At 41.1% G+C, this 144179-nt stretch overlaps 1 protein-coding gene across 3 annotated transcripts; it reads right to left on the bottom strand.

Moving 5' to 3' along the window:
* Positions 1-401: 401 nt before the first annotated feature.
* On the bottom strand, positions 402-75326 carry SNAP25 (synaptosome associated protein 25). 3 transcript variants are annotated; one of them, XM_036876199.2, is made up of 8 exons: positions 75183-75326; positions 29330-29465; positions 27553-27594; positions 19709-19757; positions 13242-13359; positions 9195-9320; positions 6675-6819; positions 402-1672 (listed from the first exon to the last, which is right to left on the bottom strand). In XM_036876199.2, the coding sequence occupies exons 2-8, from the start codon at positions 29399-29401 to the stop codon at positions 1604-1606; spliced, it is 621 nt and encodes a 206-aa protein (XP_036732094.1). In that variant the 5' UTR covers positions 29402-29465; positions 75183-75326; the 3' UTR covers positions 402-1603. The 3 variants fall into 3 exon arrangements, with proteins under 3 accessions (XP_036732094.1, XP_036732091.1, XP_036732092.1); XM_036876196.2 differs by lacking the exon at positions 13242-13359 and adding an exon at positions 12960-13077 and having other exon boundaries at positions 75183-75323; XM_036876197.2 differs by lacking the exons at positions 13242-13359; positions 75183-75326 and adding exons at positions 12960-13077; positions 74996-75017.
* Between the last annotated feature and the right edge of the window lie 68853 nt (positions 75327-144179).

Genomic DNA, 144179 nt, shown 5'->3' on the forward strand with positions numbered 1-144179 from the left:
TTAAAAAAGTGGGAGCCACAGTGGTGGCTGTCGAGGGCTTAGTTTTGGTGGAGGGACTTTGGGGAAAGGAAGGAAGATAAGAATTGATTGACACCTGATGTACCAAATATATGTAGGGCCAAGACAGTATCACAGATTCTTTTTCCTTAGGCTTTTTTTCTATATTCTGGAAAACCGTATTTCCTCCCATAGCCAATACTGAATCCACACACAGGTATTCCTGAAAGAGATTATAAAAATCAAGCCAAGTGTCAACTGCCATTGGAACCATTAAAAAAGGAACATCTTTGTTTTTTCCACACAGTGTCCTCAGCACACAGAACTGGCTTCTTAGGAGGCCCTCCTCTTCTCATATAAATGCAAAATCAGATGGAGTCCACAAAGAGATTAAAGCAGACATCTGGAGTCTATAATTTTTAATAATTTTAAACTAGCTACAAAATGTTAATCACTTCACAAACCGACAGAGAGGACAGGAGGAATTTAATATTACATGCTGTAATGATATTTATCTCACAGTTTATCTATATTTCATTCCTTTATATAATTTTTTAAAGGTTTATCAGCTACTAAATATCTCAGCAATTTGGTGTGCATAGCTCTAGATTAAGCAACAGAGAATTGTACTGATAACAAACCACAGAGGAAATGGTGATTAATAAGAGTCAGCCTTATAAAATTCACATCTTCACAATTTCACAGAGATTGCTTTTTCCAAAACATACCCTTCAAAAGCAGCAAAACAAATCCTATATTACATTCATTTGACATACGTCAGCCAAACGTGTATTTTGCTGGAAATGATAAAATGGTGAATGTGTCAAATCCATCTTTTTTTTTAATTCTTTTTTTTAAAAAGGATGATTATGGTTCCTAAGTCTTGATAATTGACAGAAAGAAAGTGACCCTACTGTAGTTTTGCTGGTATAACTTAATCTCAACAGCGTCTCAATACTGAGCATGCCTTGTTCTTGTTATTCTGTTGCTGTTGTGTGTGTTTTCTCATCAGTATGCTACTGTCGTGGAAAGATTTTGTTTAAGTAGGAGTCTAAAAATCTAGTTCTCATGCATAAATGCATAAATCACATCACTTTTAGTGCAATGCCTGTTATGTAATTCCACATTGTCTAGTCATGAAATCATAAAGACAGATGAGAGCCAGAAGGAACCAAGGACAGCAGATCTTGAGTTTCAGAGCCTGACACCCCAAGAAAAGACCGTGGCAGTAGCTCTGTGGAATGTCACAGTTTTACAAGAACAATACTGTGTATTGAAAGAATCAACAGCACACTGAGCATTCCTAAATTGTTGTCATTCAGCAAACGCCACTGAGGAGAGAAAAGGAAAAATGAAACCCAAGACATCTTATGTAGGGAGTTAGAGCCACCAAATGACCACTATATACCTTTGGAAAGAAAGAGATCCAGAGAGAACAAAGGACACATAATATTGTTAGGAAGCTGATGGACGACACAAGACAACATTCACAATGGGGGTGGCCTGAGGTGTGTATATGTGCAGACCTACTAGGTAATACCATGAGAAAAGCATGAAGGTGCTATCTTGCCCGACAGCATGTGGAAGAGAACACAGGTGGGCACATTTAACCGCTCCCCAGCATCTTCGTTGCACGTTGGTTGGCCTCATCGATTCTGGTTTTGTTGGAATCAGCCTAGAAAATGGGGAAAGAGAACAGATTACCCGTTAGTGTTCCATTCATCCTTCTGGATCCAGACCATCCTTCTGGATCCTCTCTGACCCCTCTTGGGTGAGAGCATCGTGAACTTCCCCAGTCAGAACTGACCCTTCATCTTTTGTGATCCCAGAGCCATTGCTTTGGGTCCCAGAGCCATTTGCCATTGGCTCTACTTGGACATGATCATTGAAGCTTAATCTTAGTTCTCATGACCTTTTTCCCTAAAATTTGAAGACAGAGTTTTATCCTTTATCTTTCTGTCCTAGATAACACCCAGTGACTTCTGTGGTAGGCATTCACATCTGTTGGACTGAGGTGAATTACCACCACTTGTACAGTTGGATTCATATCATGGCTAACGTATTAGCAATGTAACTTTGGGAAGATTACTTAATATCTGGGGGCCTCAGCTTTCTCATCTATAAGATGGGGACAAGAAAGAATATTGGTAACAAGCATGAGTATCCTTTACGTTGCATTCATTTAATTGCTGACATCAAGACTGACATCCGCTATTAATTCCGTTTACTAAGTGAGGAAACCAGGAAAAGAGGATTTAGGCAATTTGTCTAAAATCAAAGTACTAACAAAAGTAGACACCAGAGTTGGAAGGCAAGGAGCCTGAAGTCAGAGTCCATACTGGTAATGACTGTTAATCACTATACTACTTAGGTTTACTGTGAGTATGAAACAAGTATATATACATTATGTACTTAGAATAATGTTTTGCAAATATTAGGTGCTCAATATATCTTACCTTGTAGTTATTACTGAGTGAAAATTTGGCTTGTTTTTGGGATATCTAGTAATATTCAAGCACCATTTCTGAAGAATTCCCAAGAGTTTTGTAACTGGCTTCTTTTAGCAGGGGACCCTTCACTGTAACTGTATGCCTGTGTTGATCTCACTGTGGGAGTTATCTTTTGCCGTATATGCAGCATGAAACCCAGGGTTGCTACTAGGGTAGACTTTTAAACTCTATAAAATGAACTGTTCCCAGCGCCAACGAGAAAGATACGAGTCAGCAAGTAGCAGTGAACACTTGCTGTTGTGCCCTACATGATTGGTAATGTTGTCTGTTCCTTGCTAGCCAGGGAGAAGGAAGAGGAAACTGAGAGACATGCAGGGAAACAATTGTTTTTCTATCAACCAGTATTTATCCAATGATTACTGACTTTGCATCTACTACTGTACTTGGTGCTTTCCAATCTCTACTGAGTTGGGTCTTGCTTATTCAATTTAATTGTGAATGTCGAGGTCATTAGCATTATCCATATTCAACTAGAAATTTGCCAAGTTGAAATAGAAATATTTCTAGATTATTCATGACTCTAAATTATCTGGCAATGGTTCCCTACCATCTCTTTGGATAATCAAGGGTTGACTTTCAAAGCAAATAAAATAGAGTATTAATTTTCTTTGATTGTTTTTATTTAAAGACTCATATTTTTGACCCGTGGTTCCTATTCTTTCCAATTTTACTTGGCTCTTAAATCTTCCCTCTTCAACTACAAATCCTATGTGAAATGACACTTTGGTGCTCGGGAAAATTATAGGCTCAGACCAGTGTGAACTGTTCCAGCAGACTGAATTATGTTGAGTATTTTTCCAGACTTGTACACAGAAAAGAGCTCAAATGAGAAAAATTGCATCTTTAAAAATGGATGTCATTTCTGGAGACAAACATTCTAGAATCTCTTATATTAGAATGCACTGGTGAGCCTTTACATGGTGGCAGAAGGGGCTAATTTGAAGTAGAGAATGAGGTTACTTTTTAGATATCCTCAAAGGATCTGGGAGGGGCTGGAACTGACTGAAGTTTAATGAGCATCTGTAATTTCCACCTAAATTTTTTCCAAAGCATATCAAAATTCTGGCCCATAAATATCTGACACAAAAGGTGCCACATCTTTATTGTTTTACAAATAATAAATTTATTAAATTTATAAAAAATCTTGAGAAAAATCTCTTTTTAGATGTCTTCTTGGTATTTGGTGAATGCCTCTGTGTTCATTGTATTTATTTGTTTTAGGACTTTATTTATGGAGTATTTCCCATCCCAGTTTTCATATTTCTATTAAAGAATCTTAAACTCACTGGTCTACCCTAGATATACTATATGATTTGTCCTTGGGAGAAAGCAAAGATAACCATCAGAGAACCAGTAAGAAAGTTAGAAAGAGCTGTTTAGCCTATCCTTCTGAACATTCTGGAAATCTCCTCAACTTCAGACCATGGCAGGTAGCTTCCTGTTCTTAGCTCAGAATCCAGTAGAGGATGCTCACTGCCCCTCAGGGCAAGCTGTTCTTATCCCAGTTTTGAATGGCTCTCATTACCTTTCAGATGAGGAAACCAGTAATGAAACTGGGGAGCAGGAAAATCCAGTTGAAACCCAGGGTCTTAATTTTCAAACACTGTGTTTCCTCATTGATAGGAGAATTCGAGGAACACTAAAGCTTCAACTTCACTGTACCTCAATGTGTGCGTGGTACCTATCACTGAAGACTTAAACATCACTGAATGATTTCCTTAGCAACAATTCCCACAAGGCATCTGATATAAACCTGTCCCATTTTAGCAGTTTTCTGAAAGAAGTGTACTATTTTAACCTTAGAAGATTGCATACATAAAAATACACACAATCAGAAAACAAGGTTTTTAAGCAGATAAAGTAATTTCTTAACAGTTCATGGGAATGTATTGAAAACCATATTTTTGGACTCCCCAAACTTCACTATTAATCCAAGTGATGAGCAAGGATCATGTCTGATGGGCTTGGGTGAAGGTTATATTGGGGTCATGAGAAAATATGGGAGAAACATTAGAAGTTTCTCTTTGCTCCTACAGTGTGATTTCAATGTAATCTTAGATTGCAGGAGAACTTTGTACACCATTTCCTATTATCAAGACACGGTGGAAATCTATTAATAATTGTGCAACTCATATAATATGTGTCATTGGGGGGGCAATACTGGGTTGGAATGGGCTCTCTGTAAGTCATGTCTAGATTGTGATTTTAGGTGAAAAAAAAAAAGGCTAGTTGTTTGAAGGCAACTAGACCCCTCCCCCATTTCTTAAGCAATTCAGCATTCAAGGAATGCTACAAACTATAAAAACTATTTCCTACTTGCCTGACTTTGGGTTCAATCTTATAGCTGCATATGTCTTTGCCCTTATAGTAAATTTGGCCCAGAATGAAAGGTTTTCCCTGAAGAAGAGAGGTAGAAATGCAAAGTGGCAGAATTAAGATGCCATTTGCCTTTCCAGGAACACTTCTTCGTGCTTAAAGTCCAACTCTATCAATAAAGATTTGACCCCTCTTTCTTAGTAAAACCTCTCTGGAATTCTAATTGAGTTAGAGATCCATTATCTCCTTCCATCTATGAGTAAATGGGTCCATTGATAGAAAATGACTACTTGTTTTTTTCAAATCATTTTCCTGTTGGGAAGTAGTTCAGCAATTATTTCTTCCCTTGTTTTTCTGGGCCATAATGGGTTAGGTCAGTCTGTGTTGGCTCCAGTACTTTTTCAAACTCTTAATATTGTTTTAAAATCTATTGATTTGCACAGCTTTAAAAGCATTAGCATATCAAAGGCTCATAACAATGCTAAGTAGGTCATGGCTTGTAAAAGTAAGCAAAGCACAAGCATTTTGTCAACCAACACTGACATTTGTGTAGCTCGACATTGATCCAGCAAAATATCACACTATCAGGTATTGTTTTTTTAATATGGAGCGTATAGAACACAATAGGGCAAAGCATTCCCTTTATGTCTGTCTACTCATTGTTTTTTCAAGTCTGCAGAGAATGCTTGGATACCAAGAAACTAAGTATGTAGCCCTATGATTCAAGTGTTCTCAAAAGCATCCTTCCTTGCTCACCAAAGTAGAATGAATTGTTAAAAAGAAACTCAGGGTTTCAGGCTCAAAACAGCAATATCTCCCAGGAAATGAACTCACACAATGTAAGATTGGCCAACTTGAACTGATTTCTAGATGCACAATTACCTTTAACTGATAATGGTCTATTTCTCCCTGATGGCATTTGGACATCTTAAGAGATTATAAACCATATTCAGGACTCTACTGATTGGGGAGGATGCAGAAACTATGTCAGATTTGTGTAGTGTGGAATATCAGGTTTTGGTGCCCCCAAATTTTTAGAAATGCTTTCTACTGTTTCTTTCTGTTCCCTTCTAATCTCAAGCCTCTAATCCCACTCCATCCCATTCCACTATCTCCGCTCTTCTTTATGCATCTTGTTGACACCTGGGGGCTTAGTCTTAAGAGCGATAGCTGGATGTGGAATTCAACTTCATCAGATTATGTTCCCTACTTTGAGATCTGGACATGTACACTGTTGAACTGGAAATGGAATCTGGGCCTTTTAAAAATATCATTAAAGCTTTAGCATTTATAAAATCAAGGCTCATATTCATCTTCTGGCTAAACTAAAATTGCTCTTCTTTCCCCCACTCCCTGATTCTACTCCTCCATCATCTCCACTTGACCAGCTCCTAACCATCCTTCAAGATTCAATTCAAATTCAACTTTTTTTTAAAGATTTTTCCACCCTGACCTGTGAAATCTTTCCTCATTTAACCCTGTTTAGCATTTTATGTGTGGTTCTCTTTGCAAATTATGTTTTGTGTGGTAGTAAATCTATGTGGAGGCTCACTGCCTCCTGTAGGAGTTTCTTGGCTGGGGAGATGGTGTCTTTCTCATCATGCCCTTTGGTACCTAGCACGATGCCTGCAAGAGAGGCACCTCTGAGGACTATCTGTTAAATTCTACCATCTTATTTACTTATCTTGTTGCTGAATTTTTGTCTTAGAAAATCAAGGGGAGCATTTTCATCCATCAGTGTACTGGATCCCAGTGGCACAGTTCACGGGTCTCACGCCCTTCCTGCTTCCTCAGTGGTTATTTCTGAAGAAGTGATGAGTGATGGATACTTGCTGACTGCCACATGCTCACCTTCTCCATGATCCTGTCGATCTGGCGATTCTGTGTATCGATCTCATTGCCCATATCCAGGGCCATGTGACGGAGGTTTCCAATAATACCGCTCACCTGCTCCAGGTTTTCATCCATTTCATTTTCTCGGGCATCATTTGTTACCCTGGGAGTCAAAGAGCAATTTTTAAAAGAAAGTGAGGGGGGAAAAAGTCGAGTATCCAAGACCTAAAGCTTTGGGGAAAAATCTATAGATCTCTAGGTATTCACCCTATCCATCTTTAATCTCCAGTATGAGGTCACATGTTGTGTGTGTGACAATATGAGGTTTTGTACATTCGAAATTAATTTTTAAAATGTATTTCTGAACACCTGAAATTTTATTTTTTAAAAGGCACATTAAATAGATCAACTTATCTACTCTTATTTTCACCAATACATTTCTTTTATATGTTTACCCCAATTTTCATTTTTAAGGATAAAGCATTTCATAGGGAGGATTCAAGGTTAGAGAATGAAGATTGAACTACTTAGAAACTGTGTTTTTTTTTCTGGAATGTCAAACTCTCCAAGAGTCAAATGCAGAATAAAAGTAAAAGCTTACTTGTTAAGTCAGAGAATTTCTCTGCTCATCTCCTTTCCCATTTGAGACCAACATTAATGGGGAAGAGTAATGATAATTACAGTCTGTCCCTTAATCCTGCTTGCTCTCAAGAACTCCAAAGGGAGCTCTTGTTTAAGACAATTTTTATTTGCTCAGATTTCAATCCTATGGCTTTTTGGTGGCATTGTGAATGGGTAATTTCAGGGGAGAAAACTGTGATAAAAGATTATTGTTTCAGTTTGAGTAGGGAGGAAGGTGTCAGTTCTCAAAATGCCTTACCATTTGTTTCATAGTTAGATGTGAGAGTTAAGAAGGCACTGTTTATGCTAACAGTAGGTACACACTGCAGAATGTTCCGGTTCTTAACATTTTCTCACTATAGATGGTGATGGGCTAAAAAATATACAGAGGGGTTAAAACTCATCCCCCATGGTAACTCTCAATGCAGACAGGCCCACTAAGGTTTTTAAAGCAGCCCAGGACCTAGAAAACTGAAGGGGATCTTCCTAGCTTTCTTACATAGAAAAGCTTATTTAAATGATCACCAACTGTTAAGCCATACTTCTGGTTACAGTGTTCTCAGCTCTGAATGCCTATCAGAACCACCTGAGGGCTTTAAAAAACCACAGTTGCCTGGGCCTCACTAGAGATTCTGATTCAGTTGGTGTCAATTAGGCCGAGGAACTGATATTTAAAAAAAATCACCTCAGACCAATTCTAATGTAAAGCCAGGATTGAGAACCCCTGGGCCTAGTGTCTCTGGAAGCAGATAAAAACATGAATAGAATTGTCATCTGTGAGGCTTTAGGTAGACATCTAGACATTACACTTACAGGAATTGTCACTTGAGTTTGGATTTGGCTGGTAACATCAGCCACAAGGGCTTGGGTAGAGATGGCTCTACAAGCAGGCACCCTAGTCTCTGCTACTAGTGTCATAGTTTGTAAAAAGGGACAGTTCTTTTCAATAACAATATTTATTATTATTATTCTGTTTTCTGGTCTCCTGAGAGCTGAATTCTGAATTGACAAATCTGCATAATTTGAGATTTTTATTTAAGTTGGCTTTTACCACCAGGTCTCAAAGGGAATGATTAAGAAGTCAGGTATGCTCATTATTCTCTATTTGTACCCTCAGGTCCATCTGCTGACCTTTTCTGCTCTCTGCCCAGGAAAGCTGACCTCTCTACTGTATCAACCAGGTTCTCTTACCCTCTGGCTCCCAGTAGGCTTTGGCCAATGGCCAATGGGAGACTGGAGGGCAAGAGGAGTGAGGGGTGGGGCATTTATTTCTCTTTCTTATTTCCTATTGGTTTTGTAGCATCTCCTTTTCTCTACTGGTTGCTCCCTGCTCACAGCCATAACTACTTTCAGGTTCTGGTAATTGCTCTCTCCTGTCCCTTTGGGACTCTTCTGCTATTGCTAATCCATAAGTGCTTTACCATTGCTTGTTATTAACCCTGCCCATACCTGTGTACACAGTCTCTTATTAATAAGTTCTGCTCAATTAAACTCAGGCAATGAGGTGTCTGTTTACTGCCCGCATTGATTTTGGGTGTAGTCATGTGACTTGATTTGTCTAATGAAACCGGTTAAGCTTCCTAAGTGCTTGTGCACTGAAGCCTGCCCCTTGGATTGCTGTCACCACAGGTAAGAAACCTGAGCTATTCTGCTGCAGGGACCATGTGGAGGAGAGACTACCTGGAGAAGGGAGGCGCCCTGCCCACAAAGCCAGCCAGCCATCAGACAGGCCAGCGAGGCCATCATCCTGGATAGCCCAGTTATGGTTATCGAATGTGAGACCTGGGAAGAACTGCCCAGCTAACATAAAGACTCATAAGTAACCAGTAAAATGGTTGTTTTAAGAACCACTCGGTTTGGGGTGGTTTGTTACCCAAAAATAGGTAACTGCTCCAGTGCTGGCTGCAGAAGGCTCACCTACGGATGAAGCCACCACTGATGGCCATCTGCTCCCGTTCGTCCACCACACGAGCAGGCTGGCTGGCCACCACTCCGTCCTGATTATTGCCCCAGGCTTTTTTGTAAGCATCACTTGATTTAAGCCTACGCAAAAAAGAGGGTGAGTGACAAGGCAAGGGGGTGGAGCATCAAGCTCATAACAATGGTTACCTCTTCAAGCGAAGAACAGAACCAAGCGAATGAATTTTAACTGGAGGCATTAGGGAATACCGATATATCATAATCCAGATCCAAACAGTTGGCCACCACCATGCCTCAGCTACTTGGCATTCCATTTCCAATCAACTCAATTGGAATTGTCAAGACTGCAACCTTTGCCCACAGGTTGTTCTTGCTTCGGTTTGTAGTCAAAGTGTAGTTGGATTTAAGACAAGCATTAAGGTAGCTGGAGGACATTCAGTTCTATTTCAGTGACATGGTTATATTTTGAGACACAAAACACAGAAAACCATCCAGGCAGACAGACACAAAACAAGACTGCTAAGTAGAGTATGTACATCACATCACAGAAAACCACTGTCATCAAGAACAACATACTCAACCAAGATTTTACACATCATCATGCAAAGATTCTGTTTAATTTTTTTCCCCCATGCATGTGTGGAACTAACCATTCCAACTCTGCATGAAGGACATAAAGGGCTGGTGGTTGGCCAAGGGTGATGGTCTTTGAGTTGCCTCTAGAGCTATTCGTATTAGATAATATATCGGTACTTCCAAACAGTCACCATACATCCAGAGTCGATGTACAAACCTTTGTCCACAGAGACAAAAAGTAAAAGAGGCATAGTGAAATGAATGCAGGAAAATAGAAGAGAGAACAAGCCATCTAGCATCAAAAAGGGAAATCCCTCTACGTCTTCTTCATGCACCAGCTACAGGCATGAGTAGAAAGTGAAGCATTCTCATTTAAGCCAAACTACTCCAGAAGTTGACCATTCTCTAGAAAGGCACTAGCGGGACAGTAATAGCCTTCATGAGGATTTGAAACGCAGATTCAAAAGCTCCTTTGTCGGGCTGAAGGGCAGGGTGGGAGTGAGTACAGGCTCCTACTTCAAACTATTCTGGGAGGTGGTATGGGCAGAATGGTCTGGAACTGGTGTGGTCTCCGTGGGCCATATATTTCACTGAGCTGCCTTGGAGAAAAACTTAAAATCCAGGCATACCTGTTGTGCCCAATAGGAACATGTGCAGCATATTTTGGTGGGTGTGTTGTAATTTAAGGCAATCAAAGATGTTTTTAGGTTCTTTGCATAGTAGAAACCACATGCTTTTTTTAGTCCAAAAGAAAGGTCCCATTTTCACATTTTCTAGTGTGAGACACCAAAATTTAACCCTTCCCCTCCCCACCCCTTTCACTAGAAGACCACAGCCATCTATTAAAACTAGTTCTAATACTAATATTTGCAGAGTGGGGACCAAGCAACCCTGGGGACAAATTGGAAAATTGTACAAGTGGAATTTCAGCAACTCTCACAACCTAGTGTATAATGCCACGGCCTTAGAGCAGTTGGAATTTACTGCGCTGAAGAACCATGGGTCTTCTCAGCTGGACAGGATTCCCAACTAATTTAATGGAGCTGAGAGTCTGGCTTTGTTTTTGTCCAACTCCCTACCCCCTCCCTCCTCACATTAGAAGAAGTTATATGGACCTTGTGATGTTTTCTGCTATGTAAAAATTCTGATATACCATCTTTGGCAATGTCACGGGGGTAGGAAAGCTTGCGTTTCTGGAAGAAGGCGGATCACTGCACCCACAATGCTGCACAGACTCACATAACTGCAGTACATCTATCATAGTCCTTCGAAACATGCCGAGACAGGGAGAAGCCCTCAGAGAGTCCAGGGCACCACCAGCCACTGCGTTGTGACACATGGTTTTTAAAGCATTATTTACATACAATAGGAAACACTTCGGTCAAGCTTTGAAGCTCAGTTAGGGTCTCTTGTGCAATAAGGATTGAGTGCCAACTAATATGTGGAATTCGTAGGGGCCATCATTCCATCTGAACATTGAAGCCATCCCAGGTGGACCTGCCTCCACCCTTTCTCACACTCAGTTGATGAAGGGGGAAAATGTATTTGTTGGAATTCATCAAGAACAGGTGGAAATCTCACCTAAGGTCAAGTGGCCATTGAAATGGATGTACAGTTAAATCTTGAATAACTGGAATGCTTAGCAATGAGTCATTTGGGTGAATTATATGACTTTCATAATTAACAGTGGGCCATGGAGGAAAATTTTGTTTGAAGGGTGATTGTTCAGGATCTGTTTGAATCTTGAGCCACTTCCAGCCTTAGAGTCTTAGGGTAGTGAACATGATGGATTCTTCCCTTGGTAATGGTTTCTCTTGATGTGTCTGATGACCTTTCTTCTGCAGATCAACTCTTATTGTTTGGTCCTGCTATTTGTGATAGTTATAGGATGGAGACTGAGGGAGGGAATGCAAACTATCTAGGTTGCCCTCAAAGAAAAAACATTTTAAATCCCTAATGCAACTTTCCCCCCTTTGTTCACATGTCTTTTTGTATAAAGTGGAAGGGAGCAGAAGTATACATACACTAGAGGGTTCCAATTAGATAGATTCCAGTTAATCAGACTTTACTGTAGATCATTCTTTAAAAAAAAAAAAACGTTTTAAATTTATTTGTAAATTGAGCCCCTCCCCCTCCTAAACAGGAAGTGGGATATTTTAAATCAGCCTCAAAGTTTAAAAGATGTGAATGGTCATACAATCAGCTAGAAACGACATCAATTTCTATTCTAAAAGCTAGGATCAGGAGAGCTTTTAGGAAAAGGGCTTCTGTTCAAAGGGAAAAGGGAGGGGTGAGGGAGACTGGGTAACAGGTTTAATTTTCCAAATGCATGTTGGACAATCCACACATGCATTTTTTTTTTCCACTGCTGGTCCAATGAGACTATCTTCCAGAACACTCATTTTCAGGTTCCTTCTGTTGCAAACCTTTATAACCACATGTCACATTTCTGCTACATTCCAAAAAAGCATTGCAGAACCTTGAGAACAGTTGAATGTTTTGTGATGTCGTGCATGCAAAATCTACACATTTCAACATTTTGGCCAGTGTACGGGCAGATCTTCCAAGAGGAAGAATTTGAGAGGGATGGGTCCAATTTGGGTAAGGCTGAGCACTTTTTGCCGAAGGACTCATTGCCTCTGTGTTGGGCATCGATAGTCTAATCACTGAGCAGATTTGACAATTGGTGGACAGTTGAAAGGCTGAATCTCTATCGCACCCTTTAACTTGTGGCATGCTTGCTTGGGCCAAATTATCCATCTCTTTTGCTTCTGAAAAAATCAAGCCTTGATATATATGTTTCTCATCTTCCAAACTCATCCCCAGTCTTTTTAAAATTTAAAAATGCAGTTTTGGCTTTTGGGGTTGAGGGAAAATAAAATGCCCTGGGTGCCTCTTTCTAGAGGCCTCTGTCTCAAGGTACACTTTCTGGAAAATGTTGAAACGTTTTGTCAATAAAAGTTGCTGACAGTGATGCTTTCACTGTAGTATGCCTGATTTTTAATGCATCAACAGTAACTCCCACTAATATCATCTATGCTATGAGATGAATGCACTAGAGACGGTATTGATCTGTTCTGCATGCCACATGCTCATCCTGCCTTTGTGTCTGGCAGGAATGAGCTTGTCAAGGCTTGGAGGTGGGCCTTGGGAAACCAAAGCTTCAGGCAGGCAGGCAGCACCTACTTGTTACAGGGACACACACAAAGCCCGCAGAATTTTCCTAGGTCCGTCAAATTCTTTTCTGCTTCTTTCATGTCCTTATTGATTTGGTCCATCCCTTCCTCAATGCGTTCCAGTTGTTCTGATTAAATACAAGTATTTTATCCCCACAGAATGAAGCAGATGGAAAAGGACAAAGAAAAAAAAGACAAAACTTCAGACATTCACTTTGACATTAAAAAAGAAAAAAAAAAAAAAAGAAAGAAAACTGGACGCCACAGATCAGAGCTGGTACCCAGTACCTACTTGTTACAAGGACATATGAAAAGGCCACAGCATTTCCCTAAATCTTTTAAATTTTTCTCGGCCTCCTTCATGTCTTGGTTGATATGGTTCATGCCTTCTTCAACACGATCGAGTTGTTCTGGTTAGGACAAAGGGATGACAGTATGGAATGAATTTTTTGGGGGTTTCCAACAGAATATGAGAAATGACTATGTGAAACAGAATTTGAAAGAGAACGAGAGAGAGATTACAATGCATTGTCAAGAGTATGCATTGCCGCAGACCACTGTGCCCTATGCAGGCGTGGGTGGAAGGAAATGAACAACAACGATGTTCAAAATAGTTGGCAATTCAGACACGATGGGATGGGGTAGGGAGGCCTGTTGGATTCTGAGTGTCCAGGGAAACAGTATAGCATATCCACTTACTCAGACACCAGTGAAACCCGAGAAAAAGAACAAGGTGTTAGTTTATGTTATAAGCACTCAGATTTAATGCCACTATTAAAGGTATCTGCTTCAACTTTAAAGTATCTCTGTCTTTTGGTTTTTAAGCATCTTCAACCAGAGAAGGGTAGAAAATAGAATCCATCGTTTTCTTTAGGAAAAATAACAATAGCTACAGCTACAATTAGCAGTGGGTACCAGATCTTTTCCCCCTTAGCAGAGGCTGTCTAGCCAAAAGCAGTTCTTGCTTTTGAAAACTTAATTCACAGAAGCTGTAAAAAAGCAACATTAGCACAACAACTGTATAAGTACTGGAAAATTTAAATTCCTCTCTTATCCTTTGATTACTTGCTATGCAAACTTTGGAAGAAGGCTTTTCTCTTCTCAGCCCCTTGATTTCCCAGTCTCTGCAACAGAGGTCAGGCTAGATTCCAACTCCTGGCAGAGAGCAGGGAAAACGGATGCAGGGTCCCTGGAAGAGGGGCATGGGCTGGAACATAGAACAGTATAGGGTCATTGCTGCCAGGCAAGCTGACTTAGTATATCTATGACATAGATCAATAGCCATAAAAACGAATCATACTTCCAGGTTGCCAGAGTTACTACACTACCTTGATTAATTTTTCAAAAGTTATGTCACCACATTGAGTAAACTACAAGTTCAATGAAAGGATTTTTTAAAAACAGCCTTCAAACCCATTAAAGGAAGGCAGCAATGGGATGTGTCATCCATCTAATTAACAAAACCTAATTACACTTCCATTCCTCTTTTCATCTATATTTTCATGTGCACATGCCTATGCCTCCATGAATAAAGGCATTATTGGAATTAAACTGATAAAGACATTTCCAGTCTAAGGGCACCCATAATCACGTAAAAACACTTTCACATTGAATTGTCCAGTGGAAATAATCATTTAAAAAAAAAAAGATAGGTTCATTAGTGATTCTTGGAAAATAAGAACCTATTATGTTCTCTTTTGTGAGGCTGAATAATAGAATTCAGCTTACTAGGAATCTGCTATCTCTATGCTTTTCAAGTGACTGGTGAAAAAAATTTCATTGTTTATCCAGCTTTGGCTAGTTGGAGAAAATAACAATGTAGGGCTGGTGAATTTTTGCTGAATAAATATTGTATAGTAGTAATGCCATTAGGAAAATCCTTTCAAGGTCAAAAAAAAAGAAAAAGGATGGCAATTCTTTACATTCCAGCTTTTATGCTTTTCAGAAGACGTCATTCTAGTTCCCTTTAAAGAACGCAATGGTCTGTATGTAGATCAATGTAACGACTGAATGAGGGGACTGGTAGGGGGAAGAGGAGCTCAACATAGTCAAAAGAAGAAGCATGTTAATTACAGACAGAAACAGGGATGCCAAATTCCAATCGAATAATTGCTAATAGCTTCCTGGAGGCTGGGTGAGGTGAGAGAGGAGTACCTGAGCTCAGAGGGAAGGCCCCTGGACTCCACTCATGACAGCCGAAACTTCACGGATCATGGCATGGGGATACATATTCAGGTATTTGCCTTTTCTGAGTTTTTCTTGAGTTGACATTTTTGAGCAAAATATTAACTCCTGACATTTCAGGAACCCCTTGCAGGGATATGGAGGTAATGTAAGATGTGAATTGATCCACAAGTGTTGTATTTCTGAACCAGAGTACTCAAATTAAAAGATAAAAACAAATAGGCCAGCCCAAATGCATATTCTGAGAGCTGGGTTCTGCCATGGCTTGCCTAGCAAAAGTCATAGCAAAGAGAGGAATTCTGAAGCTGAAATTTTGTCACACATATTCTAACAATAATAACTTTTTAAATTAAGTGTGCTGAGTTACAGTGGTGGACACATTTGGCAATATGGGACTTCATGATATTTTAAAGATTTCTGCAAAGACATTTCTCTGGTAGTGCTGGAAAGTAACAAGTATCCTTTCTGGGATATTCTGGGGTAGAAAGCAGCATCTTGGAGGCTGAGGCAATGCACCATTCAGGCTTGACTGCTGTTACCTCCCTAAGCATGCTTACTGGTTGTTTTCCATGTATTCTTGAAGACTTAGAGGAGAATAATATTTAGTGTCAGAAAAGGTATTCCAACAGATAACACTATGTGTTGGAGCAAGAGATTGTACTTTCTTATGCCATGTTTGGATGACTGGTTATTCATGATGGATCCACCAATGGTGGGATGCTCAGGGATCCAAGATCCCAGTAATCTTAAGTAAGACAACATGGGGCCCTTAGAATTCTCAAGCTGGTAAAAAACAGTTTAAGAATACCAAGGCATCAATGCTATTGGCCCAGTGTGCATGAATATGTTGAGTTAAAGATGCAGCCCACCTGATTTTGATTTTCCTTAGCATCGATGAACTTACGGAAATTCATTTCAATACATTCAAATAGCTACATGTGTCTACTGGCCACCATCTGCACAATGCAGCTTTAGTCATTCATAAGAGATAATAGTGAGTAGACTTTAGCAAGAGAAATGTTTTCTCAAATGCTACCTTGTAGTGCTAGGAACCTTTTTGCAAGTCAGCAGGCTATCTGGCTAAAGCTTTACTTTGCCTTTACTGTGCCAGGCCAGGGTCAAAGATTTTACTGTTTAGTTTGGAGTGGATCCCATGGGATTTTCCCAAGAGCTGCATCTTCAGCATTAAAACAAACATACCACCCAGCAAAGACCAACAAAAGAAACAAGAGATATGGAAGTGAAAGGTTAAATCATCCCACTTAGTGCTAAGGTGGTTTTATGGGATTTTCACTAGGGGACTAGTTTTCTAGAAAAATAAGTCTCTGGATGCAGCACATTTCCAGGGCCACCCATCATGCTCGATGCTCCTTGGTGTCCCTTGAAACCTGGGTATAAAACAAGAATCCCATAAGGAATTTCTGAGTGCAACCATTTAGCTGGACAACGTGGACCAGTTCCTTAGAAGGATGGCTTTCTTGATATTCCTGGGCAGCTGCAAGGCAGAAGCAGTCAACAGTTCTGGTGTACAGGCATAAGAAAAATTAGTAGAGCATAAATGGAGAGAAATTTTAAAGCAATTACTGATCTAAATAACTAAACACAGCACACACAGAATTAGAAGGCATTTATGATGGCAGTGAAGAGAGTTGTTGACTTACATTCCTCTGTCATTTTACAAGGTCCTACTCTCCTCTTACAGTAAAAATGGAGTGTGTACCACTGAAGACCATGCAGCTTCTGGAGGCTTTACAGTTGCATGCTAATAGAACAGTATCAACCTATTCACCATGCATCTGGTAAAACCCAGACTACCCTAGGAAATGCCCTGAACAGAGGAATTCAGCATTTACCATTGTGTGGTCAGAACTGAAGTAGTTTAGCTGACATGAACTATCTTGCGGGAGAAATCTGCTATTCTGCTTCATTTCTCAGAGAATAATATATAGAGGTTCCTGGGAATCATTTAGGCTTAATAATGTATTTTTATATGTGTATGGAGATTTCGGCAGATTTTCTCTCTAGATTTTCTTCATCAAAGTACAATGAAATTTTGTAAATCAAGTAAGCACATTTTTAATTTTTTCTCTTCTTGATTCAAGATTTGTATACTATTTTTTTAAATCTTTAAGACAATGCTTTATAGCTAGGGGTAAAGAGGCATTATCCTGAAGCTTTCTCACACCTTTTCTCCTATTACAATGCTCCTTTTTCTACCCCCTTCACATGCAAATTATTAGCTAAATTAATTATTTAATTATAAGTTATTCAATTTAGCTCTGGAAATGAGGTACCACTCTTCTGTATGGACATCTGCTGTTTAATTTTTTTTTTTTTTAAAGCAGTAACTTGCTGTATCCTGAGTTTCAAAGTTTGGGACACTTGCACAGATCAAGCCAGTAAGTCTTACATTATAGCAAATTCATTTGGGGAGATCTGAAGACTGCCATTGCTATTGTAGTTCCTTCAAAACAACTCCACTAGACTCAGTTATTTGCCTATAAATCTGGACAATTTGTATTTTAAAAACTGGGGGGAAAGAGTTGAGGTCGATGTTCAATTTTTCTTAGAAAACTTTTCTCTTGATTTTCTTTTTATTGGTTGGTGCATATTTAATGACAAAGTTCAGTAAAAATAAATACTAAGGAAGCAAAAGTCTTTATATGACAGCCATGAAGGTGTGTCCCTTGGACCGCCCTTCAAGAGGGCCCCTGAATTAGCTGACTCCTCCAGCTGCTGCACCTGTGGGATCAGCATTTACAGAGGCCATGCTCTCCTGGGCTGCTTCCAGGCCACAACGGGGTTAGTAGAGCTGTGGCATTCCTGCCCAACCTGGGGCTGCTCCGTTGGGCTGTCTTTGCTTCTGGGATCCCCGTCAGCCTAGCAGACACTCCCAGAACAGCACTGTCGTCTGACACTTCTACCCAGTCCTTCCTCCCTGTCTCCTCTTGCAAGTGTCAGACCCCCGTCACAGTCTGAAGGCTTTCTTTGTAACTCCTGCATCCTCTCCCCTTGACTTATCACAGACACTTCCTGCATAAATCTCATATACTTCTAAGTAATTCTTGGCATTTGCTCCCCAGAGGATCCCAAATGATACACATCCCTCTAGCCCCTCCCTGCCTCTGCCCTAACACATCAGAAGCCAGTAAATAGAGATTGATCTCATTTAACTGTAATGGATGCAGAATATTTCTTTTATCGCCATACCATACTTCATTTAATTGGTATCCCCACCGACAGACATTTAGGTTGTCTCCAGTTATTACTGGGGAAGGCATGTATATTTTTCTTCATATAGTTGTTGATGTATATCTGCAGCATATAATTCTAAAAGTGTAATGTCTTGGTTAAATATGGGTGCACTTCAAAATTTGAAGACACTATCAAATTTCTCTTCAAATATTTGTAATGGGGTAAAGTACCCACCTGTAGATGAAGAGTTTCTGTTTTCCCAACATACTCATTGCATTGGTTATTACCAATTTAAAAAATTTTATGCCAGTCTGCTAAAGAATGACATCTCATTATTCTTATTGGTTGAAGCACGATCTCATGTCTACTTGTAAACTGATGACTTGTACCCTACCTCGATTTTTCTTGTAGGCTGTTGCTCTTTTCTTTGATGACATGCAAGGTCTCTCTGTATTTTATAGAAATGCCTTATGTCTGTTATCTGTATGCAATCTCCCCCCAAAGTGAGGTTTATTTTTGGAGTTTGTTATAGAGCCCCAAATTGTGAATAAATTTTATGATTTAATTTTTGACATTAAAATAATTTCTCATGAGTCCTAAGAGTTTCTAATGCTTTCATAAAATATATATAGAGAAAAAAATATAGAGAAAAAATGCTCAAAAGCTGTTTGCTATGACAAGAATTCAGGTAACTAACTTGTGGCTAGAATTAAATAAAGCATCACCATCTGACTAAATGTGTTGAGACAAAGAAAAACTTTGCTATAACCCTTCTAGATTCAACTTTAGTGTATAGAGATAATTGTCATCGATTCTGATTTTAATTGCTTCTAACAATTCCATAATAATTTTTAAAATAGTTCAGAAAGTTCAATTTTCCATTTTCTAATGATCTCCCTCAGCTTATATCCCATTAAAAATAGCTTCTAGTTATTTAAAGCATCTCCATGATGATTCAGAAATCTAAACTGCCAGATAATTGAATTAGGGGGGAGTCAAAAGAAATGGACAACATGATATACTATATTCTCTCACTCTCTCTAGGATTATTAGAAGAAAAACCAAATTTATGGGAAAGAGTAGGGAGAAGGGGAATAAGAAAATTCTCAAACTGTCCAAAATCCTATCATTAAAATGCAAACAAAAAGTGACTTTTGCCTTCAAAATTCCAACATATACAACAGGAGAGTTGTACCAGTCATTCAGTCATGAAGGTCTTAACATTTCCATACATTTACAAATCTTTTCAACAGAGAAAGGAAAAAAAGCAAGACAGTGAAAAACCTAGAACCCTCACACTCATCTATGTGTGTGATGCATGTCAAAATGACCACCTGTGTACACACAAGTAATGTTTTTACTGAAGAAATCTCAACTTACCTCCTTGTTCATCCAACATAACCAAAGTCCTGATACCAGCATCTTTACTCTATATTCCAGTAATGGTAGCAAAGTTGAAAAAAGAGTTAAGAGAGAGAAAAGAGAGAAAGAGAAATCAGTAAGGGGACAATTAGCCCTAGAAATGGAAAATGAAGGTGGACCAAAGGAAAAAAGGGAGAGGCTGTGGTGAGAGTATCGTGGGTGGGGAGGGCCTGGGAGGAGAGGGTCACCTTGGACTGTACAGGTGGTTCTCAGGGTAGAGAGGGGGACGTAGCTTAGTCTTCAGGGGGCAGGGCTGGGGATGGGGCTTGGCATGGAGTTGGAATCCACATACTACATAGTATATGTATGTTATATTTAGAAAATAAAAATGCCTATAGTTTTTGTAACACCAATCACAAAAAGCAAAAGTTTCAAATCTGCTAGACTAAAACTTCTCTGGCATGATATATTAGAATGTTCCCATCAGTGAAATGGATGGGGGATGCCCTGCCGAGAAGATGTATAAGAATCTTGGGGGGTGAAATTCCACTTTTGTAATTTACCTGAAGAAAACAAAATCACTGATTCGAAAAGATGTATGCACTGCCTGCCTCTTGCTGCATTATTTGCAAAAGCCAAGATATGGGAATAACCTAGTGGCCATGGATAGATGGATGGATAAAGAAGATATGGTCATATCTACAATGGATTATTACCATGAAAAAGAAAGAAATCCTACCATTTGCAATAAAGTGGTCCTATTCCTGACCTACTACTGGTTCCTGCTCTGTGATGGCTGTGCCGTGGTTCTTTCTAGAACAGCACTGCTTGTGAATAGACCACATTCACTCTCATATTTACTCTCAGTAAGAGAATCAGGTTTTTTTGATGGGAGACTCTAATGTACTAATTAGGTGGGTACAATCCTAATCTCTTTGGATACTGGTGAAATGGACATTCGGATATAACCTTTCTAGGACCAAGTTAAAATGTGGCCACTTATGTCAGGGACAAAATGGGGACACTCAACACAAGAGCATAAAGGAAACTTAACCTAACCTTACAGGATTTACTCAGCCCTAAAAAAGAAAGAAATCTTGCCACTTTCAATGACATGGATGGACCCAGAGGGTCTCAGGCTATGGGAAATAAGCCAGGAAGAGAAAGACAAATACCGTATGATTTCACTTTTGGGCGGAACCTACAAAACACCCAAATGAAACAGAAATGGACTCATAGATACAGAAAAGACACTGATGATTACCATGGAGGAGTGGGAAGTAGATGAAATAGGTGAAGGGGATAAAGAGCAGTGGAATTCCAATCACAACAAATTAGTCCCAGGGATGTAAGTACAGCATAGGGAATATAGTCAATAGTATTGTAGTATTTTGGTATGTTGACAGATGGTAACTATACTTATCAGGGTGAGCATTTAATAATGTAAATAGCTGTCAAATCATTATATTGTACACCTGAAACTAATATAATCTTGTATATTAACTATACTTCAATTAAAAAAAGAATCTTGGGGGATGAGATTTTTAGGTTTATCAAAAGAGATGATTGTTTCACAATGGTTGAGAAATAAAGCTCAAAAGGAAACACCCTCCCATTTTCTCTCTATGGAGAGAAGTTCTGTGAAATTTAGAAGGATTAACAGATGAAAAATCAGGTCCTTTATTCTGAAATCTAAAATTCCTCACAATAATATAGTGTGAGAAAAATTCATCCTCAAGCTTTGCTGCAGTTCTGTGCAGGAATCTGTAAAAGGCTCTCCTTATCTCACTCTGTATGATCTAAATAAATCAAACCCCACCTGAACTACTTGGTGGAGGGGAGTGGGAGTTGGTGGGTAGGGAGAAGGAGCAGAGATACTTGCATAGCTCATACTTAGGAATCATCATCGCTAGGAATTCTAATTAGTTAAGTAAAGACTTTCCATTTTACAGGGTGATTGTTAATAAGAATAAAATGGCACTGCTTACAGTCTGGATTAGTTTTTCAAGGAAAGCTCATGGTGGCCCCTAGAATAAACTCTAAAAGAAGGTATCTCCCATGGCCCCTGACTTATTTCTCACTGACTTACTTTAAAGTAAGAAGAAAGACTGCGATGTTAGTGGAAGTCAACAGAGGTCTTTTTTTTTAAAAATATTATTTTAACAATTCCAATAATGCTTGTACAATGATAGAACACTTTAAATGATTTAGGTGAGCTTCTGCAAACTCACCATTTCAGAGAATACATTCAGTTAATCCTCCTGGACACAAAAGCCTATCTGGCGTTTCAGTTTGGAGAATGATGGCTTGGGATGGCTTCAGGAGACATGACAACCCAGATTGGGAGCCAGACTCCATCCTGGAACCTGGGGGATTTCGTTTCCTAGCTGCAGGACTTCAGGCAAATGGCTGCATTGCTCTGTGGCTCAGTGCCCTCATGTGTAATATAGTGATAATAATAGTACCTCATGGAGTTGTTATTTGAATTAAATTAATTAATATGTGGCTCATGCTAGAATGGTGCCAGGCCTATAGCTGGCTTTACATGTTTAGAAAACAAATACCTTCCAAAAATGCGTGTATATGTAGCAGGATATCTAGGCAAAACTAAAATAATCATTACTGATTACCATCAGAAATTTCTAGACCATACTTCTCAAACTTGAATGTGCATACCAATCTCTTGCACAGGAAATAGCTTGTTAAAATGTAGATCCTCCTGATTCATAGGACTTGGGTAGAGCCTGAGATTTCGCATTTTGTGGAAGCTCTCCTATGCTGGGCATCCTTCTGGTGCTGGGACACATGGAGCAGCAAGACTCTCGACCTCAGAAGACATGTCTGAATCTTTTTCTTTGAGTATAACAAGTGGCATTCATCTCCACTAGCCTGTATTTTAATAACTTCTATGCCCTTTCCTGCAAATTTTAGCCATTGCTTATGAGAAGAAACTATGAAGAGCAGATGGCTTATTTGGGCATGTGGATGTGATACTGCAAGTTCTGGTGACGACAGTCACCTCACAGAGCATTTTCTCCTGCAAGGAGCCAGCTCAAGGCCATGCATGAGACCCTGTTCCAGTCTAGTGGGGAACAGGTTTTGGGGGGAAATGGGTTTGGGATTTCCATTTGGTCAGATCACCTCTCATCTGTTTACACTTTCTGTTACTCGGAATAATTTCTTTTACACGGAGCTCTGCAAGTTTCGTATAAAAGTATAATTCCTCACTTGCTCAGTTTGGTGCTAAATATTTCAGTGCTGGAATGACTCGCAGAACAAATTTGAAGGAGTGAGAGTCTGTCACAAGTTGGGAGAACAGAAGCAGCACTGAGCAGTGATCAGGGAGTCAGCAATGCTGGGCTGTGCTCTAGGCTCAGCCACAGCCACCCACTGTGGGACTGTGGGACAGTCAGGTGACCTTCAGGATACTTACCCACGTTGAAGATAAGGGTGGAGATGCCAAATAAGATTGGGTGGTTGCTAGGCTCATTTCTTCACTCATTCAGTCACTCACTACATGTTTATTGAGCCCCCACTCTGTTCCAGGCACTAAGGGCAAGGCCAGATAAACGCATGGCTTCTCAACTGTGCTTCACAGAGTGAGGGACAGTCTGGTCAGGGGAACAGAGCTGGGATCTGGGAGTCAGTAATTCTGGATACTAGACATATCTTTGCTGTTTTCTTGCTCTGGAATCACCAGTTCTGTATCTCAGCTTTCCCACCTGCCAGATGGGAACAGAAATAACTCCCTCACTTCCCAGAGTTCTTACAAAAATAAAATGAGCTACAGAATGCAAAGACCTCTGAAAGTTCCATTCTGTGAGAGGCTGGGGTTTGAAGAAGAATATATTAAGATAAAGGATTTAATTTGTGTGGAGTCTCAATCTGTTTAGAATGAGCTGCTGTGTTTGTTTTGTCAGATTCTTTTGCTTTTTGTGGAACTCTCAAAGGAAAAAGTAAATACCGTAGGAGTTGCAGGTGGAAGGGAAGGGAAGTGCTGTGCATAGGAATTCACACTCTGGAATCAGGTTGACCTGAGTTTTTATTTCATCTCTGCCATTTGTAGCTGTGTGCCTCAAGCAAGTCCCTTAACCACTGTGTGCTTCAATTTCCTCCTTGGTAAAATGGAGGTCAAAATAGTAGCAAAAGGTGGCTGCAAGGATTAAATTAAATTATGTGATATATGCCTGATGATGATAGCTCTGGGCACAGTGCCTAGCACAAAGTGGTTCTCAATAAATGTTAGAACTTACATTTGGCTCCACTGTTTTGCTGACAGCTTCTGTCAAATAACTGAATTGTTCTTTGGAGGAACTAGCAGCACAAGCGAGAGGGTAGGGATGGGGATAATATCTTAGGGAAGGCAGAATAGTACTTTCTCTTATGTCTTAGCGAGTATTATATTTGAATAGCTAGGAGTGAGAGGAGGTGGTTCTATTTTTGTCTTAGTTCAACTCTTGGTTTCTGTTTGAGATTGCTGGGACAACTCTGTACCTAAAAGCAGCAGAGTTGGAGATGTGAGGGATTTTTTTCCCATTTCTTTCTTTTTTATTTTCATTTCTTTCTCATTACTTTTCCTTTCCTGTAGATGAACTAACATCATGTTTACAAAACATTTTTAAGCCTTTCTTTGGTCATTCTGAGATGCTGTCCCCAAAGTTCCATAAATCTGAGCTAAAACTAGGATAGTGCAAGCACTCTTAAGTGCTACACTTCCAAAAGACCCCACATCTGCTTCTCTGAAAACACCTGCCCAGCCTGGATTTTTCATTTTTACCAGAAAGTCTGGCATATTTTACAATGCTTACTCTCTTCTTGTAGCTGAAGCATCTTGAAAGATAAGTTGGAATGAAAAGATGCTAAAACATCATGAAATGTTGGGAAGCCCTCTATACCCACCACTCCATGAAAGCGCTATGTGGTGCTTTTGAATGGACTTGCTCTAAAGCAGGGGGGCTGTTCCTGGGCTCAGTTTTCATAGCTCAAGGCATTAATGTGTGGACTTCATTTCCTGCATTTAATGCCAGCAGGATTAACTTTTTTGCTTAGAATCAAATATTCCCTCCTTGAGGATACATTTGTGACTCTCCCACCAGAATTAATGGTTCCCCTCTCTGTGCTCCAAAATCGGGTAAGCCTTTGAATTTGGAGAGCTATTTTCCTATCTATTCTCCAGCATGCTATCAGTTTTTATCTTCTCTCCCACACCTAGAGCCAGGCATTCCATAGCATCAGTCAGAAGAGCCAGTTCCCAACTCAGGCTGGGAATCAAATGAGTCTTTTTATCTGTGTCAGGTTTTCAGCTTTTCTGAACTTTCCCCACTGTTCTATATAACTTCTCATTGTCCTTGAAGTGCTGATAATGACTTCCATTAAAAAGCAAACCTCAACGTATCCCACTCTGTTACACCCTGAAGTCTATGAAACATGGCACAGTCACATATTCCACTGAAAGTGGGGTTGTTTGTCTTAAGGAGACTTCACAAGTTTAGTAACCTTTCCTGTCTTTGAGACTGAATTTCAATAAGAATTCAGCTCAATTCAAATTATATAGCATTGATGCACTCTGGGATCATGGGGCAAGATCCTGGTATTTCATTGCTCGGATTTTCTAAATGACTTCTGCCTTTGATGAATATTAATGCTGATTCTCTATAAAGAGAAATTCATTTTTTGATTGAAAAGCAGACTATCATCTGAATAGCCAATGCCCTAGACACTATGGGAGTTTGACCATCAATATAAAATAACCCAGGAGGAAGTAAGAGCAATCAATCTACTCTAACAATGCTTTCCTCATAAATTCCTAAGGATGGAAAGTCTAATATATTGCTTCCTCTCATTTATCAGTGGTTGGAGAAAGCTTCCATCTGTTTCACCCTTTGTTTTAAGATGCAACTTCATGCTTGATTGAGAAACACTTTAGAAGAAACAAAAATGTATGACTCAAGGAGCCTACTTCAATCAGTAGAGCTGTAGAAAATTTTTTTTTCCCCAGAATAAATTACAGCAGACACTTCTTTCTCAAGACTGGTGACACTGCCTGCAGTTTAAGAAGACACAAAAAAGAAGGGTCCATGACCCAAAGACTCTGATCAGGGGGAGGGGGCCAGTGCAAAGTGATAGGTTTCGATGCATCTGCTCTACCACTTCCCTTGTTCTAGGCAGTGTTTCAACACTGCACAAGTGGGCAAATTGGTGATGATTCAAATTGGTGATAATTTACATCACCTAAATAATTTACATACACACTAAACAAAAATAACAAGTGAGCTTGGAGGTCCATAAGGATGTATCAACATACATCTTGATTATCCAGATAATTTGGGTGGATTATCAAGATAATTCCATCAGCTGACTTCCAGGCTTCCTTCGGGTCAGTGTGAGAGCTCCCACGGGAATGACCCCACACTTGGCCCTGTCCTTTGTTCTCACAACAGACTGAGGGACAATGGCTCCGCTCTGAGAGCCTCACCAGCACTCTTGGATTTAGATTATCTGTCTCTGTCTTGGTTTTCAAGTATTTCTACATGAACGGTGTTCCCAGAATAGAGCAAAAACACCCATTTCTCTTCATTTAGAGAGCAAAGGTTGCTCTCCTGTGCTGCCAAGGGCTCTCTTGCTGGCCTGCCTCTCTGTGGGGGCCAATTTGTGCATATTCTGCAGGCTCAAATTGTCATTTTTTGTGATAAGAGGTTTTGTTACGTGCACATCCTTGGCGTCTGGAAAACTCATGGTTCACTACTTTCTCCCCAGCCCTCCTGTGGCAATTTGCATTTAGCCATATTTCATTCCTAGGTGAAAGCTGAAGCTGCAGATAGAAGGGAAAATGTTGGCTTCTGTAGTGTGAGAGGCAGCTGTGCTTCCTTTTCGCCTTATAAAACGTACCTTTTTTCCTTTCATGTTATTGCATAAGCAATTTACAGTGGCATGAGGTGAGTAGGCTCATTTAATGATTCTGCTAGAGAACACCCAAGCTCTCTAAAAATGATAGCCACACATGAGATTATACATTGATAAGCAGTTTCAGAGCATAGCTAAAATAGCATCTCACTGAATTAAAAACTATTAGGCTTGTTTTATTCAGTTAAGATAAATATAGCCCATTCCATTCTTTTTCCACTTCATCTCTCCCAGTGGACAAGTTCAATTAATCCATTTATTTCTCTTGGTTGACTGCTGTTCTCCTAAATTGGAATGAGCAAGGTTTATTGTAAATGCTCTTTTGATTCCATTATTGCCATCTGCCCCATTTTACCCATTTAAAAATAGTTGGGGATTCATTAACCATGCCTCACAAATGGATGTTCAATCTAGAGTCAGGAAATAAAAGAGCTTTTCTATATTTGTATTATTGGACTTGAAATTTCCTTTATTAAGGAATTTTCCTATTATTTCATGAAGTCTAGTGCCTGACTCTAAATATAACAATTTCTAAAAATGTTATATCTATATGGATGCCTATTTTTAAAAGTCATATATGTGGCTAAAGTCAGAAGAGAGAATGTCAAGATTAGCTTCAAAATGATTACAAATGAAGTTTTTACATACATAAAAATTGCTCTGATTTGCTTAAAGTGATTCAATCTTTTGTGATTTCTCAGGAGCATTTACTTAAAAACAGTTCCTTCTCTGCTTCCCAGCTATAAAGTAGCCTGTGCCGGGAGGGTGAGTCAGAAATATTTTAATGGCTACCTGGCAATTTAAATACAGCATCTCTCTCATTATATGGCTTCTTCATAGGTTATATTAGCATTGGAATCAATGGGACCATGGCCTAGGGAAAGGCAGTAGGGTCTAGGAAAATAATACATCAGCAAAAGGGATCTGTTGATTTTAGAATATGGTCACTCCTCACTTACCTCTTCAACCAGTTGCAGCATACGGCGGGTGCTTTCCAGCGACTAAGATAAAAAACATAAATATTATGAGTGCAGGATCCAGAAGACTTGGAAAATCCTAACTACTTTCTTCACCAGGGAAACACAAAGAATGGCTATCACACATCCTTTTAAGTTTGTAACCGAAACAAAGAGGTATTCCCCTTTTCAGTCTCTTTTTTATCAGGCTTTCTACATAATAAGATTCCCTGCAGCAATTACATTAAAGCTGATCTTCCTAAAGTCAAAACCATATGAAGCTGATCTTGATATCAAAGACAAAGTAATCTGGAAAAGATCACTTTGTGAGTGCAGGATGCATGAACAATGATCTCAAATGCTCAGAGGGCAAATGTGGCCTCCCTGGAGCAGGAATAGTGAATTTTTAAACACAAACATTATTTTTCATGAACTGAGGTGAATCTAACATCAAGTTTCTCATAAAGCTCCTAGAAACAAAATTGGAAGTTCTCATCAATACAAATTAAGCCGTTGCCTTAGGGTGAAAAAAATATCGAGCATGTTGGAAATAACTAGCATACAGGAGACAGCTATAATAATCTTCTTCTTCCTTAGATAAAAAAAATGAGAGGGAAGATCTGAAACTCAGTGCTGGTCCCTCGGGCACAGTGTTGACACTTCCTTCTCAGTTTCTTTGAAACTACTAGAATCCCTAGAACAGTGATCTCTCAAAGCTGCACTTTCATGTGACAAACTTATTTGGAACAGGATTCTGCAGGAAGGTGAAGAATGTTAACTTTAGTGGAAAAGCTGTCAGCAGGCTGCAGACAGCATGGCTGTAAGCTGTGGTATACTGGCAAATGTTTCACAAGCAGCTCTCTGGAAAAAATATATGAATATATACATGTACTTAAGTTTAGTATTTTCCTGATGTAAGGGAGGAATCACTCAAAATTTACAAGTAATAATAAAATACATAATACTCTTTATTGCAAATTCTCTAGAGCCAATTCATTCTCACAGAAAGCTTTTGTTAACTTTTGGTGAACTCTTGTGTCCATTACTAAACATGCAAAGAACAAGTGTGGTTCTGACACAAGTGCTGATATTTTCATTTACATGAATGACTATGAGGAAGGGGAAGCAATGAAAACATACGTTGCAACTTTACTAGTTTGTCAGTGATGCAAGTGACTTCTTTGTGGGAGCGAATAAAAGTTCTTAAGTACTGGAAGATTTTTCTCCATTTTTTGTGTTATTTATAGAGTAACGGCCATGGATGTGCACACTTCTAAATTAAATCTACATTTTTTACATATTCCCTATTGTTTTAAGTCTAGACAATCATTAAAGCAGCAAGTCAAACCCTGATTCATAATGTTTGCAGAATTCCTGCAATATACTCTTCCTCTGTCTGATTTTTAACTGCATCATGGCTTCACTGAAAGAGAAGTTGGGAGGATGCACAATAACACACCCTTATACAGTATTGCCGCACTACAGATACAAGTCACGGGCTTTAAGAGCATAAAGAGTAGTAAAATACAGTAAAATAATTAGGAAGTGATGCATTTGGAGTATTACCTTGGATTTTTAATATAACCTATTTAATTTTCAGTTTATGTAACTTAATTTTAATACCAGCTTACAAAATACTAGAAAATGGAACAACAGTCATACTCCTTGTTTGTTTGTTTGTTTTTATTGAGACATAGAAAGACCTTTCCCACCTGAACCCGAGTAAGACAACTACTCAGTTCCCCATCTTTTTCTCCCTTCCCGTGTCTTCATCCCTCACCTCATCAGCCAGCTGGTCAGCCCTCCGCTGCATCTCCTCCAGCTCATTGCGCATGTCCGCGTCTTCAGCCATGGTAGTGGTGGGGGATGGCTGGGCGCCTGGCCAGGGGGGTCAGCGGTGGGCTTGGCCACAGACACTGAGGAGAAGCAGATTTGAACATGTGGTGAGAACTTATATATATGCATGCAGATGTGTGCAAATAGGGGAAGATCTAAATGGATCTGCCTCCATGACTCGATCATCTTCTGATCTGGAAGGTCAACAGAATTTTGTTATTTCTACAAAAGACACTCTGAGCGTATCCTTGCCAGCTTTATAATAGAGATAGATACCTGTCTACCTATGAAGTATCTTTTAAGACACAATCACCCAAGAGTTTGGAATGATGGTATGGGGGTATGTGGTAAATAATCTCACATTTATTTATTTTTATTTTCATGACTTCATTGAAGAATCATTTATATACAATAAATCCCACATATTTGAAGTGTACAGTTTGTTCTGACATATGCAAATACCTAGGCAACCATGACCACAATGCAGAAAATGAACATATCCATCACCCCCAAAATTTCCTCGCTCTTTGTAATCCTATCCCCCCACCCATCCCATTTCACTTACCTTGTGCTGAGACAACTGCTTATCTGCTTTCTGCACTATAATTTAGTCTGCATTTCCTAGAATGTTATGTAGATGGAATGATGCAACATGTACTGCATTTTGCCTTGCTTTTTCACTTAGCACAATTATTCTGAAATTCATTCATGTTGTAGCATGTATTCATAGCTCATTCCTTTTTGCTGTTGAGTATTAGTCCATTGTATTTAGAAGGATTCAGAAGCAAAGGAAGAAACTGTTTAGTCCCTTTCAGTTGTTATCAGAGGTTGCCAAGGGGGCTTAGATGAGTGTGCACAGCAGTTTTTCCAAAGAGGGATGAATCCTGTCCCTGAGATGTGACCAATCCATTTCTCGGTTACACTTCTGAAATCCCATATAGTGCAAACTACAGGTGGCCAGACTGAACTCCCCACAGGGCCAGCCAGTCCTTCCTTCCCTCTCTTCCTTCTCCCCCTTTCTTTTTCCTTCCTTCTCCAATATTTATTGGGTATTGGTAATATGCCAGGATAATGTTAGGCACTGATGATATAGTGATGAATCAGACAGGCAAATTCATTGCTGTCAGAGAACTACAGTCTAATTGGGAAGATGGATGAAATAAGGAAATTGGATTACTCATTGTAAAACTAATTTTGAGGACATACCATTGTTGCCCATGGGTAACAGCAGGCCTTCTGAGGCAGTCATGTTCCCAGGAATGGTCATAAGAAGGAAGGGGGAAAAGGGTCTAAGGAAGGGTTCAAAGGGATAGGTATTTGATATGATTAAAACTTCTCTGTGAGCTGCACAACTGTAGAAGGGACGGGCTCTTGCCTTGAGGCTGAGATTTCCACCTGTGACCTGGAGTTGGCAGAGCACGATCAGCCGGGAATTCCATTTCCAGTTCCATTGCAAGGAGGTGGTGCCTCTGCGTAGAGATGGCTCATGAGCTGCAGAGGAAATGTGTGTCCCTGCCAAACTAAGGGAGCTCAGAAGCAGGCATTCCTTTTGTACCCTCTCTTTTCCCTGTCTGCCAGCAAAACAGGGCCCTAGAGGATAGCCAGGCCATGAGACGTGCGAACCTAGGCCGTCTGAAGTCTTGCAGGGAGGAAAACTGGTTAACCAGAAAGACCTGAACCCTCATATGAGACACCCATGAACTTCTGTGGTGCTGCACTGCTGAACATAGGAATGTTTTGTTTTGTTACAGCAGCTGGTATTACACCAACAAATGAAGGCCGGAAGAAACTTAAAATGGAACAGAAACATCGCATACTGGATGATTTCCCATCTGAAAATACATTTATGTTTGTCCTTCTATTGACAACTGAAGCTGGGAAAGGAAATTAAACTTGTGGGTTATACCATGTGTAACTATTATTATTACTACTGTTCTTATTATTTGTATGAAAAGCACATTCTGCAAAAATAAAATAAAATCTCTTCATCCAACAAAATCAGGAACATCCTTACTGGAAGGAAAGGGACCCAACGTTCACAGAGGTAGGCCCCTGATGTAAGGCCGCGGCTAGGGAGTCTACAGCCCCATCTCCCAGACCCACTGCCAAACAGCTTTCTCACAGCTCAGGCTGGGTTCCTCTGGGATTTTAGTTCATGTCAGTAGAATCTTTGACATGGATGGCTCTTGGGAATAACACAGTATTCAGAGTTCTTAGTTAGCAGGAGTCCTAAACTGAAACTACTTTGGAGATAACAGATCTCACAGTTCTTTTCTACCTGGTGATTCCTGGGCAAAGTGTCAAATGTGAAATCATAGTAAAAAAGAAGAAAAAAAGCTTCAGGTCTGCATTCTACCACCAGCATTTACAAAAAAAATGTCATAAGCTTGTGTTAGGTTAGTTTTGTGGGCAGTCATTGATTGGGCATTGTACCATGAACCTGCTAATTTGTGAACACACACTTCTGGCCACCAGAATATGTACTCATGATATGAAGTAGAGCTTTAAATGCTTTGTGTTTTACTTAAATACAGGTCTCCATTTGGAAATAAGGGATCTAAGAAACAGAAGCTAAATGGAATGTACAGCAGGTCACTCCTGGACCTTGAGATGAGCAGAAACAAAATTCCAATGCTCCGCTGAGTGACTGGAGTCTACCCTCCAGAATAAAATTGTGCGTCAATGGAAACATTGAGTAGATTGTAGGCTGTGGCTTAGTGTGGTACATAAGGGCTTTGACATCAGAAACACCTAATTGGACTGTTGGCTCCAGCATGCAGTTGCTGGGTGACTCTGAGCACTTATCGTTGTCTCTGAGCCTCAGTTTTCTCACCAGGGCAAATAATACCAGTCTCACAGGCTTGTGAAGGGGCATGTATTATAGGAAGTCCTTATCAATCTTGTTTGTAAGGATGTGGGGGCTTAATATTCAGTAAGCCTTGCTCATTTGGGATAAGCCTATATGTGCCCTTTGCTAAGGGAGGAAGAAATCCAATACTTTTTAATTAGCTTTCCTTGACTCACAGCTGGGCAGGAGGCAGGCTGCTGCAGAGCCGGGCACCAGTGGAAAACCAGCAGATGCCCAAACCACCAGGCTCTAAGCAACACCTCTTCCAGGATTGCCATGTGGAGACAAACACGACAGCCTTCTCTCCCTGTTCTCCAGCTTTGTATTTTGCTGCTGGGCTCCTCGGGGGAACTTTGTCCTTTGGTCTAAGTAAGCGACTGACCTTCCCTTTTTATGGGCTGGTTTATTAGAAGGCAGGGGGGTCTGTGTGCTTTCAGACCTGCAGGCCTATTGCTAATTCCCACTCTTCTGAGTCTGTTTGCTGATAGATTTGTTCTCTCTTTCTGTATCTTAGACACACACACACACACACACACACACACACATACGTCTCATGTTTTCCTGGCAATCTCTCTCAAAATTGCTTTTCTCAGAACCTGAAGAACAGCTGAAAGGCCCCCCTGGCTTCAGGCTGATGGCAACCTATGAAGATTGGGCTGGTGAGCAGCTGGCGTGAGGGCAGAGGAGCCCTGTGGTGGCCACCTTTGGTTTCATTGCTTCCAGTCCCCCAGGAGCTCCTACACAGTCCGTGTGCTGTAAAATGTAGGGGTATGTCTGCAGTTTGGAAGGAGTGCTGATGAACCTGACAGATCTCAAATGCACAGCACTTCAAATCTGAAAAAGCAATGTCCACTCTCCTGAGTAGAACGCACACGAGTGAGTATGTAGCACACCTGCCGGCCCTCTGTTGGGACATGTAGTGCTGGCGTTTGATAAACTGTCCCCACAAACCTAACACAAGCATCTTAACATTTTAGGAGATAGTACCTGAAGAGGCATAATGATATTGATTAATGGTAATTTCATTAGCTAAAAGGATGTTAATCGTGAAACAGTATTTATTATCTAGGCAGCATGTAATGCTTCACACATTAAACCCCCATACTGTGTGTTTCCTGAGCTGGTAGTACTGTCCCAGCCAGCAGGGCCTGTTTACTAAGTGAAGAAATTAGAAGAAGAATCACTCAAAACTACTCCCTGGGGTTCTGATGGACAACAACCTCCAAGTTCATTAAGGGCCTAACAGTATCCTATTAATTATCCCAACTCAACAGTGTTTGGTGAAGGGTCAGGCCCCTAGTAGGTGTTCAACTCATGTTAATTGAAGTAACTCATGTTACTTGTTGAATGAATGACTGAATCAACTGTTCTGACACCACTGCCCAGGTGGCATTTAATGTTTCCAAGTCAGCAATTTTCCAGGTGTGGTCAAGGGCTGTGCTTCTAAAACCTTAATGGGCGTCAGCATCTCCTTGTTAAAACAGATTGTGAGGTCCCACTCTGAGATTTTGAGTCAGCTGGTCTGAGACAGAGTCCCAGATTCTGCATTTTTAAAAAGCCCCTAGGCAATGCTAATGCTATTGGTCCACTGCACTTTGAGTATCTCTGATCCATAGACTCTATCCTGGAATGTTAGTAAGCATCCCAGGTGGGCTTCAGGGGAAGGTCCTGTAGTTACAGAGAGTGGGGAAGCAGTAGGACAACCGGGGGCTTCAGGGGCATTGCGGCCAAATCCAACTCACTGCCTGATTTTGTACTGGTCATGGGCAAAGGATGGGTTTAGGCCCCACCCCAGACTGACTGCATCAGTTCACCTACAAAACAAGACCACCAAGCATCACAAGTTTGAGAGGTGCTGCCCAAGTCATGTTATCTGCATATTAAGCATGAAAAGAATGAAGTACAAGTTTACTTGATAACCAACCAAGATCACAAAGCTCATCAGTGGAAAAGGCTGAATGTCCCAACTCTGTGCCTGAGCTTCCCCCACTGCATTGTGTGCCATTATTTCACTCTGCCTGTTCTGTACAGCCTGTAGATTTCCAGCAGCGTTTGCCTCCCAAGCAGACCGAGAGCTCCACGGGGCCATGGGTTCCAGATGTCTCACAATAGTGTCCTGCACTTGGAAGGTGGACATACTGGAAGATTTCCATGAGATTAAGTCTTTCATTCAGAAAGCAAGGGGAAGATGCTTATCAGGAAAAGCACACTGGAGACTTTCCATCTTCCGCAAGTAACAGAGCCTGTGAAGGCAAAGACTTGCTGTTGAAGGTCATTAGACCTATATGGCCCTAAGAAATCCTTCTTCTTCCTCTGAAAATGGTGATAATTAAAATGCAGGTCTTAATACTAAACTAAGGACCAGAGTGAAGAATAATTCTTAGCAGATAGCAGGTAGCGAGGTTCCATGAACCCATCTGTTGTTAAAAATGGCCAGTTCTTAAACTTGCTGTGTCCATGGTTATAGAAGTTCTTTAAAGTGTGGACTGGACTGGACTCCATGTCCTTCTCTTTTGAATATTCTTATGCATAAAATTCAATCTTCTCTCTTTGCAGTGAGCACTACTGGCTTTAATAAATTTCTTAGTTGAATCAAAAGAGTATCTTTCAAATATGAAGAATAAATGGCTCATGAATGAATTGATTTACCACCTTACACCCACTATTGGATTCACAGTGGTACGTGTTCACAATGGGCTTCTCGGTAGCCACTAGCATGGTCTGAGGACTCCCTGCATATAAATCTTTTTTGTTGCTTATTAAAATGTAGGTTCCCAGTCACCCCATCCCTGGAAAGAGATCAGTGAAGGTGGGACTGGAATTTTCATTTTCAGCAATAAACATGGGTCCATTTCCCACCCCTAGAATAGGAGGATTCATGGTGGCCCCAAGCAGGGCTGATGTACCTAATAAAAAACTCTGACCATCCTATGAAAAAACCATCTAGAAATGCAAACGCATGGTTCCCAGTATGTAGGAGGTCATCTTGCTCTGGGGTGGTGGCTTCCTTTCCTCCCCACCATGTTCTTCCTAATGTTTGATGGCATAGTATACATTAGAGCCAAACTAAGGACTGGAGCAAAGACTACACTAGGTTAAACACCATAAATGCATTTTTATAGGAGAATTTGGCTTGAGTATCATCTCAAGTGACAGGTATTTCAACCAGCTTACAGAAGTGTCACTGTTTCCCTCCGTGTCTCTGATAGGAGGCACTGACCACCATTCCTTTCAAGCTTGCCTTATTTTCCAAACCACTGCACCTCACCCCATTTCTAAGTGGGACCCTATGTCTGTACATCTGGTTGTGTAAACAAATACAGTCCTGATCTGGTTTCTTTTGAGAAGGGAAGTCTGACTTCCCCTATGAGTCCTTTCCCTGGGCTATTCTGAGATGAATAACAGCCCAGCTGATGGGTAGCTTTAGCTTGACTTTTGTTTTTTAGGGTCCTGGCCTGGGTGGACTGGCATTCCCATGCAGCTAGTCTGGCATCTTTTAATTGCAACAGGGCAGCTAGTCACAACCAACACTGATTAGGCTGAAATCTCCCCTTTTCAAAAATGCCAGTTTCCTCTATTTTGCAAATGCACTCAACTGGGTATCTAGCACTGAGGCTTATATTATGCAACAGTTCCTGATTGTTTTGAGAGCCAAAGCACAGCCAAAGCCAGGAGAGTGGAAGGGCAGAACTGAACCTCATCTTACCCTGATCTCAGTCAAAGCAAATCACAGAAATTGGTTCAGCCACTGAAACAAGATTCACTGAGTGCTACTGTTAGCACAGCCACATCGCATGCAGCTAGAGTGCAGTAACGGCCTCTGAGATGGTTCTAGGAGCTCCAGTTCCAAGCCTTTTGCTTTCAGCTCTCCTTGTCCATCTTGCCTAGGAGAGACCTGATGAACATGTTTGCATGCCAAGGTACCTGGCTTGGTTCCTGAAAGAAGGGTGATATCCATACAGGACTAACAATTGGCCACATGAAAAACAAGTCTTATTATGCCCTGCATAAAATGATCCATTTTATTTAGGGGGTGCATAAATAGACAACCCAAGATCAAGTGGAAAGACCCTCATTCTCTTCAAAACAAATTCTTCCTGTGTTCACCTGGCCAAATCAACAGTTAGAAGGAAGCTGCTGTACATTCTGGCTCACTGACAGTCTGGCCACAGCTGGTGGATGCTGTTGGTGCTCTGTTCGGCCCCCTGGGGTCTCCCTCACTGGTTCTGCATGTCGTCCCCTAGTTTCTGCAGGCTTCACTCCAGTGCCCTTGCCATAAGACGTAAGACCACCTAGTGTTGCTTCACCTGATCCTCTGAGAGCTGCAAGTTCCTGGTCTCCCCAGGGCAGGCCCACAGCTGGTAACCGACAGGCACAGATGTACAGAAGCCCAGCTTTTTTTGTTGTTTTAAGGTGAGACACACTGTGAAGTATAATGGACACTCCAAAAGTTCTCTGGGGTCCTGCCAAAGTTTGAACATTGCCTGCAATCACTCCACTACCTGGCTTCCTCTTCACTGTGCTGTCCTGCTTCTCCCTGTCTTTCTGGTTTCTCCCGGGAGGACTTCCCTCATAAATCACTTGCATACACATCTTTGTTTAGAGGTCTCTTCTGAGGAACCCAACCTAAGACAACTTGCTTTCACTGGTGAGTTATATTTTATCAGCTATGGTTGACTGTAAGCCAGGCACTGAAAGGAATGAAGAAATCATTGCGTCGGGGGTCAGAGGGAGGAACAGAAATTCTCTGTATTCCCAGACATACCAAAGAATATGTTAAGTCCTGGCCAGACTTGGATTTGAAGACTCAGTATCCAAAATACCACAAAATGGTTAGAACTGAGGGTCAGTGGAGCATCACCCTCACAGCAAGAGGGGAAGCTCAGGGAGATGGAATAGCTAGCTGAAGGCTACATCATCATCTGGAGCCCTAATCTTTGGGCTCATCTTGAGGTATCCTTGAAAGAGCAAACATCAGAAAACTTGGGAGGAAGGGACTTATCTATGCTCAGAATGTATAAAAATAACATGACTGATGTGGTTTGTGTTCTTTTCCTACTGTTCATTTCCTAGTATTAAGCAATCACTCTTTTTATGTGCCATGATGTCATCTCTCCGCTAACAAACCCAAACTCTAGTTTCTTCCGGCTGGGATCTTTTCTGGTGGGTACTGGTATTGGAACAGAATATTTTCTCTCCTGAATTAAAAGGAAGCATATGAGCTACTATACAGGCTTTATCAAAGAAACAGCAGGGTTTGTGCTGTTAAACTAATTGGGTTTAGGCATTTTTCTGTTATTTTCAACTTCCTTCTGGAGACATGGTGAAGAGCTTTACAGGTAAATGATGCTAATTACCTTGATCTATGTTTTTCTAGGAAAGGTGTTCACGGGGTAGACACCCAAAACCAGGTGCCCTGTATCCCAGACCCCTAATCCTTGTGAATAGTTTATTAAAAATTTTAGTCTTTTTATTTCTTCTTCACAATTTAAGCATAAATGCACATCACATTATTAACTTAATAAATCTTTAAGAAAAATGATTTTAAATGATCATGTGTCAAACTTAACCTTGTTCTAAGTAATACTAGCTATAAAATCATGTATGTGTTAATTATGTTTTCTTAGTATACATAAAAATAGACACACAACTATTAAAATTTTTTAAAAACAAACCTTTACCATCATCCTCTTAAACTTGGTGAGCCATCAAGGGTGTGTGTATGTGTGTGTTATACCTGGGAATTCATTGCTTACAGGTGTGGGGTAGGGTCACCCACCTATATTCTTGCCTACCTTTCCATATGTTTGATCCACACAGAGAGGACAAAGATAGGTAAGGGAAGCTTGACAAAGAGGGGCTGTAGTCTGAGCAAAATCTAGGGTGTGGTGGCCAGGGCATAGAAGTGGAACATGTGTGTGTGTGTGTAAGTACTTTATCCTGGAATCAGGTGGAGCCCACAGAATAAACCAGGGTTTTCCATTACATTTTCATTCTCATTAATTTGTAGTTAACTTGAAGCTGGGGAGAGAAAAGGGTGGTCAAGGGCTTTGAAATCACATTGTGCTAAGTATGAATAAAGGCATGAGGGTGGTTAGCTAGGAGAAAGGACGTAGAGCAAGACTCAGTACTTGCCACGAGGAAGAACTATTAGACTTGTTTTATATGAACCCTTAAATTATTTGTGATTTAATTTTAAATTATTTGGCATGGATATGTGTTAGCTGTAATCTGTATACTAGAAGTGGTTAGGAAACACAGTAGGCACCTGAATCAGGAAAATACACTTCTGGACTGGGCAGTTAGCATTTGAAAGATTTTTATCAGAAGTCCATATCCCCAAGACAGCCACTACAGAACTTCAGCTTCCTTTATCTACGACATATGGGCAGGTTTGCTAATTAACAAAACGGGTGAGAAATTAGATTTCATGGGTGCAATGAGTGTTCAAAATATGTGAACTGGCTAGAAACACTGTACAGACACTAATATAACATTAATTATATATTATATATAAATATGATATTTTAAATATACTCTTAATTACATATATTTATATTTTATATGTAAAAATATAAATATATATTAATAAATATATAAAATAATATGTAATAAATATAAAATAGTATAGTGCATCATATAGTCCTACATAATATAAATGGAGTATGTGTGTATTACTAATGCAGTAAGTGATGCTAGAGTGGGGTCTGATAATTTGCACCTCTAAGAAATTCTCAGGTGATACCATTGCTGATGGTTCAGGGAACTGCCCTAACCTGATCTGACTACAAGGTCATCTCAATCCTGCTCTAAAATATTGTTGCATGTTCTCTGAATAAGCTTACTGGAGTGCCCAAAAGAACAGAAAGCAGGGACACTGTGTTAATAGAACAGGTTGTCCAACTAGGATTGTGTCTTCTTTCTAATAAATATTTGCATGGAGGGAAGAATTCATCCTTATAACACAACACCTAGTTTCAAGGTCATGGGAGAGGAGGCCTATAAATATTACCTGTTCCAACTACTGGAGGCTAGTTACTACTGCTAACTAATTATTGAGAAATAATACATCCAGAGGAGGACAATTTGCAACAAGTTCCAAGAAACAAAAACCATAAGCGCTGGGAGGAAGTTAGAGGAAAACAGAGTTTGGTTCAGGAAAGTAAAGAATTTTGAAGAGATCTGTCCAAAGCCTGAGTTGGAAGACTTGAATGAAGAGAATTCCTGTTCATGGCAAGGATAGTAGCCAATGGACGTCAAGATTCACTTAAGAGAAAGGACACTGGATCAGGTAATATGTAAATTCCTTTCCAAACCTGAGCCCTCTGGTTCTGTGAAGGAAGTCGAGGTGTATTTATGGTGTAGATGCTGCAAGCAAGCCCCCACCCCCACATAAAAGTAGGTTCTTTGTAACCCTGGGAATTGGGATTTGCTGATTAGCTGGGGCAAATCTTTTAAAATGTCCTCAGTACCACTTCTTCCACACGCAGTCAGAGAGATGAGAACGCTGATGGACTTAATTCTACCTTCTTGTCCCTTTTGGGAAAGTTTTACCACATGGGAAGCAACACCATCTGCTTCTCAGTATTAAAGGATCCACTGCGGTTGGAAACGAGGAAGGCATTCTCTAGGTGGACAAGCTCCAGGGAAGGAGCTGCCTCACTTGCCAAGTTGGCTACGTAGAGGTGAGAGAACCCGAACTGCCGATCTCATGGTTATTTCTCAGATTTATCTGACAATCTCATATCAGACAACACAGGCATCCACCCTGGACTTCATCACTTGCTCCTTTGATAGAGTTACCTTTTTTCTGGCTTTAGATAACAGTTCTGCTATGTCTCTTCTTGAAGCAACCAGGATCTACAAACACAATCCCACTCCAAACTCCTCATGCACTCATCTACTAAGCCATTAAGCTAAGAGACACAGAGAAAATATTTGCTCTAAAAAGTGAATTCACAGCAGTGTTTCTTTAAATAGCAAAGCTCCCAACTTATATTCTAGCATGTTACAGATTACTAAGCACTTGACAGCGAGAGTGGGAACAAAAATAAGAAGTCTGGCGAAAGTGTCAGGAGTCCTAGCTGATGGCAGAAGAGCTCCAATTGATTGATGATCAAGTAAGTGTCTCTGAAGTGATTGTGTAAGTCAATGGGAACAGAATAGTAATTTATAAAAGTAGATTTACCCAAATCTCCAGTTGCTTAAGATAAGGAACTAATGTGACTGCAACTACCCCGTGTATAAATTTGGCTTCTTTGGTTACTCTATTTGGCATTCACTCTTATTAATATGGAGTGGATTAAAAAAGTTATTTGGACAGGACCTTTGGGCAGAGGGCCTAGGGATTCTTGTGCAAGTGCTGAGAACATCAGAAGCAAGGAAGCTGTCTGTGGTCAACCAGTAAAATGCTTGTGCTGGATAAATATCCGCTCAGTGTGAGTTTCCTATGTTCACTTCTATCAGTATGTGTTTGATCATGGAGAATTTCAAGGTACAATTTCAAAAAGTTATAAACATGACTTTAATGAAAATACAGAGTGACTATGTATCAAAGACTTATTTAATGCATTGGCAAGGGAACCAAAAAGATGATAAAGCTGGTTCAAAGATAATTCATAGATAATAAAGCTGGAATGAGATTGCTGAAGTAGCTCCAATCTGGTTAATATAGGGCAATAAAACTGTAACTTTTATAGTTATCTCTTCTACTAGACATGTCATTTAAATCTTTACCACACAAAAATCTTCAAGTTAATGAACATGTAACTTCACAGAGTCTGTAGCCTCATCAAAATTTACAAGTTAAATAAAGAGAACTGGATAACCTGTGGGTGGGTCCCTTAGACATGCATCTATCCTTCTGCCTAATTTCCAAGCCTCAGATATTTTTTCTTAATAACAGAAACAAGTTTGTTTTTTTTTTTCCCTTGTGTACAATGCCACTAAATGTGGTACCAGCCACCAGGTAAGCTTCATTTGCTTTGCAAGACTGAGTAGATATTCATGCTTTCTTCTAGTGCACTTAGTGAAGAGGATTTAAAAGAAAAATCTTATGTCCCTGGTTCTCAAATCAGATGGGGAGGGCACATTAAAATATCTTGGGGAGCTTGAAAAAAATCCAGATGCACAGGCAACACCCAAGACCAATTCAATGCGAATTTCTGCAAATGGGTTCCACCCAGGCAGCAGTATATTCTACTCTTCAGGGGAGTCTAATAAGCATAAAGACTGAGAATTATTGTACGACTTAGAACCAGTATGTGTATCTGTGTGTAATGTATGCATAAATCTATTTTCAAATTAGGATCATACTGATATATTTATGCTGCATTTCCTTCAACCATATTTTGAAATTTTTCATTCATCATTAAACATTGCTCAAGTGCCATTTTTAAAGACTGTATTGCATTTCATCGTGCAAATGTAGTATGATTTATTTGGTTCATCTCCTATTCCTGGATGTTCAATGCTATTCTGTTTCTTTGCTCTCTTCCCCTCTCTTTTCTTTTTTTGACATTATAAGTTAGATTGCTATGAACATAGTTATACAAAAACTTTATCTACATCTTGGATTATTTCCTTACAATGAATTCCTGGGAGTGGATTTGCAGGTCAAAGAAAAACGTGTTTTAAAGACATCTGAGATACATTACCAAAATGCTTTCTACAAAGGCTTATCAATGCAGACTTTTTAACTGATTTCCTCAATTTTTTATTTATAAAATATGTGCATATTCCAAGAACAGTTAATAAATTTTTTTAAGTCTTTCTCAATGGTCATTTTTAATTGAACTTTTTATTCCACCTAAATTAGTGTGTATATGGAAAGAGTTAAAACATTAATTTTCTATTTTTCCAAATAGCCCATAACATCATTTGTGGAATAATTCATTCTTTCTCCATTAGTTTATGTAAAATAAAATGTATGTCAGCTAACTGTACTTTGTAATAGTGAACAGACTCATAGATGCACATGAAAAAGGTTGAAATTATGAACAAAGTGTTTGAGTGTATTCTTCAATTTCAACCATTACTATTTCTTAGAGCTGTCCAGTTCTGGTTTTAATGCTCACTGACTTACACAACTCTGAGGAGAACTCTTAGGCATTGAAAAACAACTCAGAGCTCATCCTTTCTAAGATGGCTTTAATCTGTCTGCAAGCAGCTTGTAGCTTTGGCAATAACAGGCCTGCCTAAATCCACCTGTTCTACTTTAAACATTCTCTCTCTGTAATACTGGTTATACCCATGCATTCTCCTTGAAGAATAGATTTTCTACAAAGTGTCCCAGATTGGCTTATTACCAATTCTGAATTAAGTGGAACCCATTTTTAAAAAATATATTCTTGTTATATATATATATATATATATATATATAAAATTAGGTTATTTTAATGATCATTACAGTCTCATTTTCCATGCTAGATAGCCCTGTGTAAAATCATTAAGTGATGCCCAAAGTTATCAAGACTACATTGTACAAAGGAAAAGAGGAACAGAATTTTTAATTATGCTAAAAAAAAAACCAATTATTTTCAGTGAATGCAGTACAGAAACCTTATCTGTCCTAACCTCCAAGAGTCTCTGCTACATCTCAGGAAAGGTAGATTTGCCTACTAAACTTTTCAGTGAGCTGTATTCCATTAGCACTAGCATTCTTCATTAGCTTTGCTGAGTCTGAGAAACCTTTATTGTGTATCTCCTATTGTCAGGCCTTCTCCAAACCTCCAGGGATTGTGTTACAAAAAGGGACAGCTGACTTCAGTGACTTCCCACCCACAACATTAAGGAGGGAGAGGAAAATGAAGATGTGTGTGTTTGAGTGTGTGTGTCTGTGTGCTACTGCTGCAGAAACCAAGAGGGTCTTATCCTGACCCATTCCCTCCCTCCCATCCAGTCCATCTTGATCAGGAGTTATTTGCTCATTTGAAGGCTACACACAAGATGGTTGGCCAGAGGAGCGGGCACAGCCTGATGGCCATGTAAGTGATCAAACTTTGAAGTGCTTTCTAGTATCAAAGAGTGTGTGAGACCAGCCCAACTTTTGGAAACCTGCCAGGTTGGCGGTCACGGTCTTTACACTCACCCAATGGCCCACTTGGACTTTGTAATCTGGGAAACTCAAGCAGGCAGACTTTTACATCTTTCTCTTATCACAGGTAAAGCTACGGACAGCCCTGACAGCTTCTGTGGAAGGGATCCCTCCACGTCATTTCACGTAGCCTTAGCTAGCAGATGGCTGAGCTGAGGAGTGCCATTGTGTCTCAGCCACCTTTTTACTGCAAATGAAGAAAGAGTTGGAAGGCTCAGGCTGCCTAAGCCTAAGCTGAAGAAGGTAGCTGGGGAAAGTTCTGGAGGTCAGTGAGGACCAGAGCAGGCTGAATCTGGGTTAGGAGAAGTTCCTGAGGCTCTGAGACCACCCAGTTCATGGAAAATGCCTCCAGTGAGGCAGGCCTGACTAGACAGCACCTTGCCTTGGGGACATGATTTTGTTCCTTGGAGGATTCTGAATGGCCGCTTTCTGCACCCACCGCAAGCCCCAAGTCTTTCCAACCTGCTTCTCCTCCTGTCCCCGAAGTGTTTACAAAAGTAGCTCAGGATGGGGCCAGTTGCTCAAACCAAGCCCTGGCTTTGTGGGAACTTCAAAGCAGGACCCTCCTCCTTTGGTGTTCCACAAGTTTTCTGCAAGAGAGGCACTTCTCTACTGGCAGAGAGAGTGGGAAGGGAAGGAGGTGGTCCTAGGCCGGCTTCTCCCAGGAGCCAACCCTGAGCCAAGAACCTGTGTTCAAGGGGTTTATTGGAGGAACGCTCCTGGGAAACCAGGGAGGGAGTGGAGAAAGGCGGTCCAGAAAGGGGAAGGAGCCAAGCTAGACAAGCTTATCCTGCAGAGAGCTCTGGAGTGTAAAATGCGCCTTAGAGTTCATCCCACCGCAAGGCCAGGGAGCTGGGTTTTTGGATTCCTGCACCGGTCATTTATAAGGTGAAAGCCACTGATGGGGGCAGAGGCGAAAAAACTCCCAGGTATTTCTAGAGCTCTGTATTGATGGGGCTATTCTCTATGGGGTTACCCATAGACAACCCTTTGTATGAATAGGGTCACAGGTTGCCTTTAGCAGCAAAACAAGCAGCTGTAAAGTGGGCTGGTAAAAAAGATCCAAGGGGATCTCATGGGGGACCCCCAGTGCCTGCTGTAGGAACCCTCGGGGGAAGATCTTGCAGCTCTGGACTGAGCAGTACCCGAGAGCTAGAGAGAGCCACCTTGCCAAAAGCAGGTGGTAAGCCATCTGTGGGCTCTGTGGGAACATGAGAGCACATCCTGCTTTGGGAACCCTGCCAGTCAGCAGTGTGGATGGCCGGCCAGGTTACCCTGAGACCTGCCTGGCCAAGCCCTTTGTGGTGTCGACACTTTTTCTCTAGTCCCAGGGTGTGCGTGACATGTAGATCATAGAATGTTTTTGTCATTAAACTGTAAGTGCAGGTGTCAATACCCTAAATATACCTTTGGCTTTATTACTGAATGATACCCCAAAGGGGGATTGTCCTGCATATAAAAATTATATTTTTAAGCCTCATCACTCTGAGAAGTTCAACAACACTCTTTGTTCGGTCTTGTTAAATGTCCAGGACTCTTGGCTGTTCAGCCATTCTTTCAAAGGGAATGATCATTGAGTGTTTAGATTAGTCTGCCAAGCCTTCTTTAGATCCTTGGATGTGATAACTCGCCGTAATAGTCTCCCTGAGGTGGATGGCTCTACTATCTCTGCTTTATGGACAGGGAACTGAGGTGCAGAGGGATTAAGTGAATGGCGTGGGTTTACATAACTAGTGAGTGGCAACATTGGGATTTGAAAATGGAGAGCCTGAACCCAGCATCTTCACCACTGGTCACTGACTTACAGTAAGTAATGGACATGCAGCCTCAAGAGCTCATGAACAGATTCTGGATGGGAAGGAGCCAGAATTCCATCAGGATTCAGTTCAAGGCCTGATGAGTGAGTCTACTTTAAAAGTCAGATCCTGCTTTGGACCTCACCTACTGTTCTCACGGTTTGTAGGTGAGGAATGAGACATGAGGTGAGGGGTAGTAACTTGGTCAAGATCACACAGTTCTGAGTACTCTCAGAGCCTCATTCTTGGTCTTTCTGGCCACCACACTGGCTCTTTCAGGCTCCTCAGCTATCTTCTTCCTTAGAAACAACAATTAAGAACAGTTAACATTTACTAGGTCCTTAATATAAGATATACCAGGTGCTTTGCTAAGCACTCACATGCATTATTTTATTTGATCCTAGTTATATGCCTATGACATAGGAGTCTATTATTATCTTCATTTTTTTTCAAATGGGAAATCTGAGCCTCAGAGAGGTTTAAATATTTTGCCTAAGGTTATACAATTAGGAAGTGGCCAGACCTAAATCTCTTTTATTCTAGAATCAATTGTTTTAATTAGTGTCAAGAAAAAAAAAAATCTAAACCTTGGAAATAAAGCCAAAGGATGACAGCACCTTTTGATATCATACTGGGGCATTGTCTAATGGGCTCACCTAAGGATCATCTCATATTCCAGGGGACTGTGCTTTTGTTTTTCTCTCTTTTAACAGCTTTGAGTATAAATGATATACAGTAAATGCACATACTTAAAAAGTGTACAATCTGATACATTTTTTCATATATACATTGATATGGAACCATCACCACAATCCAAGTAATAAGCACATCTGTCACCTCCAAAAGTTTCTATTTACTTTCAATTAGAGACCAGACCATGAAGTTAGATGTTACTTTATAGAAGATTGAGCAAATGACTTTTGACTAGTAGAGATGCAAATGATTCCTGTTTGATAGAAAAGATAATCCTAAATCCTAAATTTCCATATAGGACTTTAGTCGGTTTCATATTGAACAAATTCATTCTAACATTCTTTTCCTGACTGTGTATATAAATCTTTGTTCCTCAAATGCTGTGAATGAGTTTTACCAGCCTCCTAGTTCTCTCATTAATGTCGTAAATGAACCTTTGACATATACTCACTCTAAGTTGGTAGGAGAGTCATGTTCTAACTCTAGAAATTATAGTTTGCCACTACTGAGTTTGTGTGTGTGTGTGTGTGTGTGTGTGTCTCAGAATGTGTCAATGTATCCTTGTGTCCCCAGGTCCTTCCAGAGAGTAAATGGACACATATTCTCTTATCCTCCCAAGGATGGGAGAGTTCTAGAGGTTTCTACAAGGTCACAGCAGCCATGTTAGAAAGCAAGTGTGTGGTTCTCACCCATTCTTATTTGGCACGTACTGGTGGAGTGACCTGGCAAACCCAAGTGTCAAGAGAATTTATGCCTTGAGTCTCTCCAGGTTCCTATTCTTTCCATTCCCCCAGATTTGAGATTTATCTTTTGGCAGCAATACAAATATCTAAAATTTCCATAAATTTGCTTTCTAGGAGGAAGGTATTATAGGTAAACAAGCTTTTCTGGGCCTGCAGTCCACTTTGCCAGGACCTCAAGGGGATGTGATGAAAATGAAAGACTTCATGAATAACAAAAGGGAAGACAAAAGCCAGCTAGGAAATGTTAGTCTGCTTTAATCACAAGTGCAAACATGGCTCCCTTCAAATAAATTTATGTGTTCCTTTTTGGAGGTAGCAGCAGGTTTGTGTAACATTTTCCAAGGAATCAGATCTCATGCTTATTAATCGTAACTCCCTCAGGAGCAAACAGATGAAAATGTTTATCTACTTACTTTTACTGTAATCCTCCAAATCCCTGTGATTTCTTTTGCCATAATATCACCCCTCAACCCTGCTCTGCCTTCTTTATCTGGCCAGCTTCCAGCCAGCCTTCAAAATTCAGCAGCAGAAATGGTATTTTTTGGAAGAGTCCAGTGGCCTGGACCAAGGTCCCCTCTGGACTCCCATGTGCTCTCAGGTGTCCTGTCCTAATATTTCTTAGCTCATGTTACATTGGTTTCTTTTTGTTATCTACATCTCCCATTACCCTGTGACAGGTCCTCAAAAGAAACCATTTTACTCCCCCTGGCTAGTACATAGAAATCACTGAATAAATATTTGTGAGGACAAGGATCATCATAGCTCACACTTCTTTATAACATTTTTTTGTTTGACACAATGCTGGGCTATCAAACACGAGTAGGCACTCACAAGTATGTGGCTTGTTTCCTGAGCATTTTTGGCACCAATCTTTCTTTGATCCTTTAGGTCAACATGATCTCAATTAATCTGAATTTGTTAGTATTAATTGGAGAGTCCAATAAGCAATTTAAGAAATCATATACACAGATACCCATGTTTAAATATTGGCCTCAGTATCACAGAAGGTGATATACTCCTGAGGGCTTAAGTGTTGGAGAAATATATTTTGTTTCTTTCTCTGGAAAATCTGGAGGCTGCTATTGGCCATCTGGGTGCCACTTTTGTAGGGCCTGATTAATGCACCCAGAAAAGTAACCTCATGCAATGTTTATCAGGGGTCTCTGGCTTTAAGCAGATGGAAGTTAATTCAAGTCTCCTGAACATGAAATAACAAAGCTATACCTAACATTCTTCCACTTATTTAGACTCAACTAGCTCTTTCAGAATTGCCCTGGACACCAAAATCAGCCTTATTTCTGAACAGATTGTGGATTTTGGCTGAAAAATGTTTTAAAAGTAGTCATTTTCTGAAGAAAATGAGTTCCCTAACTCAGAAACTATTTTTAAATTTAAGTATAGAATCAGAGATCTTAAAAAGGTCTTCAAAGTTAAAGTAAGTTTTTTTCTTTAAGAAGGATGTTGGCTAAAGGAGTGCTAGTTGAAGTGTGGTCCAGGACTGGCAGCATCAATTGGCATCCCCAGGAAACTTGTTGGACATACAACTTCATGAGACCCACCTGAGATCTACTGGATTTTGGAGTCCTGGAGGGAGCTGCCCAGGAATTTAAGTTTTAACAAGTGCTCAGTGTGATCCTGATGGTCACTAGTTTGAGACAGACAGACTTAAAAAACTTTCTAGCTGTCCTCCTTGGGAAGCAAAGTGCTTTGTTCTGCAGAGTTCTCCATAAACCAGGGTTTCTATAATTAAGCTGCACAAAAATCACCAAAAGAGCTTCTAAAACACAGATTCTTGGGCTCCAACTCTAGAGATTCTAATCAGTAGGTTTGTTGTTGGGCTTATGAATTTGCATTTACGTCAAGCTGCATAGTGATTCTTCTGGGAGGACACTTTGTGTAGCAAGGACAGGTACCCAGAAAGCTATGAACCAATCCTACATGGCTGCAAAAGCTACACTCCATCTAGTCAGAACATGAAGCCTTGGAAATGTCAAGGAGGTTTTCTTTTCTTTGTAAGAAACCTGGAAAAATATTACCAAATTCTTTGCTGTTTAAAAATAGCATCTGGAGCAGGTTCCACTGTGTTGCTTCATAAGACAACATCTTTGTGCATTTTTTCCCCCTTCAGATCTTTTTTGATGAGGACAGTCACTGAAATATCACCATGTGGAAGCCCCTGAGGTCAGGACTCATAATACAATTCATCACAAGGCTTCCCAGATAGAGCCCCTTACCAAGCAAAGGAATGAATGAATGAGTGAATGAGTGAATTACTGCATTATCTGCTTCTCACAGTAATGCCTGGCTCTCAGAAGGGCTGCATCCAAGTTCTGAACCATCTCCTTGAGCACTATAGCCTCCCCAGAGGAAAAGCTACTTGGTCTATAAAATGAGCTGAAAATTGCCCTGTTCACTGCTTTCTTTGAGAGTAAACTAGAAAAGGGATAAGATAGCGTTGACTAGCTATGTGTCAGTGGCCTACTTAGTGAACCTCTCTTAACTTCTGTCCTTCCACCTGTGAGATAAAATTAACAGAACATACCTAAATGCTGCTGTGAACAGAGGTACTCTGGTTCATGGCCCAGCAGCACCAGCATCGCAGGGAGTCTGTCAGAAATGCAAATCCTAGGCCCTCCCCAGACTAACTGAGTCATAATATCTGAGGGTGGGGTTCAGCAGTCTGTGTTTTAAATAGACCTCCAGAGGATTCTGATGTACACTAAAAGTTTGAGTAACACTGAATATGAGGACTGACAGGAGATTCTAATGGTCAAGAATAGTTTAAGGAGGGAGGCTGCAAAGTTCCAAGTGCTAGCTCTACCTCCTACTTGCTGTGTGATCTCAGGCAAGATGTTTAGCCTCTCTGAGCCTTATTTTCCTCATCACAAAACTGACTGTTATTGTAAGGATTAAATGTGTTAATACATGTAAAGCAGTTAGCAGAAGGCCTGAAAGGTAGGGCTCAACAAATGGTATTACTGAATATTTTAAGTAGATAAGGCCAATGTTATACCATATTTATAATGTAATAATTACTGCCTCTTGGTCATGGGATCACAGTTGATTATTTCTTCCTTCTTTATACTTTTCTTTACATACTTTTTGTGCCATTAACACGAATTGCTTTTATAACCAAAAGAAACACTATGGAAATGACTTGTGTTGAAGGAGGGAAAACATTGACAACTGAGTTAAATGAGGTGTTGGGGTTGGATATTGAATATTTTATGGTTCCTCATGAGTCTTCCTGTACCCATGCCCTTATCCCATAGGAATGGGCTCAAGATGACTGATTGTTCCCCATCCCTCCTTGTTTCCATGCAACTGCCAGGTAAACAACCGCAGGCTAACCTAGTAGATCATGAGATAAATCATGTGGAGCACAGATAAGTCATCTTAGCTAAGGCCATTCTAGACTATCCAGCTCCCAACTGACCCACCAACTGATCACAGCATAAGTGCAACCAAAACTGGGAAAACTGCCCAGCTAAACTAAGCCCAAATTGCTGACTTATATAATCATGAGCTAAATAGATGAATGTCGTTTGAAGCTATTACATGTGGGGGCTACCTGTTACCCAAAAGCTAGCTGACACACTGGGTATACCTCAAGAGTTTACTAGACTAACATCACCCTGTTCTGCTCTCCTGTACTGCTCTCCAAAAGCAGTCAAATTTCTTTTCACTCTTTTATGTTAAGAGTTTTACAGATGGTTGAACTATTAGTATGAGTAAGCAGCAGGCAGCAAGTAGAGCAGAAATAAAGCCTGCTTGGAAGGCACGTCAGTAATGGAAGGTGCTGTCTTCACATCTTTTAATAAAAGAAAATAGGCCAAGAGGAAACAAAGAAGCTTGACTTAATATAAATTTTTTCCTATGGCATCTCAGGAGCAACCAGTGATTCTATTCTTAGTCTTCTCTTCTATTGAAGTTGAAATTTATTTCCTGTTTAATGTCTATTTTGGTCTGAAAAGGAGTACTGAAGATGTGGGCCAGCCCAGGAAGAACGTGGTTGGTAAAATAAAGTATCATCATCCTACTTCATTTCAGAAGCCTGGAAAGAAATTAATGCAGGGCTGGACGCAGATGGCACCATCGATCTGCCCAAGTGGTTATTGGTGGCACCTCTTTACCATTCTGCTCATGGCCATCAATTAATATAAAGACCCCAGGTGCAGTGTTCTGGACAGAACAAAGCTGTTCCTTGCGGCTTTACAGAGTAAGAAAGATCCTTGCCTTAGCTGCTGAGAAATTGCCTATTCTTTTCTAACTTTTGGGTCAGATAGGTTTTAATTAGATGAATTAGTTCACATTGAGTGTATAGAAGCACCATAGTTGACACATAATTGACTCACTGCATGCCAGGCAGTGTCTAACATCTGTGTGTGCTAATCTTCACAACAACCCTGTAATCGTCACCCCTATTTTACACATGAAGAAACTGAGGAACAGGAAGGTTAAATAAGTAGCTTTTCCCTAGGTCTGTGGCCAGAGCACCTGCCATCAACCCTTACATTGCATCATAACCAGATGCCGGGACAGTGCCCAGGACCCAGGACATGGCAGATGTTCAATAAATACTGTGTCTCACTAACCAGAGGAGGCCTAACAGGGATGTTGCACCAAGAGCTGGAGAACATTCTTAGAGGGTAAATAGTAGTGATGGATATTGATTTTTTTCTCTTCTTCTATCCCTACATTTTCATGCACATCTATTCTTTCTGGATTTCAAGGGGACAACAAAATTCCTCATAGTTTAAAAGGTGGCACTTTGGTAGGAAGTTTAGGACACTTGTCTGGAAAGTGGGTTTTCTGAGCAAGCAGAATAAATAAAGCACAATAAAACAATTTTTATTGTGGTCATGTGTGCAGATGACGGCTGGGGTAATGATGGAGAATCTGGGCATGGTGGGTAGGAAAAGCACCCTTTCCACACATACCTACCATTGTTAAGGTGGCTTGCCTCTTTTCTTTATTCTGTACGTTTTAGTCGCAATTTCCTGGGCTCAGCTGGTCAGTCAGTCTCCATTCATAAGGAGAATCTTGCAAGTGCAATTTGGTCTCACACTCAATAACTAGGTCAGCCCCTTTGATCTCTTTTCCATTTTCTACTCCCCATCCCTATACATACACAGATGTGACCAGAACACACATGCTCACCATCTTTTATTTTCTCTAAACCAGGAAAATTCAGTGTGACAATCTGTTTGTGAAATACAATATCTCACAATCAGCTCAGAATCAATATGGCCCCAGTACAGCCACTGGAATTCTGGGTTTAAATCAGGTTTCAAACAGAAGACATATTCAAGACAATGTATTCAAGTATAAGATGAATTCCGCTGAGCTCCACTGAATAATGCCAATGCTCAAGGGCACTCTTCACCTGGGCTGAAGGGCATGCAGCTTTGAAGTCTCAGATGTTGGTAAAGGTATGTTTAAAATTTCAATCATGATGTGAATGAATATACTTTTATTCCTTGCCACTTTTGTGAGCAGGAAGATGACTTTATATGGAGACAAAATGGGACAAAGGAAAGGACACAGCTTATGATTTAAATGTGCTCTTGAAGTTTCAAATATAGATGCAGTTTGAAATACGGAACAAATAAGCAAGTCACAGCACCTTATTATGAGCCTATTTAATTATAAATTCATTGAAAAACACATATCGAACACTTACTGTGTGGGAATTTTCTATGTGTGTTTGTGTAAAAGATGGATAAGATAGCACTCTTGTCACCAAGAAGTATAGTCCAGTTCAGGTACAAGAATACAGATCTGGGGACACACCCAGGCAAGGACCTAAATGCAATAGTTTGAAATCCACACTGTCCTTTTTTAGACTCCCAGATCTCAAAGAACATTCATCTCCCAAGACATAATTCTAAGTTCTCAACAATCAGAAACTTTCTTTGCATTACCAAACTCCTGACATAAAAATGAAGGAGGATGGATTGATATCCTTAAGTGTAGAAGACAATGCATGAGGATGTGCTTTGAATAGTCTGGGTTCTTTTAGGCCGACCATCAATTCAGTTGTCAAAAGAGGTGTCCTAAGTTCTCTGATCTCCCTAATCAAAGAACTGATGAATTTTCCCAAGTGTACATTCAATAATTGAGAAAGCAAGAGAGAAAGCACGAGAGAGGAGGAGACTTCCCGTGGAAAATGATACTTAAGGTCAGCTGGCTTTTGGGGGGAACCAGGAGGTTCCTTAATCTTTCCAAACACCCTTGTTCTCCTTTCCTTACCACACCCTTACTTGCCTGCTATTTGACCCTGCTTGGGCTCCCCTCCCTTTATAGGCTAAACCACCCTCTTAAACAGTCTCCTAACACTCAACACTTCTTGTTTGTACCATTTGGCATAGTGTTCTGGTTACCAGCATGGACTCAAACGTCAGACTGCCTCAGTGCAAATCCTGTCTCTGCCACTCCCTGGCTGTGTGCCCTTAGGCAAGGTGCTTAACCTCCCTGTGCCTCAGTTTCCCTATCAGTAAAATGGGAATAATAGTAGTTCCCAGCTCATTGGCTTTTTATAAAGAATAAATGAGTTAAATATTTATGAAAATGATTAAGAGTGTCTGGTATATAGTAAGACTGAACATTAAGTGTTCATCCAAAAAATAAATACTGCAGAATGAGTTGTTTTATATGTCCCTTTCAAATGTAAATTCCAATGTACTGTTTTATGTCATTGAGGTGCATTATCGCAGCATTAGCCAGCTGATATACAAGGTTGGAGTAAGGAAGGTGTTACTACTACTAGTATTATTCATAATACTGGTAGTTAACATTTATTGAATGTTTTTTCTGTGTCTAGCACCACAGTAAAACTTCATAGGCATTATCTAATTTATCTAAATTAATTACCTAATTAATTTAATTTGCAATAATTCATAGAAATACTGTTATTGATATCAATTTCTTAGATGAGCAAACTGAGGTTCAGAAAGGACTAAATAAACAGCCCATTGTAACACAGACAGGAAATGCTGGTTCAATCACCAATCCTGATCATTTGGGTTTGCACAGTGGTGACTGTGAAGTAAGGCAAAAAGATGGGGAGAGTATTGTGGCCATGAAAAGATGCCCCTCAGGGTTTTCCTGTAGGTGGGGTTTGATTACCACCTCCTTCCACACACACACTGTAAGGGTGGGCTAGACTCAGTGACACATTTCCAAAAGTCAGAGTATGTAAAGGGGGAAAGAGTAACTACAATGGAGAGACCTAACAAACACTACCTTGGGCAAGCAGGAAGTGTACACCACCAGGACGTCAGGTGGATTTGCCACACCCTGGACCTGAGGTGTTGAGTAGGGTGTTTCACTTCTGCCACATGCTTCCCAAAAACGTACAGCCCCTGTCTAATGGTAAGAGCAACAGCAGACAAACCCAGACTGAGGGACATTCTACAGAGGACCTGGCCAATGCTCCTCAACACTTTCAAAGCCATGAAAAACAAAGAAAGATAAACGGTCACAGACCCAAAAAGACAAGGGAGACTTCACAATGAAATGCAGTGTGGTACCTGCACTGAATACTGGAACAGGAAGAACATTAACGGAAAAGCTGGTGGAACCCAAATAAAACCAGTACTTTGATTAATAGGAATGGTCTAAAGTCAATTTTCTAGTTGTCACCAAAGTACTACAATAATGTAAGGTGTTAACACTGGGGGAAATTGGATGAGAGGTAGACTCTCCCTGCAACTCTTCTGCATATCTAAAATTATTCCAAAATAAGAAGTTTACTAGAAAATGCCCCCGTAACTTGTGATTTTATTGGCTTAAGATACGGCCTGGGCTTTGGAATTTTTACAAGAGCCTAGGGGACTCTGATATGCAGACAAGTTTTGTAAACCACTGGTCTATATTTTCAAGAGCTATGCAGTTAAGTGGTAAAGCGTTTTTTTTTAGTAAAATCGGAAGGGGCCACCATGTTAAGGTGGGTTACTGGTTCCTGCTCTGTGATCACTGGCCAATGGTTCTTTCTGGAATAGCACTGCTTGCGAATAGGCCACATTTACTCACAGAAACAGAACCAGGTCTCGTTGGCGGGAGACTCTGATGACAGATTAGATGAACACAATCCTAACCTCCTTTCACGCTAAATGGATTTTCAGATACAACCTATGTAGAACCAAGTTAAAACATGGTTCTGATGTCAGGGACAAAATGGAGACAGTCAATACAATCACATAAAGGAAACTTCACCTAACCTTGCAGGAATTTACAGCCCTTCTCAGAACCCAGCAGGTGATACCCACCAATCCCCAAACTCCAGGTCTATTCATGCCATCTCTGGACTTCCTTGTTCCCCTGACTCAACTACTCTGATCCAAATAAAAAGGACCACTAGGCAACCAATTAGCTGAAAAAGCCAAATAACTTCCATATTTATCTCATAAAAATCCCTTATCCTCTGAGCAACTCAGAACTCATTGCCCCTATGCCTTGAGTTTTCTGCCTTACAGGTTGAAAGCCTTGCAATAAGTGCGTCTTTCTGCTTTGTTTTATCCAGTATGCAGTTGGGTTTTTGACACTTCGCAGCAGGCAACACATCTACTCCTGAGAAGCTGGGTGAATGAAATGCCCATAAATCAATCCCTGTTTTAAGTGCACAGTGGAAGCTGTGGGTCATGAGAGATTCCTCTTGTAACAGACACCCCCATGGTAGCCCATTTAATTTTTAAAATTTGGGCCCAATGCTTCCTTGAAGCAGGGCCCTTTGTGGTCTAGTCACCTCTCTTCACTCATCAGGAAAGTCAGGGCCACTTCCACGGGTGCTGGAGGTGCACAGTTCCCTGGAAGCTGAGCCTGCTATGGCTCACAGTTCACACCTGGGGCTTCTCTGGAGCCCTTGGCTGATAGGGGCCACCTCCTCTGAGATGCCTGAGCGTTTATATGCCCCGGCCCTCCAGGCTGGTCAGTGACTGCATGATACTGGGCCACCTCCTTGGCTCCAGGCATGATGAACTATGATGCGGTTCACACTCTGGAGCTGGGGAACAGTCTGAGGCTAGTCCCTAGGGGAGACTGCTTCCTTGCTGGCTCTCCCCCTGGTCCCATCCTGCTCCCACCATTTCTTATAGGCTGATCTGAGAACCCTTCCTCACCCAATCACTTGCCCCTTAATTCTGCGGTAGCCTCCACTGCCACTTACATCAGCCTGTGTCCCACTCTGGACGGTGACTGACGGGATCTCTGGCAGCCTCACCTGATGATGCTCACCTGTTGGCCATCCCCATCTAGTTGAGAGCCCCTGGTAAGTCCTGTCACCCCACTGGGTCTAAAGTTCTTCATCCATAGCCACACTTCAGAACTGTGATTACCTCCTATGGGGTTCTTGTTTCTGCTTGTGCTTCCCTACAATCCAGAATGATCTTGTAAAAAAAAATAAAGCAGATCATGTCAGTCAGTCCTCTTCCAAACACTCTGCAGGATCTGTCCACCACTCTCCAGCAGAAGTCAGACACCTCCCCAAGCTCTGAGGCCCTGGCCCATCGGTCCTCCCGAACACCAACAGCACTGGCCTCCTGCAGTGCTGCAAACACAGTGCCCTTGCGCCTGCCTCAGAGCTCTGCACCAACTTTCTGAAATGCCCTCCCTTGTCATGACAGGTCCCTTCTCATCTGGAGCTTACCTTTCATGCCCTCAGAGGCCTTCCCTGAGGCCCATCTTTGTTACCACCTCACCCTATTCTCATCTCCTGCTCAGCCCTCCACTTCACCTGACATCTTGTCTGTCTGATGTCTGTCTCTTCCCACTAAAATGTTATCTTCATGAGAGGAGGTCCTGCCTGACATGTCTACCTCTGTTTCCCAAGTGCCTAGAGCATCCTTAGGCATGTAACAGATGCTCAAGAAATTCATGGTGAGTGACAGAAGCAGGAAGGGAGGCTTGACGGTTGCTATGTGTTCCAACTCTGCAAGCCAAGGATCGGCAGTGCTGAGCCCACCTGATGCCTTCTGAGGCCCAAGAGCATTGCCAGGCTGCCTGTAAGTCACAGAACAAAGAGGCTTCCCTAGTCCCCCTAATTGTATCCCTCTGCCAACCTTCCCCCTCAGGGTCTGTCTCAATCCCTGTCTTTCTGGCCAAGGCTTCTGCTGCTCTTTTTAGTTGCAGGCAGCCCAGCTTTGACAGGACTCAGTATGTTGGGGGCCCTGCAGCCAGCACTAGCCTCCCTTGAATGTGGTGGGCACCCGAGTCCTTTTGCTTAGTTCCCTGGAAGCTCACTGAGGCTGTGGGGCATCCCCAGTTCCCTGGCAGATGTGTCACCAAGGCGTTTCAGTAAGTCATCAGGGACCCCAAAGCCAGCAGTGATCGCTTGCTCCACAGAGCTACTGAAGCCATCTGCATCGCTCCCCAGGAAGCTAACAGCACACACTGAAAGCTGAATCCTCTAGAGCAGCCTGCCTGGTCTTCCAGGGCTCTGCGGGCTTTGCCTCTTCTGGAAAGATGATTGTGGATTAAGGCAATCAAGCTCAGAAAAATGTATGTGAGCTCCAACTTGGACTGGCAGGCAGGTCTGCAAACATCAAAATTACCCAGAGGCCTGGCTGCTGAGAAACGGCCATTTGGGAGGCCTCTGACTGTGTGATGTGCATCCGGATGCCCTCTGGGGTAGGAGCAAGCAGACGGCTGGAGGAAGCAGAATTGGGCTTTCCCCAGTGTGGGAGGTCAAGTTCTAAAATGGCTCTCAAGATGTCCACCCCTGCTAACCAAGCTCTGGGTGTAGCCTCCTCTCACTGAGCGTGAGCAGCATCAGTGAAGGTGACAGGACATCACTCCAGGATTAGGTTGTTATATGGAAAAGGTGAAGGGATTCAGCACATGTAATTAAGGTCCCCAGTGTGTTGATTTTGTAAGAATCAAAAGGAAGATTAATCTGGGGATGGACCTGACCTGATGACGTGAAAGCCCTTAAAAGAGGTACCTGACCTTTCCCAAAGAAATCTCCTGCTGGCCTTGTAGAAGAAGTAAACCGCGGTGTGGTGAGGGGGCCGCGGAGGGGGTCAGGCCCTGGGAATGGTCCCTGGCTGACAGCCAGCCCAGAAACTAGGCCCTCAGTCCTACCATACAAGGAATTGAATTCTGCCAACGACCTGAATAAGCCTGGAAATGGGCCTCAGGCCCCACATGAGAACGTGGCCCCGGCTGATGCCTGCAGGGCAGCCTGTGAGATGCTGCGCAAGGAGCCCCACGCGCCATGCCCACGTGACTCACGGAAACAGAGATGATAAATGAGTGCCGCCTTAAGCCAGTGATACTGTTACACAGCAATAGGTAAGAGATACATGTGGATACCAGTGTCCTTACTTGTGAGCAAGGGGGTTGAGTTGGAAGCTTCCCAACACTTCTGGCAGCTGACATTTCACGATTCTACGAGGTATCCCCACACAAGGGGGCACAGAGTTGGCCGAGCAAGCTGAGCGGCTCCAAAGCACCTCGAGTTGTGGTCTGAGATGGGACTCAAAACTCGGTCTGCATGACTGAGGGCCCCTACTCTTCCTTCTTCCCTAAACCACTTTGGATTTCCGTCATTTAAATGGCCGATTTGGACCCACTGGATGAAACTTTCACTCACGGACAAGGAATTGAATTCTGCCAACGACCTGAATAAGCCTGGAAATGGGCCTCAGGTTGTTACAGAACAGCGTTTTCCATCAAACACCGCAGCCCCATTTTTTTTGTAGTTCGTTCAGTTCCAACTTTATCTTCTGTTCTGTCCAGGGAGGGGTGGACAGAACTGGCCACTCACCGGTACTGGCTTCAGAGCACCAGGAGAGGCATTGGCATTAATGGCCTATTAATTGTTTTTCAAATGATAGTATGGTTTTCATGATGTCAGAAATATTCTCTCTAAAAGGGAGCTGTGCAGCATTGCCGCGCACCCCACCCGCTCCCCTTTGTTTTTTTTTTGCCACCTGGAAGCTGGAGTTCTGTGTTTACTGCCGCAGTCCCCTCCCGGAGCCTGTGGGAGCTGCCGCCTCCCTCCCACTCCCCTGCTGGCAGGCAGGAATTAATTATTCCCTCTCCGGGTCCTCACTCCATGCCACCTTATTTTTGAAATATTAACAACAGTAAATTGGGACTTAGATTTTGGTCTGATGCTCAAAAACAAATCCCCTGGTTCCCTTTGCTCTGAGTCCATGGGTGAAGTCAACCCTACAGTCGCAAGATGCCACAGAGAGCTGGCCCTGCAACTCCTTCAGCAGGATACCGGCGGCAGGACCTGCCAGGGCGCCCGACAGATGCTGGCTGGAGGAGCATGGATCACGGGCGGGTGTGGGCTGAAGGGTGTTTAAGGACTTGGAGATTCAAAGATGTAATGAGCTTGGTCAAAGTGGTCACGGTGCCCGGGGTAAGGCGGCCTGGAGGATATGAGGGACAGCCCACTGCCCTGAGGGAAGGTTTGGAGCATGGAAGGGACAGGAGTTAATTCCCTGAGCCAACCTGAAAACGAGAGCTAAAGGAACAGGCGAGACAAAAGAGGGGGAGGGGAAAAGATTCTGGAGACATGGTGGCTCAGGGCCTGGGCACGGTTGGGCCTTTTTCACATCAGCAGAACAGACTCCTCACCTCATCGGGGAGAGGTTACAGCGAATGGAGCTTACCCTTGAAGGTGGCCCTGGATGGAGATGTCAGTTCTGCCATTTTCAAGCTGAGGGACAGAAGGTAATTTACTCAACCTCACTGCATCTCAGTTTTCTCAGCTAAAAAATGAAACTAATACCTTGCAGGGAATCAAATGAGATGATGTTTGCAAAATCCTCACCTTAGTGCCTAGCACACGGGTGCTGAATAAATGGTTCCCAGTAGGAGCCCAGCGAACATGTACTGAGTAAATGAGAAGCTAAAATATCAATGCGCTGAAGCTGGAGATAGCTGTTGTGATGCTCGGGCACCTTGCAATGACAGCTTGAAAAACTGTAGCAGCCATTCTTGATGCTCCCCCTGTATCTCCTTGACACCCACTTTTCCTCTGGCGACTTGCCTTCAGGATTTCTCCAGCCTCAGGAGTAGGTGTGGCCTCCCACAGGCCTGGGTGCAAATTTACACCCCTGGGAACAGCCCTTAGGCACTGAAGGGCAGGAGTTGGTGCATAAATACCCGATTTATGCCCTTTGGGTAGGCAGTTCAGGATTCAGTCCCAGCAGGTGGCAACCTGCTCACCTATGCCCACTGTTTCAGCCTCCTTCCCATCCTGAGCAGCTTCCCTGCTCACCTCCCACAGCTACCTGTCACATTTCAAATAAAACATGCACTCACATCCTTCACTCAGAGACTGCTTCTGGGAGGACTCAATCTAAGACAGTGTTCTAACTAAAGAGTTAGAAGCCTTTGTGTTTGCTTGGGGACCTACTAAACTGCAGCTAGTGCAGAATCTGAAAGAGCAGACAGTTCTGCTCACGGACTGCTCTTCAGGGGTCTGGCATCTGATATCTGAAGTGAGTTGAATAAATGTACAGCCAGGACTCAGAATTCTCTTTGGAAGTGCCTGACTTAGACAGCTGGGTGAGTCAGACATCCCCTGCTCATCCTTGGAACCACTAAGAGGACGGCTCTGGTGGGGCCTGCTGGGAGGCCCTGGGGCAGATGCCTGCCTTGTTTTCCATGACGCAGCAGCACAGTAGAAAAGCGTTCAAGGTTTTTTCCACTGCCTCCTCCCTCGGGTTCCCATTTCCAAAGCACTCACTGGGCAACGGGCTGGCTGAGAACCGTTTCTACCATTATGGGGAGCTTTGAAATGAGAGGAGAAAGCAGAGTTTGCTTGAACCAGGGGGACTTCTGGAAGGAAAGAGAAAAAACTTCAAATACAACTGCCCTTAGCAAGACAAGCCCAAGTGAAATGTCATGTGAAGAAACATCATTACAAAAGAATAATAAGCTGATAGAAGTTTTTCCATCTGGAATCCAGGAAGGCTAACTCACCCTCAGTGTTTGGAGGAGAAAATTTTCCCTTTGACTCCCCCATGAATTTACCAGACATCTGGGTCTCTGATTGCTTAGTTGCCTTAGAGAGATTCAAGGAGATGTTCCAGGTGCCTTTTTGAACCACAGATATCCAAAACTGAAACCTGAGGTCTCTAACTTTGGCTGGGGAAGGAACTGAAAGGCCTTCGGTGGCAGGTAATAATCACCCATGTCTAAATTCCTCAGTTTGTGGAATTTAGGGGAAGTTATGTAGCCCCAGAGCCTAGTGCCCACCCTGTGGCAGATGCAGGGGCTTTCTCTGACTTATGCTCCCAAGATTGGTGGGAGCTGTGATAGATATTTTTGGAAAAATGACTGTAATGATTCTCCTCTCAGTATCCATAATCTTGGGTGGTGCCACACTGATGCTGTGCTTGGCTATGGGACTTACTCTGGCCAATGGGACAATAGCAACTGTGGCCTAATCAGACTTATAAAGTCCTTAAAATCAGTGTTCACCTTCTCTTGCTATTTTTTTTTCAAGGGAGGAGAGCAAGGTACAGGCTTTTATTTAGAGATAAAGTGAAAGGACAGAGCTCCCAGCTCACACCAGGAGGGGACAAAAGAGTCCCTTCTCTTGCTATTTTTGAATGATGAGAGAGATAGGTGGTCTAATCACTCCTGTCACCCCAGCTGAGACGAGCACCAACCACCATTCCAGGAAGGGAGGACATCCTAGACCAACAAAACCCCAGGCAACCTACCAGCTGACTAAAGAACCTTCTAGATAACCCAAAGGCCCACCAGCAACAAGAAAGCGCTGTTTTAAGCCACTAAAGTTTTGGTTTTTGTTATGCAATACAAAATAATTGCTCAGGGTCTCCCAGCCATCACTGGTGTCTTGAGGATAGGAAGACCACTGGGGGTACTCAATCCCTGAACCATCACCAGTAAAATCTCAGCTGTCTTAATATCATTTTATACTTGTTACAGAAATCTCAAAATATCATATACATCTCATCACCATTCTGAAATTATGATAGTTTATATACTCACCACTGAATATTGTTATTTAATGTTTTCATTTTTAAAAGCTCATATATTACTATATCATAAGTTTTAAAAATATTTTGATAAGGACATTTTAACCAATTTCCTTTCTAGAGCTGTCATGAAGTTAAAAAGAACGAATCATGTAGTGGGAAACAATTTGGAAAAAAGAAACAAGTGTTATCAGTCACAGGATGAATAGATACAATTATTTGGTAGGTGACCTGATAAAATTTTAAAATTTCTTTTGTGTATATAGGACATATACAGTATGGCTTATTATGCCTACCTTGGAACTGGTTCTTCCTTCAATCGAACTCTGTGGTTTCAGCATGGAAGTCATACTCTTCCATGTCACTCCACACATGCAATTGATTGGTATAAGCTGGGCACCCGGCCCAGACTGGACCAATCACAGCCTTTCCCTGAGATTTTTGAACATGGGGTATATACAACAAATGGTATCCCCTTCTCCATAATCGATGAGCAGAAAGTACAAATTGGGTGCCTATGTTGCTGGTATGTGGAGGGAAGGACTGGCTTTTTAACAAGAGAAAGTGAAGTCAACATTCAGAAAGAAGCAGGGACAGGAGGTGTAAAGAGAGCTTTGATTGTGTTTGAACACTGGGTCCGAGTTGTTTCTGAGTTCCAGCTTCCTCTCCGCCCTTCCCAGGGTTTAACTGTTCAACATTTACCCAGATTCTTTGAGACAACCAAGCTCAAGTTTTTCCTAAACCACTTATGTTTTGGGTTCCTGTCATGTACAAAACCCACACAGACATAAGCAATATAGCCAACACTTTAAGGAAGACCTGCCTGACAGCTCAGAAACCTGGGAACATTCCCAGCCTGCTTTTATAGATGTTTGGTCACCACAGGAGGCCAAAGACTTCTGAAGGCAGCAGCAGGCTGAAAAGTTTCCTTACTGGAGTTTGGACCTGTGCTGGTCCCAATTTGGAAGGGATGGAAGCAGAAGTGGCAAGGCAGCGCAGGGCAGTAGGAAGAGCACAGAACTGAGCCAGGAGCCTTAGCTACAGTGCTCACCTATGACTTTGGTTAAGTGATTTATCTCTGGGCCCAGTCATGTGTCATTTTTTTAAAAATGCCATTTGTGAGGTTGTAAGGTCTGCCCCAACAACCCAAATCTATGATTCTACATGAGAGCAGGGCAGAAAACAAGAGTGATAGGAGCGATTCGGGATCCTTCTCCAAAGGGCAGTTGGTGTTCTTACCCAGAGCAGAAAACAAGAAATTGTAGGAATGTGTGGAAAAGAGCCAGTCCTCTCCTTGCACCTGTGCCAGTTTAATGAGTTGTTAAAGGAGGAAAAATGGGAACTGCTTTATCCTTTGCACAGTGGGTGCATTTTCTTCTCTAGCATCCTTCAGAGGCTGGAGGCTGGACAGGAAGAAGGAAGAAAGGGACAGTCCTGTCCTTTGGTGAGATTTTAAGTTTCAGTAACTTTTGGAGGGAAGATTCTGGGAGTCAGAGACTGAGCCAATGTTTCAGGAGGAAAAAAGCACTAAGAAGGAGCCCCCTGTCTGTCAGCCAAGACCCCTGTCCTCCTTTTGTGGACATTCACGTTCTTCATTCTTCAAAATCATTCTGATGAATCACAGCATTTCATTACTAAGTCAGAAGGGTGAGTAGAGAATTCCATCCAGGGGCCCAAGACAGCTCCTCTCTCCCCAAGTACCCAGTCACAGCTTTGGGAAGGAAGAGAACAGCGGAAACACCTCACCCTCATCAGACCCAGTTTAAGGTCAATGTGAACACCTGAAGGAGCTACTAAGATGCCTAGGACGTTGGTTCTCATTCCTAAGCGTGCTCGGAATCACCTGGAGGTGACGAAAACCCAAAAACCTCTGACCCTACCCCTAGAGTTTCAGATTCAGTAGGTGTGGGGTGGGGCCTTAGAACTGCATTTCTAGCAAACTCTTGCGTGAGGCTGATGCTGCTGGTCCACAGACCACAGTTTGAGAACCAAGGCCCTAGAGTAATTGCGCAGGGTCAGCAGCATGGTATTTAGGATCTCAAATTCAAACTCACCCTCTCCCTTATCAGCTGTGTGGAAAAAGGAGGAACCATGTTCTCCTTCTCAGAGACTCATCAATTACTACCTTGTCAGGCACCTCCACTCTTTGGGTAACTAGTACTGGGAAGATAGCTTCCACCATCCCCTCCACCCCTTCCTTTATTTGCCTCTCCCACCCCCAACTGAAATGCTCTGTGAGATGGGAAATAGGCAGTGAGCAAGAAGAGCTCCGCCCCCACTTGGCTTTTTCTCTGCCATCTGGCTGCTCACAGCAAGGCTGGGTATTTTGCTCTTTCAAAAGCTGCAAAACTCCTGAGGCAGGTTCTGTGCCTTAAGAGGGAGGCGCGGAGGAGGGAGGTGGGGCCTAAGGCACTCAAGCTGCCCTGTCTCAGACACGTATCTGTGCAGCACTTTCTCCTTCGGTGGGTCCCAACAGAGTAAGACTACGAGTAGGACTAGTCTAATTCTGGTTGCTGGTCCTAACCATTTTTTTCCAATCAAGCTTTAATAAAAAAGCCTGATATTTTCACCACTAAGCCCTGTCTAGGTATCAGAGTGGTTTGCAGCAGGGGAAGGGACAGCAATTAGTACCTTGGTAGGGCCCTGACCAGACAGTATCCTTTCTAAGTCAAGGATGGAAAGTCACACACACCACTTAAGAAGTTGCTGTAGAAATTAAATATAATGCACAGATGACAGTTTCCTTATAACAGCAGTCATAGAATATGTAGTACATAGCAGATGCTCAAAAGACAGTATGGGTTTCAAAAACTCTTCCCAGTAAGTTTTCTTGTCCTGTAGGCCTAGATTCAGAGGAATTCTCCCAAAAGTAGATTCTGTGGTTATTGCTTTTGGTGTGTTTTCTAACTGTCAAGTGGAATAGTTCTGTGAATGCGGCCTAAGAGCAGACATCTTGCAGTTCATGTAAGTTTTCCACACAAGTTTTATACTGATTGGTTTATGAATCAAGCTAAAGATTTTGACAATGAGATGATCCATGTTGGAGTCTTGTAACCAAGGCTGGCTGTAAGAAAAGAGTCTGTGTTTGCACCTTTCTGTCTGCATACTGTGTATGTATATAAAAACACACAGGGACACACACAGTATTTAATAAGGAACCCAACCCATCTTCAACAAAAAACCCAACACAAACCTGAATACAAAATGAAGCCAACAGATGTAGCTTCAATAATGATTCACTAAAAAGCTTATGGCCAAATTTTTTTCATTAAACTAAAGAATAGCAGGAAATTTTTGCATATCATCTCTCTTAACTCCTTAGGGGTTTTAAAACCCAAGGCATTAAGTAAGAGAGGACCCATGTTTACTTCATCCATAACTAAGCATCTTTGGTCTTCAAATGTCATCCTGAAAATCACAGTGCCATTCTCAAGGGAAAGATGCTATTCAAGGGCATTTTTAAAATCCTTTCTCAAATAAAGAAAATCAAAGACTGTCAACATATTTTCCCATTTTATCATGCATGCTGCTCAAGCTAAAAAAAAATGTGATACCAAGACCTGTTGTCTCTTTAAGCGAACTCAACATGATAAAGAGAAAATGAAACATATGGCCTTCACCTAACCTGCCGTAAAGAACACTGGAAATCTGGGGTGGCAAATAGCAGATAATGGGACATGATAACAACAGTCCCTCTCTCCCAGAGTGGTGAAGGTAACAGTACTTCACAAGTATTAGTTCCTTTAGGTCTCATGACATGTGCATGGCCACTGTTGCTTTCTTTTTACAGATGGGAAAACTGGCTTAGTTCAGGTTAGGTAGCTGATCATGGTCATAAAACTGAAGTGGTGGAGATGGGCTAAGTACCCAGACATGACTCTCAATCCAGTACTCAATGAGACTGTCTGGATACTTAAGTTTCTCCTGCACACTCATGTCACCCTATCTCATTTGGCTCTTTAGCCCAGAGGACTGAGTTCTTTGGATTTTGCTGACTCATGTTCTACACATTAGGAACATGCTTCCTATTAGAAGATCTCAGTGGATTGCATGCAACTCATGGGAAAACTCGTAAGATGGTTGGGTGGCGGGGGGAAATGGACTTTGCATTTAGAAAGACAAGAATTCCAAACTCTTTTGAGGCTGCCACCGGAATGAAATGAGATAATGTATGCCAAGGGTCTAATGTGGCATGCTGTAGGCATTCAATAAGTTAGCTTCTGTTTTTTCTTATAGTCATCAAGTGGCATCTTCATTCTCAGCTGGAGAAAGAAGGCTGCAGAGTAACTGACCAGTGGTTTTAGACTTGTTTCATGAGGATTGGGGAGAAAAGAAATGCAAAATTCAATGCTCAGTTGGTAATGGCTTTCTCTTAAAGATAAAAAATGGGACTGATTTACCACATGATGCCTTTATTTATTTTTCTGACCTAGACAAAAGGACACTGGATACTTCAAAAGGAAAGTTAGAAACTGATGTGTAGGAAGATTTTCTAGAAAGCCAAATCAACAAGCAGGGCTTGCATATACCATTCCACCAATTCTGGCAAAACAGCAGCAAATATGTGACTTGAAGACAAAAGCTGGCTGAAGTCACCAGTCTATCCCCCTGGTGACTATAATATATTTAACAGTAGATGTGTGTAGAATGGCATTAAAAACATCCTTTCCATCTTAGTGAAAAGTAAAGAATTTTAACTGTGATTTTATATATGTTAAATAGCTTGGCTTTATATGTGAAATTGACTTAAGTCACGCATAGGCAATTGTTTTTCATCTCTGAATGTAAACCTGCTTTTAGAAATGCTTTTCTTGAGACTCTTTTGATCCTCCATTAGCATTTTAATCCCCGACTCACACATAGGTGATAAAACAACAGGTCAGGAAAATAAATTATTTGCCAAAGTTTGTTAAGCTAGTTGGGGCGAACAAAGTGCTTCCTTGGGGCATAATTTTATTCTGCCATTTAGGGTGAATCTACACTCCTGAGTTGTCTTGATTATAACATTTGATCAATAAAAGGAGTTACTTACAGTGGTAGAATTCTTTTCTCTGCAAAGGGTAGTTGGTATCCTCACTCACTCATTTGTTTCCTATATACCTGGTTATATGCAATAGGCACTATTATAGGTACTGAGGATTCAAAGATGGTTAAGATTTTGCCCTTGCTCTCAAAGACTAGTCTGTTAAGGAAGAGAAATGCATAAGTACATAATTACAAAGCACTGTGATAGATCTTACAAGGGAGATGGGAACATTGCTCATTGATAAGAAGATGTAAATTTCTAAAAGCAAGAGTTGGAGGGATAACACTTCTACCTGATCCTGAATCTTAGGACCTTGTTTAATGATAGGAAGTTTTCAGAGTAGGGAAGAGGATTGGCTTGATAACTACTGCCATCCAAAAGATGTTGCTGTTTCTCTGTCACCCCCTATTCTGGCATTGTTCAATGAATTTTATAGTTGAGACTAGGTTTCTGGCCTAGGGGGTACCATGTTTCTTGAATTTTGCCCTGTTCTCCCTATGAGCAGTGGGAAATGGTCTCTATATATGGAAAGATCCTAATAGACTGGGACACTAGAATATAGACATGTACTTAAAGGAAATTTTAATGATATCCTACTTGATTACTATGGAAATAGAGACAAACTTATATATACAAGGATCTACTCTATCCTAGATATTTACTAAGTTCCTTGATAGCTGAAGCTGGTTCTTAATATGTATTCTGTTTATGATGTAGCAACCTCTCCATGGATACAAACCACTCAATACAAACCTTTAACCAATTGGCATATTGTAGATAGAGAGCCAAGCTCTTTTCTATGTTGGGTTAATGTCTTAGATTCTAAAAAGGATCCTCTGTGGAAACATGCCTTCTAAAATAGCAATACCTTAAAAGAAGATGCCCAGCAAAATGCACTGATGGCAGTAACATGCATGTTTTAACTACTGCTCTATCGTCAGTAACCAGTGTTTTCCTGGTACATGACAGATGCTCAATAAATATTTGTTGAATTAATTAATAAAGAGTGCCATAAAGAAACCTGATTTATGTTTGAGGAATACAGGGACAGTCATCTTGGAACTGGAAAAAAGTGGTTACATTCAGCAATTTCTCAGCCAAAAATCAGGAATACTATTTTGATTTCTAGTGTTATAGTGAAGTTATCATGGACTTTCCCATTAAAATAAAAAATTCACTGCACAGGACTACTGCATAATGCAATTGTTTGCCAGGTATCTTCCTAGCAGGCTTACTGGAATTTATTTTCTTCTACTTTCTGTTTATCAGTGAAGAAGCCACAGTGTGATTTACCTCTACCTAGCTGTCAGACCAAACTCAGACTAACTGAAGGGAAATTTAAGAAATATACCATTTTGCAATTTGCCAGTCATTCTTCAAAACTGTACAAAAGGTGAATTTGAATAAAGGAAATCAGCAATTTAATCTAAGTTTCTCCATTAAAGGGAATTCTGTCCAACTTGCAGGACTCTCAGAGCTCAACTGAGGGATTTCTCCTAGAATGGTAAAAATGCAAGAGGGCAGGGCAACTCTGGCCTCAGGGGTGTACCTATGAGGTTTTCATTTTCTTTCGTGCTGTCACCAGTAAATGACAGAAACCACTCACTCAAGCCTGCAGGCTTGAAAAGTCATTTCCCAAGTTGTGAGTAGTGTCATTTGAACATAGACAGCAATGGGTAGGTTGGGACCAGATGGTCATTTTGTAGAATCTACCACTTTAGGGGGAAAACAACCTTTCTCTTCAAGTATAAAATGGAGCACCCTGGAAGATGAGGTGAGTCAGCAGACAGTGCAGACATTCTCCATTTAAGACATGGAAATTAGCCATCTTTGGGTAACAGGAACCAAAGCAAATCAATGGCAACAAAACCCCAAAAGCAGAAGAAAAGATAACTGAGTTGTTTCAGTTTTTTCCCTTCACGTGGATCAGAATTTGGATTCTGTCACTAACTAAGCGAATCAAATATATTTTTCCATGACTCCAGAAAGCAATCCATAAATCTAGTGCAGCTGTCATTCAGCATCAATTCTGGCAGACACTATAATTCACTTTGAGTTTCTCTATAATGATTGTTGAGCAAAGAAGAGGAAACACTCACCCTTAAACGGCATCTCCCTCCCACCGTCTCTTTTTGGGGATTCAGATTGGTTCTTATTATCAGGTTATCACTACTGAGGCTGAAATCTGCATCAGCATCAAGAAAACCAGTCAGGCTCTCATCTTGTAATATTAGGTTTTACCAAGCAAGGTGGAAGGATGCTGAAATCTGAAGTAGGTATGGAGTTGTAGCAACAAAAAGAACGTGACTTTTCTGGAACATGTGAATTTAATTCATGCATGACTATGAATTTTACTGTTAAACATTGTCCTGTGGGATGCTAGCCTCTGATCTTTAAATCTCATTGGCTACCTTTGCTTCCTTCTCTCTTTCCCTTGTCCTTTATGAAATCTTATTTTACCACACTCCAAATTTGATTAGTTTTTGAGCTGGCTATTAATATCATGTGATTGAGGTCATAGGGAAATGTTAATTTTTAAGTACTTAAGAGCTCACAGATTCTATAAAAGCTTCTGTTTTCCCTTTTCTAAATGGCAGAGGAAGAGGGCCAGTGAGGAAATAGCAGCAAATAAATTGCTTTTAACTCAGACAGGAGATGATCAAAAGATGGTCTAGAAAGGAATTTTAAAAAACAGTTAATTAGGTCAAAAAAAGAATTACAAAAAGTTTAAGCAGGTTGTAGGAAACAGGCTGGGCCACAGAGCCGTAAATATGATTGAGAAGGACAGGAGAGCCTTAAAGCAGAGATGACTTATATCAGGACTTTGAGGGAAAAGGCAGGATTTCTTAAGTCTGATCAGAAAGACTTCAGAAAGATGATGTCAAAGAAATTGTTCAGAAAAAAAGAGAGAGATCAAGAAGGGAAGTTGCAGATGTAACTGATCTTATGAGCGGGTAGAGAGTTAGGTCAGTTACTGAAGCAGGATTAAGGCACTGCCAGCTGAGACCATCAGGTTGCTGGACCCAGAGCTATTATCCGGAGTTTTCAACACTGATTCATTGACTTCTGAGTGGCAGGGGTATCGGGAAACATTAGTTCTGTCATTCTACAGACGAAGAAACTGAATTCAATAGTGGTTAAGTGACTGACTTAAATATAGCGTGATTCCAAAACAAGAAATTATAGTTGTTCAGGGCTAAAACCAGGTCTCCTGGCTTTTGATCAGCAACCTTGCCCTCACACCCTGCAGCCCAACTGAGGGGGGGGAAATATTGCAAAAAACAAAAAATCATGTATGTTCTCTGTGCCTCATTTGGCCAGTATTGAATATGTGGATGATGCAAGAGGTAGCATGGTATACAGTTAAGAGTAAATTTTGTCTCTTCTCTGTGATGTTAGAAAAATTACTTAGCCTTTCTCTGCCTCACTTTCCTCATCTGTAAAATGGAAATAACAACAGGACCCTGATTACAGGGTTGTTACGAGGATTCAGTGATCTAGTGTAGGTAAAAACTTTTAGAATCAGTGGCTCACTCTTCTCCCTCACAGGCCTATTCTGATTAATCACAGCTTTGGGTGTCTCTGTCCTTCTAAGTCAGACTTACGGCTTACTAAATCTTATCTAATATTATACATGAACTCACTCAGCTATGGTTTGCATCATTCATTCAGAAATCAGTAACTGCTTGGATTTTTATATTGGGTGAAGTGCTTTGAGATCCTTGTGAAGAAAATCATGTAGAATGGAGTAGCTATTATCATTACAGCAATGGTAGCAGTTCCGAAGACTTCATAGTGCAGCTGGGGTTCTCTGGAAATTTCTCTGAAACCTCTTCCTCTTGTAAGACAAACTTTAAAAAAAAATTCTTTTCTCCACTTACCTTGTCCTACTTCATCAATGCTATGTTGTATCTCCTCCCTCCCTCTTACTTGACACTTGTAAGGCCCTCTGTTTTCAACTCAATAACCACAAGTCTGACCTCCTCCTAAAGCATAAAATGTCACTACAACCCAATTTCCCCCAGGGAGTCAACTTGAAAATCAACATGTTACCTAAGGATGTTTCTCCTGCCAGTGTTTTGATGAAGAACAAGTGAGGATAGTCCCCTGACACTTTAGAGTGAGAACTGAAATAGCAACAAGATTTATGTCTGCAACTGCCATTTATTCCTGCACATGAAGCCATTGCCTATTTTGGTTTGGCAGTTCCATCAGTATTTGGAATTTTCAAGCTCCACTGTGAGTAGCAACCACAAGATTAAAAATGAAAATATAGTTCAGACCTTGAGCTAGCCCTGGAATGGGGGTAATAAGCAAAAGCCAGCTAGGATGGTAGGGAAAGAAATATATTGTCCACCTCACCTCACTTTTTCAAAATTTTACCATAGCATCTCCTCTCCCCACCCCTTGCGCCCCACCCCACCCCACTACCTAGTTCTAGCCTCTCGGGGTTAGTTCTGCAAGTCACACTGTCTGAAGCATGCACAGAAACCTCATCTTTTTCAGCCAGCCAGCCAGTGTATCTGACAATGTAGAATACTCACAAGCTGGAAGAGAGTGCTCTGCATGGTTTTTATTCAAGTGAGCTTTCTGTGTACCTTTCATCCCCAGATTCCTCACCCACTTTTCAGTCTCTCTGGTAGGTGTTCATGTTGAATAATTTGTTCTGTTTGAAACTTACAACTAACTTCTGGGCAGGACTTCTAAGTCCATGGGTATGCTGAAGACTGACCTTAAAAGATGCCTAAATGAGGCCTGATTTTTTTTTTAAGTTAATCATCCTTTATGATACCAAATTGCTCCTTTCTGTTTCCGGAAGAATGCAAATTTGATCCCTTCTGTCAATAACAATTCCCAAATGTTAAAAAGGACCTGGTTGCTTTATTATATCAGCTTCTGCTCAGAAGGCAACTTTAGAGAATAAAGCACCAAGTGCTCAGTTTGTCATTCAAGGCCTTCCACAGAAGGCTCCAACTCTCCATTTCCTCTACACAAACTTCCCACTCCATCCAAATATTTTTAGGATTTAACTTCTCCATGGTAAAATCTCCCAATAATTCACAATTTTATTTTTACTTTGTTAAACATGAACAACCACACATGCACAAACATAATACAAAATGCCCTATAATTATTTTATAAGACATTCCTAAACTCTAGGTATTAATCCCAGATTGATAGTTATCAATCAGAAGATTAATGTTTCTGCTAGTGGCTTGTGCTTGCTGCAACTTTTACTTAGCAGATCTCCCTCACCTTTCCCCAACTTCCCAGCTAGCTGAAGCCCCACCTCCTCTCTCAGATTATTCTAGTCCACTGAAATGTTGTCTTCCTCAGAATTTACATTCCTTGTTTTTGGTCACATTCACTTGGCAAATAGAATTATTTCCTTGTGATTTCTCTTCTACTGTTTCATTGCATTTTCACCCTGATATTATTTATTAATTTTTATTGTTTATTATTTTCACTAAGATTACTAGATACTAAATTTTATGAGGTCAGAGGCCTCTAAGCATGAGACTTTATATTTTCCTTGGGGCTCATTTATGTATCTGGTGCCCACTGATTGGTCAGTATCTTCCCATCAGGTTAGTCCCTGCTGACAAGGAATGACATTGCAGAAATGTTTCTAGTGCTGAGGCTGAAGACACCAATTTTCTTACCTTCATAGAATTGTAAAGCAGTTTCATAGTGTAAGAAAAATAGTTTATTCATGGTGCATCAAATAAAAGGCAGATTATCTGTTTTTAATCCTTCATGTCTCCTCTCTCAACCTCTTTCTCAAATTATCTTTCATTTCTACTAATCATCAAAACCTACATGTTCTGCTAAAGGCTGGCTGCTATGGGAAGAGAAGCCACTAGCAGAAACATTAATCTTCTGATTGATAACCATCAATCTGGGGTTAATACCTAGAGTTTAGGAATGTCTTATAAGATAATTACAGGACATTTTATATTGTGTTTGTGCATGTGTGGTTGTTCATGTTTAACAAAGTAAAAATAAAATTGTGAATTATTGGGAGTTTTTACCATGGAGAAGTTAAGAAGTTATACATTGTTTCATATTCTGAATGCCAAGGTGGTAATGCAGAAAATGACAATGAGCAAACAAGCAGGTACCATCAGAGGGTCTGTGTAAATGTTTCTTGGCACATTCGTATGTCCATCTGCTCCTGCCTCTATCTCATTTTTTTTTCCTGAAGCTTATCAATAATGCAAATGTTAAATTCATGCTTCAATTGCTTTTGTCTTTAATTTCTCAGTAAGCTTTTCTAGGATGAGCTCCATAATTGTGCATTTCACCACTTCCTCCCAGATCTGTGCCCTTTGCCAGTTTCACCGCAGTGCTCTACCTCCACTGCCCCCACCTCAGTCTTCCACTAGCAAACAAATCCAGCAGTATTACTAATGTCCAAGCACGTAATTCCGGAAGCGTTAGGTTTTTTTCACTTGACGCAACTACGCAGAGAGCTGTCTGGAAATGGCAACGTTAAGTCAAAGCATTTTTTAACACTCTCATGCACCTTTTCTCCCCTCATCCTATCCCTAAACAATAGTTGTTTATTTCATCTGTGGGTTGCAGAGTTATAAAATTCTTCCATGCAGTTACATACTTTTGAATAATAATTTTATACCCATTTACAATAACAGATCAATATATACTTATGTAGAAACACATGGTTACCCATAAAAATGAAAAACACTAGGAAATAAATAACTAGGAATGAAAGTTCCTTCTCTGTGTGGAGAGGGTATTTTAGCACCTCTAATATATAAATTATTGGAGTAATGACTGACTAAACACAATCCAAGATCTGTTGAGGCTTTTCAGGGGATCCTGATAGCATTTCTTTAAAGTGCTGTATAAATGTTCTTACATATGATGCTGTTACTCATATTTAACAACTACTCAAATAGTACAATTTTGCACCTGGTCATTTTATGCCAATTTTATCTATATCATACAGCTGGAAATATCCCTGTGATAATTTTTTGTTCATTCAGAGGCTACAAGCCTCAGAGTAGAAAATGGTTAAAGTACTTATCACCGCCTTGGCAAAATCCCGCAGTGCTGTAATAGAAATTGCAGTGGGTCTTTAGGTCAGAGTCCAGTTTCAGCCTAACACTGTGGCCCTTTTGCCTGCATTACCCGGAAGGACACAGTTGGATTCCTCTGAGGAAAACCGGTTTTACATTGTCAAGATTAGAGATTAGAAACTAGGAGCCTGAGATTATCTATGTCCACTCATTCTGAAACCATGGCCAAAGTGGTAAAATCTGTACTCTATAGGACTTGTAATATTTCTCAAAGATGTACTTTTCTGGCTTGTGTGTTTGTGTTAATGCCTAATTACAAAGATAGGGGACAGGAAAGAGGAAGAGTGCTTCATCCTTAAAGTTGATTCTGCTTATTCGACTACCCCTGTATTTTTATCAAGTAGAAGTATATATGGAGATACATCATTCCATCAATAGATTGTGTTGGCATCTTCATATGTACCTCATTCATGTCCACCCATGTAGATGGAATCTACTGTAAACAGATCTACTCTGTGTTAAAACAAACAAACCCTTGATATCCGACTGTAAGATAAATGCAGATTTTTAAAAAGTGTGTTTTCCTACCTTAAAAAGGGGAGGAGGGCAACACTGGAAATTTTCACAAGTAGACTTTTTTTTTTAAGCTCTTCAGGAGTTGAAGATGGGAGCAGGTAATTGCCTGCAAAAGAGTCCCTGTGGACAGTATTTATTTTTTCTTTCTTTCTTTCTAACTTACTATGTCTGCTCTAATAGGCGTCTCTGTGAAACCAGGGTCTCAGAGAGGCAGTTTTGCCTCCAGCCCTGACCAGGCGTCTCTGCCTTAGGTAGACGCGGCGCTGCGGCCGGACCACTGTCCGCGGTGCTGAAAGGTCTTGGGAACCGGCGCGGTTCTCGGTATTGCTGTCCAGGGTGCTGAGTGCCTGACGCCGCAGTCCCCGAGGCGAGCCCACCCCACCAGCCCTCGGCAGAGCCCTCCCACCCAGCACAACTCGCCCGCCTCCCTCCAGCCTGCAGTTGCCGTGAAGCGGGCTGCATAAATCAAGTCCGTAGGGCACAGAGGCTGCTGTCGCGGCTGCAGCTCAGCCTGCCCGGGGCGGGAACTCCCCTTTCTCCGTTCTCCTCCCCAGCGCCCACACCCTGCCTTCTCCTTAATTCTTCCCTGGATAATACAGCCCTAACGACAACAGTCATAATAATAAGGTCAGAACTACAGGGTTTGTTTGTTTTGGTCTACAGAAAAAATAACCAGCAGCCTAAACATCTCTGAAAACTGCATCGCAAAATGGAAGAGAGAGGGTCCCACTACTATTTAAAAAGAGTAAGTTATTATTCGGTACCCTTGAGCTTCCTCCCTTCGCTCTTATCTGTAGTGTCCCCATTCATCCCTTCCCCAAGCAGCTCACCTCGAAAATACTTTATAAAGCTACAGGCGGGAGTCCAGCCAGACGCGCACGCACGGAATACCGCACCCTAGTTGCACAAATACTTGTGTGTACCCAAGCCCAGTTTGTCTCCCCAGCTGCGGCCGGCCCTCTCTGGGTATGCAGCCAACCAGAACCAGAACCACGACCTGGGGAAGGGGATCCTTACCTTGGCTTCTCCAGAGGCTGGAGTTCGCTGGCCCCAGCAGGTTCCAAGTGTGGATGATCCGCCAAGCAAGGAGGGAAGGAAAGACAGCGCCTGACCTCCCCGAGGTTTCGTCCTCAATGCAACGTGAGCTCTGCCCTCATCAAAGATGGCCGTCCCTTTTGACGTCAGCAGCTTTTAATAGCCTTCTCCTGGAGGGGCGGGTAGGAAGTGTGGTGGGGGAGGGTGGAGCGGGGACGCGGGTTGCGGGGGGAGGAGGGAGGAGCTACGACGTGCACAGCGCCTGACTCAGCTCCCTGTGCGCTTTACTGCAAACCCTTGTATTTTAATCTTTTATAAACACCCGAACTGGACGATTCTTATGACTCCATTTTAACACCCGATCTCTGGCAAACACATTTATCTCGCGGCTGGTTTTCTGATATTGTTTTATTTATATATGTGTGTGTGTGTGTGTACTTGCATGTACGTGTATATGTATGTGTATGTGTGACACATTCGATTATATATGTATATACATATATGTATATTTTTATATTTATATAACGCTTCCCCTGCTGAATTGAGTCTTTAGTTGAGTCAGATGAGAGAAGGCAAAGGAGATGTAAAGGTGGTGGGGGCGGGGAATTTCAGCACAGTTTTTTTTTTCTAAAGAAGAGGGTCCGAAGGGGCATCCCTGTCAACCATCATCAGCTCCATATATGGTCAGGCTACGTGGGTTGCGATTTCTACGAGCGATTTCTTCATTTTGTCAAAGGAACATTGAGGGCTTGGAGTTCGCATTAATGTGGTCAGTTGGGGAGAGAGAGACACCTGATTTTCAAGTACGTCAGAGCAACTATCTCTGAGTATCAAATAACTCGGGGGAAGGAGGACGGAAGGGTAGTTAACTCAAGCCGCGTAGGTTTGCTGGAATTCAAGGAATTGAGAATTGTTTGCCGATGGCAAAATATAGATAACTTTTGTTTAATTTACAATCGGAGCCTGGGGTCTTATGTTGTGTTTCTTAGGAATTGTCCACAAAGTCGACTACACGATTTATAGGTTTGTCCAGACTTCTGAGGAAAAATTTGGAGGGCTGCGGGTTCAAGGGTCGCCGGGACGCTACAAAATTCTGTTGGTTCTTTCAGGACGCAAACCCTGGGTACCAGCAAAGGTTGGCTTAGGGGCTCTTTGATGCTGAAAACGGGGCGTGGGAGAGAAAAGCTACTTGTGCTGGTCATATGAGATATTAAAAATAGTAATCATAAAGTAATAATCCCAGTTGTCCTCCTTCATTGTACATTGGGCGTCCAGGGAGGGCGGAGAGGGGTATATGCAAATAGTTTCGCGGTGGCAGCCTCTCTGATGATTCACAGGTGTTGGGGAGGCTGTCGCGGGGCTCTCCGCGGGGAGGGCGAGCTAGGAAGCGCGTGGGAGGTGGGGGACCTCGACTGAGGAACTGTTTGTACTTTTCCGGGAAGGATGTGATTAGAAGTCGTGACTCGCAATGTTAAAACTTGATGGCCTCTTTTAGGCGATGGAAAATCCTGTCTCAGGTCCGGAAAAACAACGCACCAGGTCTCCCCCTCCGCCCCACCCGCCACCCCCAGTCTGAAAGCTAAGCTTAGCTTTTTCATTGCTAGCTATTGGAGAGAAAGAAAGAAAAAGAGGGGGAGGGAGAGAAAGAGAATCCTAAGAAAGAAAAAGAAGAAAGCAGAGTTGTAAAGGGGGCGTTTAAAGCAAGTAGAGCGTTAAACATTTAATAAAGGATGCGTTTAACTGAAAAAAGTAGAAGTACTTGTTTCTTAAAGATTCTCTGAACCAAAGGGCATTTTGAAATATTAATGTTTTCAACAATAATGAACAAATAGTGTTTGGATTTTTATTAAAGCTGGATTCCTAAAACAGGCATGCTGCTGAAATTTGTTTGCTTAAATATTCATTAAACATTTAAGATTCTTATACAATATAGAAGAAAATCTGCCTTGTCCTTAGATACTTAATTATCAATAAAACTCTAGGTATGGTTTTCACTTCCATCATAAAGCAAGCTGAAGTGGGCTAGGAGAAGTGTCAATGAATACAATGCCACTGTAAAATCCTTTACAGTCAGAATGTTTTCCAAAATGTGACACTTTTTTAACTTGTGGTAGGTTTGGAAGGAAAAGCCTGAGTGGGAAGAAATGAAATATGTATAGGGCCCTCAGACTGAAAGTCACTCAGCAGAAAGTTTTGTGAAGGAATGGAGGAGGTGGGGGATTTTCCAGATTAAAGAAATAAAAATAAAAAAAGTAACTACATCAGTGATGGAAGCTCATCCTGCAGGCAAAAGCTATGTGGCAGTCACAGAGGAGAACTGGTTTGGTATTCTGAATTTTCAACTGCTGATGCCCCACACTGACATCTTTAAAAATTACACATAATAGTAGAGAGTCAGACTGATTCAGAGCGTCACAGAAAATACTACTGACCCTACAGGATTATCTTGTGGTGGTGGCAGCATTTTCCATTCTCCTTTGCTTAATGTTGAAAATGATGCTATTTGAAAGATTCTTCATCTTGCTCTGGGAAAGGTAGCAGAGTCTAACTGGAGAAACATAAATGTGGGGTAAACATGTCGACTAAGGATGACCAGATAGCCCTAAGTGTATTTTTAACACTATAATGATTTTTCCCCTAGGGTTTTTCTCTTTATTTGATTAAAAAACAAAACAAAACATAGTCACCCTTGTCAGCAGGGAACCAGTAGATTCATGTCATTTGGGGTCTATTAAGATCTAAACCACACAGAGAAGAATGGTGATGGAAAATTTGCTGTGAATGATTCAGCTGCCTGTGAGTTGCTCCTATGAAGAACCAACATGGAGTAAGTAATGCTTAAGAATTCATTCCATGAGTAATAAGAAAATTACCTGCTCTGCTGGATGGATATTCATGCTATGCTAATTCCATCTCCAAAAGCTTTTTCTGGTATGCTATGTCCAAAAGTATTCTGGTTTGCAATAGCTCCAGATCCAGGCTTGTATCTTCCAGGTAAAATGCAAGATCCATGATTGACTCAATAATTACAACTTCATAAAGAATAAAGGTTATAAAATATCATTTGATTTTTCCAAAGTCAATTTGCAAGTAGTTTAGAACCAGCCCAGTTCAGAACCCCCTTCTCCAAAGTCCTCCTTTGGGGCATGTCTGGTACCCTGTGACAATATTTCAAATCACCCTGAGGGTTTGAGGCTTGGGCACAAGAATAGACAACAGATCAACCGTTTTGATTCTTGGTTTGCTTCACATATTGCTTGTTTACTATTTTTCTTTTTGTATGTTCTTCCAGCCCTTACCCTAGCTCCCACCCAGTTTATAGACAGTAACTTGACAGTACCTATGAAAGCTTAAATGCTTTAGGTCTTAAACTCCCCAGGCTGTTCTTATTCCCTGAAGCCTCTGAGGCAGGGACATATCTTGTGAGAGACAGACAGAGAACCAGGAACATTAGTTTCTGTTTCTGGATTGCCATGTTCAGAAAAAATAAGACTGCACACCCAGAATTTTAAATAACACTTTGTTCTTTACTAAGAACAGCGTTGTAGGAAGGAAGGAGGAGAGTGTGCAGCAGCCAGAGGCTGGATGTTTCCACACTACTGTTCCTTAATGCATCAGTTATAGGCTCTCTTTTGTACATGAATGCATCCTAGGATCCTCTCCAGTGCGAAGGTATGCTGTGGTCAAGTAAGGAGGATGAATCTTTTGACAATCCAGGAGAAAATAGTAGTCAAAACTAGCAAACCCCAAAAAGGCTATTTGAAAAAAGGATCACAGGATTCCTTCAGTAAGTCTTTTAACAATATGAATTCTGCAACCTCTCTGTATATCCAGAGGTAAAATGGGGACAATAATATAACCAACTCACAAGGAAAGTGTGAAACACTTAGAATAATTGTTTCTGACATTATGAAGTATTTTATGTAAAGTATTTATAAATATGAAATATTTTTGTATTTTTTATATGAAGTACTTATAAATAAATAAAGTAAACATCAATTTGATGAGACTTAACCTTATGTATTGACTTGTAACTCTGCTTTAGTATGGAGGGTTGCTTTTTTTCATTTGTAACTAACTAGATATGCATCTTTTAATCATAATCACTCTGGGTCACAGTTTCTTAATCTATATTAATTCATTCATTTACTCAACATCTAATGCCTGCCATATGCTTGATGTGGTAATATACTGAGATTTAGGTAAAAGAGAGGAGGAAATTGAAGATTGGAGAGGTTAAATAGCCTGATCAACAGCACAACTAATAAATGGGCCAGCTGGAGTTTGAACCCTAGGCTCTAGTTCATAACCACAGATTTCTCCAGCCCCGTTTGACTCACCCCTTCTGTATTAGTCAGGGTTCTCCAGGGAAACAGAACCAATAGAATGTATGTGTGTGTATATACATATGTATACACATACACATTTTCTCTCCCATGCCTCTCTCTCTATATATATACATATATATATATGCAAAGAGATTTATATAAGGAATTGGCTCATGTGATAATGGAGGCTGACAAGTCTCAAGATCTGCAGGATGAGCTGGCAACCTGGAGACCCAGAAGAGCCCATGACCAGTCCAATATTTAATCCAAGTGCTAGCAAGCTTAAGACCCAGGAAGAACTGTTGATTCATATTGAATCTGAAGGCAAGAAAAGCCAGATTTGCCATTTAAAGGCAGTCAGACAACAGGAATTCTCTCTTACTTGGGGAAGAATCAGCTTTTTTGATTTATTCAGGCTTTTAGCTGATAGGATGAAGCCCACCACATTAGGGAGGGAAATATGCTATACTTGGTCTACTGATATAAATGGTAATCTTATCCAAAGACACCCGCAGAGAAACACTCAGAATAACTTTTGGCCAAATATCTGAGTACCCTGTGGCCTAGACAAGTTGACACAAAATTATCATATTCTCCCTTTACAGCTGACCCTGTCTCACATATTGTGGATTGTTTGTGACTTTTTTCATTAGCAGCTTTGGGGGTTCATTTGCTAATGGTATAAGTCTATGGATCACTGGCCACAAGGTTTGGTTGGGATAAATTCCAAGGAAGAGGTCTACGCTGGCAAGATTATAACCCCGAGTAAACAGAAGCAACATATTCAAAAGAAAATAATTTCAGGTATAATCAAGAAGAGAATTCAGAGATCAATACCTAATAACAGCATAAAGAGCAATTGGGTCAGAAGATACACTCAAAATATACTTGGGAGCCAGAGGTCTGAACAGAATAGTAAGGGAGACCACTCGTTTTGAAGGAATGATATGAGGTTGTAAATAGGAATTTATTCCAAGGGCTGGAAATTCTGGCAGTGAAAATTAAGTTGAAATGGGTGAGATAAATAACTCAGGATATGGTTGTGAATGGACCAAGGGTACCAGGGCCATTCTATTAATGTTGGTCTTGAAGGGCAGTGCAGTTCTACCAGCTGACAGGCACTAGAGTGTTTCCTTCACTTTAGTATCTCAGCAGATAGCGTCAATGATCTCTTGGTCATATCCGTTAGATTTCCCATGTTTGTTAACCGCTGGCTTCACCTGACACTCCATACCATTTACTCCATTGAACACTACCTTAACACATACAGCTTCCCTACAAAGACTGTGAGGTCTATTGTTGTGAGGCATTTAAAGAAATGCGTCATTCATTAGCTGATCACTAAGTTAGCTGAGCAGAGACTTCAGGCCATACACAACAAAGAAAAATCAGAATTAGGTAAACAAGAAAGGGAATGCATGCTGAGCAAGCAAAAGTAATAGATGCTTATTTCATAGGGTGGGCCGGTTGAGTAATTGAAGATGTTAAGAACTTCGGTGGGTGGGAAGTCAGAGGCTGAGCGAAGTGTTGGGGCTTGAATGGTTAATTGATGTTCCAGAGCAAATCTGGCTACAGATGCTTTTCCAATGGTGGGAGCCTATTGTGATCCTTGCCAAGCAGTGCTTCTCAGATTCTGATTAAGGAGGTCTGGGGTAGAATCCAGGCATTTCTAAAATGTGATCTGATGCTGCTGGTTCATGGACCACATTTTAGTGTGGTACCAGAGAAGTTTCAACTTCAGTCATCTCTAGCTGTGGTGAATTCCCAAGCTTGATTGTCCTTCACTTGGAACAGTGGGAGGTTGGAAGGGTCTGTATGCCTTTAGAAAACTATGTCCTGCTCTCAGCCACCATTCTCAGGGATAACATGGGGATGAAGGCAATGTTTCTGTCATAGTCATGGGCTTCATCATTTCCTCACTCCAGGTCTGCATAGATTTAAGTAATTGACCAAAGGAGATTTCTGGCTTAGGGTTCATGGAAGATTAACTGGTCCATGGTCAACATTTTATTCAATAAAAGAGTCAGACATTACTCCACTTCCTACTGCTCACTTATTGCTCTTTGGCCATAGACTAGGAGATCTGCACAATCCCATAAGACTGCAGCTGCATGAGTGGACCCTCCTGAGGCCAACTCAAATCAGCAGAACTGCCAGCTGACCTGTTGTGTGACGAGCCCTACGAAATGGTAGTTGTCATGAGTCACTGAGTTTGGGGGAGGTTTGCAAGATTGCACTATTGTGGTAATAGACTACTGAAAGATGATCTGTAAGAACTAGGGTAAAATTTTAACTCTTAATTCCCTTTTTCCTCTGTAAAATGGGGATAAACTTATATAGAATTAACTTACATAGAATATAGACTTAAATAAGGAAGGTGAAAAACAATATAATATTCCAATTAACAGAAGAATTAGAACTGCCGTTTGCCCTTCCACAGCTAGTCTTCTAGCAGGCTTGAAGAAAGAAGCTTTCTGGTAGAATTAAGAAGAGATGGAGTGCGTTGTACACTGATTTGTGCATTTTACTGTATGTATCTCAAAAACAGTCATGAAAGAAGAAGAGATGGTCTGAGAGAGAGAAAAGAGAGAAAGAAACATTAGGTGATCTCTGCTTGGTGTCAGCCACTTTCTTATGTCCTGTAGTATATTTTATAGCATTCTATCCCTCTTACCAATGTGTATGGTAAGTTTTTTTTAAATTTTTTATTAAGATATGATTGATATACACTCTTATGAAGGTTTCACATGAAAAAACAATGTGGTTACTACATTTACCCATATTATCAAGTCCCCACCCATACACCAATGCAGTCACTGTCCATCAGTGCAGCAAGATGCCACAGATCCACTATGTGCCTTCTCTGTGCTACACTGTTCTCCCCGTGACCCACCACACCATGTGTACTAAACATAATACCCCTCAATCCCCTTCTCCCTCCCTCTCCAAGCACCCTCCCACACCCCTCCCCTTTGGTAACCACTAGTCCCTTCTTGGAGTCTCTGAGTCTGCTGCTGTTTTGTTCCTTCAGTTTTGCTTCATTGTTATACTCCACAAATGAGGGAAATCATTTGGCATTTGTCTTTCTCTGCCTGGCTTATTTCACTGAGCATAATATCCTCCAGCTCCATCCATGTTGTTGCAAATTGTAGGATTTCTTTCTTTCTTATGGCCAAATACTATTCCATTGTGTATATGTACCACATCTTGTTAATCCATTCATCTACTGATGGACACTTAGGTTACTTCCATATCTTGGCTATTGTAAAAAGTGCTGCGATAAACATAGGGGTGAATATGTATGGTAAGTTTTATTCTTCTTTTTTAATAGATGAGGAAACCATGACTCAGAAAGGCAAGCTGACTCTGTCAAAGTCAGACAGCTCATAGTGGAGGCCCTGGGATGAAAAAAAAAAACCTAAGTCTTTTTACTCTAATGACCTTGCTCTTTCCACTATTAAAACTCAACTCAATCTTTAATCACATCATAGTTTTTATTAAAATATTATATTCTAGGCTCATGCTACAGACTAAAAAAATAGATGTTTTAGTGAAAGCTTTCAAGTATTATTTTTGTTTTTTTCATCTGATTTAATATATTCTTCTTTCTAAGTCTTTCTTCCTCTCTCACTAAATTCTCTGTGTTGGTCTCTGTCTCTCTTTCTTTGTTGCCTTCAGATTCCTGTAGTTAAAATTCAAGTGCAAGACAAGTGACTCAGAAAGCTGGATGTTAATCTCTATGGTTTATTTATTCTTAAAGGAAAAAAAAATTCTTTTAGCAGCATATCTAGGAGGGGAATGAAAATTTTAAGGCTCTTCTAGGAAAAGCAACTTAGATATACACAGCCTATGTAGCATTTTTTTAAATTCAACCAGACAGGAAAAGAGGCCAAAGCTCACAGCAAAGTTTAAATAAACCTCCATACACCATTTATGTGCACACAAACAAGCTAATTTTCCTATGTTTAATGCTTATAGGAAATCAGGCTTAGGATTGATTTTTCAAATTTGATCCCTTGATATGTATTCCATAAAGCTTTTCTATTTTCATTCATGGGAACAAAAGACTCAGAACCCAGTGTTTCCATTTTGAACCATATGACCTGGATTTGAATTTGGATGATAAATTGGTCAGAACAGGCTAGACCATACTGCATTAACAAACACCCTCATGTTCGTAATGGCAAAAGATAACAAAAGTTTACTTTTCTACTCACTATTGTCCAATGCCAATTAGCAGAGCCTTCCTTTATCATAATCACTAATAGATTAAATAGATTTCCATTGATGAAGACTCCAATATGGGCTTCCCTGATTGTCAGTGGGGAAAGGAGGAATCAGCCAAGCACAGGAACTTAAGTGCTTCCACTGAAAGAGACATAGGCCACTACTGCTCATACTGAACTGTGCAAACCTAGTCATCTGGTCTCTCACTTTAGAAGGTGGGAAGAGGGGGTGTCCCTCACATTTTTGGAGAAGTAGAGCTACAGGTTTTATGAACAGTTCTAGTAACTAGCCCAGATGGTCTCTCTGATAGTCAGGTAAGGTCCTTGCCTCTCCTGGACCAATGATAAAATAGGATCTTGGCTAATTCATTTTCCTATTGGATGGACCAACTTCTTCCCTTAGAAAAAAAATGATGCCATATCTTATTATATAGCTTAGAGGTTAACATGGATAAGGACTACACATGTATCAGTTTTTTAATATGGTTGTATAAAATTTTGTTCTTTAAAATGATATGCACTGGGTGATAATACCCTTAAAAATAGGCAAGGTTCTTTTTCAGTTCATCTTGCTTCTATGGTTACCGGGAAAAGGGCTTATGTTGTTTGTACTCAGTCTCTCTCTGGAAGATGTCAGATGTTATGAATATTAGTATTTTTTTAACCTTTAATCTATAATGATCACTGAGCTCCAGGCAGTTAAAACTGTTTATGTTAGAGGTGTAAAAGTTAGTTTTCCAAGATGTACTGACCTTTTAAATATGAAATTTGACCCTTCAAATATTTATTTTAAGAAACTGCATGCATATATCTAAATTTTAGCAAAATACACTTCCTCTTTTGATTTCCTAAAATGAGTTTATCAATATTTTCTACCAAATAGAGTTAAGATAACTTGATCTAGAAGGCTGGGCACACTAATAATGGAAGCAGTTTTCTAGAGCAGTGTTGTGCAATAGAAAGAACTTTCTGTGATGCCAGAAAATTCCATAGCTACATTGTCCAGTAAGGTAACTATTTAGCACTTGACATGTGATTAGTGTGATTGAGTAACTGTATTTTAAATTTTGTTCAATTTTAGTTAGTTTGAATTTAAATCTAAATAGCTACATGTGGCTAGTAACTACTGGATTGAATAGCATAGTTCTAGAAGCTGGGCTTTCAACAAATGTTTATTATTGTTAAATTAAAAGAAAAACTAAAATGCATTCTTAAATTGAAATAAAAGAAGCTCATGTGTGCACCCCTGGTCTGTCTGCTGGAAACCTGAGCCTGTTAAGGGGATGTTTTTTATTTCTGAGGTATAGGTATCTTGGAATTCTAGCAACCTGTAAAGTCATTTCTTTAGGTGTGGACTCTGGGTTAGGCCATGCTGGGTGACAGTGTTGGACCAGGGGATAGATGGAGGGCAGGTTAGAGATCATCCTAGAGCAGAACTATTCCACCAGTCAGCATGGTGGCCCTGATACCTACCCCCTCCTGGTAAGGCCCACTGGCTCAGGGAGGTGACCTGAGGTGGTCAAGAGAGAAGGTCGTGCCAGCTTATGCCGAAAAAGATCTGAGATTCACAAACATACGATCATCCGGTTCCTTACTCCTACTATCATCATCCCCCATCACTGACGGGAATCAAAGTTGATATGCTACCTCCCCCACCCCCATCTCAATAAACCTTCTGTATTCTGTGAAATGACAACTGCTGCTTCCTGAAACATTTTTAAAGCATTAAGAAAACACAGTTTTAACCCCCAACCCCCACCAAATACACACACAAAAGTCCAGTGCTCACCCTATAGATTGCCCCTCGTCAGTACAGATACTTGAGAGTGAGTACCACCACCACAGGGCAAAGCAGTTGAGAATATCTCCTGTTTTCTGCTTTGTCCAGAATCTCCAATCCTTAACAGGTCCCACCTACTGTGCTGAGCCCTAAGGGTATAGAGGTGAGTTACTAGAGTCCCTCTGAGGGAAAGCTCCCAGCCAACAGTGAGAGGCTGACACATAAACAATTCATGATATAACGCAGTAGTAGTATCAGGTACTTGGAGCGCAATAAGGAGGGACACAACGGGAACATTCACAAGGAGATCAATATTCCCCTTAGTTATTTGGAATTTAGAGAAAGAAATATTTCCAAGATGTTTATGGCAGAGACTGGCTCAATCCTCACCAATCCTGTTGCTTCATTCTGGTCTCGCAGCTACATTACCCAGCCTCGATTTTATTTAGTCTGAGGCCATGTGACAAGACACATTGTCTCCTATTAAACCTCCTATTTCATTTTCCATGTTCTCTCTTCTCTTACAAGGACCATGGAAGCGCAATGCAGAGGGTGGTGGCACCATAAGATGAATGAAGCTGGATCCTTGAAACACTGCTTGGAGGAGACAACAGTAAAGCCTCATGAATCCAGAGAATGTGGTGTGAGAACATGTACTGTGTTAAGCCACTATAATTTGGGGGTTGTTACAGCTGCTAGCATTATTACCTTTACTAATACATTGTCCAGTTGGCTTCAACTTAGGTATCAAATATAATCACAGACTTTTAGTGCATAGAAAGCACTTAGTCTATTTAATCTCTTTGTTTCACAGAAGAAATGAAATATCTTGCCTAAGTCCATACAGATAGTTTTTGGATGGCAGAACCAGTCTGGCAATTCCCAGGCACAGGCTGGTTCCACCAGGCTAAATTTGCCTCTTTCAGCTTTTAATACTTTTCAGTACCCTTGTATGACTGCCAGTGAAACAGAGACACGCAGGTTGAATTTTGTGGAAAATAAAAATTGTCTTTATGAGGAAAGGAACATTGATATTTAGGGAAAAGTAATTTATTTTGATACTAACATATTTAGGTTATTTTTAAAGTACTCAATTTAAAACATGGTTGGATTTATTCATCAGGACAATTTTAGGTTTATGACCAGGACAGTGTGTTACTATATTGTTCTGTTTTGCTATGCTTGGTATCTAAGTTTATCCATTGCCAGGAAGCAAGAGGTTGAAATTCTTCCGGTATTGCATGTATTTCATCAGTTCCTGAGAAGAGTAGGCTGAACCTTGCTGACCTTCAGTGTCATCGGACTGAATTCCAAGTTTCTTAGTCCATGGATGAAATGCGTGGCACCTATATTTGCTAGAATAAAGTGGGACAAAAGAGAACAGGGCAATTGGATTGCTGTGGCTGATGCTATAACTTATGTGGTCAATAGCCATTCTCCCCTTCTGTCATCGATACTGAATCTTGATGTTTTTGGCAACAAGCCTAGCTCAGGGAATGAATGGTGATGAATGTAAATAAGATGTGACAATCTTGGTCTCCTTTGCAAATGATTTATCTAGAAGAAGTAGGAGTGGGACCAAATTATGGCCATTGAAAAATGAGCAAAAATCTGTTGGACATTTCTGGGAAATGTTTTGCTCTTGCTAAGACGGAGGGGCTGAAGAGAGGCCATTATTGCCTGCCCCTTCCTTACTACACCTGGGTTTATTTGTGTGAGGATGTGACTCTGGGAGCTGTAGCAGCAGTCCAAGGGTGGGAAACAACTAAAGTAAATTGGAGCATTTGTTCTTCACATCCCTTTACAGCACTGCCTCCCCACAAATGCACACTTGCTTGTTTCTCAGGTCACTGGAATAGAGAAATTAAGGATTGGCCCTGTATAAATTCTCAATTGGTTATCTGGTTCCAGCCCCTGACCCCTTCTCTGACAAATTAGCCTAGCTGCTCTGTTTCTGTCTATCCCCCTATCTGCTCTGAAAAAGAATGATAGAGATAATATTTGCCCTCATGTTTCTTATTTGTAAAACTGAACTGATAAGCATCTACCTGGTAGTGTTATCAGAGGGATTGTATTAAATTAATTTATTCAACTAATATTTACTGAGTACCCACTGTGAGCCAGAAATTGTGGTTAGCACTGATGATACTAAATAAACAAAGTAAACATGATCTCTTGCCCTCATGGAACTTCTGAACTGGTAGAGAAAACAGGCCAGAAATATTATAATAATTTCAATGAGCTGAACAGGATGGGATGGTGGAGGAAAATACCACTTTAGTGTTCAGAGAAGACCTTCAAGAGGTGGTGAGATTTTAACCTGAGGCTGTAATGGAGCAGGTAAAGAACAGGGAGCAAAGGAAGACATTCTGTAGCAGATGGAAGAGCAAGAAAAAAAGCCTTGAGATGGAAGGACTTGGGTTATTTCAGGAGAAGCAAGCAGGCCAATGGGGAGCTGCAATGGTGTGAGTTAGGGAAGAGTGTCAGATGGTGAGACAGGAGAGAATGGCAGGGACTTTTCATGTAGGACTTTATAGGCCAGGATAAGGAATTTGGATTTGATGCTCCTTGTAATGGGAACTCTTTGAAGGTTTTAAGCAGGTTAGTGACTTTATCTTGTAGGATTTTTTTAAAGTCAAAATTCTAGCTTTTGTGTGGAAAATGGCTGGAGAGTTTCAGAAGTAGAGTAGGAAGACCAGCTAAGAGGCTACTTAGTGCTATAGGCAAGAGACGGCAGAAGCTTAGATTGGGAGTTATGTTAGATGGACTGGAAAGATGTGAATAGATTCAAGACAAATTTAGAAAATAGAGTCAACAGGATTTGCTGATGTGGAAGGTAAAGGACAGGAAAAATTAAATGGTATTGTCCAGATTTGGGATATGAAGGACTGGATGAATAGTGGAGCTGCTTCCTGAGAGGAAAAGACTAGAGAGCAAAGGTTTTAGACTTAGAGGTGAAAATAAACAGTCTAGTGTAGACTTTTTAAAAAAGATGGCTATAAGCCATTTAGATGGAGATGTCAGTTGAATGTCTGTCTATATATAAGTCTAAACTGGTGTATCAGTTAGCTACTGCTGTCTAACAAACCACACCACAAGATAACAGCTTAAATAGTAGCTACTGTTTATCTTATATTTCTTCAGCTTGGTAAATTGCCCTGGGTTAAGCCAGGGGTCTTACTTGGGTCCCATGATGCATCAGTAGTCAGCTGTGAGTTGGCGATGTGGTTTTACTTCTGTGGATTGGCCGATTGTCAGCTGGTATAATGGTCTATGTGGTTTTTCATTCTTTAGTGGGCTGCCTTGGGCTTGTTCATATGATAGAGGGAGGGTTCCAAGAGTAAGCAGAGCCTTACAATCACAACTGGCATACCATCGTTTCTCCAACATTCTATTGACCACAGAAAGTTATTAAGACTAGCTTTGACAGATTGAATGGATGGGGAAACAGAGTCCAGCTCATTTTGAAAGTTGTAAAAATCACATTGCAAAGGGGTATGGCTACAGAGAAGCCATTAATTGGGACCATCAATACAATTAATTAACTATAGTATAGGTAATAATTTGAGAATTTTCAGCACATAGGTAGTATTTAAAGACCTGGAAACAATTGAACTCAACTAGAGAGAAAGAGTAGATGAAGAAGAGAAGAGTTTAAAAATTCCATTTGGCCAATGAGGTTTGGGCCAGCAAGAAAATTTAAAAGGTCAGTGATGTAGAAGGTGGATCAGAAAATAGAAGTATGTAGAGCAGATATTGGCGTGTATTAATGTTTAATAAACTGAGTCTGAATATAGTTCATACTCATTTATTGAAGGTGTCCTCAGTTCAAAGGACTTAGCAAGCTCTGTGGTGGAAAAAACGAGGTGTGAACTATGGTCCTACTGTAGAAACCATATTGAATGTATAATTTAGTTAAAAAAGGAACAGCCTTCCTGCTTACATAACATTATCAACAACTGATTGTTTGATATAAATACTAAATGTCTTTTCATAAGAACATACTTTTTCATGCTAATTTACATATATGTAATATATTCATATATATTTCAGGACCAAAATTTAGAAAAAGAGTTTAGAGAATAAAAATAAATTCTTTCTCCTTAAAAGCAATTTAATCATGATGGATTTAAAAATTTTTATCTTCATAATTTTGAAAAAAAAATATGACCTTTGTCTTCTATCTCAGCTTCAGTAAGAAGAAAAAGCTTTCCCTAGTATGTAAAAGGAATATAGTCCCCTGCTTCAACATGCATTGTACTTTTAACACAAGAGCAAAAGAAAATTCAAAAAGAGGAGAAATTGCTTTTTGTCATAAATTTATGCTAACAAAAGGTAAGAGAAACCTCTTTTGAAGAAGACAACTGAAGAAAAAAGTTGGAACACTTAGAAAGAAAAGAATGCCTTGCAGGGATTAAAAAAACAAAAAGGCCAAATCAGATAGGGGCTCACTTGGAAAATTGGACTGGGGACAAATTGCCTGGGTCAAATAAAGAGAAAATAGCTTTTAGAAAATTGGCTGTAGAAATAATCATAGCACGTAAAGTTTGAATGCTTTAGGGATGTTAGAGGGAGGGATGGCGAGATAGCTCAAATCCTCGGGAGATGCGCACCAGGTTCTATGAAAAGCTGAAATGGAAGCAGTTTTCTTATAACAAATGCAACTGAAGAGTTATTATTAACTATACATCCATGGCCTGTGAGCATGGTCAGTGACTAAACTTGCACAGAACTGGCTGAATTGTAAGGTACTTAGAGATCATGAGATAAAAGTATACTTAATTCAGACAAGGAAACCGAGGCCTAAAGAGATTAAATAATTTGGTGAGGGCCATCTGAAGACCTAACAAAGAGGTAATGGGGTTGGTTTGACCTGTCACCTCAAAGTCTAAACAAAGACACTTGCTGTGTTTTTGTAGGTAAACCATGCAAAAACTGACTTTGTGGAAGATGCAGTTGCGGATTCTTTTTTTTCATATTGGGCAAGGCCGCTGACCGGAAGCAGTGGGAGTGCCAACAGAAGTGGCTTATAGTGGGTACCAGTTTCTGTAAGAGTGGATGTGGCAGTTGAAAAGAAAATGGCCACTAATTCTTTGACATTCCTTTCATGGAGAGCTTGGGGGTCCATGTCACCTCTACTGGATCTGCGCCGGCTTGGGACTGCCACCTAAAGAACAGACTGGGGGTTGGGAAGCAAGAATAGAAGCCAAGACCCCCAGTGAAGAGGCTGTTGCTGTCATCAGAATGATGGCAGTTTGTACGGGGATGATGATGCTGGAGATGGAAAGAGGTAAAGAAGTTCTAAACATATTCTGGAGGTAGAATTAACTGGACTTGGTAGAATGGATATGGGAGGGTAGGCTTGAGCAATTAAATGAGTGCTAATTTCCCTAGATGGAAAAAAAAGTAGGCATAGAACCCTAAAGGTTCTATTTTAGTCATGACCATTTATTTAGTTCATTTGTGATGACCATGAGATATCCTACTTTCTGCTGGTGGTTGGAAGTCAAATGGGCAATTGGATCTCTAAGCCTGGGTGTCAGGGGAGAGATCAGAGCTAGATACAGAATTGTTTTTATTATACAAAAATGAGTTTTTTAAACTTGAATTATTCTTTTGACATAGCTATGTTGGCCTTTTTCCAAACCTGTGAGTCTCAAATCCTTTTAAGCTTCCCAATCACTTCAGCTCCAGGCTTCTTCACGCAACACTGGGATCATCTTCCTCTATGTTTTTCAGACCTCTTCTTTTTTTTTTTTAATTGAAGTATCATTGATATACAATTTTATATTGGTTTCAAATTTGCAACACAGTGGTCCAACAGTCACCCACATTATCAAATCTGTACCCCCTCTATTGCAGTTACTATCTATTAATGTAGAAAGATGTTACAGAATCATTGACTATATTCTCCATGCTGTACTACCATACCCATGACCAACTTACATTATAATTGTGAATTACTGTGCCCCTTTATCCCCCTCCCACTTTCCCCCAATCCATGCCAGTCCCTTCCTTTTGGTAACCACTAGTCACTTCTTGGTGTCTATGAGTCTGCTGCTGTTTTGTTCCATCTGTTTTGCTTTGTTTTTATATTTCACAAACAAATGAAATAATATGGTATTTGTCTTTTTCCACCTGGCTTATTTCACTGAGCATAATACCCTCTAGATCCATCTATGTTGTTGCAAATGGTAGGCTATCTTTTTCTTTTTGTGGCTGAGTTATATTCCATTGTGTATATGTACCATATTTTTTTATCCATTCATCTATTGGTGGACACTTAGGTTGCTTCCATATCTTGGCTATTGCAAATAGTGCTGTGATAAACATAGTCAGCCCTCTTCTTCTGTGAAGGAAAGCAAAGGTTAACCAGATTTTTGGGCTCTTAGCTACAGTATCAGAAAAAAAATATGAAGGTCTATAGCTTAAATGCACACACATAGTACACTATAACTTCACAGCAGCCTCTAGTTCAAGAGAAATACTGGAGTACCAAAGTTTAAGAAAAAGTCTGTGTCTCTTATCAGTTTTGCCTATAAAATTCTGTAACTCAACATGGCAGATTATGTCCATTTTTCAGACTATAAAAATTTCAAGGAATGGCTGCTCTTCCACAGCTAATAACTTGCCACAGGACTGTAGTGCTGTTTGGTCTCCTGCTCCAAAATCCTCACTGTCCCTCTCTCAGAATTACTATTGTTTTTCCACTAGGTCATTTCTGTTCTTTCAAGCTGGTTACCCTGACCCCATTAAGTCATAGCTTTGGAAAGTTACACCTGTTTAACTCCTTTACTCATTAAATCATTTCCATCATTTCTGCAATTTTTGTAATTGGTCTTTGTCATAGAAAATCAAAATGTTAAAAAGAGTAGAAAAGAATGATTTCCTCTAAGATGTGCCACGTACCTGCAGGGATTGACTATTGTTCTGGAATCCTGCCCTTAGGAACGGAACTGAGAAATGTCCCATCAATAATATAATGAGATAGGTTCTATATGAAAGGGCAGGGGGAGGGCAGTGAGTCAGTGGAAACAATTTTGTCCCTTTAAAAGACAATATTATTATTAAAGAGAAAAGTAGCATCTCCCACAAATGGTTAAGATCAGACTCTGCTTACAGACCAATCTAAGTATATAATCCTAGTTGGACTCTTGACTAGCTGTCTGACTTTGAGCACAATCATTTAATATTTCTGTAAAATTATCCTCTCATCTAGATTGTTGTCTTCTACCTCATCTTTATCCTTCAAGTCTTAATTCAAATGCCCCTCCTCTCAGACACCTTCTCTGCCTGTTCTCTCATCTAAGCAAAACACCCCACCTCTGGCCAGTTATTCCATTATTCATTATTGTATTTATTTCCTTCCTTGTATTCATGATAACTATTTGCAATTGTCTTATTTACAAAATTTGTGTATATGATTATTTATGATTCAATTGCTACTTTATCCCTAGCTCAGAATAGGTGCTCAATTAATAAATGAAATGTCAGAGCAAGACCAAAATTGCCAGCCAGTCTGGTAAAAAAACTCAGTCCAATTGGTTATTTGTTATCCTCTGCCAAACACCAATCCAATAGAACTATAATGCAAGTCATTTATGTAATTTTAAATGTTCTAGTCACTGAATTAAAAAGAAAGAAAAAGAAAATGATGAAATTAATTTTATAATGTGTTCTACTTTACCCAATATATCCAACATCTTATTCATGTCATCGATATACAAATTATTAATGCAAACATTATTAATGAAATAGTTTACATTCTTTTTTTTGTAGTAAGTCTTTGAAATCTGGTAAGCATTTGATTCTCAGAGTATATCTGAATTTGAATGTTAGATTTTCATAGGAAATCTTTGATCTGTTTTTTGGTTTTATAAAGTTAAAAAAGGAGATTCACATGCTCAAGTTGTCCCAAACATGCTTAAACATTTTCCAATACTTGAATCAAGTATCAGATTTTAAATGTAAGTTTAAATAAATTAAGATGAAATAAAATAAAAATTTCAGTTCCTAGTTACAGTATACTCCTTTCAGATGTTTAATAGCCACAAGTGGTTAGTGGCTACTATATTGCAGCTCTAGACATCTTGCCAAACTTTTCTTATCATACTGCCTTGTGAAAACATATCCTTATGTGGGAAAAATGGAAGTTCCTATGGGCCAGTATCCTCACCCGACCCTAAACTACTTGATGGCATAATTATCCTACTGCTAGGCTAATACTTCCACATCCATTAGCAATGAGCTATTATTGACTGAGTTGCTATATAAAGAGCTCTGTCCAGTTCTCTCAGTAGAGGCAGAGACCGAGGTGGATTACGGACCTGCAGACTGCCGGATGCAGACATGATTTTAATGCTCAACCTACTGCTGTGAGAATAAAGCCAGGTATAAACGCTTTTACCCCAAGAACTTTCAGTTGTCATTTCTCGGTCTCACTGAATCCATAGTGAACTTGCCCAGGACTGAAACCCTCAGGCAAGACACCTTACAATCAGATTATGTTATTCCAAAAGGAAGAAGTGAAAGGAATTTGTATGCATTAAAGGTGGTGTTTTCCAGAAACTCTGACAAGTATTTTCCAAATAACCCTTCTAATACCCATTTGAGACTGGTTTCATTGTCCTGATTTTATATATGGGGGGCGGAAAGCTGAGAGAGGAACTTGCTGTGAGCACATAATGTCTTTCTCTCTCTCTGGCGGTTTCCAAATGAGAAAAGACTAAGCAAAGGGGAGCTTACCCTCAGCTTTCTGTCCTGTCTCCCCCATGTCTTTCTATGCACTACGCGAAACATCTGAGAGTATTCCAAGCTTCTTCTACTCAAGTGTCGGCAACACAAGGCAGGCCTTTACCTCCCCACTCCTTGCAGAGCCTGGGGAATTCTGGTCACAGGGGAGGCTGTATATTCAGAGAGTAGAACTTCCCTCCTCCCCACTTGTACCGTGCTTGAAGGTAGCACTCCTCCTCGAAGGTAAGGAGAACACTGCCAACCTCAGTGCCAAAGACTCTTCAGAATAGAAGAATTGAGATCTTTCCCCAATGTTCTATGGGCAAGACTCTGGGTTGGGATGGCCTCTGGGAATGTGGACACCAAATGGACTACAATCATTTAAAATCTTCTGCATTCCCTAACTTGAACAATGTTTCTTCTAACCACCTTTGGAAAAAAACAAATTGTATATTTAAAATAAGTTTGAGGTGCCCAGTCTGTATTTATGTACTCAGTTTCTTAAAAGGGTTGAGGGGTAGGGGAAGAATTTGTGATGACGTCCTATGTCTGAGATTACTAGTAGCCCCTCAATATACCTTTTCCTTTCATCCTTATTGATAGAAAATCATTTTTAGCTGGACGCATCCTCTCCCCTAAGAACAAAGACTATGTTTTTCAGCTTTCTTTGCAGCTAACCATGGCCATATGCCTACATTCTGGCCAATGCAGTGTAAGAAGAAATGCTGTGTGAGGCTGATGGAAAGTTTCCTTAAAGAAAGAGCGTCTACCTTTCTCCACTGCCTTCCTCCACTGTGCAGGCTGGAAAGCAGAGTTGATGACTGGAATTTCAGTAGCCATGTAGATAGAGGCCACGTGACAAGGACAATGGAGTGACAAGATAAAAGGGACTTGGATCTTTGGTGCCAGTGCCAAACCTGCCCTGGACTATAGAAACCCAGAGTCTCCTTATATGAAGTGAATATAAACTTTTATCTTCCTTCAGTCACTGTTATTGTACATATTCTGTCAGAGCACTGTAACAGAATTCAAATCCTAACTGAAGGACTTTTCATATAGAAAACATTTATGGAAGTGATACTTCTGTGAGAAAAATGACTAAAAATGAACTAAAAATTAAGTGGGATGAGTGAAGCTCCACTTGGCTGGCTCATTATTAAGAGGCATTTAATCTTTAGGCCCATTGTCTATATTTATTTAGGATATAACACACTTCCATTAGGTCCTTAGATTAATTATTGCACCAGAGGATCTGCATTTTCCAAATTCTTTTCATTTTACCTTTTATTTTTCCCTGCTAATACTAGATTTTTCTTCTTCCCTTTCATTTCACTCTCATCTCTCTTTTTTGGTTCAACATTTCTACATTAGACTTTCCAGTGTTATTCTTTACAGAGATGTAGAGTGGGAGTCATTACCAGGGGGAGTATTTTTCTGGTGAGGGATGGATGGCACAAATGTTGAACAAGGAAGAAGAAAAGACTGGCTCTGGACTATCAGAAAGTGATGCCTAGAATGTTGGCCCCACTACCCCAGCCCTGGTTAATAGTGCACAAAAGATGCATGTAAAAAGTACATGTGTAGGATAATGACTGGGAGGAAATACCCAAACTGAGAACAGTGGTTGCCCCTGAGAAGTGGAATAGGAGCCACACTATAATTTTTTTATCCTATGCACTTCTGAATTATTTTCTGTCTTTCCCTTAGAGTGAGCATTTCTTTTCTTTTTAAATTTTATTTTGGTATCATTAATCTACAATTACATGAAGGACATTATGTTTACTAGGCTCCCCCTTCACCAAGTCCCCCCCACATCCCCATTCACAGTCACTGTCCATCAACAAAGTAAGATGCTGTAAAATCACTACTTGTCTTCTCTGTGTTGCACAGCCCTCCCCGTGCCCCCACACACACTATACATGCTAATCGTAATGCCCCCTTTTTTTACCCCCACCCTTATCCCTCCCTTCCCACCCGTCCTCCCCAGTCCCTTTCCCTTTGGTAACTATTAGTCCATTCTTGGGTTCTCTGCTTCTGCTGCTGTTTTGTTCCTTCAGTTTCTCTTTGTTCTTATACTCCAGATATGAGTGAAATCACTTGGTACTTGTCTTTCTCCGCCTGGCTTATTTAGAGTGAGCATTTCTTATACTATAATTTGAGAAATGGAAATAACAGCATGCCCATATTCAAGGAATGGTAGTGATTAAAGGTCATGGAAGCCAGGAAATGGTCAGCCATGTCTCTGTCCACAGGCATTCAGGGCCCGGGATCACACTCTGGAATACCTTAGCTCCTACTGGATCTGCCCTTGAGCCTTCTAGGCATGTTTCTTCTCTTCTGCTTAGTCAATACTGGGGAGTTGTTGCTGGGTAAACAACAGCTGGGTAAACAGTTGTTGCTGGAAATTCTGGGCCAGGCTGGGGCGACCTGTAGACAGGTTCTCTATAGACTTCTACCCAAATACTCACTCCAGGTACTCATGCATGAACTCACTTTCATTTTATTACCACACTGTTTTCTGAGCCTCCCGAAACATTCCAATTCCTCTAATGCCAGGCATTTTGCTAGCTTCCCTTCCTAGAATCCATTTCCCTGTCCAGCTCATGGTCATTGGTTTGTTATTGGATATGGATTGTATAAAATGGACACAGATTTCCATACTTCTCTTTTTCCACAGCTTTGCTTATGACCTTCTACACTGATTCTGTGCCTGGCCACAGGATGCATTTGATAAATGAGACAGCAGTCATCTTATTGAAAAGTACATGTGCATTTTTGCTTTCTCTCTTTGGTCCTTGCACCATCAAGAGAACATGCCTGAGCTAGCCTGCTGGAGGATGTGAGAGAAACGTGGAGCAGAACCAAGTCATCCCAGCTGAGGCCACCCTAGACCAGCCACCTGACAACCAACCTGGCAGCTGATAGTGGATGCCTGAGAAAGTCTTGCCAAGGCCAGTCAAGACTGATGCAGAGTTGCAGACCTTCCTAGTGTAACCACAGGCTGATGAGAAATAACAAATGGCTGTTGTTTGAAAACACTGGGTTTAGGGGTGGCTCACTGCATTTCAATAGCTAATTAATTAATCCAGTAGCATAGTTCCTTTCCCATCTGCCCCTTCACACCACCTTACCACAACCAGTTCTGCCATTTACCATCTATGTGACCATGTCAGTTAATTTTCTGAATGCTACAAACCAAATTTTTTGGCTTTAAAACAACAACCATTTATTCATGATTCTATAGGTCAGCTTTGGGTTCTGTTGATTTGAGTTGAGCTTGTCTGATCTTGGTGGGCCTTGTTCATGCATTTGCAGTGCACTGGAGGTTTGGCTGTCGCTGGCTGATTCGTTATGGTGACACTGGGATGACTGGGGTCTCTCTCCACATGGTGACTCATCATCCAGCAGGAGAGCCTGACCTTATTCACATAATGGCCACAGAGCTCCAGGAGTATGCAAGAGTGGCAAGTCCTAAGGTAAAAGCACTTTTCAAGCTTCTGTTTACATCATGTTTGTTCTAGCTCAGGGGCTGGAGCAAGTCACTTGGCCAAGGCTAGAGTCAGTGTGGAAAGGCATTACCAAAGGATGTAGGTATAAAGAGGCATGACAAACTTGGAGCTACAAGTGCAATTGATCTGCCATAGTGATGTCACATAAATCCCTTTGTTTCTCTGAGCCTCAGTTTTCTCCTGCAAAAAGTGGAGATAATAGAACTAGCCTGTTAATAGGTTGATATGTAAAAGACCTAACTCCCAGTACCTGTGTCACTGGGAAATAGGATCTTTGCAGATGATCCTCATCAAGTTAAGATGAGGTCATTAGGGTGGGTCTTAATGCAGTGTGACTGTGTCCTATAAGAGGAAAACACCATATCATGGAGACACACAGAGACACACATGGAGATACACCATGTAACCATTGAGGCAGATATTGTCATGATACAGCTACAAGCCCATGAAGGCCAAGGACTGAGAACCACCACTAAGAGCTAGGAAGAGGCCAGGAAGAATTCTACCCAGAGTCTCAGAGGGAACCTGGTCCTGCCAACACCTTGAGTTTGGAATTATAGCCTCCAGAATTTATCTTGTTTCAAGCCACCCAGTTTGCAGTGCTTTGTTGCAGCAGCCCTAGGACACTAATACAGAGCACAATTCCTCAGATAAGGCTCTTATCAAGGGTTGGTGAGAACAGTGGCTGTGGAGGGATGGACTCTAAACCCACCAATGGTTATTCTGGGATAATGCTGGTGCTATTTCATATTGGGAAGAAACTCTTCAAGCAGGAGTGAAGTTGCTCATCAGCTGCTTCAGATCTTTGGTTCTAGAGGACTTGGGGCTTCCAAGGGAGGAAAAGGCCAGCATTGTTTGTCTGCCTGTCAGCCTCCCTCCTGGTTTGTGGTCAGCTCCTCAGGCTCCTGACAGACACCTACCCCCACCAATTCCTGAGCATGGAATCAGGTATGCCTACAGGACCTAGGATGTTTCCCTTTGCTGAAGAAGCCCTGAGCTCTGATGGCTGGCCTTGCTCCCAGGTAGCTCTGGCAAGAGGGGACATTTCAGGAAGACAGGTTAAATTTAATCTCTCTTACCTTGTGGTTTCTATATTGGGTCCCCCATTCAGACTCTTAATACTCAGAGAACTTGGTTCTGGGCATTGCTAGAGGCAGTAATAGTTGTTTTTGCAGCCCAACACAGGCAGGGAATGGCTCCCCTCTCCTGTCTTGCATCTTGCTAGGCTTCCTTCAGGGTTGGGTGTATGAAAGTGCTCCCAGAAGGCACCAGCAGACTTCTCCCAGAATGCTCCTTGTTGCCTCCTACCTTCTAACATTGCTCACCCTGTTCTCTGTGACTAGAGAGGGCTTTCTACCATCTCTACCTGCTGAACTGGTTCTTAAGCTTTGAGAGCTTTAAAGCATGAGTCTGAATGAGAGAGCACAGAACTTGAGACAAAAAGCTTGAGTTTGAGACCCATTTTCATACTTACTGTGTGTCCCTGGGTAAGTTAATTAACATCTCTAATATCACTATCATTATTACTATCTAGTGGAGCGAATACCTTCATTCTGAAAATCAGCTAAGATAATGGTAAATTACATAGGGGTTATTCAATGTAGAAAGAGAAAATTTATTCATTCCTTCACTCATCCAAACTAATAACTACTAGAAGCCTATTCTTGTGCCAGGTCCTCTGCTAGATGCTGGAGATGGAGTAGTAAACAATACAGTTGAGGTCTCTACCCTCTAGATATTACATTCTACTGCAGAAAATAGTCAATAAACTAGTAAAAAAATAAATGAGCATAAGTGCAAATAAATAGATAATTACAAATTACAATAATTTGTGGAAAGGAAAGCAACATAACAGTGAACTAGAGAATAACTGGTGAAAGTCATTTGGACTGGATGTTAAGCACCATGGACAAAGTTGACATGGTCTGAGATTTGAATGATCCTGATCTTGTGTGCCTGGAGGACAAACCAGGAAGGCAGAAGTGTGATGGCACTAAACATTACTTTCTGCTACGTTTCTGTAACATATTCTGAATTTGCAGTGGATCTATTTGTCTTGCTGCCTTGCGTCTCTCTACTCTTGGATAACTGCCATTTTATATCTTCCTTGGGATGGCAGAGGCCTCCTAGGCAAATGTTGAGTGTCATCATTATAAAGAGGGCTTTCTTTAATAAACAGAAGTTTAGAAAGCTAACTTTTGTTGACAAAGAAAAAAGGAATTTAAAAACGTTAAACCTTTCCCTTCCATGCCAAGAGCAACTGGAGTCTGAACATAGGGTTTTACTTTAACCAGAGGTGGAGAGAATTTGGTCTATACTTAAAGGCATGTTTCAGTGAGACAGGAAGTAGAAAGTTTCTCATCACTAAAAGAGAGAGGGAGAGAGAGAAACTGAAGGACAAAAGGTCAGATATAAGTGTACTTGTTCTTTTTAGTAGATATAAAAAAAACCTTTTGGATATGGTTTTGGGAGGTATTTTTGTTGAACAGCAAGCATCATAATTGCCTACCTTGTTGGCAGAATGAAAATTTTGTTAGTGTCCATCTTTACTTCGCATAGTGACTTGGGGCACTGAACTCACCTCCAGTTACAGGGGTGGGTCTTAGTTGAAGCAAATGATGGTAATCCCAACCCCCTTCATGGCAATTAGTTCAGAAACCCAGGTTTTAGCCAATCAGCACATGGCATATCTCTGTCCATTTGTTTTGAGTTGGTCAGATCAAGTTGAAAGAAAAACCTTTTAATTCAAGGTTAATGATAAATTTTCTCCTTCTTTTTCTCCCTGTGTTGGAGGAAGTAGGCTCCCAGTACTATTTACAGCCAACTCTGACCATGTGGAAACCAACTTTGAAATGAGGCCAATAGCCTGGCTCTCGGAGTGAAGAGACAGAAAGAGCCAGTGTCCCAGCTGATACTGCTGAGGTCTTGAACCAAACAACCCTCATGCTAGACTTCCTGTTTTCTGATATGATAATTTAATTTTTTATTAATCTAGTTTGAGTCAGGCTTTCTGTTATTTGGCACCAATAGCATCTGAAATAACACAAAGAGAGAAATAACCATAATGTTTTGGAGGAGTGCCAGAGTGTGGGTATTATTTCTTACTTTTATAAGCAGGTTCTAGGAAAATGTCAAGATTATTAGAAAAGTCCTATGCCTACAGGGAGAGGTGAAGGCAGAATAGAAATGGACACATAGCATGGTGTGGCTAATAGTCAAGAAAGCTCATGCTACCTGCTTTAGCCTGAGAATACTTTTTAAGGCATTCAGAATTTCCTGGATATCCCAGGGGGTAGGGCACAGAGGGGCTTTAAGACAGTTGAGGGAGCTTCGTTGTGACCCCATCAGGGGACTCCTTGCAGTAAAGGGCGTAGTGATTTTGCAGTAGAGGGCAGCAAGGTAGGCCACTCAGGCTAAAGGTCAAATGAGAATTGTTGTCATGGCCCAGAGGAGGAGAATCACTACCACAACAATGAATTATACAAGACCCATCAGCATCAGATGCAGTAAGATTGGAGTCTTATCAGTCACATGGGGTATATCTGAACTTGAGGTCACTGGGAATCAGCAGAGAACCACATGTAAGTAAGAAGATAAACTTCTATCTATACCCAAACCCTGTATCAGAAGGAAGATCAGGTTGTGAGACCCACTGAGAAAGAAGAGATACAATCTTGATAAAGGATCTAGAATTAGAATATTTAGTCATTTACCCAACAAGACTGTGTTAATCTGAAACCAACTGTGTTAATTCAGGGTAGACTGCGTCATTTACACAAATTCTTTGCCCATCCTGTATCCATGTCCTTTGTCATGTGACCTCATAACTCTTCTTTCTAACAAGGTGGAGTCTAGGGTAGAATCTTTTCCACACTTTTGATCTGGAGTAGGCCAAGTGACTTGATTCAGTGAAGAGAATAAAGCTGAGAGGTATGTCCTAGCTCTAAGTCAAGGTGTCAAAAGGCCTTGTATGCTTTCTTTTGCTCACACTTTCATGTTTGCCATCATCCTGACGATGTGCCCAGGCTAAAGTAGAGTAGAGCTGAGCCACCTTGGTCATTCCAGCTGAAGTCATCTTAGATCATCTGACACCAGACAGCCCCAGATGTATTAGTTTTCTATTGTCACTGTAAGAAACTGCTGCAATTTTAGTGGCTTAAAACAACACAAATTTATTGTTATGGATCTGGAGTCAGAAGTCTAAAATGGGTACACAAACAGCATTCATTCTGGAAACTATAGGGGAGAATCTATTTTCTTGCCTTTTCCAGCTTTTAGAAGCTACCTCTCTTCTTTGGCTCATGAACCCTTCCTCCATCTTCAAAGCCAGCAGCTTAGTGTCTTCTCTTTCCTGTGTGACCTCCTGCCAACCTCTTAGAGGACACTTGTGATTAAATCAGGCCCACCAAGATAATCAAAGATAATCTCTCCATTTCAAGATCCTTAACTTAATCACATCTACAAAGATGCTGTTGCCATGTAAGATGATATATTCACAGGTTCTGGGGATTAAGACATAGATATCTTTGGATATCATTATTTTGTCTACCATAACAGAATATTAGCAAACCAGACTAAGATGAGTAGATATAGATGTGAGAGAAATAAATGCTTATTGTTCTATGCTGGTGTTTTGAGATCATTTGTTATGTAGCCTAGTGGTGTCAGTCCATCTCTGTATGGGAGAAATTGAGCTGTCCTCAATTGGCAAGTTTATCTCCCCATTATTTAAGGTGGAAACTGTAGTACAAGATGAGAACAAAACAGCAAAGTTACTTTCATTTTGTCCATTCTTTATATTTTCTTTCTTTTTTCCTTTCCTTTCCTTCCCTTTTCCTCCCTCCCTCCCTCCCTTCCTTCCTTCCTTCCTTCTTTCTTTGTCTTTCTCTCTTCTTCCTTCCTTCCCTTCCACTTTTTCATTGCAGAAAGCAAGAACATGTAAAAAGACAAAAACATAGAAAACAATAGAAATTGCTTCTAATTATACCAATCTGAGATAATTACTATCAGTATTTTGGTGCCTATCTACTCAGAAATTTTCAAATATTTCATACTTGGAAATTATATTCTGTGACTTTCAGTTGAAGTCACAGAATGCAGGAAATCTCTCCTTCCATTTCAAACACATAGAAATGCCAGAACAAATGTATTGGAAAATAGCTAACATGAGTGAGAGAAGCTCAGATACAGATTAGCTTGAGATTTCTTAAGTATACATGTTAAATATTTAAGGTAGCCACTAAAATAGTAGAAATAAAATGTGACATCTAAACCAACGGAGGAAGTTGAAGGAAATGAATCCAAAAAAAAAAGAGGAAAAAAAAAGGGAGAGGGAGAAGAAACAAAACCGTCCCCAGTGGAGTGCACAAAATAAGACGGCAGAAGTCTGTCCAAATATATCTGTAACTATAATGGTACAAATAGATTATATAAAAGGTGAAGATAGTCAAGTTGGTTTTTCAAAATTCATGTATTTGCTGCTTTCCAGAGATGCACTTAATGTAACAAGATTCAGAAACATTGGAAACAAAGGGATGGAAAAACATTTGATAGATCAAATTCTAAACAAAATGTTGGTACTGCACATGGTAACTAACAATATGAACAAAGTCATACATAAACTGCAGCACTGTTTGTACTAGAGAAAATTTGGGAGTAATCTAAAGAGCTGTAAAACATGGAATAGAGAAACAGATCATATACTCACATGATGGAATGCTATATAGCAGTTACAATGAGTGAACTAGAACCATATGAATCAACGTAAATTGATTAAAAGGTGTTGAATGGAAAAATATTACATTTATCCATGTTTAAAAAAGCAACTCCATATATTTCCCATATTTATGTGGCAAAAATATAAAAATCTGGACTGGGTGATACATACCTTATTTATGACAGTCAGTTCAAGGAAGGAAAAGATGGGGTAGAGAAATATTACAAATGATATTTTCACTGTATGTACATTATAATTATTTTAATTGAAAATTATGAAGGAGATACATTTCATGTTTGTTTTGTTATTCTATCTAATTCTCTGTATTTTTAAAAAAACATCTGAAAGTGCAGTTCCTTAATGAGGGATATATTTTTCTAAGGCCTCTTCCAGTGTAAAAATTCTGATTCTACTATCATATCTAATAAATCAAAAAAAAGAAAAAAAAAAAGGAATTCCATACTGCATGTGCTGGAAACTATAGACAAAATATTAGAGCATTATTTACTATACAAAAAAAAGGAAGAACCCTAAATGTCTCAAAAAAATAAAATTGATACATACCTTTGGGACCATATTAAACAGCTGGTAAGTTCATGTTCTTATAAAATATTTCATGATATGGAAAAATGTCATAATAACTGTTTAATTAAGTAGGGTACAAAACTATATTGACATATATGCATATAAAATTGATCTGTTCTGTGGCCACTGTAATTATGGGTAATATCAGCTATATTTTCTACAGTTAAGCATGTTATTACTTCTACATTTAAAAAAAAATTAATCAAAGGAGGCTGGTTTCATCACAGTCATCTAAACTGATAAAAGCTATGTAGTTTAAAAAAATAATAAAAACACTTTTTTTTCTAAGTGACAAGTTAATATGCCAGCTCATTGGAAATTATTCCGATTATAGTGTTATTTAGTTATTCTCCGTCTCTCCCTTACCACCTAAAGGTCCCAATGCTTGCAGATTCAGGACAGTAAAGATAAACAGACCAGTTAGGACAGTTGTCGAACCCAGATGTGGCATGTGCGGTTCCATATGCACTCAAGCCCACCTCCAGGATAGTAAGGGTACCAGCAGGTATAGGCATTTTTATCTGATAAGAGGAGTCTTCAGACACTGGAACCTCCTGGTCTCACAGAGCATTGCCATCCAGACCTCTGGGCGCAGCACTGTTCTTGGCCCAATGAGTGTTTCCTCCTGCCAAGAATCGTATTGCTCCTGGCCTTGGAGTAGGATTTTCCCAGAATAGTCTTCTGGGGTTTCATATCCCACCCCAGTCAAGATTTTGACATTAAAACAAAGAAATTTATTCTTTCTCTGTGAAATGCTCCATTTTATTTTTAATGCAAGGGACACAGCTTGCTGAGTTTGATCACTTCTCGAAGTCTTGAAAAGCAACCCTGGAGTGCTGACAGCCCAGGAGTTACCCAGTTGGAGGCCTCTGTGAAGCATGAATTTAGGTGACCATCATATTTCAGACAAGAACTCAAACCAGCATCTGGGCTGACAAACTTGCTCCTTCTCAAAGCAAAGATAGACACAGAAACCAATGAAAACATAAACTGAAGAAGAAAGGATGTTTTTCTTCTGCACATGGGTGGCAAATGCTAAACGGTTTGCTCCATTGTCATCTATAACATTACGGATATTAGTAGATAACAAACAGCACAAAAATGTCTTCATTTTAACAAGGCAGAATTTAAAAAGAAAAAAGCTGCATTTGGCACAGTGTCATTTGAAAACTGACCTCTGTTTAAAAGGAATTGTTGAATCATTGAAAAATATTTGCTTGTCCCAGGCTTATCACTAGAACTAGCTCTTTAACAACTATTGGCATTTCTTTTCTTCCTTTGTGAGCTAAGTTTCCTTGCGTTATTAGTGCACAGAGGACTCCTGCGATGAGACAAAGCTTGGCTGATTTGCTGCATTTCCTTTTGCTCCAGTTTGGGCTGGAAATTAGACATTACGCCCATGAGTAGTGGAAAGGGGCTCCTGTTCAGTGTCCTGCTTCCACCTTCCAGCCAAAGATCTCTGTGGATACCTGCCAGACTGTTCATTTAATTGGTCTTTTGGATGGACCAGCAGCACACGCCCTGGGGCTCTGGCAATTCCCAAGAAAGGACCTATTTACCACACTCCTTCTTTTTCTGACCACAAGATTATTGTTAGAACATGTTAATTTCTTCCCTAAACAAATCATTTTTCTAGTGGAAGCCTGCAAGTCCTTTACGGAAACACATGAATTCCACATTTGGTTTCCTGCTGTAGGCTGGACTGCTCAGTATAAGTTATTGAGGCTTTATTCTTTGACACAGTTACACATTATGGAAACAGCAACCACAAAGTAACGAATCAAGGTGATGGAGTGGGGAACAATCTTTCTCTGTGGTAAAACATACATAAACAAGCAATAAATATACATAAAAATATTTGGACCATGTAGCTCATGAAGGCAAACACTTTGGCTATGTTGCCAGCGGACATAGTGATTCTTAATTAAATTTGCCCCAGATAAATTTCCAGTTCCCATGTAGTCTAGGCTTGGCAAAATGTTACATTAAAAAGCTTAACAAAGTGAGTAGCCAAAAGTCATCAAAGCAAAAGGTAGATCAAACTTTATTTGATATCTGGAAGAAAGATAAAAGGGATCCTATTCATAATTAAGCACAGCATTTTAAAAAATTCTTCTGTCTCATGTTCCAGTGCCCTTCTTTTTTATCTCCTACCTCTGCTCTTCCTGAAGCCCCACCACCCACGGCTCTCCTGTCTCACCATTTTCTCAACCCTTTTCTCCTGTTTCTTCCAGATTTTCTCTACCCATTACCCAGATTCAGCTGTCATAAAAGCTTGGGATCTTACCCAGCAAAGACAGAACTCCCCGGGGGAGGGGAGACACAGCTCAGTAGTCAAAGAGAAAATTCTCCTTAGCAGGGGTGGAAAAGGCAATGAGGTAGGGTGAGAATTCCATAAATTAATATAGTCTACTCCCATCCTGAATACAAACAGTTGACTTTGATATACAGACCAGCTTTAGGAGAACCATAATAGTGACTAGGGATAAAAACACATCCAGAGGAGAAATCAAATGGTCTTAGTTCAGGTTTCAGACACATCATTTAATGGTAAACTCCATGCTTTGTGCAGATAAAGTCCATGTCTTTCTTATTTTCTGTTGTATTCCTGTGGTTCACCCAGAGAAAGAATCTCAATATATTTGATGGGTAACCTTGAGAATAAGAGTGTATCCATTTCTTTAACTATAAAGTAGCAAATTTAGACATCTACATTAGTCACTTCAGAGAGATTTTGCCAGGAGTCAGGCAACCTACATTGTATGGGAAGTAACAAAAAAAAGGGGAAGTACAGTAAAAAAACATTGATGTGGACAGAGTATCAGTGTAGAGATCAGAGTAATACTCCATGATCAGAGGGGGACTTGGAATATACTCATTGGCTGTATTTTTTCATCTGTCAAATGGGAAAGGTTGGGTCAAATCACCTCTGGGATCTGATTGGCCTGCTGCAACGTGACTTGGCAACTTCTCCCATTAAGAAGTGGAGCTGTGATTGCTTTGACAAATAGAATATGATGCAATGGCAGTGTGCCAGTTCTGAACCTAGATCTCAAGATTCCTTGTGTGATTTTCCTCTCACTTTTGGAATCTTGCCTCCACCAAGTAAATAAGCCCAGGCTAGCCTGCTGAAGGATGGGAGACCCATGGCCCCATCAGCCCATTGCACTAGCCAACAGCTAGCCAATTCCAGAAACAAAGCTCCTTAGCTGACCAAAACTGACTGCAGATACATGAGTGAGCCTAGCAAAGACCAGAAGACCAGTCCAGCTGATGCTGCAAATTGATGATGTACAGAATGATGAGCCAAATCCATTTTTTTAAGCCACCAAGTTTAGGGGTAGTTTGTTATGCAGCAACTGCTAACTGGTATAACTTTCAAGTAAAAAATTCAGTGAGTCACTTACTCTTCCTTCACTTGTATCTTTAGACAGAGCGCACATTTTCCAGAAAATCTCCCCTGACCAAGAAAGCCTCTGATGCATTATCTTGCTGGCCCCTTGTCTGCCTCTGTTTGGTCATATGACTTCCTGTATCATTGTTACACTGACTATTTAAGAAGCTCTAACAGACATGGTTAAAATTTAGTCCACACATTATCCCTAAGACCTATTTATTTCTGCCTCAGGTCTTTTCTTATTTAGCTAAGACTTAGCTACTTGGCTCTAGATATTCACTCAAGAAAATAATGGAGTAGAACATGTCTGTCTTTAGTTTCTGCACCCTGCTCTGAGGACCACCATCCCTGAAGGTGGACATCATTCTCTTGTCTTCAGATGTCTGCAACCATTCCCCATGAACATCTAAGCTCACTTGTTTGGTGATCCTTCAGATCAGAACTCTGTTCTCTGCATTTCAAGGTAATATCTAGTTATGTGATAGATTAATTCTGCTATAGTATGGCACATTTTAGAAAACTCAGTTCAACTCCTCTGTGTTGCCTTAATTTACAGACAGGTTTTCTCCACATGGTAACAAAAATGACTGCTGAGAACCCAAGACTCCCATGTTTTCTGCTGAATACCCGTTGCACAAAGGGACATTTTCCTTCCTGATAGTTTCAGCAAAAGATTTGAGGCTGATTCTCACACATGTTGTGCCTAGACCAAGGCCTTTCTCCAGGGGAATAGAAAATGCTAATTGGCCAAACTGATAATCTGCTAGGCCCCAGAAAAGGGAGGTGTGGAAGGTGATGGTGGGGTTAGCATCACTCAGTCTCAGGGATCAAGAGTGAGTGGGGTTTCCTAAAGAACATCAGGTGCTGTTACTAGAAGGAAGAACAGATGTGGGCAGACAAAACCAGCAGCTACCATTCAAACAGTGATTTCCATTTTACCACACATTATGGTCAGCTGGGGGAACTTTTAGAAAACACCTCCAGAATTAATGATTTGCTTGGACTGGGGTGTGGTCTGGGCATTAGTATTAGTTTGAACTCCCAGGTGATTCTTCTGGGCCAGTCTAAAGGAATACACCTCTCAGGGTAGAGTTTCCAACCATGGAGAAAGCTAGGAGTCAGTGTGGCACAGCACATGTGGGCATGGACTTTGGTAGCAAACAGTAAGCTCTAATTGCCCCCATTTGAAGTATATTAACAACCACCTGCTGTGTACTCAAGCTGCCAGCTCTGATTGTCTTCATTAACTTTTAAAATTAAATTTTGAGGAAACTTTTGCTCCAGAAAACCAAAGAATGCACTATGTCACCCCCAATTTCAGAATAAAAGGTACAAGGTTAACTGCCCTGTCAGAAGCCACCTCCCCCAGGGGCAGGCATAGAGACCTTTGGAGGTCACTGGCTGTCATTCAGCCTGTTGAGTCCAGGCCTGACTCCCCTGTACCACATCAGAGAGGCTGCAACAGCCATGCTATCTTTGCTTCTGCAGTGTTTTCTCCCAGTTGGTTGGAGGAGGCAGATTCTCCTCATCTTCCTAGTGAGGAAAAGTTGTGGCCAATCACAAGAAGCCAACCTGAGACTGCAAATGTGGGGATGAGATGGCAAAATCTGTTTTTGGAGCTGCAAGAGACACTCCTGTCTGTGCGTAGAGCTGCCCCAGAAAGCATGTTATCAGGCCAGCACTGGCAGCTGCTCACCGCTCAAGAGTAGTTGGGGGTTTCAAAGGCTGCTGGCTGCCTGGGTCTCTGCACCCAGAATGCCATGTCTTCCTTTACCAGGGTATAGGCCCTGAACCAACCACAATGTGGGGCTTCTCCCAGAACTTTATTTTTGGAGAAACTGGGAGAGGGAATAATCGATCAGAGAAAGGGGGGTGGGGAGGGGCAGTAGGCAAGGTAATGGATTGGCAATCCAAGCCCCAACACATCCATCTTCCTCAACTTGGGCAAGTCCCAGAGCCTCCCTGAACCTCAGGGTTCTCATCTGTAAGATGGGGTACCAGATGCTGTTTGAGAATCCTCTGGGCTCTGGAAAGTCTGAAGTTATGATAAGGAAGAGAAGGACCACCATCCTGCTTTGCTTGGGGGACAGTTGGTGGCTTAGGGCTCAGGGAGTGATTATGACCCTCCCCCCCACCATTTTTAAGAGCAAGAACTCCTCTCCTTTGCTCCTTGTTCTTTACTTCCCCCCTGACCACCGTCACTGTCATTCTAGGAGCATAAATAACGTGGATGTTGCCCACAAATGTGTGAGGGGCAGCTAAGCCAAGTCGTCACATCTACCAGGGATTTAATTCCTGCATCACACATGAGAGGTTCTGCACTTTGCAAGATGTGGAGGCTGGAGTCCGCTGCCGCTTTTGTTCTTCTCTCCAACCCTGTCTCCTTCCTCCCCCTCCCTCCCTCTCCCTCCCTCTCCCTCCCCCTTCCTTCCACCGCTGTTTACTGATCCCCTAAATCGTGATGACTTGCCAGGCATTGTGCCAATTGCGAGGGCCCCGAATTCATCAGGAGGCGGATTAGAAAGCTCTGCCGTAATGGAGTCTCCTGGGGCAGACGTGGAAATCAACAAACAGTGACTATACAGTGACAATACAGCGCCCCGGATCTTCCGTGGAAATGAGCACAGACTGGGAAGCCCACGAGAGGACCCCTGACTCAGGGGATCCTTGCTGGCGCCCCTCGCCTCGGTCGCAAACCGCAGGGGTCGGGGTAGGCAGAGCTACAGTCCCGCCCATCTTCAGCCCCGCCAGTGCCGCAGTGTCAGGAACCCCGCCTCCCGCCTGCACCCGCCCGCCAATCAGCGCCGCCCAGCTGACTGCGGCGCCGCGCCGCCCGCCCCCACGCGGCTCCTCTGCTCGCCGCCCGGGGCCCCTCCGCCCACCCAGGGCGCCTCCGCCCGCGCCTTCTGCTAGTCCGCAGAATCTGGCTACTCGACCTTCCGCTCGCAACCCGGAGCGGCGGCTGCTGGAGGAAGGCCAGGGGGTGCGGGTGCCTGCCCTACTGAAGGGAGGCGGTCGCCGAGCTGCCGAGTTCCTTTGCATCAGCAGTGATGCCCCGGGAAAGCGGAGGAACAGAAACAGTGACGTGACTCAGGAGTCTAGCTTGAAGTGGCCAAGACGCAGCAGTGCAGAGTGCTCACTCCAAGAGAGGTGGGAGGCCAGAGGCCTTGCCAGTCGCTGAGTCTCAAACACAAGAGCCCAACCCTAAGCTTGCATTTGTGCAGGCGAGTAGGAGTGCAGTTATATTGTATGACTGAAAATATTGAACTGACGAATTAGGATGAGTTCACAGCGAACAGGTGACCCAGGAAAAGGAAATAAGACCTCAAAGCCTTGAGCATCTGCTGGACAAAGGTCAAGTGCCTGAACTACACTGGCCTTTTCCAGATGACCTTTAGGGAAGAAAGGCTGGTGGCCTGATGGAAATGAAAGGCAGCAAATAGCGTCGTTTCTGTGTGAGATCACTCACAGGTCCATCCCCAAAAAGCCACCCTGAGGTCCTCAGACCGCAGGCGGGGTCAGCGGATTTTGCGGGAGCTTCTGCTGTGGCTGGAATCTTCCAGTTGGGCTAATGGCAAGGAAATGGTGCTGCTTTGTTTGGACCTGTGGGATGAAAGAGCTAGGCTTCAATCAAGATGGGCAGTGATCTGTTCTGCCAAGCATGACTTGGGATCTCAGTTCATAGAGAAGCAGTGGGAAGCCCTCTTTGTTTCTCTAGTCTGTACCAGTTTGCTTTCAGATGAGGAAAAGGCTGTCCTTCATACAGAAGCCAAGGTCAAGGTCTTGGAGCCCAAGTCAGATCATACCTTCACCTGCTCAGATCCCACCAATGGCTTCCCCTCCAGAGTCAGTAGGAAGCCTAAAAGACCCTCCAAGATTCATCCCTCTTACAGCTCACCTCCTCCCCTTCTCCTTCCCCTGACTCCCTCTGCTCCAAGCATAGTGATTTTCTCTTGGCTCTTTGAACATAAAAGGCACACCCCTACCTCAGCGCTTTCCCACATGCTGTTCTTCCTCCTGGAATTCTCTTCCCCCAGGTATTTATTTCATCTCACTCTGCTCAAAAACCATCTATCCAAAATATAATCCTGTCCACAGCACCTCTTCTATCTCTGTAAACCTCCTGTTTTCGTGTCCTTATTATGTATTTATTGATTTGCTTATCATCTATCTCCCCTAGAATGTGAGTTCCCTGAGGGCAAGAACTTTGTCTTGTGGGCCATTCTATTCCTGGTGCTTGGCACACTGTGGATCCCCAATAAATATTTGTGGGAAGAGATTGGGATAGGCCAAGGAATTTGTTCAGTGTCACACAGCTAGAGCAACAGCCAGGAACTGAGCCCTCATCACCTCCCCCTGACCAAGAACTTTTCTGCTATCTCATGCTCAGGTTGGTTATTTGAAAATGACCTCAAAATGAAATCAGATTGGACAATGGCCATTGAGCAAACTGGATACCTTCTCAAGATACAGTTTTTAGGATCCTCCAAAGGCACAAATGCCCCATTACCCTGGAATGTTAATATTTATAAAAGTGGTAAGTTCTAATAGATGTTGAGTGGTTCATTATTTGGTGCCAAACTTTGGTTTTTCCTGACATTTCTTCTTTGGTCCCCTTTGAAGGCATGGCTGGATGCCAAGGTTTATAGAGTTTAGGGTTTTTTGTTTAAAGGTCATCCTACCCGTTAAAGCTGAAGTTATTTGGAAGAGTGAGTCTTGCCAACCGAACCAGAATTATGAGATCTGTATCGATGTGTTGGAATATGACTGATGGTCATTTGGACAAAGATGGGCATACTAAATGATTCAGTCTTCTTGTTGCTTTTTTTGAGTCATACCACCTATTTCCTTTTCTTAGCAATTATTTTCTCTTCTAAGTTTGACAATTATAAAGGATGTCCAAGAATTTCAGCAATGCTAGTGTTTTCTAAAATAACATGATCTAAACAAATAATTCCCAGAACTGGAAACAGGAAAATGGAATTTGCCTTTTGGTTACTCTGTATACCAACTCTGTGACCTTCTTTGTATTACAAGTCTTCATTTGAGCAGCTGGGTTGTACTATCCTCCTGAAAGCACTGTGGTGAGGGTCAGATGAGTTAACGCTTTGTGAATAGTAAGCAGTGGGAACTTCAGTGCCCAGCATGATACTGTTGAAAGAATATTAAAAAGAGAATTAAGAATCAAAGTCCATCTTTCTGGAGTTACAGCAAAGGTGGAGGCTATGTACAAAATACAGTCCACTGGAGCACATTAAGAAAGGGGTTGAGAGCTAAAATGGAAAATCTGCAGGTATCAAGAATCAAGTGTGAAATGAGCACTGTGCCAGGGACTAGGAGGGAAATAAAATCAGTAAACAATGTTGGAGATCTGTGATGGCTGAATCATAGGGCTGGAACCAGTGAGAGCTGGAGGGACCAAGCAAATGGCTGACATTTGATCAGACTGCAATGAAACAAGAGTGGAAGGATAGAAAGCTAGGTAGAACTAATTCCTATCTTCCTTCTTTCATTTAGTAAATATAATTGAGTGCTGACCAGGTGTTAAACATAGTCTTTCCATCTCCAAGAAACTGTCCCCAGATTACTGATGGATAGCCAATCCTTGTAAGTGGGCTAGTGTTGGTATACTCTTTTTCCCTCTACCCCACTTAGATTAGGATATCTAATTTACCCTTTTATTATCAACTTACCAATACCTAGTCTATATTTTCTACCATCTGCCTGCCACTATGTTGTCTGTTTTGGCCAATAAGCCACTAAGGAATGGGCAGTCTGTTTTCATAGCATACCAGGTCACTCAGTAAAGAAGCACATAGGAAATACTATTTAATGGCAGTATATTTTCTCTAGTGTGCTAACTATAGAATAGCCTTTGAATGCCCAAAGCTTTCAGTCATTCATTCAATATTAATCTGGCTCCTACGGTGTTCTCTTTTGTAGATGTAACATCACCTACCTTATTTTTACTACCATGTGGGTCCATTATAATAGCTAATCATAATCCTGTAGTGATATAGATCCTGATATTGAAACCCCTACTAATCTAAACTTTAAGAAAGGGTGGTGGTTCACTGTCTGGAAAGAAACAGTAATAGTGACAGAGGGCAGACTCTGTTTGCATTGAATTGGAGGTAGGAAGATGCAAGAAAAGTAAAGTATTAGTTCAGCTATTGCTATATAACAAGTCAGCCCCAAACTCAATAGTTTCAATCTTTTTTTTGTTGCTCATGTGTCATCTGGATAGAGATTGGATGATCTAGGCTGGATTCAGAGGGGCTTGGCTTCAAACTGTGTATTGGGTCTGTATCTGTATGCATGTCTTTTTCCTTGGTTCAGTTAACTACTTTGGGCAGGCAAAGAGTTCATTTCAAGTCTTGCATCATGCTTGCTAACATCTCATTGGGTAAAGCAAATCACATTGCCACACTGCCACATCCATCATCAGTGAAGCGGGGCAGAGAGGGGGGCAGCCAGTATGTATTCTGCCTTTAGTGGAAGGAATTGCAAAAGGTCACGGATACAGGGAAAGGTGTAGCACTAGTATCAATGCATAAATTAGAATCCAGTTTCTATATCTGGAATGCTTCCAGAATATGAGAATATCATTTTATTCCTTCCTCTGGTGTTCTAACTCATCATAATCGATTAATCTATGGATTGGGCTGTTCTAGCAGCAGTTGGAATTCTTCCCCAGTGAAGGCTCTTTTGGCTGTTGATTCATTGGGACATGCCAAATCAGATTTACTGCTAGACATAGAACCAAAGAGTCTTGGGTTCAAGTCCCAGTGGCACCACTTGCCACCTGAGCATCTTTGAGGGGTCGTTGAACTTCTCTGAGTCTCCATTTCCTCCTATATAAAATGAGAGTAGTAATTCATGCACTGTTTATCTCAGGGTTGTTATAAAGACCAAATCAAATGAGATCAAGTGTATGAAAGTGTTCTGTAAACTGGAAATAACTACACATACAAGATAGAATTACTGACAAAGAGCTCAAAGCCTTCTGATGGGTGCTGTTCATATGGGAGCTTTGCAGGAGTCCATCTTACCCAGCTTCATGGAGTCAATGACTTGCATTATTGTTATGTCTCTTAGGCTTTTTTCTTGGCAGCCAGACGGGAACATGAATAATGAATTGGTGGGTTTGGGGTAGTGGGGATAGCCAGACTTGAATTATCAGGAAAAGGCCATGGAAAGAGGTGATAAAGCCAATTCAGTCCACTTCTAGTTGTGCTGAATTTAATTCTGCCATCAGTGGCCTTTCCAGGGTCTCAGAGCAAAAAATTGTGAAATCAACATCTTTTTTTGCAGTTTTAATTTATTTCTTCCTGTGGTTTCTCTGGAGACTGGGGCCTGTCATGGAAGCCAACACTAACACATATGAAATTACACATAGCTTCGCACTGTGTCTTGTGGTTTCCTTTGCTTGGCTTTCATTTCACTTACAAAATTCTTGATTTTCATAAATCCACCTAAAAATACATACTTATTTCACAACCTTAGCAGTCTACATTATACATATTCATATCTGGAATGCCATCTGTTCTACTACCTCTTGGAGTGAGTTGGTTCCTAGGTGTGTGCCACCAACCTCATCCAGGAGGTGGCATGGGGAGGCCATATGGCTTCTGGCATTTTTCTGGCCACACCAGTGCCTGGGTTTAGGCCAGAAATTGGCTCAGGATTAGGGACAAGCATCGAACCAAATGGACTAAGGTTAGATCTGTGGTATGATACGACTTTTCAGGCTGTAACTGAAGGGAGAAGGAAAGGCCATATGATATTTCTTTGATGTCCTATGACAAAATGGATTATGTGGGAGGCTTCCTCCCTAGGGCAGCTATTTAGGCAAGGCTGCTAAATCCAGTGGTGTAATCTCAGGTTTTCTGAGAAGAAATATCCTACACCCCATCCAAGAGAGGTTATAAGGTTGAAATGTGAGCTTAAGATAAAACAAACATGCAAATGAAAGAAAAACTACAAAAATGCACTGAAGTCTTGAGAAAAGCATTTCAATGATCTGTGCCTCAGTTTTCTCATCTGTGGCAGGAGTGAATTGCACCAGATGCTCTTTAAGTCCTGCCCAGCTTTGTCATCTAAGACTTTTGTGCCTTTCCTATACTTATGGATAAAATGGGGACGTTGTACCATTTTACCTGGAAGGCCCTAACTCCTTTATCCCATAATTGTAGCCTCTAATCAGAGTGAAATGGAATTGCACAAAGCTCCACAAGCCTGGTTAGCCATATGTGTTCTTTGGCAAGAATTTGGGTTTGGACAGATAGGAACACAGAAGAGAAGTGGTTCTCTTCCCATTGGCATTAAAGCAAATGTTTTGTTTCAAATGCCCAAAATAAAAATAAAACAAAGGAGTCTGCATTTTAACATTTTTCATATAAATAATAGACAACATCCCATTAGTAATGCTAGTCAGAGAGTGCATTATTTTAAAGTGTGTTTTTCATCTGACAGGTACCCTCTGGAGTGCAAATGCATGTTTTTGGCCATGCCTAGTGATGTTTTTCTTAGCATGGAGGGTTCAGGAACTGAGAGAGAGTCTATGTGGGGGATGGCAGGGTACACCCAAAAATTAAACATGTCTGTGTTATTCATCTTTTAAGACCACCAAATTAATACCCTCAGTGACTGATTCTTCTAGTGGCAGAATCTAGAGAGCTCTCTGCCATTGCTGAAGCCTGAGAACTAATGAGCATCCTCTGCACCTTGGCTTGTTCATGCTTTTACTTCTCTTCTTTGCCCAAAAATCTTGCATTTAGTACATCACCCTCTGTCTGGCTAGCACTGACAGGAAAGATTGCATTGGTTACTTAGTTTTGAATCATAGCTTCTTTCTAGGCTGAGTCAATATCAAAATGGTCTGTGTATACATCAATCCGTTTGGAGGTGGAAAGATGAAAATGGGGTAAGTCAAACAACTGTGGGGTGCGCTTTTAAAGTCATAATTAAATGTTACTTTCTATTAATTTCTGTGGACCAGTGTAGCTTTACTTTGCTGCTGTGTTAGACGGTGTCTTAACTCAAAAGGACCCAAGTGCAAGTAATATAGTTAGAAGGTGATACTAACAAGCCCATAGAGAAGTGAGAAAGTGAGACAGAGAAAGGGAGGCAGTCAATGTAGGATGCATTATCAAACAAATAGGCTCAGTCCCGTTGGTAGCACTGAGAACTCATAAAGAACATATACCTAAGAGTTATTCCAAGAGAGCAAGGAAGCTGAGGTATTTATCCACCAGCCCTTGCCAGTCATTGGTTGGGGGCTGTTCAGAGGGATGTTAACTACCTAGCACTTCTGGCCTGTGTTGTACTGAGGCAGAAGCACTAGAGTAAGCCCTCATGAGTAGTAATTAAGGTATAGGAGAGTATTACAATGGTAAGATCTGAAGGGATATGGGCAGGGTTCCACCTGTACTTGGTCGAAACAGACATGTCAAGGAGACTGCATATAATAGACATATGTAGATGAAATAAGTAGAATTCCCCACTCAAATCTAAATAATAAAGGAGTCATAATGATTCAAAGCTGAAATGTTAAAAGCTTGAGGTGGCCTCTGGTAAAGTTTGGTCCAGGCTCTTAAATAGTTTGGACCAGGTATGGCTTTCTTTTCTTTATTTCTTTGTGCTACTTTTCACGTGTTGGCTCCATTCTCAGTAGTTTCTACCTTCATGGTTGCAAAATAGCCTACAGTAGCCCCTTGGGGCTGTATTTTCTAAGTTCAACATGCAGCCAAGAATAGAAAATCTGTTTCCCAATTGGCCTAGGTCCTGAAATTCAATCTTTTGGGCTATGATTGCCTCGATTAAGCTCATGTTCCCACCTTTAAACCAATCACTGCAGTCAGGGGGCTTAAGTCAATCAAAACTCTGTTGAGTTTTTAGAGGGAAGGGGTATGGTAATTCTTACTCAAAACATATGGTTGAGAAATTTAGTCTGTTGGGACAGGACTAGGAGGCAATTCATACTGAGGCCCTTAAATATAAGAGTACAGGTGTTTGATAACCGTAAGGAAAAGAGCTAAATCAAGGATAATGCATTTCAGCCCCCTGATGTCAGAATCCAGCTGTAAGTCCAGGGAAGAGAGAAAGATTAATAGTGGTGTGCAGGCCAGGAGGACAAGTAATGGTGGAAAGCTTGGTACCAACAGCCACTACAGGGAGCTGAATTCAGACTGTATCTTTGACAATACTAATGCTGGGTAATATTTATTTAGCTGAGCCTAATAAGCAGTGTAAAGAGTCTCATTTCTCAAATTGGCACAGTTAGGGGCCACAGCATCCAGGCTACTGATAATTAACAATGAAATGCCTGGTGTGCTCTCTCACTGCAACATTCAAAGGGATGCCTGGGACTGCTGGGTAAATTCATTTTCCCCTCGTCGGCTGGGATAAAGATGGAGCTTGCTGCAGAAATTACTGGACAGGCAGCCAGCCGGAGCAGAATGAAATGGATGTTCCAAACAGGCAGGCTGGGCTGAGGAGGGGGAAACCCATTTCTTACCTGTAGAAGGTCACATGTGCAACACACTTTGTGTTTTCAGTACCCATAGGCACAGAGGATAAAGGCAAGAGAGAGTTACATTTTTTTGTTAGCTCAGAAGTGCTGCAGTTGAAGCAGTAGTTCAGAATCAAAGAATGTTATAATTCAAATAAACCTTGGAGATTGTATAGTTCAACCATATTTACTGATGAAGCAGAAACCTAATATTGCCAGTTCAGTGTTAAAAATGACAATGTCAATGATCTAAATTCTTGAGAGCCTTCCTGGACATAGATCTTGTTTCTCTTTAAAGCTGGATCATTTGCTGAAATTCATGCAGCAAATCAGTAGAAGATGGAAGACTCCAAACCTAATCAGCACTCTCCATGAATAATTCTGGAAGCTCTCTCTAATTAACTAATAATAGTGATGATGGGGATAATAGATAACAATTATTTAGCTCTTGATATATACCAGGAACTGTGCTAAACAATGTGCATGCATTATGATTTCGAATTAAAATCCTCATAACTCTTTGATGTGAGTTCTGTTCCCTGGTACATGACAATGGGGTTTACAGAGTTTATGAACTTGCCCAAGAACACACAATTAGTAAATTGTGGAGCTTGGATCTGACCCCACATGGTTTCATTCAAGAGCCTAGCCTGCACCTGTAACCACTACTAACCTTAGCTTTTTCTTTTCAGCCCTACCAGAGTTCCAATGACTTCCACTGGATTTTGCTTTTCCAAGAAGAAATTCTATATCTGAGAGATCTGGTATCGTTTTCTTTACCCCTAAGAAAAACAATGAATTTGCTGTACTTTGTAGAATTGCTGTTAATGATTTTGGAGATTTGGTACATTTTTTAGAGGGTCATATGTCTAAGATAAATTCTAGCCCAAATAAGCAGGCAACGAGAGGCAACAAAGGGCCAGGCAGTTTATTTGAGTGCAATTCCCAGGTGATGTTCCCTGGTCTGGGTATCACAGGCAGGGGAAGTCACACCCAGTCAGGGAGGTGGGGGCTTATAAGGGATTAGGAGGGGGAGGAGTGGGCAAGCTATCCTAGGGGGTGTGGAGAGGTATGATTGGCTAAAGGTGACATAATAGACAACTAGAAACTTTTTTTCCTTCCAAGAGGGAGGAGGCTGACATCTGGGTCTTAGTTGGCACATCAGAAGGATGGAATTCAGGAAGAGCTGTCCCTTTTCCATATAAGGCACGGACCTTGGGGTCTGGTCTGTTCTCCTTTTATGGTAGCTCTCTGTTCTGTTTGCATGTCCTTGTTTTTCCTTCCTCCAGTCTAACAATATGTGAAAACACTGCATTCACTTATTTAAAGACAGTTTTCCTAAATGTCAGCTCAAAATATAGATTTATCAGAATTTGGAAATGAAATAATGTTTCTCTTATTGCTGACCTTGCTAGCTGTTGGGACTATACAGGTTATATCCCAGAATTAGAACACTATTGGGGCATATGACCCCACCCAAGGTATCCTTGCCAAATAGCCTGTCTTCGGTCTTGTTCCCTCCCCACCCACGCCCTGATCTGCATGACTTCCAATTCTCCTTCCTCCAGTCTCTCCAGATGGCAGACATCTTTCAGCCTCCTGGCTCCTGCAACTTCTTCCTACTGAATTGGAGCCAATTCCTCTAATCCAACTTCCTCCTCTTCAAAGGGGTGTGCATAGCATCTACAAGGATGAGGCCATCTGACTCCTCTGCCTGTTGTCTTCTTGTGCCAATGTCCTCATTTGACCTCAGTCTTTCCCCCATTGATCCCCAAAGAGAGATGACCACTGGCTTGACTTGCATCAAATTTTCCTGTTGGTCACCTTCTCATCTTCTTCTTTCCTCAACTTACCACTAATGTCCCACTCTTCTCCACTTTGGGGCTGTTTCTACTCCACTATGATAGCTTTATTACAACTAGGGCAGATAGATTAACTCTGCTATCTTAACCTTCAAAAAGCAATTTTACCAATCACATCATCAGAGAACTGGCTTGAGGATGGCCAAAGAATCGACCCTTCATCTGTTGGGGTCTGGGAGGAGCTGCTTAGAACGGAAGGGCAACCCACCACAAAAGAATGGGTAACTGAGGCAGAGGCAAGAATGACAGGGAGAATACCTGAGTATGGGTGGTGCTCTTCTCATTTTCTAGCTTATGTTACCTTGGTAAGACCGAAACATGCCTTTCGTTCCCATCTTTAAGCAATTAATGTTTTATATGATATAGTCTAAGCTTTTCCTATATTATCAATAAATAAAATTTCTTCTATTTTCTAGGGCTTTTTAATCTACCTGAATGCTTGTGTTTTATATATAATTGAGCATTTTTCAAAAGTATGAAGATTCAATTAATGGGGGCTTATACTGTTGATTGAGATCACCTTTTTTTTTAAATAAAAAAATATTTTAATATTTAATTATTTAAATAAGCAAATATTTCTTCTGCTGGATCTTCTCTTTATCTTCAGTGTGGGTACTTCTTCCTTTCCCTCTACATTAGTGTTTCTATTTTTATTTATTATTTTGTTATTTCTTTTATGTTGAACCTTGATGAAAGCTTGTCTCTCCTCAGTAAAATTTCCAATATCACACATACTTGTGCGCACACACACACACACACGCAAACACACACATGCACACACACACATATTTCAACCACAGCCTCAAAGTGTTCATTGACGCTCACACCCACAGAAATCCATTCCTCACACTGTTGCCAGACTTAAAGTTTAGTGAGGTTATTTTACGGTCCTAATCCTTACCACCTCCAGAATAAAGTCCAAAGCCTTCCATGACTATTGCTCAAATTACTTTTCTTTTCCATTCTCTTCTGTTATGGCAACATTTTGTGTATTATTGTCCCTTCACGCCTTTCTCAGGCTGTTCACTTGGTCTGGATAACTCTCACTCTTTCTCTACCTTGGAAAGTCCTAGGCATCTTTCCCAATCCCACTCATGACACCTTCTGCAAATTCCTCTATCACCCCAACCAACAGAGATGACATGAACCCAATCAGGATATCTTCCTCCTTTCTTTACCTTACAACTCCCTAAAGCTTTTATCTCTTTGATAGCGTTAGCAGCACATAAACCTTAAGACCAAACAGAACCTTAAAAATAGTTTTATACAGCTTTTTTTTAGTTTACTTTTTTATTATTCATTTATTTACAAGTGATAATAGATATTGAAAAATATTTAATATTCAAGTGTTTTGTGTCAGGCACTGAACCAGCCACTGGGGTACAGTAGTAGATGAGGCAGGTAGAACCTTTGCTGTTATGGATCTTTCTTCATGTTGGAAGGGAGAAGACTAGAAACAAGTTTTTAAAACTTCAGGTAATTATCCATCCTGAATGTTTGGAAGAACATTACTTTGAGAAATGAGGTAGAGAATGACTGGAGGGAGGGAAGGAAGAACTTTTTTTTTTTTAATTGAGAGGTCCAGAAAAGCAACTCTGATTTTTTAGTTGAAACCTGAATGATAAGGAGCTGGTCAGGTAAAGATGAGAGGAAGAGAATATCTGGTAGGTGGTACAGAAGTGCAAAGGTCCTGAGGTGGAAGCTTGCTGAAGCAAATATATTACACCAGTGGGGCGGGGGGAAATGTTCTTAGATGAGATTGGCAAGGAGTAAGAAGTTTGGAATTTATTCTAAATAACATAGAGGCTTCTAAATCTGCAAACTCCTTGATAAAAGATCTATCTTACATGGCTTCACAGTGCTTGACAAAAGAAAGAAATGCTTTAAAGAAAAATGTTTTACAACCAAATCATTTTTAGAATGTTAAGATGTTCCTTATTATAAATTAGAGAAAAGTTGTTTCCTAGGCTATGCAATGTATGTGCATGGTCACATTTGGTTAAGAGGAAATTTGGCTCTCAAGTAACAACCTTTGCATTTCAATTTCCTCAAGGACCATTGTGAGGACTTTTATGAGTTCATAACAGTCCTACTTGCACTGCAAGTTCCTGTTCATTCCACTTTCTTCTATTCTATCTTATCACTGAAATGGTTTGAAGCCTCAGGAGTTTTACAAGTTTCACTCTGCTCTTGGCTTTTTGCCTCTGACATTCAATTTTCACATCCACTTTCATGTATTCAAGAATGGTACTAGCCTGGCTTCCTCTGATGGGATATTTTCCCTCTCAACAGATTTTCAAACATTATTTATTTAGAAGGTTGTATGAAACATGTATATTCTGTTTAAAGGACACTTATAAACCAAATACTTGTGTCACCACTACCTAAGTTAAGAAATAAGAGTGTTGCATTTTAGAAAGTGGGACTTTAGAACCAAAAACAACCTTTAGAACCGAAATCACCTGGTTTGTAGCTTTTACAGATGAAAAATCTAAGGCTTACGAAGGGCAAGTGGTTTTCTACAGGCCATATGGCAGTTACTGATGTAACTAACAGAGAATCATGAACTTGAAACTAGCAAGCTGCATAGGGATCAGAGACTCAGTTTCTCAGACCAGCTTGCCTGGGCTCTAGATGAACATTTTCAGTCAGTGTTGAAGAGGGAGGAGCTAATTTTTTTGTGCAGAGACCACTGTTTCCCTTTCCAGAAACTCTTTATGTAGGTTACACTAATGGTCTACCCTCAAGGTACTTGCTAATTTCATATGTGGTTGAATTTTTAGCATGGGATTCTTTATTTTACTTTTTTATTTTTCATCACCAACTTGGCTTATGTTTAGAGTTTATATTTTCTAGGTTTCATAGGATTTTTGGTGAGTAGTAGAACAGAAGTCATTTGGAATTCTACCTCTATGGCTTTTCATGCCAAGGACAGTTTTAGCTGGAGGGGTGGGAGTGCTGTAAATATATCTGATCATTTTCCTAGTAGGGTTGAGATCTGGGCCTGGAGGATTCTGTGTCATTAGCATTGTTTTTCTCCCTCTCTCTCTCACACACATACCAACCTTTTCTCTTTCTCTCTCTATCTCACACACACACACACACACACACACACACACACACACATTCATGTCAATGAACCAATCAACACTGATGCCTTGGAAAAGCCAAAAGGTGGGGACAGTAGTCACACAACATCTGTATTCCTCAATGTAACTTTTTGCTCCCCACAAGAGATTTTCTTGAGGCAAAAGGGAAAGAGTGACATTTTTGGATTCCTAAGAATTGGTTCAAATATAAGAAAACTCAAATGTCTCCCTTTCTATGTAGAAAATATGAGTGCAATGTGCAAAGAGAAGTGGGGGACCATGATTAATTGGAGATTATTTGCCCAGTTGTGATACTGTGATATCATAAGAAATATAGATTTGGTCTTTGTCCCAGCGTCTTGCACAGAGCTCCTAAAACCATTGGCATTTCTGAATGATAGGGGTAAGAGGAGCAAATTTCATTGTTCATAATAAGTGCCTTTAATCATACCTAAGTTTATGCTAACAAAGTGGCTCTAGGAGGATGGGGCTGGTTGTCAGAGGAACTAACCAAGTGATTACAAGGTTGGAACTTTCAGCCCTACCCCCCAACCTCTGGGGAGGGAGGAGGGACTGGAGGTTTGGCTAATCCCTAATGGTCAATGATTTAATCAATCATGTCTACATAATAAAGTTTCCATCAAAATCGTAACTGAAGGGGGTTGGTTTGCTTCCTGGTTGTTGAACACTTTGAAGTGTTAGAGAGGTAGCATGTCCTTCTGGAGGGATGCCCTATGGAGTCTGCATTAACTCCAGGTAGTTAGAATCATAACTGAGTTAAATTGTAGACACTCAGTCGATGTCTGCTGAGAATTGCTTGATGTAGGAAAAAACCACACATTTTGTGTTAAAAGTGAATCGTAGAACAAAGCAGTTTTTAAAATTTTCTTTAAGAGTTTGAAGACACTTATTTCAAACATTTAAAAAATACCCTGTGAAGACCAAAAGAACTGCATCTGTGGGTGGAATGAAACTTATAGCCACTTCCTTCCAAGTTTATCATCTTAGAATCGTCTCACACTAGTCAAATCAAAATTGCCATAAAATACAGTGTTTGTGAGAGAAAAAGTTACAGAATGATAGCATATCAGTTCAGGGTTCTGGTGGTGATGATGATGATGAAGAAGGAGGTGGTGGATAGAAAAGATGTCGAGCACTTTGTTACAAAGCAGCCTGTCTCCTGGTGAACTAATGTAATTTATCATTTTACCTCACGATGCTTCACTTGGATGATTTTTCCCCAAGTTATCTTCCAGCTCACAATTCTTTCTTCAGCTCTGTCTATTACAGAGTTGTTACAATCATGCATTAGTTTTTCCTTTGGCTCTTATACCTTTCCATTCTAGAGATCATTGTGTTCTTTTAAAAAATCTTTACAATTCCTTGTCAAATTTTTCAGTCTTAATTTTTAGGCTTCAATACAGCAAAACGTTTTAAAGTTTGTTTTTTATATTCATATATAAGGAGACCTTGTGGTTCTCTTTCTGCTGTCTGAAGTTTTTGATGCTTTTTTTTAAGGGTCTTCTATTTTTACCTGATTTGATTTTATGTAAGACATTAGATTTGAAAAAAATATTTGTAAAAGTTATTTTAACCTACCTAGATGATATTGTCTTCCTCTAGAGAGTGATTTCATTTCTTTCTGTCATGTGCCTAGGACACTAGCAATTTGGGGGGCACCTTAATCCAATATAGGGATTTAGATTATCTGGGCAACCCAGATGACTCAAAGATACACTGTACATAAAAACTATGATTTCAAGCTTTGTTTTCCTAATACAGTCTCTCAGATACATCTTCCATATGGGCAAAAAGTGGCACCAAATAATGGTTCACTTTTCTGAATTTCCAACTTCCCCAGATGTTGGTTTGATAATTCTTCAGTAACTTATTTACTCTTTTATGCTTTCAAGATGACTGGTATTATTAACTTTTGAAATATATTTTCCAGCTTTTTCTATTGTCCTTAGTGATAAGGTTAATCCAAATTACCTAGTCTTCCATTAATAGAAGCTCAGTCTTAAGCTAGTGTGATTTATGAACTAGTCACCGATGTATAAACTTCAGGAGCTGGTTATGCAGTGACTAGGAGAATAATATCTGAACTGTCACCTTTCTCAGATATTGCTCTATTAACTTTTTTTTTTGGTGATTACCTTATTCCACTCTGACAGCTATTCCTGCCCTCCTCCTTCCAACTTCCCGCTGAGCCATATGTATGAGAAGAACTCTCTTAGCATTATATGGCCTGAGCAAGAAGAGAAAAAACATGTCTATCCATCATTGACCTTCCACTTCAGTTAAATATGTATATGTATTTTCTTATTAAAATGTGTGTGTGTGTGTGTGTGTGTGTGTGTGTGTGTGTGTGTGTAGAATTTGGTGTATGTCAGGAGGGAAAGTGTGAGATTTTGGAAAATATATAACTTGGGATCCTGAAAACCAAGCCATTTAATCTTGAAAAACTCAGGATATGTGACATCTTCAAAATCAAATGTGTCCTTATTGTGAGGTTCAACTAAAGATTCAACTTCTTTTCAAACACAAGCTTCTGGTGGGTTTGAAAGTTGCCACATCAATCTGTGTGTACTTGCACAACAGGTTTCCGTAATTTTCTTGGCTTAACATGCTCTGAGCCTTTACCTCACGATGCTTCACTTGGATGATTTTTCCCCAAGTTATCTTCCAGCTCACAATCTGGAAGTTTTTTTAGTAAACTTTTATTGAAATATAGAATAGATACAGAAACATGCACATATAAGTATGTATCTGAATGAATTTGGGTAAAGTTAATACATTCATGTAATCAGGACCCAAAAAACAGAGCTAGGTCATTACCAGCACCCTGGAGGTCACCTTCATGTCTCCTTCTAGACACTAACTCCTCAAGGATAACCATTATCTGGATCTTACACTATGGCTGAATTCTGCTTGTTTTGAACTTTTCATATTGAATCATTTAATTTATACTCTTATGACTAGTGGTTTGGTTTTTTCCTTTAGCATTGCTTATAAGATGCATTAGTATTATTGCATGAGGTTGTAAATAATTCATTCTTGTTTTGTGTATAATAATCCATTGCATGAATACACCATGATTTATCCATGCTACTGTAAATGGACATGGGAATTTTCACCATTTTGCAAAGAGTACTGTTACAAAACTTCTTGCGTGTTCATGTTACCTTTCAGTGAATGTAGATATCAGAAAGATTCTTGGCCTTTCATCTTCTGAGTTTTATCCTGCTCACCAGGACTTTGATCCAGATTCTTGCTCTATTAATTTGGATCAAATATAGATGAAGACTGAGATGATGTTCATGCACTGCTTTCTGGATAAGCTGGGAGCACTTTGTCCAGCTGACTATGGTCTCTTGCCTGAGCTGTATCTCTAGAATCTAGTGGTTGACCTGGACAAGTTTAATAAAATGGTAGAAGAGCCTTGTTGGTAGGGCACCTCAGTTTGGCTTAAATCTTGGGTCTATACCCTGATTTCTGAACATTGTCCTGTGGTTCCTTCTGGTGAACCAAATTATGTCTCCTACCCATTATAGATCATTTTAGAAAGTAATTCTGCCATGTCCCAGTTGGATCTTTTAAGAACCTGAGAAAAGCCTGTTTTTTTAAAAATATAATATATGTAGTCCCTCATGAAAGTAGTGTTGCAATTCTATTAACTAGTGACATTCTGTGGGAATTCACAAAAGGAGGGATATCTGTTCTTAGGATCTTCATATTGCTTAAAATCTGCTTGGATAGAAAAACTGGCTATACGTTAGAGCAAAAGATTTCTTAAAACAGGATATTATAACCATATGAGTAATTGTCATATGTGTCTTGAAGCTAAACATATGGGAATTAGAATAGTTACTCATTCATTCTGCAAAAGCAATTGAACCTCTACTATATGTTACTCTCTATGCTAACATAATTTACATTAAATTATATTAAGTTAAATGTTAATTATATAACATAGAACCATCATACCATGATCTACTATAATCCCAGAGATTGATAAAAGCTAGAGAGAAAAGAAATCAATGAAAAGAGAAGAATGCGAGCAGGACTTATTTTAGATGGATGGAGGTGAGGTGAGGAAGGGGAAGTTAGGAAATCCCTTTGAATGAGTGACACATGCAAAGACCTGCAAGAAGTAAGGGAGCAAACATTGTCTTGGCTGGGGAGAAAGTATTCTGGGAAGAGAGAGTTGCAAGACCAAGGGCTCTGAGAGGAAAATAAAATTGGAAGATTCAAGAAAGAGCAAAAAGGACAGTGTGGCTGGAGTGTAGTAAGCAAGGGAGAGGGGCAGAGGCAGAGGAGAGGAACAGAACAGGGACCATGCATGTCAGGAATCTGAATTCTACTACAAGGATGATAGCATTTCACTGGGGTTTAGTGTGTTTTATTTTGACACATAGTTTGGAAAGACCAGTTTGGCTGCTGTGTAGAGAATGGATTATAGGTATTAAGAATGGAAGGAAGACTGTCTCCTCTGAGAAACTCATTTGATTCCCTGAGATTGGAAGGTGGGAGAGAGACGTGTGGTGAAGGCAGCGACAGGACAGAGCAGGAAATTGATCCCAAGAAAGAAAGGGGGTTATGTAAGTGAGCTAATTGCCAGTTATTTCAGGTTGAGGAGATATCAGATAACCCACTACATTTTACCCCTTTATTTTACAGATGAGAAAACGAAGGTTCAAAGAACCTAAGTAACTTTCCTAAGGAGAACGTGATAACCACATTGAAAACATGAAGGGATTTGGAAAATGGTAACGTCTGCCACTAAATCAAACTATTCATATGAAGTAAAGTGAAATCATTGGTAAGAGTCAGAAATATTTTGAAATGGAGAGCTAACTCTCTTTTTTTTTTTAGAACAGAAATTTTGGTGAAACAAACAGCCAGCTTATCATCTTGAGATGCACTTTAGGAAAGCAAATTTGCCAAGCCTTTTTAATTTTCCTAAAACTACTGTGAACAATGCTGGGCATATAGCAGATGCATAGTAAATATTTTATGAATGGCTGTATAATGAAATTGGGAGTCAGAATTCTGAAAGGTTGTAGACAAAGGGAGAAAGAAAAACCACCTGCTCTGTACCAAGCGGTGTGCTAATGTTGAAAAAGAACAGTTAAAGCATTAGTCAGCATGCTTTGGACTGTGCCAGAAACTCACTTCAAACTGATTTAAGCATGAAAGAACATTTATTGACCTGTATAATTAAGTCTAGGGGGAGACAGTTATGAGTTCGAGTATGGCTGGATCCAAGACTCATAAGTCCTTCAAAGAATTCTGTCTGCTTTTGTTTCTGTCTCTCTCTTTCCATTCATTTGTTCATCTTTCCTTAATGGTGGCTTTATTCTTAGGCTGGCTTTCTTCATATGGAGTTGCTTTTACAGTTATAAGTTTACATCTTCCAGTTTATTAACACCAACAGGAAGGACTTGCTTTTCCCAAATGGTTCTATCAAAAGCCTTCAGGGACCAGGCCAGTTGGTCTATGCCAACATGGGGAGGGAGTGGTAACCAAAGGAAGAACAGGAATAATGAACAGAAGTTGGCGGAATGAACAGTGACAGGCAACACAACAAAGATCTACCACCAAAGTGAAAGAAGAAAAGGGGATCTTGCAGACAGAGTCAATTCCTGCCTAATCCCCCCCAAAGCTTAAGGCCCTGCAACTCTAGAGTGAGACTTCCTCTCTCAGCATTCAAAAGACTCCTCTGCTTTCAGTACTGGCCATGCAGATATTTATAGATGTTTTCAAAAGCTTTACTATTCTTTTTCAGGCTTCCTAAGGCAGCCAGATTTCTCCAAGGCCCCCTGAGAAATTGAGCAGACTTCTTCTTGGACATATGAGAGCTCACAGGACCAGTGGCCACTGATATGCTTCTCTCTTCCTCACAGACCACCTAGTCATCGATATAAAGCCCCAAATACCATAGTTCATCCATAGCTTTTTAAAGCCATTCTTTATGTTTACTAAAGGAACCATGAGCCCAATGTCTGCTTTTCTTAGAAAGTCAAGTGCTAGGGCAATGAAGTAGAAAGTCAAATTATGGTGACTGAATTTAGGCAAGTGTGTACTGTGATGAAAGTAACCAAAGAAACAAATTCCATTTCCCTACATACCACCAAAGGGTCCCCAAAACATCCCCTCAGCCAGTTGAAAAATGAATCAGCTAAAGGACTTCAAAACAATTAAATTAATTGAAAATATATTTCATAAGAGAAATTGGATAGATTATTTGAGGTCACAGAATATCTTTTAATAAATGTTTACCTCAGCAATTGTAGTTTTACTTTGTCTCCCCAGTTGTAACCCTTCTGAAATCCATTCATTTCTCCTTTGTGTGTAAATTCTGAGAATGTTTCTAGTTATGGCTCCATAAGACCAGTATTTGCCACCTTCACAATTGTTATCATATGTGCTATTTCATAAGGTTCACTGAAGAAATGAGAAACCACTGTGGGTATTTCAAGCAGAAGGGTGTTTACTACAGGGAAATAAGTGTTTACAAGTGGCGGGAAGAATGGGAGTCAGAGACACTACTGGAATTTTGGTTTCAATACCAAAGTCAGAAAACTAGTTATCACATTTTCTCCTCTTGCTGCCTCCATACCACCTCACTCCCATAAGGCTGTTGACTAGAGAGTAAAACCCTGAGTCTGACTTCTGCATGCTTCTGACTTCTCAAAATTTATGAATCATCTGCCTCTACTGCAGCAAAGACTGTACTTTATTTCTGCTTGCAAAACTCAGCAATTGCATCTAACTGGTACATTATAATTCATATCCAGAACCCTAACTGCAAGGGTATCTGGAAAGTGTAATTTTAAGACTTCCAACCTCTTGGGAAGAAAAGAGGAGGTTGAGAGAACTAATCCAAGAATATGCCACTTGTACTCACTTCACAAATTAAAGTTTTTTTTTAAGGAGACCTTATATTTATACTGTAAATGAAAATCCAGGATCATTTGCCATTAACATAAAGTATTTGTCAAAACAAATGCAAGGAAATTTTTTGCCTTTAGTTTTTCAAAGATATTTATCCTCCCCAAGAGAACAGAGTCATTATAAAAAGGCTCTTTTCCTAGGCTCTCCCCAAACTGTACTATTTCCCCATCTGTTCACTTTGTGTGAACCAAAAGCCAATAGTTGCAATTAAATTACAGGTCATGTCTGAATGTAAAGAGAGTACTTCTATGCCAGTCATATTCAAGTATTTTTTTTTCCCAGTGGGAGGATGGAGAACATCAGAGTACACATCAGTGCACTTAGGGACATGCTTTATTAGGTTATAAGCAGCTTGATGGTGCTTTGCACTTTTGTCTTAAGTTCTAGGATGGACTTCACATTTTCTATCCAGCCTGGAGTTACAAATTGAGGAAGGCAGAAAATCAGGACAGATGACTCTTTGAAGGAATTTCAGGGAGGAAGCGAAGACCAACAGTTAGTTTAAAGAGGGCCTTGTCGCCTTTGCCTAGGTTAGGGGTGGGGGACCCGGGTCACTCCTGCAGGTGGAGCCACAAGCCCTGGACGAGAGTTGTGCATTCTATCAGTGCATTTCCCGGTGCTTTGAGTCTGCCCTTCCTCCCAGTTGACAACCCATCTCTGCCGTGGCGACCATAGCCTTCCCCTTCCTTCTCCCCTTCTTGGTCCGCACACCCCTTGACATTCTGTCTCCAGCTCGGCTTCATCTTTCTTCCAAGCAGTTACCACGCCAGCCTCACTGCGCATCTCACTCTGCCTTACAAGGAGCTCCATGGTTGTCTATTTTGTTCACAGCAGAATTCACATCATCTACAACACTGCTTGTGATAAACACCTGATTCACACTGGCTGAACGAACAACAAGTGGGTGAGTGAGCAGTCATCCTTCTTGGCTCAGCCAGGCCAACCCCAGAAAGAAGACAAACCTACCTCAGCGTCACTTTGGACCTTCCTGTGTTTCACGTGATGCCACATGGATCAACGGAAGGTTCCTCAAACTCCAGACCACCTGAATCAAACACAGGCTCTCATGTTGTTGTAAACTCAACTCTGAGATAATGTTGGAAGTTTCCTTTTTTGTTTTAGAGGATGAAGAATTGGGTTGAGCCTTGGATTCACCACCATCTCCTGGATGGCAAGTCAGTTTCACTTTCTAGACCCCAATCTCCTCACCTGTAGAATGGGAAGGATTTATTTTTTGCTTATGTCACCACTTGTTGCATGGGTCCTATGAAATGCAGCGTTGACACATGTATTTCATCATTTTGGAAGTAGTTTTGAGTGCCTACCACATGCAAGGCCTTTAAATGTCATCTTTTCCGTGTGGCCCTTTATAACCACCTTATTAACCTTTCAGTCCTCCCTCCTCAACACCGCGAATCCTCCTCTCTGCTTTATTTTTATCTCAAGTGCTTTTCATTTTCTAATGTAATATATATTTTATTGATTTTTATTATTTATTATAGGTATCTATTTAATTTTGTATTGTGCGTCTCCCCCTACTAGATTTTAAACTCAGTGAGAAGGATGATTTTGTTTAGCTTTCTGCTATTGTCTTTCCAGGGTCTGGCCCATAATGGGCCCTTAATAAAAAACAATGAATGGATAAACAAATGCCCCATGCTCAGCGTATAAGGGCTAATATAAACCAGGCTACTGTATAAAACTCAAATTTATCCTTAGAGAAAACTTGCTGACAAATGTGTCTTCTGTACAGGTGGCTTGTACAGAGGGCTGGAGTTGGGCTGAAGAAAAGTTAGGAGGCCAGTACAAAACCCAGACAGGAAATGACAAAGTGACTAAACTCAGACAGTGTCTGTGAGTGAAGGGAAGAGATGAAAATATTGGGGATACAAAATTGCTGGGCTTTGGTGGCTGCTTAGGTGTGAGAAATGGTGGGAAAAGTGAGATCTACACTGTATCCCTAGTTTCTGTATTGGACAACTAGGTGAAATAAGGGTGATGCACACTGAGATGACGATACTCAGAAGGAAATGATTTTCTGAAGAATAAGCAATGGGAGAGAATTTGTTGTCAGGTGTCTGTGGGCTAACAGATGTTCACCAAGAGGTTGATTATATGGCTTTGGGTTTAGAAGAGAAATTCAGGCTGGGGAATAAAGATTTGAGAGCCATAATCCTAGGCTCAGAAAACAGCGTGCAGAGTGAGGAGACGGGAGGGCCAAGGGGAACACCATCATTTGGGATAAATACAGAAAAGTAGGAGTATCAAGGAGAACTGAGAGCAATCAGAAAACCAAGGGAGATTTTTCAAAAAGGGAGAAATGTATAGCCTCAGATGTCAGAAAGATACCGAGCAGCACAAAGAATGGAAAGTTTCTACTGGACTGTCAAGTGAAGGGCCTGGTGACAGAACAGACATTCTAGCAGGAGGACTGGAGAGCCCCACCTGCGTTCTCATCCCACCCCTCCATAGAGGGGCCCCCTGGGGATTGCCCCCATTACTCTCAGAAATAAGGCTTTGCCTCTTTCATTTGAGACCCTGAATTCTAAACCATGGATAATGTAAAATAATTTCATTTACTTAAAATCCAGGACTACCACGGTGTCCTTCAGGCCAAATGTCCACAATTCCTTTACTTTGTTAACAAACATAGAATGCTGGAAAGTTCTGGAGTTGGGAGCCAGAAAACCTGGGTTGATTTAGCTTAAGATCAATTATTTCTAAAGGGTAACTTTGAACAACACGTGGATTTTTCTTTCAACTCAGTTTTCCTCATCTGTAACATAATGGCCTCAGTCAGGTCCCTGGGGAGATGTATTGGGAATACTTGAATGGTCTTTTAGCTTTAACATTTATGAATTAATGAAATCCGCAGTAAATATTTATTAAAGATCCCACAAGTATCCAATTTCTATTCGATTCCAATATTAATTTTTTTGTTGGACCCATTCCAATTCCTCTGTATATTCTTTAAGGCACTTAGAAGCCTAAACAATGCACAGATTTCCATGGTAAAGTCATGACTGATGCAGCAGAGCACAGAAGAAGGTGGAAAAAAATATAGACTCTATGCCTCTGTTGTACACTGCTGGCTGTCGTCCAGGTGCTAGCTATTTATTTAACATTCTGGTTGCAAAGAAGCAGGACTAAATCATTTGAATTGATACTTAAGATTCCCCTAAAAGTAACCCAAATTAAGGCAACATTTACCAAGGGTCCTGAAAACAAAACAATAATAACACCACCAGTCTATTGATTTAATAGTAAGATTTCTTAAAGGTAGCTAAGAAAATTTTGTTTTTCATGTGTGTTTTCCCAACTAAGGTCTTAATGTTTTGCAAACATGACTCCAATGTTAGTGGTACTGCCCTGTCTTTGTCTTGTTAAGAAATGGAGCCAGTGGTGTTGCTGAACCACGGTGGTATTGAAAGTGGGGTCTTTGAAGTTCACATGTGTAGTAGATTACTGCTCAGTTTATCTCCACTCCTTTTTCCAAACCTCCAAGGGGAGTGTGTACTTTCCTGCTCAACTGATGTTGATGTTGGCCTTGACCATGTATCTTGCATAGGCCGGCAGAATGTGGGTGGACATGACAGTGTCAATGCTGATATATCTGACATCAAACACTGTTGGCTTCTTCCTCTTTGAAATGACACCTTAAAGCAAGGGAGACAGTGCATATTTCTGCTAATGATTCTGGAAGCTTCTTCCTCCATCATGAGAAAAGCTGCTTCCTTTTCAGCATGAGTCTTAAAATGAGATTCATGGGGCAAAATTGGCCCAGTGTACCTGTAGACGCAGAGTGGCTCCAGCCAATGCATAGATCTTGAAGCATAAGAATAAATGTTTGCTGTTATAAATCACTGAATGGCACATTGGTGTGTTATACAATGTTATTGTGTCAATAGTTAGCTGAGGCGGTATCACTTGGCATAACAACCTTTGAGATATCTGGTCTCTGTAAATACTCTATTAGGAGTCTAATTGACTTGGGGCAGAAATCAAGACAGAGCTGTGCTTACAGAAAAATTAGCTTACAGTTTTTTAAAGCATAGAAGTCGATTTTACCTCTCTAACAGTTGACCATTTTAAAGGTCTAACTCTCAAAGGATGGCAGTTTTTGTCTTCGAGGGATATTGACAATGTCTGGGTACATTCTGATTGTTGTAAGTCAAAGTGGGAGTGTTACTGACATCTGGAAGGTACTGACCAGGGTGTTACTGAACATCCTACAGTACATAGCTCCGCAGCTGGTCCCAAATGTCAACAGAATGGCCTAACTCTGTATTTCTTTCTCTCAAGGCATATCAAATTTTATCTCTGGACAGCACACCATTACAACTGATATCATTTATTAGGAACAAATAGGAAAACTTGGCCACATATGTATCATTCCAAACAGCCTCCTGAGAAGAGACCAGAATTCTTCTCTTGTTTATTGACCCACTTAGGAATGTAAAGCAAAAGTAACTGTTCCCTTTTTGAGATCGAAAACTCTCTAATTGGACTTAATTGTCTCACTGAAGCTTTCTTTTTTCACCAGCACGTCAGGAAAATTCTGTATCACTCAGATATTAGAGGGCTCATGACTTAGTTTTTCATGTACTGTCTCATCCATTCAAGTTATTTATGGAGCACCTACCATGTGCCAGGCACTCTTAAGATATCTCATTTCCAAGATGTCAGGCTTAATGTTGTGTATGTTTCATTTGGGTTCAGACTGCATATATGAGTGCATGGGAGTTCACATTTATTTTAAAGCACTGCAACGGTGAACATAATCCTTCTGTTCACCTTGCACCTTTGAACATCCTTCCCTGTGTTATGAGTTTCAAAAGGAGGTAGAGCTTGCCTCTCACTAGTGATATATGAGATACATTTTCCCACACTGCCTTACAGACAGCCAGATACAGCTGTGTAGGGCTTTGCACTAGAATCTAGCAGATACTGGTGCTGGCTAGAGGAAGGTGCAAAAGTTTTCATGGTAAAAATATAAGCACAACTTCAGAGGAATATTTCTCATGTATTTTATGTTTGTATCACATTTTATTAGCAAATATTCCATATGCTTTGTTAATAAGAGGGGTACCAGAACCTGACACCACTAGGTGAATGGTGGGGATTTTTAAACTGAAAAACAATGATGCCCCCAAGAAAGAACATACTAGTTGAACCTAAAACTTCTGGGTAATAGGCTTTTATCCATCTGAAACACAAGGAATTTTCTGGCAGACTCACAGGGCCCAGTGGGGTCCTCAAAAATATCTAACCAGAGAAAATGTCTCCACCTCCATGTGCAGGTTCCAGGAGAGGGTTTGGCCAGGGTAGGCTCCCGTTGTGAAAGCTCCTGTTCCTCCCCACCCTTCGTTCTGCCCCATTGAAGCCACCGTGAGTGATGTCCCAGTGAGCCAGGATATGGGGAGCTGAGGGCCCAGGAGGAAGATGGCTCAGGACCTGACCCATAGGTGTGAAGGTGTGCATGATTGTAGTACTTCCCTGCCTAAATGGACTGAAATGTCCTTTTTTTTTTTGCTAATTTGATTTTGCTGTTTTGGATTCAACCCAGTATGTCCTTCAGATAATGCTTTTTCCTGTACCCAGCCACAGAGAGTGTAGAAGGCAGCTAACAGGAAAACAGTGGCCTGACACTTAAAGAGAAAACCAATGGCAGACATCTTCCTTTATGTTTTTTAATCTAATCAAAAAAAAGAAAAAAGAAGAAAAAACTCATGAGAAGGCTTAGTTCCTATTTTTCTGCTAAGGAAACTGAGGTTCTCAGAGGGTAACTAACTTGAATTCTAATTCAGGTGTGTCTGATTTTCAAGTTCATCTTCTTTTTCATTAACTACAGAAGCCAGTGTTGATGCCTTTTTTATGACCTGTTAATATTCAAATCAATACAATTTTTGTCATGGAAAAATCTAAGCCCTACCTGGAGGGAGGAAGCAGGGAACATAAATTCAGCCCCTTTGATGGAAGGGTGACATTGTACATGGTTTCAAATCACTTGGAGAGGCAAGGGACCTGCTCTGAATTTGCAAATTTGATTTTGAGGACTCCAGGCAAGAAAGATGTTGTCAGTCAATATATCTGCCCTGGAACAGATTAGGACCAGATGACTGCCAGGCTGTCCACTGTCCCCTTCTGACCCATCTGCTCCACTCAGCAAATCACTGTGCAGCCAGGTCAGTGAGGCGACGGGTGGCCTCTTGCTGTCTGACTCTTGCCCTCTGCCTTCTCTCTGGGCTTTTTGATACCATACTGGTGGCAACCAGTGGCCAACTGCTTATAGGCCCAAGTCATTTGAAGTAACAAAACAAAAGGTAATTGGTTAGAGCCCAGCAGGTGAGTTTTCAAGGATCGCACCTTTTCTTCAAGAAAACATGGTTTCTTCAGAGTTAAAACGGAAGATAGCAGTTATGTGTGTGGACTCTGGAACCACATTGCTCAAATCCTGGCTCTTTTACTTACACTCACTTCATGACCCTAGGGATGTGACTCCACCACTTCAATGCCTCAGTTTCCTCATCCGTAAAACAGACTCATTTATTCATTGTACACATACATTCTGTCATGGACTATAACCTTGATTCCATATGCTGGGGATGGAGCGCTGAGCGAAAGCGGCCAAGTCCTTCTGTTCTCGATGGAGTAGACAGATGACAAACACACCTATTTGTAACATATTTTAGGTGGTTCTAAGTAAGGGTAGAACAGTGCCTCCTCAAACAGTCCTGGAGCTTCAGCTTGAAGTACCTGTCAGGATGAAGAGCTCCTCCTTCAGGAAGCAGGGCCTTGCCTCCACTGTTGGGTGGCTTTTCTTTGTGAGAACATCTTCCTTCCATGGAACTTACATCCTACCCATGGGAAGCACAAAATCCTACCTGCTGCTTCTCTTACATGGCAGTGTCTCCCACATTGGAAATAACTTTCATCTCTGCTCCATCAGTTCCTTCAACCATTCCTTCCCTGTATGGCTTCCAGAGTCTCAGTTTCATTTGATCATTTAAAACACGCAGTACAATAAGCTCAGTCTCTGAAAGATGGGGACAAAATGGTGACATTAGTGTTTGAGGCTCATACCTCACCACTCAGAAGCTCTTTCCTAAAAGCAGATGCCCTAGATAAAGAGGAGGGCCTGCCCCTGTCTGCCATGTTGCTCAGGCTTAACCCCAGCCTGCACCAACTTGAAATCACCTCTATGGTAATGGTTAAGATAATTTGTTGACCGACCAGTGCTTCCAGTTTCCTGGAGACTGGGGAGGAGGAGAAGAGAGGGCAGGAGGTGTAGAAGGTGGCAGTGAGTGGTGGTGAGCTCAGGACAGATGTATTGTCGTGTTATTAATTAAGCATCCAATCAATGAAATTAGAGCTGATGAGTCAAAGAGCCTAGGATCCATTTCCTGTGAGCCAGACAGCTGGGTCCAGCCTCTGCTCCTTACCCTGCCAGCTGCCTCGTAGAACAAGTCATGGCTGCAAGGACTGGAGGGCACAGAGGACTCGGCACAAACCCATCCCTGCTGCTACAAAGGAATTCTGAGAAACCAGCTTGATGGTAGATGGCTGTGGCCATGTCTTCAGAGCTTACCTGCTTTAGAGCAGATTCTCCTTGGCATGACTTTGGAAATGATAGGCAGGTTTTCTCACTATGGCAAGCAGGCCTGAATTTGAAGCAATGAAGTTCTGTGTCATTTTTTTCTGATTAAGTTATTGGACAAACACAGACATTTTGGGCAGTACGTAGAAAGAGGAGATAACAGTAAAGACAGTCATGTTCTTATCTTTTTTATTTGTTAGTTTCAGTTTTTATATTTAGAACAAAAATCTTAATTCTTAAATTTAATGTAGGAGGGCTAATGCAAGAAAAATTTAGGCACCCTCTCTGATCCGATATTAAGCAATAGTCATGGTGTAAACAGCCTCTAATCACAACTTCACAGTGATTTATCTGTTCTCTTGGGCTGGCTTGATAAAGCAGCCATCCCACCGATGTTCCTATGATGCCACTCCAGGACTCGATTTGCTGGGAGCTGCCAATTGGCTGAGTAACTGCTGGAAAATAATGAGTTAGTTTCTCATTGATTGATCTATGTGACTGACAGGCAGGCTGGCTGAGGCCTGGAATCTTGCGTGGGCAGTTCCCTTCCAGGACACCAAGCAGGCGATCTGACCTTGAAGCTGTCCAAACTAGGCAGGTTGCCATTTGGGGATCCTGACACCTTCAGATGCAAGAATTTGCAGACTCATCCTACCTGACTCAAAGCTTTTGCTGTTGTGGAAAATGTGTCTGCAAAATTGTACTGCCTTCTGCAGTTGGCAGACATGATTTATTTTTTTAGCTCTGTGGAAGTGGGAAATTACTACTCCTTGAGCCCTCTGTACTCAGCCAAAGTCTAGTCATCCTTAAAAGGCAAACTCCTGCATGGATATTTTTGACCATTGAAGTACATGATAATCTCTCTCCCTGCTAAACTCCTATGACTTTGATTGTCTAGATCTGTGCGACTCAGACTTTACTGTGCTTGGAATCCCCTGGAAATTCAGTTAAAATGAAAGTTCTTGTTCAGCAGGCCTAGGGTGGGGACTGAGAATCTGCACCTCTCACAAGCTTTCAGGGCATCACACTCCTGAGACAGTTCTTTGACAATAGAAATGGGCTTCTTGTGACCTTGTACATTTCTCCAGATGTGTGTGAAATTTCTTAAGGATTTATATACTCTCTTCCTTTTAATCTTTCCAAGCACCTCTCACAGAACTATGTGAGCAGGCAGTGCTAATGAGTATTTGTAGAACAAAGAAACTCCTGTATGATGGAAACTATCTATTCCTTATTAGCACAAAGGCTCCATGTACCATAGTGCTCTATAATTATTAACTGAATGAATGAATGAACTGTCAGTATCTAGAAGCTGGTGAGAGGATAATAAAAAAGAGAAGACTGAACTGAACAGAGATTTTAAAGCTCTGGCTGCTTGAATCAAACAGGTGGAGAAAATATGGATGTAAATTCAGGAAACATTGTGTCTGGAATTAACTGCTTTACATCCTAGCCATAGTGCATCTAACATGTACATTGCTAGACCTTTCCTGTCATAAAAATTAAAAACAAAAAACTTCCACTATCATGATAAGATTTTGAGGGACTTTGCTGATCTGTCGTGCTTTGGGCACCAAGCAGGGATCCACAGCAGGAAGAAGGGAAGAAGGCAGGAGCACTCACTCTGAAGCTCAGTGGGAAGGACGTCCCAGTGGCCTGAGAAGCAGTTAGTCCTCCAACAGTGGTTTTTGACTCATTCTTTTCAGTGACCTCTCTCTTATTCTTTCTCTACTTCTGACCAGCCACCAACACACATCGCAACACACAGACCAGTTTTTGACTTCACCTGGAAACCTGACCTTTCTTCTTGCAGAGCTTTATCTGCTGGGAGGTTGGATTAGTGCCCTTGCCACCCAATGGGACCCTGAAGGAATAAACAGGCCACAGCTATCATAGAGAGGGACAGCCACTGCCCAAAGTTGGGGAAGGACAACCATTGAGGCAGAAAGGGGAAAGTTAAGGAAGTAAATTGGGCAGCTGGGAGAACCAGGCTGGCTGCAGGGCAAGGCAGATGCAGGAGTTCTCCCCTTTAGACTTAGGGAGATGGCTGGGCTCACACTCCATCTCCTCACTCACAGTGGTTTTATAGCCCACAAGCTTCTGCACCTGCCCGAAGTGACTCTCTGTCCAGCCTGTGGTACCTCTTTCCCTTTGTCTGTTCTGGAACCTCTGCCATTAAAGCCATCCTTTTGGGTTAGGAAACAAATCAGACATGGGCTATGGAAGGCCACTGTTAACCAAACCTTTGACGTCTGGCATCTGTAGGGGTGGTGGTGGGTTTCCTTGGAATTTTTTTATGTCAGCACCCAGAGCCCCAGGTATTTCTAGTCACCTAAGCTAGATTTGAAGGGAGGCCATAATCTAAGTAAGTTTCACTGATCTGAACACTGAGCCTTGCTGAGCCAGGGTCATCCTGGCTGTGGGATTGTCAGGTGTAGTATCATGGAGAGTATCCAGATGTCTCTGGGAGAGGCGGAGCATGTCTGCAGCCTGCAGGTGTTTCCGGGAGAGGAGGAAAGGGACAGTGAAACGCTAGGGTCCTCAGACCCTGCAGGTGACAGACATGCCCTCAGCTGCACCTGTCTGGGGCTATTGCACCCGGCTTTCCAGTCAGCTCTGCAGTCTGCCTGGCTTTGTCTGCTGCAGAGCCACGTCCCCTCTGGCACAGGTGGTGTTGATGTTCTGCAAGGAAGTTACACCAAAATGCCTCCTATCTCCCTGCATAGCAGAGAGCACTGCAGTGAGGGTGCGGGCTAGCTCTGGGCCACCTGCCAACAGCCTCTCAAAGACTGCGTCACAGCACAGAATTCTTGCTTGCAAGCGAGGGAGAAATAAGACAGCAAAGCCAGGGACTTGAAATGTGTGTCTCCGGCTGCTTCATCCCTCTCTCCCTGCCCCTCTGCTGTTTTATGCAGTTCCTCATCCCTCCTCCTTCCCTCCACACTGCCTCTGTCCCTTACCATGCTGTCACATTTCCAGTGGCTCTTCATGCCAACCTCCAAAGCAATCCAGACCACAGTGCATCCCACCAGGACAGTGCTTCTAGCAAGAAACAGGCTGGTCGAACTGATGACATGTTAGGCATGTCAATGGGTATCAGCATGAAATAATGGAGAATCAGCCATATCCATCTAGAGAGCTTCCCCCAGCATGGAACCAACAGGGGGCCCTTGGCACATCCACTTCATCTTTCTGCGTCTTGATTTCCCCATCTGTAAAATGAGAAAATTTACTCCTCCCTTCTGTTTTATAGGATCTTGTGAGTACTGAGTGAGATAATAGAGGGCTTCATAAACTTCAGTGTACATGGGAACTACCTGGGGGTCTTGTTAAAATGCAGATCCTGATTCCACAGATTTGGGGTAGGGCCTGCGAGGCTGCATTTCTTACTTCTAGGTTCATGGATGCTGTTGGGCTGGGGACCACTCTGAGTAGTGAGGGGCTACTAAGAATTTGAGTAAAACACCAGAAAACTATGATATTTTAATGATTTTATGTATTTGCCCCACTGAAAAGCACATTTGCATCTTAAAAGGAGTCTTCACATCTTTAGTTAAATGAATGTCATTATTTTAGGCGTTCAGATAGCTACCAGAGAGAAATGTTAAATTGAGAGGGACAGATAATCATTTCTGTTCTCACTGAAGCTGTCTCTTCCTCTGTCCCTTCTTTCGCTTCTCCTTCCCTCTTCCCAAGGGAGGATTGAATCTGGATTCAAATGTGCATTCTTACATAATGCTATGGTCAACAAGTAACCAAGGGTATGGGGTCATTACCTGGCTCAAATAATGAACAAAAGAGAGGCTGATTTATTGTTTTCTCAAGAGAAAGAGAACATGGTTGTGCACCAAAAGGCATATACAAGAATTTCCATGGCAGCACTATTCATAAATTCAAAGCCAGAAAGAACCCAACTGCCTCGTAACAGTAGAATAGAATACATTGTGGTATAGTCATACAATGGGATACTACAGAATGATAAACTACTGTAACAGGTATTCTCCTATATGGATCCTGCATGCAAAATGATGCACGTACAAAGCCAGATGTAAAAGCACATGCTGTATGATTCCATTTGTATAAAGTTCAGAAACAGGCAATACTAAGTAACAGGGTTACTTCTGTAAGAAGGGATGGCATTGTCCAGGAATGGGCATAAGAGAGCCTTCTGGGTGCTGGAAACCTTCATATTTGTTAGGCTGCTTATTCCAATTCACTGAGCTGGACTCTTAAGCTTTGTGGAACTTACTGTATACTTGTTACATCCCCAAAAAGACATTTTTTAGCTGCAGAAGAGAAAGCTTTGTTGTGATTTTACCCTTGAATTTCACATTTCTGGGCTCTGCTCTCCTTCTTTACCACATCCTTAATAAAATGGAAGCCCCTGTTGGCCATATCAATTAACTTCCCTGATCTGCTTCCTGCTGGCTTCCTGGGTACTTTTGCTAGACCGTGGAACAAAAATAGAACCTGCTTTCCTGTCACTTCCCCTGTGACTGCAGAGAGGCTTCTGGCAGTGTGGTCTGCTGCTCACAGGTTCCCTTCTGAGCCTGAAGCCTGCTCCTATCTCAGGTGCTGCGTCCTCTGGCACCAGGACACTGCTGTTACATGGCTCTGAGCTGCAAAACCTATCTCTCCAAGTCCAGAATCAGGCATGCAGAGCTGTTTGTAGTTTATAGTTTAATGCTTCTGTCCCATATTTGGGTTTCTCCAAGAAGGGTCTGAGAGCTGTAGAGTATCAGTTAACCATTGTCACAGTAATGCTGCCTAACAAGCCACTGTGAAACTCACTGCCTTTAAACAACAGCTAGTATTGGTGCTCAAGGTTATGGGTCAGCTGAGTGGTGCTCCTGCTCTGGGCCAGGCTCTGCTGATCTCAGAGGGCTTGCTTGTGAGTCAGGGGTCAGCTGCAGGATGGCCTCATGCACATGTTTGCTGATGAGCTGGCTGCTCTCTGGGGGATGGCATGACTGGGTCACATGTGGCTTATGCTTCAATGGACTGTTCTGGTGTTGTCTCATGGTGGTGGCCAGGGAACTGAGAGAGAGAGAGGAGAGGGGATCAAGGGCTCTGGAGATCATGTCTGGAACTGGCAAACTAGTCTTTTGTTGTTCTTTTGGTCAAAACAAGTCACAGACCTGCCCAGGTTCAAGTGGTGGGAAACACACTATACTTCTGGATTGGAGAAACTGCAAAATCACATTGTAATGAGTGTGCTTACTGGAAGGGGTGGACAATCAGGGCCATTTTTGTAATCAATCTGCTACCTGTGGCTGGGGTATCAAGACAGCAGCATTGAGAATTGGGTCTTCTCCCTTCTGCAAAGCATCTACAGGGTGGCAGCTGCTATTCAGGCTTCCTGGGCGGAAACTTTGATCCTAACTCCAAAAAACCAGTCAGACCTGTTCTCCAGCCTTATTTTATGCATTATTCCTTTGGGCTCTTTTAATCCTGGTGGTGGAATAAATGCGTGGCAATGTGGGTGAGCAACATAAAAGGAGCAGTTGTAAATACTTCTGTTCATGGAGAGATGTTTTAGGTCAAGTTTTCTAGAAGAGCCTGAATTGGGCATTCTTGTCAAATGACACTTCAATGCCATTTCTTGAAACCCCTAGTCCTGTGACTCCGTTACACTGGCCAAAAGATCTGGATACTATCTATATTCAGCTGCCGTGTGCCGGTAAGACAAACTTTCAAAATGGTTGGGTAAATATTTTCAAGACATCCTAGGTATTTAGCAGTGGGAGAAACAATCCATTGTTGGGTCAAATAGCTTCATGACATCTTATCTTCCCCTGATCTCAGGGGGGAGATACTGGGTTATTTCTTGGGATCCATTCACATATGTACTGAGTTTCAGGCACCAACGCCTTCCTTTGGCTGTATCTGTCTGCTGGGACCACTCCCTGCCAAATCTGACTTGAGGAAACAACTTTTCTCTAATATCAATGTGTGTAGAAGAAACTCGAGGTGACATTGTATTATCGTTCCTCTTTTGAAGACTCTCTCACACTACCTACTAATAATTGCTAACTTTCCAAAGGAGTCAGGGGAGATTAATTTTTCTGCAAAAGCTAATTTATGACCAGCCACCTCTGAGAACATAGCCTGAGTCATGCTCCTTGACTCATGCTTACTGCAGAATATTCAGTGATAAAAATCTTTCTTTAAACACAGAAAACTAATGGCAAACTTCAAGGTCCACCCCCCAAATTCAGCAATTAAGAAAGTGATGGCCATTTACAGAACAGCAAAAAAGGATTCCCCAAATCTGAGTGAGTGTTTGCCCTCCAGGTTGTGTTTCCCAGCTAGGGCTGAGGCTGACTGTCCAGTTATAGGGCTTAAGGTGTTTAAAATTTGAGGTGTTTTTGAGAATCCACAAAACAAGATGGTAACTATAAAAATACTACTATTACTATTTTTTATTAGCATAAACCACCACTTTTGTGACTGAACCCTAAAATTTTAGGAAGTCCTCCTTAGACCTTGTGTGCTGAATTCAATGATTCCTCCCATTTTATAGATGCATAATCTGGGCAAAGACAGGGTGATAACTTGATCCAAACCATAGCTATTTAAGTGGTGAAGCCAGGATTACAGGCCCAGCAGGCTGACCTCCAAACTCTGAACTACATGACGTTCTGAACAAAATAAAACAAAACAAACAAATAAAAATAACCTGACACA

This window comes from Manis pentadactyla, chromosome 5, assembly GCF_030020395.1.
Source record: "Manis pentadactyla isolate mManPen7 chromosome 5, mManPen7.hap1, whole genome shotgun sequence".
Classification (NCBI taxonomy): Eukaryota; Metazoa; Chordata; class Mammalia; order Pholidota; family Manidae; genus Manis; species Manis pentadactyla.

Bases quoted from the DNA above. Each gene is read 5' to 3' on its own strand.
- SNAP25 (XM_036876199.2), bottom strand. From the start codon at position 29,401: ATGGCTGAAGACGCGGACATGCGCAATGAGCTGGAGGAGATGCAGCGG. The intron at 13,360-19,708 runs GTAAGTTGAGAT...TGTCCTAACCAG, and splicing joins TATGTTGGATGAACAAGGAG to AACAACTCGATCGTGTTGAA. The intron at 9,321-13,241 runs GTAGGTACTGGG...TTTTTTGCGTAG, and splicing joins TTCATATGTCCTTGTAACAA to GCTTAAATCAAGTGATGCTT.